General features: G+C 45.1%; 1 protein-coding gene and 1 long non-coding RNA gene across 3 annotated transcripts; one reads left to right on the top strand and one right to left on the bottom strand.

The window, feature by feature from the left end:
- Positions 1-51449: 51449 nt before the first annotated feature.
- On the bottom strand, positions 51450-105360 carry AHR (aryl hydrocarbon receptor). 2 transcript variants are annotated; one of them, XM_043966942.1, is made up of 11 exons: positions 104956-105360; positions 93011-93198; positions 79849-79955; positions 65987-66076; positions 63860-63983; positions 63045-63172; positions 62022-62224; positions 61074-61183; positions 58579-58720; positions 56309-57527; positions 51450-53877 (listed from the first exon to the last, which is right to left on the bottom strand). In XM_043966942.1, exons 1-11 carry the CDS (start codon positions 105021-105023, stop codon positions 53734-53736), a joined length of 2523 nt encoding a protein of 840 aa, XP_043822877.1. In that variant the 5' UTR covers positions 105024-105360; the 3' UTR covers positions 51450-53733. The 2 variants fall into 2 exon arrangements, with proteins under 2 accessions (XP_043822877.1, XP_043822876.1); XM_043966941.1 differs by having other exon boundaries at positions 63045-63175; positions 104956-105358.
- Positions 105361-135179: 29819 nt separating this feature from the next.
- On the top strand, positions 135180-139171 carry LOC122727437. The gene is made up of 3 exons (XR_006353145.1): positions 135180-135241; positions 135798-135836; positions 139071-139171. It is a non-coding gene; the product is annotated as an uncharacterized LOC122727437 (long non-coding RNA).
- Positions 139172-144179: the final 5008 nt, after the last annotated feature.

Genomic DNA, 144179 nt, shown 5'->3' with positions numbered 1-144179 from the left:
TACCCATCCCCTGTTCCCTTCTGGTCTCATGAGCTATGTCACTACCCTCCTTAGTAAGCATCTATAGCTCCCTGGTACCTCTGAGATAAAAGGATGACTTAGCCATTTGTGATTCAAAATCCCTCACCACATGAGTCCCGACAATCTCTCCAGGTTTACTTCTCATTCCTCCCCTTCACACACTCTAGGGCCTGGTCAAGCTGGCCTTGCTGTGTCTCACATGTATCATTTGATCTCCCCACTCCATGCCTTTGCCCATCCTCACCGATAACTTAGAATCGTGACTTTGCCTCAAAGCTCAGTTCAAATGCTACCTCTTCCATGACTTCTAGTATATCCACTTCCACTTTGTATTTACTCTGTACCCATTTTAATTTTATTTGTATACATGTTCTCCATGCCCATCACCCACCACCCACCATCCACTGTAAAATGTAAGCTTTTGTAGATCAGGGATTATTTCATTTTTACCTTTGCTGCTCTCAAGTACCTGGTATGTGGCAAGAGCTTAATAAATACTGATTGACAGATTGACTAATTGATTACAAACAAGCTCTACCCTCACCTCAGATCTAAGTGCATGGAAGTTCTTAAAGTGATACTCACCCCTTCCTGGAAGCTGTCTCTTGTAATTAATTGCTGGCTCCTGCTGGCTCATAGCTTCCTCCTTTCTTTGTTCTCTTTTCCTCCCTCTCTATCTTCTCTTTTCCCTCTCTTGCTCTCCTCTTTTTTTCCTACTTCCTTCTACTCCCTCCCACTTCCCATCCATCTCTTCACTTTTTCCCTTTCCTCTTTCTTCCTTTCTCTTTGTTTCCATCATGCTAATCAAACATTCCTTTCAAAATTTCTCTCTATGTCTACCAAACTGGTCCTACATCAAGACTCCACTCTTATAGGGAACAGCAGTGGGTATAAAGATGCCTCAGTTTACTAAATATGCCACCAAAAATCTAGAAATCTGAAACTCATGATTGAAAAGAAAACATGATCCAGAATGGGGTTCTCTACCTTGGGTCTGTGAACTTCTTTCTCAACATTTTGATCACTATTTCTGTATAATTGGTTTCCTTTGTATTTCCTATGTATTTTATTTTATGCATTTAAAAACATGACTTTGAGAAGGGGTACACAGGCTTCACCAGACTGCCAAAGCCTCAAGGGTCCATGACACAAAAAGGGTTAAGAATGGCTTTTCCAGATGATGAAGAGTTTGTCCCTATATGTACACATGGGATTCTGGGCATAAAAGCAACATTTCAGAATTAAAGAGTCTCAAATCTGGAAGGGAGGTCAGAGGCCATCTGGTACATCCCAGCCCCAAACAGGAACACTCTCTATCAAGTCCCACAAGGGGCCATTAGCCTCTGCTTGCAGATCTCCAGTGAAGGAAGCCCCCAACCCCCTGGAACCAGCTAGCCTGCTTAGGGACAGTTTTCATCGTCAGGGAGTTTTTGGTGACATCAAACTGAAATCTCACTTTTGGTCCTTTGCTTGTCGTCTTCACTCTGGGGCCAAGGCAAACACAACTAATTCCTCTTTCCTTGTAATACCCTTTAATACCTGACAACAGGGATCCTGTCCTTCCCTCAAGTCTTCTCTTCTGAAAAATAAAGTTTCTTGAATCGATCCCTCTTTAGCATGGTCTCCAGACCCCTAGCCACAATCAGCAACCATTATACCCTTTCTAAAAGGTGGCAGAATTCCATTGGAGTTTGAAGGGTTGTTGTGGAAAGTGGCAATACCTCCTTCTGTAAGACCCCCCAGAGAGCAAAACTAGGAGGGGGCGATGGTGCACAGAGAAAGATTTTGGTTAGATGCAAGAACATCCCTCACTGGAAGTCTCCAATCCAAGGCTGAATAAGTGCTAGGAAGTGATCATGTGAAAAGAATTCTTGTTCAGGGATGGGTCCGACTCAGTGGCCCCTGAGGTCCCTTTGGACTCTGTGATTTCTCTTTCAGATGATGCTGGAACAGCGCACCAGGCATCAGACTGACCTTCCTGTTGGAAACCTGCCTCTTGAAGGAGCCTGGGATAAATGGCACGAGCTGCTTTTTGTTTGGTTCGTTTTTTGCTTCCCTATCTTGGTGCTCACTCACATCGTGGCCTTCTAAAATCTCTTCCATTCAAACTAGCACAGCCCTGCCTTCCCCTTCTTCTTCTTCAACTTAGCCCTCCCCCCCCCCATGAAAGAATTTATAAAATTCATCCATATCAAGAAAGAAGGATTCTATTTCTAGGGCAGATGTTCTTTCTGGTGTCGCGGACACTTCCGGCATTCTGGAGAAACTATTGGATGGTTTCTCACAATAATGGGGTTTTAAGAATTAATTCATAATTGAAGGAAATGCTCAATAATTTCAGTTAGAGGTAGGGGACAATAACAATGTCTTGTTTTCCCATCCAGAGTCACAGATGCCCTGAGACCCCTCCCTGGATGACCACTGGTGATTTGTGGAACCCAAGTTAAGAACCTCTAGTCTTAGTGTTTCTCGAAGCAACATTTTTATTTCTGGACTGAAAACTTCAAAGGGATTTTTGACAACTTGGAGCAAGTTCAAAGGACTGCCAAAGATGACATAGGAGGCAAGATAAAATAAGCAGGACAATGAACCTCACGAAGACCTGGGCTGATGGTGGCTTGACAGGGGCACTGGGGGGGAAGGGAAACTAAAAAAAATAAAACCACACCCACAGAGGGCTTGATAGGCAAGGCAGCCATTACCTCACTCTCATAAACCCACAATCAAAGACAAAGAAATGTTTAATGAAAGAGTAAAACAATAGTTGAAACCTGACCCAAATTCAACTTTCATCCATTAGTCATCATGGAAATGGCCAGAAGCCTAAGAGAGAGCAAGTCTCTGCAGAGACAAGTGTCTCCTTCCAAGGCTACCGGCCTACTTGTTTCTGCCCCATGAATTGAGGAAGGGGGAGAGTTCTATGAAATGCTTAGAATCTGTGCTCTGTATCCTGCCCTGAAACCCAGCTGTTTTAAGGACTTTGGTGTTGGATAAAATGACCTTCCATAATTAAGAGGTGGAAGGGGAGAGGGGTTGGAGATGGAGGGAGATATGGGAGGAGAAAAAGGAAAGGGAGGAATGGGCTAACAACCAGTTACACAGTGCCCACACTGTGCCGGGCACTGTGCTGAGCACTTTATAAACATAATCTTATTTGATCCTTACAACAACCCTGGGAAGCAGGTGCCATGATACCCATTTTACGGTTGAGGAAACTGAGGCTAAGTGATTTTCTCAGGATCACACAACTAGCAAGTGTCTAAGGGATGTTTTGAACCCAAGTCTTTCTGACTTCAAGCCCAAGGCTCTATCTAATGGACCACCCCAGACACCTACCAGCTGTGTGACTGCAGGCAAGTCACTGGACCTCTTGCCAAGTCTCTTAATATTTGGTGGAAACCAGTTTGGAGCTCAGGTCATCCATATTCCTCTTGTGTCTGGACCATTCTACTGCCTTCTTCTGTCACATAGGTTCTTTTATTTTATTATTTTTTTTTTTTTAGTGAGGCAATTGGGGTTAAGTGACTTGCCCAGGATCACACAGCTAGTAAGTGTTAAGTGTCTGAGGCTGGATTTGAACTCAGGTACTCCTGACTCCAGGGCTGGTGCTCTATCCACTGCACCACCTAGCTGCTCCATCACATAGGTTCTTAATGAAGGTTTTTACACCACTTCCTATGGCCAAGTCAACATTACAATTTCAGCCCACTTACATCACTCATGCATGAATCCCCTGAAAACTTGGCCATAGGTGATTGGTCCCTTGATTCATCACTATCTAATGGCAATGGGTGGATGTGAGCATTAAGAATGATGCATTTGACAACGAGGAATATTCAGAGATCATTGGATAGCCTGTGTGACTTCTCCATCTGCTCTTAGAGCCCACCCCAAATACCTGTGCAGAATGAGTAACTCAAAATGCTTCCGTACCATTCAAGCTACCCAGAAGGAGATTGGGATACCTGGAGAGGTGGTGGATTGCCCCTCCTTGAAGGTCTTCAGGAAGATGGTGGACAATTGCTTATTTTAGTGAGTTATCATAGGATTCCTTTCACGCATGGGCTGGGATTGATGGCCACTGAGTTCTCTTCCAAGTTTCAAAGGTTGTGACAAGTTGTTATCTGGGAAAAGTACATTTTTCATCCATGTCTATTTTCCCATGTAGATGGTCAGGTTAATCTCTTTTGAGTGGTCACAGATCTCATTGAAGAAGCCCTGGAGCATTCTAGGACTTAACCCAGTCTTCAACACGTTGACCTTTCTCTGACTTACTCTCTTTTTCTTTTATGACCTGACACATGATTTTATTGGCATAGTGAACTGATGAGGAAATCCCCATGTATCAGGGCTGGTCAGCTAGGGCTCTGTAACTTTTGGTATCCAACATAGATTTTCCTTAAAATACCTTTTCTTATCCTTAGCTTTTATCATCACTCTCAGTGTGTGTTGAACTTTAACCTTCTGTATGCTATTTTTAGGAGACTCAAACATCCTTATTTCCTATCCTTGCTTTCATCTTTTTAAAAAAAATTTGAATTCAAATTCCCTATGTAGCCACAGGAGTTTTTTCTATTAATCAACATTTAGTAAGTGCCTGCTATGTGCCAGGCATGATGCTAAGACAGTTATAACCTTCTGGAAGCCTTGCCTCCCTTCAAAGCTGCACAAGAGAGCTTCCTTCTACCCACTAATATTTGAAGTGGTTGACCTGGTTTTCAGACATTGCCATTCTGCATTTGGAAAATGGTGGTTTTCCACAGAATGAAGATGAGTTCCACCCTGCCCCCCATCCTTGTAGACCCACTTTCAATGAAAATGGTGCTTTATTTTTTTAATACTACATTCCTAATGATCTCTTTGTTGTATCTTTAACACAAGTGATCTTGCTGACATTCACTGCTTCATAACCAAGAAGCCTTCCCTGGGGCTAGAATCAGCCTCACTTACCTTCCATCCTGTTAGCAGAGCAGCCACTGACCCTTTATAGGAATTCTTGATATGTGTGAGGTCTGTGACCATCACCCTCAGCCTTCTCTTCTCCAGGGCAACCAAACCAACCCTTTAATCATCTTCATTTCTTCTTTTTTATTGCCAAATCTCCCAGAGTGCTTCTAAGCAGGGAACCCCAAATGGGAAACGGTTACAGCTGGAGTGAAAATCGGATGCTGCCCCTAAATGCCTTTGGTGGCTGGGAATCATCTTCCTCTGTCATGAAGAGCCGATTCAGAAAACTGATTTCAGATGACCCAACACCCTTGGCTGCCTGTCTGTGAAGGTGTGTCTCCAGCGTTTTTGAAGAGTGCCTTAAAATGTCAACTTCAGATGCGGAGTTCTTCTAAAATTGAAAGCAACTTATAAATCCTGCACCTGGGAGGTTTTCACCGGGGATGCTGGGATCTTTTGCATGCATGAGCAGTTGTTTCCACTTGGCAGATCCCTGCCCACAGGCAGTCAAGGTGCTTTTATTATTTTGGTCTGCCTGGTAGCTCAATAAAAGTAAGTTTAATCATCCTTCGACACACTTTTCCAACTCAATGAAAGGGGAGTTTGAATGCAATTGTTTTTGACCCAGAATTTAGATCTTGTCTCCACATTGGTTAGACCTATTTGCTGAGATGTGAACAGTTCATTTGCAAAAAGACCCATTTCTTTTTTTCTCTTTTTGGCGGAGCAATGAGGGTTAAGTGACTTGCCCAGGGTCACCCAGCTAGTAAGTGTCAAGCGTCTGAGGCTGGATTTGAACTCAGGTCCTCCTGAATCCAGGGCCGGTGTGCTATCCACTGTGCCACCAAGCTGCCCCCAAAAGAACCCCATTTCTATTAGAAATAGATGGTATTTATGAAACACCTAGTATGTGCTGGGCACAATACCAAGTATTTTATACATATCTTATTTGATCCTCATGACAGCCTTGGGAGGTAGATGCTATTATCATTTCCATTTTACAGTTGAAGAAACTGTGGCCTTCCAGGGAAGAGAAATGTATTACCCAAAGGCGTGTGGGAAATGTAGGATTTAAAGCCAGAACTTTGAGGACTCTTTTTTTCCATAAAAGTATTGTATTATTTTCCAGTTACATGTAAAGATAGTTTTCAACATTTATTTTTGCAAGATTTCTAGTTTCAAATTTTTCTCTCTCCCTCCTCTCCCTCCCCCCTCCCCAAGACAGCAAGTAATTTGATATAGGTTATATATGTCCAATCACATTAAACATATTTCTGCATTAGTCATGCTGTGAAAGAAGAATCTGGCAAAAAGGAAAAAACCCTCAAAAAAGAAAAACAACAACAAGAACAAAAACAATAGAAATAGTATGGTTCGATCTTCATCTAGATTTCACAGTTCTTTTTTTCCTGGGTGTGGAGAGCATTTTCCATCATGAGTCCTTTGGATATTGGACCATTCATTGTATTGCTGAGAAGAGTCAAGTCTCTCACAGTTGATCAGACACAATGTTGTTGATACTCTGTACAGTGTTTTCCTGGTTCTGCTCATCTCACTCAGCATCAGTTCGTGTCAGTCCTTCCAGGTTTCTCTGAACTCCGCCTGCTCGTTCTCTCTTACAACACAATAGTATTCCGCTATGTCCATATACCACAAGCTGTTCAGCCATTCCCCAGTTGATGGACAGACCTTCAATTTCCAATTCTTTGCCACCACAGAGAGCAGCTATAAGTATTTTTGTACGTGTGGGTCCTTCTCTCTTTTTATGATCTTTGAGGACTCTTTCTACTCTACCCCAGTGATGGGCAAGCCTCCTCAGCCTCTCCTTTTGACAGGCAACGTGGTGAAGGGTAAGGGTACCAGACTCAGAGGGAAAGGACAAAGGTGTAAGCCCCGTTTCTGTCACTTCCTACCTGTGTGACCTTGGGCAGGGCCACATGTCTCTGGCCCTCAGTTTCCTTAATTGCAAAATAAGGGGGCTGAACTAAATGACTGCAATGGTCCCTTCCCCTTCCAAATCTATGACCCCATGAAAGTCTGCCTTTTGTAGTTAGTCATTGTACTACAAACCTCTTGGCATCAGCCATCATCTAAGATGTATGAACTTGGGTTGAAGCAAGAATTGTTAGTGGGTACCTATCTTTCATGGCATGAAATAAGCGCTCCTCTCCTGGACTGCCCAGATTCCAGGGGATTAGAAAACTGGGGTGCCCCCAGTGGTAGATATCCTGGCACACACATATATACATTATACATATGTGCATATATACACGTACACACAAAAAGACTCCCAAAGATCTCAACATGGCTAGGTATACGTTAGAATCATTTTCCAGGAGAGGTGATAGGCTACAGGTCATCTTCCACACACTCTCTCTGTCTCTGTCTCTCTGTCTTTCTGTGTCTCTCTCTGTCTCTGTCTCTCTGCAGGTTGTGAGTAAGTAGGTCTGATCTTTTAGATTGAGAACAAATAAAACATTGAGGGAAGAAGCATATTTATGTCAGATGCGCGTCTGGGGGTGGGAGGTGGCTAATTGCCTGTTCTGCTGAGAGGCTGTCCTGAAGCCAGAGGTCTCTGCCACCTAACAAAAGGGCCCATTCACCAGCCACTGAATCGGGCAGTCTTAGGGGTCAGCCTCAGGGTTAATTATTAACTCTGTGGGGGAAAAATGTATCCTACCTGTCCCTTGTAATTGGGATGAAGAAGCTAAGTACAGTATTCAGAACTATCTGAAAGCCATGGTCCTTCAGACTTTGACCAATGAGCCCCACGCCCACTTTCAGGGGGATTTTATCTCAGGGAAAGCAGCGGCTGGAGTCCCAAATGAGCAATGGGCCGTTGGGAGCTTTATCTCCGGAGGGGACATGAACGTCATCCCCAGGGCCATAGACAAAGGCTTTCTCAGGAGGCACCACATTAATAGCTAACTAACACTTCCAGCATCTGGGCCTCCAGGCCAAGGGTGCCTGGCTTCCTTGGGCCTGCACTGGAGTACAGGACTCTTGGGCATTCATTTCAAAAGCCAAAGGGCTCCTTTAAGGAGAATGAGATCTGCCGTCATGTCTGAACTGGAAAGGACCTTCAAGATCATCTGGTGTAATCCCTTCATGAGACACAACCCAGAAGACAGAGTGCTGGGTTTGGTGTCAGAAAGACCTGAGTTCAAATCCTGAGTCTGTCATCTGCTAGCTAGTGAGCCAAGGCAATCCTTGAGCCTCTCTCTGACTCCAGTTTCCTGAGAAACCCTAGAGAGGGAAAGGAACTTCAGTGAATCACAGATATTAAGAATTTGAAGGGATCCAAGAGGCTTCTGGTCCAAGCCAGTGCTTCAGAGGGACTCAGCTTCTTAGTGTCAAAGCCAGAGGAGGCCCCAGGCCTCCGAACTCTAACCCTTGGGTTTCCTCCCATGTAGCAATCGCCATCTCCAAGATCCATTCGTGTGCATATTTAAAGCGAAATCAGAGCAAGCTGTAAGGAAAATCTGCAAGCTCATCATTAGGTTAATGACACCATAAATTATAAGGCCATAAAACAATTTGATTCCAGCCCAGGAATAAATAAATATAGATAAATGGCATGATTCACAGGTCATGGAACCGGATCCGTTTATATGGATTGTTAAGGGTTGGGAAGAAATGAGGATGGCCTCAGGTGACCTGAAATGGGCACGAAGGTGGAAGAACGTCAAATACACCAGAAACAAACCCCCCACGCCTTGGCTCAGGATGGCGCTTCCAAATGAAATAATGACCTCATCTAATAATTTATGAGCCCATGTTCTTCTCTATGGCCAGTAATGAGACCTTGTAATTACATCTCATAAAAACTCATTATCCCAAGACGACAGACTCCCATGAAAAGATGGAGACTGCAGATGGGTTTTTTGGTGGCTGCCGGGGGTTCTAGAGCAGAAATCTACAAAGAAGCAGAAGCCAAAGTCTCCTGGGCCTGGGAGGAAGCCCCAGAGCCCGAAGCAGCGCCTGCCTGCACCCAGAAGCAGTGGTCAAGCCCTGATTATCTGGCCCCAAATCTGGCAAAGCCATCACAGTGGAGTTCAGCCTCCAGAAAGGAGAAGGCTGAGGAAAGGCCAGCGACCTTACTCCAGCAAAACAGCGGCCGGGTTGTGCTTCTGGGAGAGAAGAGCCAGAAATGTGCGGTTCCAGAATAGGACTAGATCATGCAGAGGGGACACATCTTCCACAGAGGAGAAGCCCTCTAAAACTGGCCGTGGAGGGACAGAAGGGTGGATGGGGGTCACTAGGGAGAGCCGGGCAGACACGCTAGGAAGATTGCTAGATCTGTAGTTGGCTGAGCCAGGTTCAAGGCCGAGCTCTGCTCAACACTTCCTGGGTAACCTCGTAGGGCAGGAGGCAGAGGAGTCAAGCTTGAATCTTATCTCTGACTCCGATTGCTTGTGTGATCGTGAGCAAGTCTCTTCACCTCCCCGGGCCTCTGTCAGAAAGGATTGGGGGCTTAGGCTAGATGACCTCTAAGGTCCCTCCCAGATCGATATCCGTCCTTGTTTGACTTGAGAATGTTGGATGGAACAACGTCCAAGCTTCCTTCTAGCTCTTTGCAACCAAGAGTCCAAACACGAGGGTCCGGGGAGACAGGGAACAAGGGATGTCCCATCTGAAAAGCAATAGAAGTGTTTTGCTCCAAGCTATCTAGGGAAACACCATCAGCCTGGGGAGGGAAGTCGTGGAAAATCTGCCGGGGCCTCGAATGTGGACATGCTTTCGAGAGGAATGGAAAGTTGACATCACTAGGCAATGGAAAAAGGGGCAGGAGAAGAGGCAAGGAGCATCACCAATTAGTTACAGTCAAGTCTAATTGCTGAGGCCTCTGACAGCCTAGAGAGATCAAAAGAAGGTCAAAGGATGAAGAGGCTGGTAACGCTTTCCAGATGGGACGGGACAGCACCAGGAAAGGTGTGATGCTTATTACCAAGCAGAGCTGATGCAAATAAAAGTAAAAAGGGGGAAAACACACCCTTGTCTCACCCTTACATGGGGTCTAACATGCTGGGGACAGCCCCAATCAGCCAACTGCCCTACCTACACGCTGGCAAATGCTCATCACCGCTTGCCTTTTGTTTTGTTGATTATCGAGATTCAGAGAGAAGCTGTGGGTGATGCCCATAAAACTTAAAAGTGGGGGCTGGGCACAGTTTTTTTCAGATAATTGTTAGACATTTAGCATCCAGGCACCCCTGGCAAAAAGGGACCTCACAAGCCATCTAGCCCATGCATCCCATTTCATGGAGGAGAAAACAGAGCCCCAAGGAGTCAAGGGAACTGGTCCATGGACCCCCAGGCAGCAAGTGGCAGTTGGGATCTGAATCAGAATGGTAAATTGGAAAGAATATAGGACCCCAGATCAGAGGGGTCGAGCTGTGACTCTCACTCGACATTGACTGCTGATGGGACCTTTGGCAAGTCACTTAATCTCAGGCCTCTCTAGGATTCAGTTTCCTCGTCTGTCAAAGGAGGGGATTGAATTAAATGGTGTCCTTTGATTTTAATAGCTATTTCTTATCTTTTGTTTCTGTATTACCTAGATTTCCCCCTGTATTCCTCCCCCTTGTCTTCCCAGAGAACCAACCATTATGCCAAATATTTTCCTAGAAATAGGAAAAGGAGCAATAAAAGAAAAAAAATCAGTGAAATCAAATAATAAATCAGCCTCCTCTGATGTCATATGTGATGCTCTACAGCTGTGGATCCTCTCTCCCCCGCCCCCATTTTTCAAAGGGGTTGGGGAAGATGTCTTGGGCACATGCCCAGGGTTTTTCTTTGTGATGGTCTCTTCCAACTCTCTCTAGATCTACAAGCCTGGGTTTTCTCCTTCCATTCCTCCCTCCCCCATTGCCTCGCCTAATCCAATCCTCTCATTGTACAAAGGGGGACTTAAAGGCCCAGAGAAATCTCAATGCTCCAGATTCAGAAATAGATCATCCAGCCTAATGCCCTCCTTCTGGATGAAGAAACTGAGGCTCAGATACACGTGGGTGTGTTTGGGTCGAGTGCAAACTGTTGACATCAGCCACTTTGGGGAAAGAATGCCACCATTATTGATTGGTCATGCAGATTTTCACTCCCCAGTAACACAAGCTGTCAAACGGTGGACGGACTGTTTGCTTTTCTTGGTATCCCCAGCACTTCCTACAGTGTCTGAAGTGTAGCAGGTTCAACAAATTTTTGTCGATTGGTTGATTTCACCAGGGGAGAGGGCACTCAGACCAAGCACATCCACTGAGGGATATAATTCTCGAAGAATAGCGGTGGGAATCCCCGTAATCTTTTTTTCAGAGAGTTGTGGATAATAAAATTCAGGGTCGTCATCTTCAGCATTTCAAACATGCTAGTATGAATTTTATTTGCAAAACTTGGGAAATATTGAATCTGTAGAACTATGGGACACAAACCCCAAATGATTGGGGGTGGGGAAACAGTCTTCTGGAGACCCCAAGAGGCAGGGTCTCTTCTGCAGCCCCACCTGATAACTGCACAAGACGCATCAGCCTTTCACCTTGAATACTTTTTAGCAAGAATTGATTTAGTCCCCGCCACGATCATTTGGTGGACATCCAAGCCAGTTTTCTTGCACTGCCTTTTGAAGTCCTTGAAGAGGAAGCAGTGGTTAGCCATTTCCTGGAGGAGAATGGGGTACTGGGGAACATTAGTGAGAGGCACAATGGCAAAGGAAATGTCATTCATTTGAGTTCATTGTGTTCCTGTGAACAATGATTTTTCACGAGTCTGCAGGGCATTGACTAGATGCTCAGGAGCTTTCGGTTGAAAGGGGCAGGTTCTAATCCCATGCCCATCTTGGTTTAGTCAAAGGACTTGCCGCAGGCCACTTCACCGCCCTGGGCTTTAGAATGCTCATTTTGAAACAGCTGACATCTGACCTACTTCCCTTAGCAGGCTCACAAGGATGTTGGCTTGCTTAGATTAGCAGCCATGGGAAGGACTCAAAGTGAGAAGGGCTGCAAAAGAGGCAACAATGACAAAGATTTGGTTTTGTTTTTAGCAAGTTCTCTTCCTTTGAAATATCTCACACATACGGCATCTTCCCTGAGAACTGATCGACAGTCTCTCATGGACTCTAGGGAATGGCGCCATTTTACTAGTTTTCAAAGGACTCCCTGACACTTTCATGCCAACTTTGACTTGGTTCATCCACAGGACTCATCCTGTGGAGCACTTGTCTACTACCTCCCCAACTTCTCCCAGGGGTGCTGCCCAATTTGGGGGAGGCCATGCTTAGGTTCTCCTGGCATTTCAGTGGGCCCTGGCTCTAATGAGATTGTGACCTTTTAAAAAGGTTCCGGAGATCTAATAAGCATGTCATCCGTGTTTTATCTAATCAAATCTAATTGATCTACACATAGATAAGTAGATATAGATCTAATCCATTAGATTGTAAGATTGCTGAGGGCAGGGACTTTCTCTTCCCTCTTTTGGTATCCCCAAAGCTGGCACATAGTAAGGCACTTAATAGATGTTTATTGATTGATGTAGTCCAATTCCCTGATTTTACAAATGAGGAAGCAAATGGAGGCCCAAAAGAGTAAGTGTGAAGGCAGGTCAAGATCTTCCTGACTTCAGGGATGATGCTCCATCAAATGGACCATATTCAAAGGTGCTCTTTAACATTCTTTTCTCTCTGTCTTTTTTTTTTTTTTGCGGGGCAATGGGAGTTAATTGACTTGCCCAGGGTCACACAGCTAGTAAGTGTCAAGTGTCTGAGGCCGGATTTGAACTCAGGTCCTCCTGAATCCAGGGCCGGTGCTTTATCCATTGTGCTATCTAGCCGCCCCCTAACATTCTTTTAAAAGCATAAATAAATGTACACATAAATGTACATTTTAAAAGCACAAATAAATGTACATATTGGAGCCATGTCTTTGGAATGAAAGAATAAGCTCCATAGTAGAATACAAACTCCTAGAGAACATGGGCTGTTCTCTATTTGTCCTTACTTCCTAACACAGTATGTGGGTCATGGTGCTTGTTGAACTGAATTAGGATAGGAGGTTCCCTGGGAAGACTTACATGAACCGATGCATAGTGAAGTGACCAGAACCAGGAGAACATTGTGCACAGCAACAGCAGCACTGTTCAATGAAGACCTGTGAATGGCTTAACTATTTTCAGCAATACAATGATCCAAGACAATTCCAAAGGACTCATGCTGAAATCGACTACCCAGCTCCAGAGAAAGAACTCATATCTATTGAACACAGACTGAAGCAAGATATTTTTCACTTTCTTCCTTTTTTCTTTTATTTGAGTCTTCTTCTGCAAAATGACCAATATGGAAATGTTTTACATAATTGCTCATGTATAACCTATATCTTACTATCTCAAGGAGGGTAGAGGGGAGCAACAAAGGTGGGGATGGAATTTGGAACTCAAAATGCCAAATAAAAATGTTTTAAAATTGGGGGGAAAAGCATAGGACGGTCATCGATTTAGAGCTGGGAGGGACCTCAGAGCCCATCAAGGCGTCCAATGCCCTCATTCTTTTTTGGTGGGGCAATGAGGGTTAAGTTCTCCCCCGCCCCGCCCCACCCTCCTGCAGGAGTTTACTGGCATGGTCTTGAGGCTGCTTCTGCAGTCGGCTGGTGCTGTGCGCAGGGGGCCGGGATGCTGATAGCAGGAAGCTCTTGGGCTTCTCGGAATTATTTTCTTTTCCTGGCTTAGACCCAATGCCCCAGGCCTGAAAATGAGCAAGGAGGGGGGCGGAGCTTTTATTTTGACTTTAATTGATGAGAGTGAAAAATGTTCAAGTCTGTCAGGGCAAAGGCAGAACTTTCCATAACTCCCAGCTGTGGGCAACCTCCTGATGAGATGAAGAATGCGGGCCCTGGGAAAGCCTGGGGGTGGGGATTGGGGTGGGGGCTGCTCAGAGGGCAGGGGCCTCAGCAATAGTAATCAGCTTTTGTGTTCTGTTCTCACCGAATCCCAGAATGCCTGGGGACCTGAGCAGCCATCCAACCAGACCCACACCTGAAGAAGGACCCCTTTACAATGACTCCCCTCCCCATAAAGGGTCATTCAGCCTCCAAGAGGAGACTCACTCCAGTAAGTAAAGAAAAGCCACCCCATCACAAGCCAGCCCCGCCCATCTTGGGCCTTTCCCCACAGTGGCTAAGAAGTTTTCTCAGTCGACCTGATCCTTGATCCCAGCAGGGATGGCTCCATGATCTCTCCTCCGCCCCCCCCCCCCATTACTGTCTTGAATCAATCTGCTGCCTTTTTTCTCTTTTTTTCCATGCCATGGAAGTTTCTAGAGATAACACCCTCCCCTTCGACAGCCCCTTAATGCTGTGAAGAGAAGAGAAGGGGAACAGAGAATAGATGAGGGAGACCAGCATGACTTTCCTGAGAGAATCAGCAGCCCCTCCGACATGGGGAAGCAGTGGGGCTTGGCATTATATCACATGAGGAAAGCCTCTGAATTTTGCCTTGAAAGGGTCTTGGAAATGTTGAAAACTATCTTTACATGTTTCTGGAAAATAATAAAATACTTTTATGATAAAAAAGGCTCTTGAGCCCCAGTGCAAAGCAAGCAGTAGCCAGCCAGCTTCAGTGCATGGTGATACTCACCACCCATGTCCTTGGTCCCTCGGTCAAAGAACTGCATCCTGGACTAGGGGGTAATCACTGGACCAAAGGGTCACTTTCAAGCACTGCAGGGTAGGCACCCAGGCCCTGGCTTAGAGGGCTAGCCCCCAGGCAGCAGCACGGCCCCCTCGGTTGTAAACATCAGACCTACCATTCCCTCTTGTCATGTCATACTCCTCCCTTCAAGTGCCCGGAACAAGGCTTCCCAGAAAGCTCTCAAGAGGAAATGATCAGGGCTATTACAGACCATCTGCTTTGTGACATAGGAATCTGATTTTTTCCTTGGTGGACAGTACCTTAGAGAGCATCTAGTTCAATCCCCTCACTTTACAGACGAGGAAACTGAGGCCCAGAGAAGTTTAAATGACTCGGCTACATCACAACAAGCAGCGACAAGGCTTTAGCCACAATCTCCGAAGACAAATCCCGCAGACTTTTCTGCCTATCGTACTGTCTTCCTTTCCAGTGGTCAATGGCAGACCGCTTTGGGAAAATGACTGGGCAAAGTTCATGTGATAGTCCTTTACAACATTTCCCCAAATCACCTCTGATCTTCAACATTCTTTCATGGATTGTAGGAAGCCAGAGTGAGGTCTAGGAGGTCCTCAAGAGGTCAGCACCTGGAAAAACCTCTTTTCATTACATTGGCACAGTTGGACTCAAGGGCCAACATCAACCTGTATCAAACCCATGGGTTCTAGTGGGTTTGATACATACGCACATATCTTGATCTAGGAAAGCCAAAGAAATGTGGTCTGGAGTTGAACGGCACAATAGTCATCAAACACTGACTGCGATATTTAACAGACCAGTGACCTCATTTATGGGGATGTTACTTCCAATGCTCACGAATCTCACACAGGAGAGGAAGAACCATCCCTTAGTAACTTGTTAAGCTCATTGAATAAGTCAACAAGACAAGAGATTTAGAAAGGATTTTATTTCAAATTCAAAACCAGATGGAAGAATTCAAACGGAAGAGCAGAGAGACTGGACTTTTGAGGAAAGATGGTAGCCACAATGAGGCAAGAAGCACAAGTTTATACCAGATGAGGGCCTAGATCCTTCTCATCTTTGAGTGAGGCACAATTCATCATTTATGTCAGGAGGACTGGTGATCCCAGACTAGTTCAACAAAGGGTATCCCACCTGACTCTTTCTTCTTCTCCTGTTGTTCTCAAGTACTCAATTGACAGCAGCAGATGGGGGTCACACTGGAGTGTGATTGGGAATGCAACAAGAGTGATACCTTGCTTGGACACTGTCTCAGAGAGAAGGAAGAAGGAAACCTTGTAAAATTTGTTTTCTACCTTGCAGTGCTAGTATTGGAGGGGTGGGGATGGGGGAAGAAGGGTCTCACATAGGCATGTGGAACATGAAGTCCATGCTATGTGAAATTGATAATGCCTTACTGTAGAAAACCACAGAAAGTCAGCTTTGTTGGGTTATTTTATGGTGAAAAGTCCAGCCTGCTGTGAGGTATATGGAGAAGCAGATTAGAAGAAGAATCAGTAAGAACATGGGTTTTAATTTGACCTTTGACACTAGCTATGTGATCCTGAGTAAATCATTTCATTGCTGCCTGCCTCAGTTTCCTCATTTGGAAATTAGAGTTAACAATACCCATAGGATCTCATTCATGGGGCTGTTGTGAGGAGTAAGTAAAATCACATTATCGCTAGCATTTATATAGTGTTTTAAGGTTTGTAAAATGCTTTACAGATATCCTTTCATTTGATCCTCACAACAACCCTTGAAGATAGATACTATTATTAGCCCTATTTTACCGATGAGGAAACTGAGGTAAACAGAGGTTAAGTGACTTCTCCAGGGTCACACAGCTAGTAGGGATCTGAGGTTGGATTTGAGCACTGGGCTTCCTGATTCTCCTGAATCATTTAGCTGCTGGGCAAAGTGTCAAGCACTATGTAAATTATGTTTAAATGTACATATATTATATACTATGATTATATAAATATAGTTGCCCCTGCTATTGGCAAGAGGAAGCCAGTGGAATTTCTGAAGCAGAAGAGTGACAGAGGGGAATCAAAATTCTTTTATAAGTGAAAATTAAGCTGCTTATTTCACATGGAATAAGTTAGCTGCAGTCAAACTAAAAGGCAATTGGATGTTTTAGGAGTTTGGAATTGGATCAACTCTAGAAATCAGCAAGGATCTTTAAGGATGGGAGCTTGGTTTGGTTTTTTTTCCTTTTCTTTTCTTCTTCCAGAATTCTTTATCACACTTCATCTTTCATTTAAAAGGGAGGGGAAAAAGGCCTTGGCTTTTGATTCTCTTTCAGCCATCAGAGATTGGAAGTGACTGTGGAACTTCTGAATGTTTTTTTCTAGCTTGAAGTCTGCTGTTCATCCCAAACAGAAACTAAAGAAACCCCCACCTAGGTCTTCCTAATGGTTCGTTAGGTTAAATTTCCATAAAGCCATAACATTTTTGTGGGCTTGATGTTCTGGATTCTGCTTTTAACCTCCTTTTAAATCTTCAATTTGGGGAGGAAGGAGAAAGAAAGAAATGTCAGGGTCCACATGCCTCCTGGGGAAGTTGAGAGGAGCCCTGTTTTAGCTGCCCTCTTAATTTGAAATACAGCTGGATTCAGATCAGACGTTCCCCCAATTGGGTTACAACCTGCTTGTATAATTGTTTCCATAAACTGTTTTCAGGAAGAGGTGAACACAACACTCTGGACTGTTTGATCAAAGAAAACATAAATAAATATGTGATCTTCCCCCCACCTGCAAATATATCTTAGAAATGGTTCCTCTTCTAGAGCACAATACTCTGTCAAAAGAATGACTCAGGCCATGTCTAGCCATTTTCAACTCTTCTCTAGGATGTTTGGTCTAAACCCACACTTATATGAGCTCTAGGAATACCAGTCTTATTCCAATCTTATATTTACTTACTAGAAATGCTTCTCTGACATGTAAAAGTCAAATCATTTAGTGCCAATGTCAAATATTTATATTGATTTATCAAATGCTGATGTTAAATACTAAGATCTCTAGTAAATGGAAGACAGTGTTGCATGGTGGGAAGCATGATAGACTTGTGATCAGGAAAATCTAAGTTTAAATCTTGCTTCAGGAACTTATTGATTGTGTGAGAAGACTAAGTCAGCCTTCATTTCCACATCTGTAAAATGGAGATAAAAATTGTACCTATATCAAAGTGTTTTATGATAATCCAGTGAAATAATCTATGTAAAGTGCCTTTCAAACCTCAGGCATGATATCAATGTTAGCAACTGCTGTTGCTGCTGTTGTCAAATTACGCCGAGATGATTGTTATTGTGTCATTTCAGCTATGTCTGACTCCTAGTGATCCCATTTGGGGTTTTCTTGGAAGAGATTCTGGATTGTTTTGCTATTTCCTTCTCCAGTTCATTTTACAGATGAGGAAATTGAGGCAAATAGGATGAAGTGACTTGCCCAGGGTCACACAGCTAATAAGTGTCTCAGGCTGGATTTAACTCAAGAAGATGAGTGTTCCTGACTCCAGGCCCGGAGCTCTATCCACTGAGCCACCTAGCTGCCCCCATTACATAGAGAGTGGCATTATAGATAGAGTGTTGGGCTTAGAAGCAGGAAACACTGGGTTCAGTTCTATCTCTATCTCTGATATCATCAAGCTGGAAAAGTCCCTTAGCGCCTACATGTTTCAAATTATGCCCTTTGTCATAGCTGGTTGTGATCTGCATTGGTGAGGAAATACCCACAATGGGAGATCTCAGTCATAGAGCCTTCATGTATTTGCGTATTAAAAATAGGACTTTGACCTTATTTATTAAATAAAAAGTGATCATTTTAGGGTACAGTGAGTCCTGGGTCTTTAAATGTTGTCAAGGTTCCTAAAGTAACCTCCCCAGTTTCAGTCATGCTTCCGTACCACCATTCTACTGAAATATCCCTCATAGGATGATTTCTACCATGATAACCATATGAAAGATTTCTCTGCTAGGAGAAATGCAGATAAAAAATATTCTAAAGTTTTGCCTCCTATCCAGGAAATTGTCAAAGAAGACAAAAGATGAAAAGAGTCTATGCTGGAAGGACTGTGGAAAGACAGGCACAGTAACACGCTACTGATGGAGCTAGGATGTCATTCAACTGTTTGGTCAAAAAAATGGAGGGATGAAAAATGTGACTAAAATGTTTAGAGCTGGAGATCCTGATGTGAAGTCTATGCTCCCCAGAGGTTAGAGACAGAAATGGGTCCGACGTGCCCCCAGATATGGACAGTAGTGCTTTTGTGGTAGCCAAGAACTAGAAACAGAGAAGATGCCCATTGATTAAGGAAGTCTAAAGAAAACATTGCACATAAATGTAATGGAATATCACTGCAACATAAGAAAAAATTAGTGTGAAAAATTCAGAAAAGAATGGAAAAGTACGAAGCAATGCTGATAAATGCATGCAGAGCCAGGAAAAGATGCACAATAACTAATAAAATGTAAAGAATTAAAAGAAGGAAACTGAATATCGTGTGATTATAATGACCAAGGTTAACCTCATGGAAGAACTGAAAAAAATGCACAACCTTCCCTTTTTTGCAGAGGTATGGAACCATGGGTTTGGAATATTATATATGTTGTCAGACTTGTTTGACATCTTGTTCATCTTTAAAATTCTGTTACCTAACTTACTCAGTAGGGAATGGATAGGGACGGATCTGAAAATAAAAGTGATCTTTAAAAATAGCAATAATAATTGTTTAAAAAACCCCATAGAATGATTCAATATTAATACTCAGGTGTTTTGATAAGAAATATTCATTCCCCTTGTGATGCTACCCTTCCATTTACCATAGTATTGACTTTGGGGTCTTGAAGGCTGTGTCAGAGGGTTACACACTCTAGCAGGTCCCACCCCTCTGGAAATATTAAAATTCCAGGTCTAGAGGTGGACTGTTCATCCAGAAAATGTTCTCAGAAGCTTTTTACCAGATTGGCAATTCACCTTTTGGCCACAGAAATTCTCTAAGTCTGTTTGTATACTCTACTATAAATCCTGTGCTCTAATATATAGAACACTATCCCTGAAGGCAGGAAGACCCAGATGCAAGTTTTCCATTACGTGACCAGGAGAAAAATCCCTTTTCTTTTCTGATACTCAGTTTCCCCATCATTAAAGGGGAGGGAATTATAGCACCTGCTTCCCAGCTGGAGGGATGTTGCTTGGCCCACAGTGCTCTGCAAAGCCTGGTGTTATTTTCAAACTGTCTGAATATCCCATTCAGTGATCAGCGAAGCATGAGCACACCCATCCAAAAAATCAAGAACGATGGAGCTGACAAGACTTAGATTCACAGTAAAAAGTCTAAAGGAGCCATTTGCATCCAAAAAAATATTAACTGTCCAACTGAAATTCAAACCACTCCTACATTTTAATGGAATTCTTTCGGTGAGTCAAAAGGGTTCAACACAATCTGCACCCCAAATGTAGGAGTTTAAGTCTAGGGATTTAAAAATCATTCTCTGGGGGCAGCTAGGTGGTGCAGTGGATAAAGCACTGGCCCTGGAGTCAGGAGGACCTGAGTTCAAATCCGGCCTCAGACACTTAACACTTACTAGCTGTGTGACCCTGGGCAAGTCACTTAACCCCAATTGCCTCACTAAAAAAAAAATCATTCTCTGTCTGGACCTCACCCCATTTTTCTCCCACTCATGTAGGAAAGCTGATTCCCAGCACCCTGTCTGAGGCATCTGTCCCTTATTATCTCCCATATTCCCCGGCCCCTCAGGTCCTGAGAGCCCACTTCTAAGAGCTGACCTTTATTTCACAGGCCTCCAGTGTCCAACACCATCAAACAAGCCCCCCTTTGTTGGAGTTTTGACCTTTTCTCAGAGAGGTATGGTTTTAACGAGGATTTCCCAAGGTGGTGGAGTTTACATTGGGGTGCTTATCCATTTCCAAGGACACATGCAATTTTTCTGCATCTTTGTTTATAACCTCTCCCTTCAGTCCATCCAGAAGGAAGAGAACTCCCGCCACCACCACCACCATCACCACTAGTGGTCTTTACATTGGAATTCCAAGGTCCTCCAGGCCTCACTCCTGCCCCTGCCACACTTGCTTGGAGTTAAAGATGCAGGTGAACTCTCTGGTTCATTCTCTGCCTCTGCTAGAGCACGCTCCATTTTATGATTATCACCATCTCCTCGTTCCTTCTACTTCTCTAAGTCCAAAGACTCGTCAAACACAAAAACAGTTTAAGCAGTCATGAGTCTATTCAGCCTGGATAGATTCAGAGCTAGATAGATTTATTTAGTCTTACATAGAGATCGTAGGGCTCATAAGTATTGTCATGGATTGGTAACTGGCAGGGAACTCATAGGTCAACCCTCTCCTCTTATGAGTGTGGAAATTGAAGCCTAGGGAGGGGAGATGATTTGTCCAAGGTCACATAGCTAGCAAGCAGAAGAGCTGGAATTTGAACCTGGGTCTTCTGACTCCAGGCAGCTAGATGTCACCAGCCCTGACCTGAGTTCAAATACAACCACAGATACTTACTAGCTGTGTGCCCCTGGAAGTCATTTAACCCTGTTTGTCTCAGTTTCCTCATCTGTCAAGTGAGCTGGAGAAGGACATGGCCAACCAGTCCAGCATCTCTGCCAAGAAAACCCCCATTGGGGTCCCAGAGAGTTGGACGTGACTGAAATGACCGAACGATAACAGCAACAACCGACACCTCTGACTCCAGTACCTGTTCTTTCCACTTGCCTACCATGCTCCTGGAACTGCACTAAATAACTGGAGCTCAACGCCTTGGGAAATTGCCTTTCATTTACTGTTCGTCACTCTTGATGATTGCCTTTTTCAAGTCTGTCCTTGCTGCAGGGATATGGGAGTGGTCCTGTGCTGTCTACATGTTTATCAGCAAATCTGATAGGTAAGTAGCTCTTATTTTTGTGACTTGCACGTGACCCAAGTGCCAAAGATGGCGAATACACTGGATGACAGAGAAAGTATTCCACAAGTGCCCAGTAGTGACAACATCGGAGCAACTCAAATCAGGAGGAAGTGTTAGAGGTAAAAGTGAAGCATTCCATTGGGGCTCAAAACATCCACTTTCTAAGGGCAAGTTGGAGGAGGGAGGCATGGCTAGAGAGCAGGTCACCTCCACAATTTCTCACTGCCCAAGGCTGTGTACCCAAGATATGGAATCCAACAAAAGCTAATGGAGCCTGCAGTTGCTTCCAGAAATAAGGAGATGTATAGTCCCACTGTGCTCTGAGCCCACCACATCGGGGCTGTTGTGTTTACTCCCAGGCACCTCATTTTAGGAGAGGAGGGACTCCCAACAAGGAAATTCCAGATCCCTAAAGTGTCACCACAGAACAACTGCTGAGATGCTTATTTTCCCCACAGCTGCCCTTTGGGGAAAACATTAAAACAAAAAACCCACCACATTCCCCTCGACGATGGTCTTAGGGCTTCCTGTGGGCAGAATGTGACCAAGAGCTCTGAGGAGTTGGAAAGATCTTCCTTGTGGTGGCACGTGCCATTGTGTTTAGCTAGAAAGGTCAGAGGGTGGCATTCCTTTCTCTTCCCTGGCCCAGGGAAGGAAATACAGGTGCAAGATCCTGGAACTGAAGGGAGAGTGTGCTCTGCTTTAATAGGATGAGGCAAGTTATAGGCGCTCACTGTTTCTAAAAAGCGGCTTGGTTAAAAATACTAAATATCGATCATCTCTGCCAATAGTTAACCAGGCCGAGGGACTATTTAAACTTAAATTTGTTTAAATGCATCATCTTTCTATGACTATCATCATTCCTTGAAATGATGACCTGAACTTCCTTCTGGATTGGCTGCTGAGACCCCAGAGTCATAGGAACCTCTGTTTCTCAGCTTCTCATTTTCTAGTTTCCCAGCTTGGCTTCTGCAGGACTGTGGGTGGACTTCATGGCTGCTATCATCTCAGCCCAGATAGGGAGGAAAATGAATATTCACTGGGGGAATCAGGAAGTGCTTTCCTGCCTTTAGATCAAGAAGAGTCAATGACTACACACATCAGCTCCCTGACGGGAAGATTGTTTTACTGTCACGCTTGCTACTATTAGTAGCAGTGATGGTGATACTAACAATATAAAAACACAACCTAAAATTCTGGAAGTCAATCAAGAAATATTTAAGTGCCTACTGTGTGCCAGATACCTTCCATTAAATGGGATTTCCAGAGGACCAATGGGTTCTGGCAGACCTCATGGATAAGGCATTCAACAAGACCCTATTACTCGGCAAAGCCATGTGAGAAGGTAACTGCCCCCCTTAGGGGTTTACCACCACAGCAGCACCTGACATGCTGTAAGGGAGGAAAAGGTGGTGATGAAATTCAGTTTTCACCTGTAAACAATGAATAAAAGCCCACTCCAAGGAAATGGGCATTCAGGGGCAAACCTGATTTATCTGTTGGCAAAGTGCATGGCTTACATGAAGCATGCAGAGGTAATTAATCCTGGAACCTCGTAAAGATTTAGAGTCTAGCGAAGTGGGTTTTTTTAAACTTTGCATCTCTGTTGCTAAGCACAGTCCCTGGCATATAATAGGGGATTAATATGTGTGTTAAATAAATTGAAGGAATACTCTTGTGGAACACACAGGGGACTTGATTTATGATAGTTACCAGAAAACTGCAATGAATGGGAAAGAGAGAATTACCATTGACCATAACCTCTTAAAAACAAACAAAAATGTTCCAGCTTATTTTTCCATTTTAGTCCTCACTTTCAAATTATCCTCCCTCCCCGCTCCCAAAAATCATTGGGGCGATGAACTTAGGGTGTGTCAACCCTGTGGCAAAGTAACCCATCAAATATGTGGAGCCTGTTCCAGCAGAAGTATCCAAAGACCTTTCCAACGGTGACATTCAGTACCACTGATGAGACTGAGCGTAGACATCTGGGATACAGTGGAGGCCTCAAAGGGGAGGGGCTCCATCAGGTTCTGGGCAAAGTGGCTGTTAAACTCTCTCGTCAAATGGAAAGCCTTCAGAGCTTTGAACCATCAGAGAGGTGACTCATGCCACCCCTGAAGGTGTCACTAGACTTTATAGACAAGGGATGATCTAAGTCAGATGCCCCCATACCTCCTGTGATTTTCTGGTAGATTTGTGATCTTATCGATGTGGGCATTTTTTCCAATGATGACATTTACCCACTGTCCACAGCTTCCCATTCTATACAACCTCCATCCATGTCCTAGAAACTCCCGAGGATGTCAATGTGCCATGCTGAGGGCATCCTTTGCCTTCTCTTGGCATTGCAAGGGTGCCAGTGAAACACACAGGCAGAGCACTGGCCATGCCCTTTGTTCAGTATATTCTAGGTTCCTCTTTTACCATTTCAATGATAACCTCATTTCTCAGCCATTTTCAAGCCATGCAACTCCAGCTGTCCTCCTCATTCCCCTCCCACAGGACCCTTAGAACCTGCCCAGGGAACCACCCTGGGATCTGGCAGGTGAGTTTTTCTTTATCTTGCCTAGAAGTAGACCTCCATGCCACTTCCCAGACATTTCCAAATCAAAGTGATGGGTGTGTCCCACTTTCCCCTTTATAGCTCTCCCTTGTCTTCCCCTGTTAGAATATGAGCTCTTTAGGGGCAGGGAGAACCATGCTTACTTGTGTTTGTGGCTCTAGAACTAGCACATAGCAAACATATGAATAAATGTCCATTCGTTCGTTCGTTCATTCATTCATTCATTCTTACATCAGATGGCCCCTGTTCTTGCCATGTGTATACTTGGCCCATGTTTTTCCCTAGCCATTCACTTCTTTGAAGAAATCCTTAAAAATCTTCTCCTGTGAAATTCCTCACTTCTAATGTGTTACAGCTTCATTCTGTCCACCATGTGTCTCATCATTGCCTTTAGGTTATTTTCAACTTCAGTTCAGCCAATACTGTCATGTTTCACAACTCTGCATAGTATAATACTTACCTTCATGTTTTTGAGATATATGGATGAACCATTGCAAGAGAGATTGGGCTGCTTGACCATAGAAGTGCAGTGGGGGGACCAATCAAGGAGACCAGTTGAGGCTTGATTTAATAAAACCATTCTTCACCATTAGAGCTATCCCCATACAGAACAGGCTGCCTTGGGTGGTGATGGGAGCCCTTCATTAACCATCTTCAAATAGTGGATGAAGGATCACCTCTACAGCATATAGTCACATGGTTTCCAGCCAGGTACAGGTTGGACAAGCCATCCCCTAAGGCCCTTTCCTTCCCTGACATTCTATGATTCTGAAAGCAAATCTCCTCTCTTCAACCAGAGCCGGTTGATTTGATGTAATATCGACTTGGCTTTGGACGGTAGAGCTGTTTACATCCCCAAAGCCAAGGGGCCTCTTGCAAAGCCATGTTTCCACATGACACATCAAAGGATGCTGGAGGCAGGACCCTATGACTGGAGTCAACATAAATATTTTGAAACACCACCCCTCCAAACATACCTTTAAACCTCACCTTTTAAGTTTTAGGAATGCTTTGGGTTCAAGAATGTTTTACATTTTCCTCTTGCCATCTTTGCTCTGAAGTAGAACCTGGAGTCTGGGCAAAGCTGCTTCAAGGGGTCTCGGGAAGCCAAAACCAAGCCCTTGGAATGCTGCTTGTTCGGACAGGACAACTGAGCAAAGCGGCCTCATTCCCCTCCCATCCTCTTAGCCTGTCTCTCCTATTACCAACCATGTGCTATTAGCACAGCCAGAGTCCTAGCATTCCTTAATTACTCCTCAAGAAAACCCAGACCCAAGAGCCAAAAAGCAGGTTTTGGAAGCAGAAACAAACGTGGTTCTTATTTTTAAATTTCTTCATTAAATTGGCTCCAGCATTCTACAAACTCGGGCTGCATCAAATGGGAGAATTTGGCCTTGTGATCGCTGGTAACCTAACTCCCACTCTCTATTTTTACACAGAACAAAAAGAAAAGCAAAACAAAAAACCCCAGATTGCTGGCATGCATTGAGTTGTGTTTATTCCAATGATCTCGACTTTCTAACGAGTAGGAACATCCAGAGGAATAGCAGGGGCTAGATGGTTGTTCTTGGAGTCAGAAAGACGGGTTCAAGTCTTTCTTCTGGCACTTACTGGTGGTGTGACCAAGGACAAGTCATGTCACCTCTGAGTGCCCCATTTAAAGAGGAAATGATGAGTTGTTGGGGAGAAGGGGCTCCCACACAAGCTCTTCCACCGATGGAAGCACAAGTCCAGATTTACACCTCCCCACACACACATCCATAAGATCAAAAGTAAGCGAAAAACATTGAATCTGCAGGAAAACAAAGTCTGAACAGCATAGCATCCTTATGCACTTGTATTGCAATATTGTGATGCAACTCTGATATCGTCAATGTGGGCATTCTATTTACCAGAGAAGATGGCAGCCCACCCACAATTCCCCATCCTGTGCCATGGTTGCTTATGTCTCAGCACAGCCCTGCCCCCTCCAGGGGCAGACCACCCAACACAGTGCTAGCTTTGCAGATGCCAACCCACCTACCATTCCTAACTCACACTGCTAGATCAACCCATCTCTTTTCCCAGCTGATCGTTTGCACACTCCTACTCACTCACAAGTCATTGTTTGAACTATCGCACAGCCTACAGAGCCCTGCCTTATCTTTCTCTCTGTATCTTTGGGCTATCTATAGATTCAATTCTTTGGGGACTGTGACATTTCATGATTTATATCCATATGTGATCACCTCTGGACTGCAGTCATGGCTATGTGATTAGAGATTTAGGAAAAGGATACAACAGATGTGGAGAAAGTAGGATTTAAAAAGATATGGAGGGGCAGCTAGGTGGCACAGGGGAAAAAGCACCAGCCCTGGATTCAGGAGCACCTGAGTTCAAATCCGACTTCAGACACTTGACACTTACTAGCTGTGTGACCCTGGGCAAGTCACTTAACCCTCATTGCCCTGCAAAAAAATTTAAAAATTTCCCCACAAAAAAACAAAAACAAAAAATATGGAGGGTGAGGGAGGGTGAAGAGTTGAGGATGACTGAGCCTTGGAGTACTGCAAAACAGGGACAGGAAAAAGATGATGAACATACAAGAGAACCCAAGGAACATCAGTCCAACAGGTTGGAGAACCAAGAGAGAGAGAGGGAAGCGTCACAGAAACTCAGACGACCGAGAGCATCTGGAAGCAAGAGGGGATTCGCAGGGTCAAACGCTTCAGAGAGGACAGAAAAGATGAGGCCTTTGGATCTAGCAGCAGAGAAGTCACTGGTGACCTGGACATGAGCAGCTTTAGCAGAGGGTGAAAAGTGGGGGGGCAGGAGAAGGTGGAGACATTGAGTTTGGACAATATCTTCTAAGAGTTTAGCCAGTGAAAGGAGAGACAGAGACATGGAACAAAGGCTTCAGGGAAGGAGAAAATCCTTAAGAAAAAGCCTCTGCTTTGGGCTAAACTCTATAATCTTGGAGACTTTTTTCACCCCTAAGGCTAGAAAAAATGGCTTGACTACTTTAATTTACCCAAACATTGAAAGAAAAATATAAGTTTATTACTGTTGGATGCTTTTGTGCTTATATAATAACAGAAAAGCCTGGTCGGGCTATCTTGGCAGGCAGACAACGCTTAATATTGTTTAATAAATTTTGGTGTTTGGAAATAAAAAGAAAAGTGGCTTAGATACCATGGTTTCCAAACTGGCAAGGGAGACCACGGAGTCACTACGGACCTTTGCAGGCATCATTACAATGGAAAACAGGCCTTTAAGGTCTTCAAAATGATTTACCTGCCCTCAAGTGACCTTGTCTTCTGGGTGAATGTTTGGTGGGATGGACTTATGGGAGAGATGATGACAATGCTGAATCATCACTTCCATACTCCTCTGGTCTCCACACATTGGCCAAGAACCAGAATAAAGCCCACAGCACCAAGGAGGGGCCTCCTGGAGAGCATTTATGGCCAGACTCCAGTGAGATTTGTACACACAGGATGAGAGATAGTGTGGATTGTTGGAAGGGTAACCACTGAGGTAAGGAAGCTACCACCCCATGGCACTTTCTTGCCAAGGTTCCCATGAGGCGGCCCCAGTGGCTACACTTGGAGTCCCCTGGGCAGGTTACCTAAATTCCCCCAGACTCAGTTTCCTCATCTGTAAAGTGGGAACAATAGCATCACCTCCCTCACAGGATTACTGTGGGGACAAATGACACCCCAAATGTAAAGCACATTGTGAACTTTACAATGCCATTTCCAGACTAGTCATGACCCGGAGAGCAACGACATCAAAGGGGTCCTTGGCCAGGGTCCGAGAAACAGCCTTTTTATTTATTTCAATAAAGAACAGTATCAAAAGAGGCTGTGGAATGGCTAAAGAATCCATCTTCTTCAAACAGTTCTCGGATTGCTTGCCTTTGTTTCAGCTTTCAAAGGAAACGAGACACAGTAAAACCCAAAACCTGACCCAACCAGTTAGGAACCGAACTCACCTGCCAGCTGTGAGAACACGTCCCACACGGCCCAAGTGACAAGAAGGATCCATGGGGGAAGGAGCACGCATTTGTCTACGGAAGGTGAATGAGAATGGTGTCGAGTGCTTTGAAGTCAGGTCCTGGGTTCACACCAGCCGAACAAATCCCTTTGGGCCTCTATTTCCTGACCTGTACAATGGCGCTGCTGTGTGAGCAGCAGCCACGGGGGTTGGTAGGGAAAGTGCTTCCCTACATATTCCTGAACTGGATTACCAGCCCTGAAGGCACTTTCCTGCATCTCCCCCATCCCAGCCAAGCCTGACTGGTGTCCAGCCTTTACAAGTGTTTTTGTTATGGGTTAAAATCCTCTCCTCTCAAAGCCAGAAGTGTCCGGCCCCCAAGCAGATTGGGCTGACGTCCGGGGCTTCTGCTGTCCACTCGGTCACCCTCTGGTTGGACATCCTGGGCACCTTCACCCTCCCTTCATTCCCTTGTCCCTCCAATATCTCCACCCACCTCCTTTTAGGGCAACGGATGGACCCAAATCAGAGGGAAGCCCAATCACTTAATAAGAAGATTTACAGCTGTCTGCTCAGATTTAATTCAGAGAAATCCCTTTGGAGGGACCATTACTTCACACTGGGGAGAGAAGGACAAAACTGAAGCATTCCCTGCCCTCGAGAACGAGGGACTAAGGGGAATGAAACATTTTCAAAGATAAGGGTGGTACAATGGAAAGCACCCCTGGGTGTAGAAAGAGAGGAGTTGGGTTCAAATTCTGCCCTGTGCGATTGTTGCTGCCTGCCTCAGTTTCCTCATTTGTAACACGGTCCTCACGACATCTACATCACCTGCAGGAATCTGGGTCTTTGTCCTTTCCCAGGTAGCTGAAGGACCATGAGTGGGTGATAGCGCCCTTAAATTCTGGAGACCTGGGTTTTAAACCTGATCTCTCTTGACTCAAAGGCCACAATTCTTTCCACTCAGTAACATGGCTCTATAAGAGGCTTCATCTCAAGAATGCATCCCCGAGTGCAGTTACTGTCTCCCAAAGAATGCGATCAAAGCTTCCAATGGATCTCATGTCCTCGGAAGTATCGCTGCAAATATTTGGCGTGCCTAGGTAACGGACATGTGGTTTTACTTTCCCAAAGCTCGTCCTCCTCTTGCATGAATGTGGAAGCCCCATGACGAAGCTGTTATTACTTCAGTCTTGTTTGCCATTGCATAAGAAAATGAAAAGAAAAGAAACTATGAACAAACAACAATGAAAAACCTCTAACCCACTGAAACCACAGCCTTTACAAAAAGAACAAACATCTTCTTACTGCTTACTTAGAACCTGCACCTCTCTGGAGACAAAGAGGGTGTATGTATGTGTGTGTGTGTGTGTGTGTGTGTGTGTGTGTGCATGCACGCGCGCATACATGTGCATGTGTATGTGAGACAATGTGTGTGAACCTATGTGTGCGCACATGTGTGCACAGGCATGTGTGGTGTGAGTCTATGTGCATGCACACATGTGCATAGCTATGCACGGTGTGAGACAATGTGTGTGCACATGTGTGCAAGGCATGTATGGTGCGAGCCTGTGTGTACACACATGTGCACATGTATTGTGGTGTGAGCATGTGTGTGTGTGCATGTATGTGGATGTTGGAGGAAGGGGATCATTCCAGGTCTCATGGAGCAGGAAACAAAGTCAATAGTCCAAAGAAGGCCGTGGGGTTCAGGCACTCCCCTGTAATTTGCTTGTCCCCTCAGGGTCCATCGAATTTCTGAGAAAAGAAGAATTTCCTCTGGTTGGCCCCCATGTGGGTTCCTCCAACCCTTGGGCTAGCTGAAGTCTTATCAAGTCTGTGCTGGCCCATTTGCCCTTCCCATCTCCCTCGTGTCCATAGTGGCCCCTGTCCTAGAACCCTGACCTTCCTCCAGGGCTCGGTGCCCCCTCCTGAGAAGGACTCAGCATCTCTGTCTCTCTTCTCCCCATACAATGGAAGCTGGAGAACAGGGATTGCTGGCCATGTGTGTTTTCTAGCTTTGACCCTGAGGCATGAAGAACAGGGGGCTCAGGGACCTCCTGGAGTCAGAAAGACCTGGGATCTTTGCACTTTTACTGGCTGTGTGACCCTAACCAGTCGATTCCCATCTGCCAGCCTCAGTTTCCTCATCTGTAAGACTGGAGCAAGAATACCTTGTTGCACTTTCCCCTGGAGGTGCTGCAGGGTCAAATGAAGGAAACGCGTGTAAAATGCCTTGCGAACTTGAAGCATCATAGCAAGGCCAGTTATCACCACCATTACATGGCACACATTTACATGGGGCAGAATCATCAAACTCAAATAGAAATGGGGACCACTACTTGCCCTAAGTGGACTTTAAAACCACCTATTAATATAATCTGTTTTATTGTATTTCATTATTTATTGATTGGTTTGTTGATTTAGTTGCCTATATATTTTGTTTTATTTGAGGGGGGGGCAGGGCAATGAGGGTTAAGTGACTTGCCCAGGGTCACACAGTTAGTAAGTGTCAAGTGTTTGAGGCTGGATTTGAACTCAGGTCCTCCTGAACCCAGGGCCGGTGCTTTATCCACTGCGCCCCCTAGCCTCCCCGCCTTCCTCTTTTTTGAGCTCAGTTAGATTAAATTAGATGATAAAGAAGTTAGAAAGAGAATGTGTGATTTAAATTTCCAATTAAAAAAAGGAGCTGACCAGCCCTGCCTGGGTACGGACAATGCTTCCCCTCCCCTCCCAACTCTGGGAGAGCAGAGCTGCTTCTGCCAGCTCTAGACCATGTAGGATGCGGAGTACCCCAACTTCCCAACTCCACCCAAGTAGCCATGGGCTGAGTTCCCTTTCTGAATCCAGACCCAACAACCCATGACAACTCCATTCTCTAGTTCTATAGATGTAGCAGTGTCTCAGCCAGGAGCTGAAAGCAGAAACTGTGATAATCAGTATTTGGCTTGATGCTAGATTGGCAGGTGGTGGCACAGTGGACAGAGTGCTGAGCCGGGAGGCAGAAAGACCTGAGTTCAAATCCAGTCTCAGACACCTTTGAGACTCTGGAAAAGTCACTTAACCTGTATCTTCCTCAGTTTCCTCAATTGTAAAATTGAGATAATGATAGCCCGGGCTGTTGTGAAGATCAGATGAGATCATGTTTGTAAAAAGCACTTAGCACAGTGCTCTATAAATGCTTCTTCCCTTCCTCTCCCTCCTTGTCTTCTACAAGATTAAACACCTGTCCTCTTAATCCGTGATTTACTCATTCATCTTTTAAAGGTGTGTGAGTTGAACTCAATGTCTTTGGGGCTCAGTGAGCATTACATTACATAAAAGACATTTTCTTAATAAAAATCACCTTCAGTTTTTTTAAAGATAAAGGAGCACGAAGCCCTCCTAATCTGCTCAGTTTGCTGATGCCAATCTTCAGAGATGGAGTTTGCCTTATTACTGGAGGGAGGTGACTTCCATCCCTAAACGCAACGGGAAGCCACGTCTAAATGCACAAACTGGCCTGATCGTTGTCCAGTGCACTGACCGGTCACCGAGGAGTCACACCAAATAATGAACACATCCATCTCTTCCTTGACTGCTGTGCCGAATGAGCTCTTTTCCTTTGTGGACCAGAGATGACTGACTGACTCTTCAGCTGAGTTATCTGCCTTCCTTTTAACTGAGCTGATTGGCTCAGTTTGAGCCTCTAGACACAGTCCACAGGCCAGAACGGAATCAGCCAGGCTCATGTCATTAGATTCGACCAACAATGATAATTGCAAAATTCCTAAATTCCTACACACTCAAAGGCCTGAACCACATCAAAATGCAAATCCCAAACCAGAGTGCCTGGAACTAATGCCCTAAAGACTTCCTGGTGCCCAACTCAAATAGGGACTTCTGAGAAGCTGCAGATTAAAAAAAAAAGATGAAAATAATGAACCGGTTTATAGTTGGCTAAAAATTAGAAAACTGGACCAAAAGTTGACTTTAATGTGCCTGAAGTAACTTCCTAGGAAGTAACTAGTAAATCCCAGACTGATTGCTGATCTTCTCTACATTGGGGAGAAAGTGGGAGAGGGGCGGGTCTCACACCTCTAACTCCCCCATGATGTGGTGTTATGTTCCTGACACTCCACTAGAGGATTCAAAAAAGAAACACAAATTCCTTGCCTCCAAGAATCTTCAAACATTCTACTGTGGGGGATAGATAATGACTCAATTAATAATAAGTAAACATTCAGCTCCTACTATGTGCCAAATGCTGGCACACTACGCTAAGTGCTGGATTTGGGTCAGGCATCCAGCATGGCCCAGTGGAAAGTGCTGGATTGGCTGTCCAGAGACCTGAATTTGACCCCCAGTTCCTGCCACTACCTGTGTGAGGAGAGGTAGGCGATAGGTGTCTAGGCCTCTGTTCACTCATCTGTAACGGGGGCCATTCGACTAGAAAACTTCTAAGGTCCCTTTTGGCTCCAAATCAAGAACCTTATAAAGGAAAGATAGGCATCAAACAAACAAACTAACGAACAAAACCCAGAAAAATCCTGGCAGGTAAGAGCGGGGGATTGCTTAAGATAAGAAGAAGCTGCTCAGCCCAAGACTCTTCTTTTCCCAACATTGTCAACAAGTGGATGAAATATTGTGCAGGACCAGCCCAACTTCCCCATTCACAGGACAGCTAGTCAATCAATATGCATTTATTAAACACCTACTATGGGGCAGTCAGGTGGTGTGGTGGATAAAGTACCAGCCCTGGATTCAGGAGGACCTGAGTTCAAATCCAACCTCAGACACTTGACATTTAGTAGCTGCGTGACCCTGGGAAAGTCACTTAACCCTCATTGCCCTGCCAAAAAATCACCCAAACCAAAAACCAAACCAAAAAAAAAAAAAACCACCTACTATGTGGCATGTCAGTCACTATGTGCCCTAAGCGCTGGGTTTACAGTCTAATGAGGAGACCACCTGAAAAGAAGCCATGTCCATGTAAGCTATTGACTGAGTAAATTGGAGAAAATCAATGAGAGAATTCACTAGAATTGAGGGGGATTGGGACCAGCTCATATGCACTGATTAGCTATTACCCTAAAATTTTCTGGCTGTCTGGGAGGCCATGGAGGGCAGCCAGGGTCCCCTTTACACACAAGCTCACAGCTTGCTTAGCATTGAGCTGGAGTGGGCTCATTGACCGTGGGGCCCAAATTTTGATGCTGGATGTTCCAGGCCAGGGTAGTGATAGCTTTGGTTGCCCATTTATCAAAGGAAAGTCTGCAGGATGAGGCCAATACTTGGCGCTCCCACAGAGATCAAAGATGCCACGTTTTGGCCCCATAGACAGAACTGTCAAATGGATCCTCCCTCCTCTGTGCTCAAATAGGAAAAGCAACCTACCAAGTGGTATCCTTAGTGTGAGTTAGCCCGTCTAGCCGCCAGTCAGTGATGCTATTTGTGTGACTGCAGAGATGATCCGAGGGCACCAAACCACATCTGCTTCCCATTGACCCAAGAGGGAGCCGTCCACTGACTCATCACATTTCTGTCCCGTGAAACAAGCTCCCTGGTCTTCCATCTCTTTTCCAATAACGAGATCTGAAAAGGAGACCAGGCAAAGGTGCATACTCAAAATCTGTCGCTGCCTTGTCACTGTTCTCTGTGGGTTTTCATTTAAATCAACGCTACTCGAACTCCCATCACTGGCTCTTTGCGGTGATGGCCAAGAAATTGGGCTGGGATCGAGTGGCTGACAAGAAGCCCCAGAAGGGCATGAAAGGAACCAGAGTCTGAAAGCCAAGGACAAAGCCCAGGGGACGTTAAACTTTCCTTTGCAGACAATGGAAAAGCCAATCACACAGATTTGCCTTGACAAAGGAAGGGAAAGTATGGTAATTCCCCCACACCCCAACTTCAGCACTGCTCTTCCATTTCAATGTTTGTCAAGAGGTGGCTCACATTGAATTAGAAGGCAGGGCTTTGACTGGGGAGGTGAAGAAGCAGCTTCAACGCCTCTGGCTGTTTTCGGTAAATAGGGATCTGGGAACAAAGCCCCGTTTCTCCTGCTCTGGAACAAGAGGCTCAGTTAGCTCAGTGAGTGGTTCTTTCACACGCACAGTCTCCCCCAATGCAGATGGGAACATGTCTTCTATGCCCTCTGCCCAGGAGATCCTCGCCTTGGCGATCCCATCACGCTCACACAGAAGCCTGGCCCTGCTCTGGAGGCCTTCTGGTTCTTTCCATATCTCAGGAATCCCAGTGCACGGCCAAGCCGCCCCGGGGTTGGTCTCTTAATCTTACTTCTGGTCAGGCCCACCTCTCTTTCCAGGTGTGCACATCCTCCGGAAGGTCTCTGAAGCCACTTCTCGCACTCGTCACCGGTAAAAATCATTGTTAGGCTCAGCATTGGTCTGGAAGCCTTCCCCAGCCCTCTCAAGGCCGGCCCTTCCCTCTGCTGATCACCTCCCATTTATCCTGTAGAAAGTTTGCTGCTCGGGTATTCATTGGCGAGCTGTCTCCCCTGTTAGACTGTAAGCTCCGTGAGGGCAGACCCTGTCTTTCGCCTCTCTTTGTATCGCCAGTTCTTCGTGCAGCACTCGAACACAGGAGGCGCTTCACCAATGTTCATTGGATTGAACTGAACCAACTAGCCTCACAACCTGTCGGACTCAGCTTCCACAGAGATCACAGCCCGTCTCTGATTCTCTCACACCAGGAATTATCCCTCTGCTCACATCTCCAAGATGTCTTTGGGTACCTCCCTTTGCTTAACCCTTTCCGGATCACAAAGAATAAAAAGGAGAAGAAACGATAGGACAGCAAACCAGCATGCTGAACAGTCAGACGTGTAGGAAGCGCCCCATACCCATCGTCCCCCTCTCTACAAAGAAGGCTCCCACTTACTAATACTGCTGTATTCTCATAACAGTCAGGACCAGGATTTCCCTACTGGGTCGCCCCAGCTTCACAAACCAGAAGGACACCGACCCATTCCAAGGTATCCACTTTCAAGTGTCATTGACCCTCACCTCGCCCCATCCAGGCTTAGATCGGGCTTGTGCGCAAGGGGGATGGAGAGTGGGGTAGATGGTAGAGAGGCAGCAAGACATTGGAAATTGTCACCTCCCCAAAGGTCCAGGCATTTGACCATGAGGCCCTTTGCCAGATGGACTGCTGAAATTGTGTCTCCTGTCTTCTGAGGCTAAGCCATTGAGAGGCACTGAACACTGACCCGTTAACAAGGCAGCCCTTCGTTCTTGGGGTGCAGTCTGTCATCTGCTTGTCCGGGCAGACCCCAGGAAATGGTCTCTTCTCTTTACACCAAGCTTGTTAGGGGCACAGATGCCATGATCATCTTTATCATTACGAAGAGCTTCTGAGTGGAAATGCACAGCCTAGATAAGGCCTGCCTTGGGAAGAAGTACCCAGAGACAGGGCTTGCAGCGTGCACAGGATCTGTTAGCATGTGGGATTAGGCAGGCGGGAGGAGATAGACAGTTGGGGGGTGGGGGGCTTCTGCTAAGGTCCTTTGAGGTTGACAAGGCTGGCGAGCCACCAAAATGCACTCACAATGAGTCTGCTTACTTATGATGTGTCAGGAACCGCGCTAGAGACGCAAAGTCAGAAGGGAGGCAGTCCCTGCATTGTGGGAGTTTGTATTCTGTAGGCCACATAGAGGTCTAGGTAAACACATACAAGGCTAGTTTGGGGTGGGGGAGTGTAGGGGTCCTCAGAGAAGGCAGCATTCCACTGAGCTTGGAAGGAAACCAGAGAGTCTAAGACACTGAGTGAGGAAGGTGTTGCACTCCAGGCATGTGGCACAGCCAAAACAGACATAGAGATGGAGTGTCGGGCGTGAGGACCAATGAGAAGGCCAGTTTGGAAGGACCACAGTGCGTGAAGGAGGGATGTGTAACAAGGCCAGAAGAGTCCCTGATCAGGAAGCAATTCCTCCCCATAGTCTTTTTTTTTCCTTGCAGGGCAATGAGGGTTAAGTGACTTGCCCAGGGTCACACAGCTAGTGAGTGTCAAGTGTCTGAGGTCGGATTTGAACTCAAGTCCTCCTGAATCCAAGGCCTGTGCTTTATCCACTGTGCCACCTAGCTGCCCCCCACCCTGGTCTTTTGAGGATCCACATAGAGGCCCTTAAAAAATGGTTATTGAATAGCCCGGAGCCTCAGAGAAGTCCTGGGACCTGCCCAGTCACGCATCTGGCTCCAGGGCTTGGACACAAATCCAAGTCTTGGGACATCAAGTCCAGAGTGTTTCTTCATCGTCTACACTGGCTTCACTTGGCTTCTTTCAAGTCTCAGCTAAGGCCCAACAGTCTGCAATAAGCCTTTCCCAAGCTGTGTTATTTGGAATGCATTCTCCTTTGAAATGATTCAAGATGATAGATAGATAGATAGATAGATAGATAGATAGATAGATAGATAGATAGATAGATAGATAGATAGATAGATATCTGCGTATGTATGCATATATGTATACTACAATAGTCTATATTAAATATGTGTATATATAGATAGTGATACTAGATTATATGTTCTATCTACACCTTGTTCCTATATTGCTGCTTGCATGTTCTTTGTGCCCTAGAGCGCCTGGGCACAGTGACTGGCATATAGTGGGCACTTAATGTTTGTTAGTTTCCTGCCCTTCTGGAAAACACACTGGACTAAACAGTGTGACCATTAGTTAGAAGCGAGAGAGAAGATTTGGCCAATGAATGTTGGCTTTGCCCAATTCCAACGCTCCATCCCGTTGGATTTTTATGTCAGATTTGGTCTGCCAGGGTTATACATCCAGCAGACCTCTTTCCTATTGGCATTTATAGAATCATAAAAGAAAAAGGAATTTGGATATTTGACCTAATCAGAAAGAAGACCAAACCACAACAAAACCTTGTTTCCTACTAAGCTTGGATGCCAACCCGGATGCCTGTGGCCACGAGGGGGAAAAGACTCTTCTCAGGGCCAGGCAACAGCTGGTGTGCCTGGTGTCTGAGGATGTGCTTCCTGGAGTCTCCAGACGAGCCTTGCCAAAGCGCTGGGCATGAGGGCTCTGATATTTGACATTCAGCAAGTTCAGTTATGGTCACCTAAGGTGTGGGTGACCTACAACGGGCGCCCCTGCCTCAGTGTCCTAGCCCCTCCCTCCCAGGGAACCTGCAGATCCTCAGCCCAAGAGGAAAGAAATGCAGCTGAGATCACAGGCCCCCAAAGAAGCCGCACCATAAACCAAGTAAACCAAATGTCCTTTATTGGCATCGTAGAATGCTTTAACCCTTTGTTTGATGGTGGCTTTCTCATGGGATGAGATGGTATAAATACCTGAAAACAGCGATAGCCAACATTCACACTTTGAGCAGAGAGAGGGATGAACTCTGAGTGTTAACTGAAGTACAGTTTTCTCATTTTCTTTCTTTCTTCCTTCCTCTTTCTTTTTTCTTTCTTCCTTCCTTTCTTTCTTCCTCTTTTCTTCCTTCCTTCCTTCCTTCCTTCCTTCCTTTCTTTCTTTCTTTCTTTCTTTCTTTCTTTCTTTCTTTCTTTCTTTCTTCCTTCCTTCCTTCCTTCCTTCCTTCCTTCCTTCCTTCCTTCCTTCCTTTCTTTCTTTCTTTCTTTCTTTCTTTCTTTCTTTCTTTCTTTCTTTCTTTCTTTCTTTCTTTCTTTCTTCCTTCCTTCCTTCCTTCTTTCCTTTCTTTCTTCCTCTCTCTTTCTCCCTCTCTCTGTCTGTCTGTTTCTCTCTCCCTCCTTCCTTCTCTCTCTCTCTCTCTCTCTCTCTCTCTCTCTCTCTCTCTCCCACGGCTAATATGGAAATATGTTTGGTGGGGAGGGGAGTCCTATGAGAGGAAGCATCATTAATGAAAATGCGAGTCTACCAGATTTCTCCTCCCCTTCCTCCACCCCAAGGCTTCTTCCTGAACTCACCTGCTCTCTTCCTTCTAGCCTTCTTACAGTGCCTCAGTTGAATGGTTTCGCCATTTGCCCCAGGAGCGTTTCGGGGGGCTGCCCTGTGGGTCATAATCGCTAGTTTAGTTATGGCACCTAGTAAGTATGGAGGGGTTGCAAGCTGTGTCCGTGGAGGGACTTCCCCACACAGCTAGATGTCCGGCTCTAGAGCTCCTGGAAGCACTACATTCATCAGAGAGACAGAGACAGAGACCGAGAAAGACAGAGGCATAGAGAGAGACAGAGACAGAGAGACAGAGAGAGGCAGAGAGTCCACTGGACCTTTGATGAATGACTCCTGAGATCTGTTGCCATCGCTCATGGCCAGAGAACCACAGCCCAGGGAGAAAGCCCACTTTTAAATGCTTCCATTTTAATAGTTGTTCTGACATGGTCAGTACATGAAGAACAAGGAAGCCCCCAGCATTTTCATGTGACTGCTCTGGAAGGTCCTTGCCCGAGGCATTGCTGCAGCCCCAGACTTGGGCTCTGCCTGAAGGGATGAGATTGTTCCTCTAAGCACATGGAAGATGGAGGAAGGGTCTGAGGGGTCTGGGGGAGTGGGGAAGGGGGTTTCCAGCGTCTTCCGGGATCAAGTATCACTGCCTATGCCCATCAGGGTCATCCATTCCTCCCCAACCAGCGCCTCCTGGAAGGTTTCTGGAGTGTCTTTTGGGGCCCGTCTGAGAAAGGGCCCCTTATGCCCAAGGAGCATTTAGACAGGAAAACCTGAGTTCGAATCCAGCTCCATCTACTTATTACCCCGGCGGCCCCAGACAAGTCACTTCACCTCTGCCTGCCTCAGTCTCCACATCTGTGAAATGGGGAGAATAACAACCCCTCTCCTCAGGGTTGTTGTGAGGATCCAGTGAGGTAACGTTTGAAAAGTGCTTAGCGCTAGACACGGCACACAGTAGGCACTTAATGCTTCTTCCTTCCCCTCTGCTCCCCAGCAATCCCCAAAATCTAGGTGAGTGAAGGGACCTTCTTCCCTAAGCAGGATAAGCGGATGCTGGAGCATCTGCGGCCGAATGGAGTCACCCTTGAAGGGCTTCCTCCCGGTTTTCTCCAGGCTCTCACTGAGGACCTGCTGTGTGCCTACAGCATGCGAGGCTTCGACGAGCGCCCCGCTCTCCAAGCGCTTACGTTCTTTTTTGTTTTGTTTTGTTTTTTAGTGAGGCAATTGGGGTTAAGTGACTTGCCCAGGGTAACACAGCTAGTAAGTGTCAAGTATCTGAGGCCGGATTTGAACTCAGGTACTCCTGAATCCAGGACCGGTGCTTTATCCACTGCGCCACCTAGCCGCCCCAAAAGCGCTTACGTTCTAATGAGGGGTGCAAAGAGTGCCCGATTCAGTTCCAAGGCAGGAGGGCGCCATCCTCCGAGGGGGCAGGAGAGGCTGGGGAGCCTGCGAGGAGCCCCCTCCCCCACGGCCACCAAGGCAGGGCGTCCACCTGAGTTATGTCGAGGCTGGGGGGGGGGGGCGGAGGGGGTTTGGGAGTGTGGGGGGGGAGCGGCCGCCAGACGGTGCCTCCTGCTGCCCGCGGGTGACTGAAGACGATGCCCAGGGAAGCCTGACCCCTTGGGGGTGGCCCCTGCCCGTCATCCTCCTTCCCCCAGTCTGCCCCCCCCCCCCCCCCCCCCCGCTCTGAGCTCTCCTTTGCCTGGATTCCAATGATCACAATCGCTGACGATTCTTATATGGAGCCTTTAAGGGGCTGTGCAAACATTACCTCATTTAATCCTCACAATTACCTTGTGAAGCAAGGATTTCCATCTTTGCCATTGTGCAGATGAAGAAATTGAAGCTGAAGGGGAAAGTGAATCCCCGTAAGTGTAGCAGGCAGGATTCGAACTCAGGGTTCTCCTGGCTGCTAACGTCAGCCACCGCAGCGTCTCATTCACGCTACTGAAGTGGATGGGCCGGTGAAGACCATTAGGTGTATCCTGTACCTGGGCGTGGCTGCTCTGCACCTTCTCTGAAAGCTCTGAAACTCTTTGGGGAGGGAGACTTCCCTGCCTCTGCCGCTGGGCACCTCATCCCCCTCCCTCGTGACAGTCCTGCCCACCCGAGGGGAGGGGAGAGGAGAGGAGAGAGGCAGTGGTATTCACCTGCACACTCCTGTATATATGCACTGATTATACTGGGTGTCCCAAGAAGTCTTAGTGCCATTGTAAGGTATGAAGACTTGATAGAAATCGCCCTAAGACTTTTGGGACACACCATCTGCACACATACACACGCAGAGAGGCTGGGCTGTTCAGGGGAGAGAGAGCTGGCCTTGGAGTGGGGAGGATCTGGTTTCAGGTCCCACTCTGACATCGGGCTGGGTTGGCACAAGGACATGAAGCCTCCGGGTAGGTCCCTTGGAGGAGAGATGGGAAGCAATGTGTCCTGGGTAAATTAGCCAACCACCATTGCCCTGAGCAGCATCTCCCTTCAGACTCTGATGGAGACAGCTGAGAAGGCTGAGCCTAAGAGGTGTGGGAACAGTGAGTGTCCTGAGAGCCCTGTCCTAGGACTCCACCTTGGTGGAGAGACAGCCTGAGCTTGGCTCAGTCAGTGCTTGCTAAGCATTTCATTCACTGACTCAAGTCATTTCATCGACATAAACGTGGACGTTGCTCCCTTCAGTCATTTGGGGTTTTCTGTGATGTCCAATAAGCATTATTAAGCACCTACTGTGTGCCAGGGACTGTGCTGAGTGCTAATCTGCTCAGCAGAATAGGTCACAGTGAAATGAAAGCCTGTGCTGGCCTGTGAAGGTCAGCCCCGACAAGCCCCGGCAGCTACCTTACACTCGCTAGACTCCAGACTCAGATTTGGAGCAGTCACGAAACTGAGACTCACGAGGAGGTCAAGCTGAGGCGCCAAGGTCAAAGCACCAAGAAGAGGAAGAGTCAGGGCTTGAACCCAGATTTCAAAGGCAGTGAGTGTCTTTCCTCTTTTCCCATTGCACAGAGTCACTCGAGGCCTCTTCTAGTCAGGATCTCAAAGTGAGTCAGGCTGTAACTAGGCACTGAGTGGTTATCCAGTGAGACAGCTCCTGCCTCAGGAGACTAAGCGGCCTTTTGACCTTGGGCCCCACCTGCCTGGTGGCTCTCATTGGACCCAGTCAGGCACCCTGCCAACTATAAGAATGGGTGCCTGTCACCAGGTCCCAGAAGCTGAGAGTTGGAAGGGCCACACAGTCCCTCCCTGAAAAGAGTCCCCTGGACATGCACCCCCTTTCCTGAAAGCCCTGTCTCCCTTCACACACACTTTGATCCTTGACCCTGGCCTTGAGAATTTACATTTATCACCGTGAACCGGCACAATCATCGACAACCATCTCCCCAAGAAATGGGCTTGTCCTGGACAGCCTGGCTGGGCTTGAAACTCCCAGTAGACCAGTTGCCTAGCTACCCTGTTATGTTGTCCTTGGTGGCGGCGTCGGAAAGCAGAAGTATTTAGGCTGCCTCTCTCCTAGAAATGATCTAACAAAGATAAAAAATGACCAGTAGAAGCGGCTTCGTCTCAGATGCCGCAAGATCTCCACCACAAGACCGACCACAGGTTACGTAATGCGATGGGGCTTCATGAAGCTTGATGTTATCTGAAGGGGCCAAGCTTTCTTTTTAAAAGCCCACAAGAACGAAAGAACAAAACAAGTCCCATTGCTAATGGAGGGGACGGAGGAGGGACAACGAATAGAAGTTCCAATTCAATAACGATTCTTTTGAATTTGAAGTAGGAGGAGAATGACTGAAATGGCAGTAATTAGTACAATTCTTTTAGGCTTTCTTGGAGATCCGAGTCAGCAACGACCAGGACGGACCCTTCTTAGTCAGATAATCGAAGACTTTAGTCGTTCATGAGGTTTGGGAATATGCGGCATGCAGCTGACCAGGTTGTTCATTGATCATAGTGTCAGCACCACCGTTGGACATCAACCTAAACTCTGAATGGAAGACAATGGTCTAGAGCAAAGGCTCTCAGCCTGGGGTCTGGGAATGTGTGTTTTTAAAGTATTTTGATAACTGCATTTCCATTGGATTGGTTTCCCTGGTAATCCTGTTTTCCATTCGGTGTGGTCACAAACATGATCTGAGAAGGGGTCCATGCAGACTCCCCAAGGGGTCAGGTCCCCACACATAGAGGATTAATAATCCCTCTTCCAGAAGGTATTTGTGCCATCCATGACTCAGAGCCCAAAGGCCATGATTTCAACACCATGAATCTCCCCGAGATACCGTATGGTCTCAAGTCTTGGAAGTCCTAGAAAGGACCTAATTCAAGCACTTGTTATACGGATGAGTAAAATGAGGTGCAGAGAGGGGAAGTCACTCAAGATGTCATAGACAGCACCAGAACCAGAATCTGAACTCGGCTTTCCAATGCAGTGGGACCTCAGAAGGCATCTTACCCAGCTCTCTTATTTTACAGATGAGAGAACTAAAGCTTCAGAAAAGAGACTTGTTCAAGATCATGTAGACAGTAAAGTCCAGGATGGTATAGTCATGGACTGAGAGCTGGATGGGACCCTGACCACCATCATGTCCAACACCCTCATTTTTCAGAAAAGGAAACTGAGACTTAGAGTGCCTCACCAGGTCATACAGATAACAGGCAGACAAGGTAGGATTTAAACTCAGGTCCTCTGCCTCCATGGCCAGTGCTCACTTCCCGGGACCTCGCTGCCTAACGCCGTCTAAAAGGTCATCATATCCAAGCTGGCTTCTAATCATCAGAATGGAGACGAGAGCCCTAGATTTATTCAGATCAATTCGATCTCTAGTTGTCTTATAACTTTCCAAAGAATTCCAAAGAATGGGCTACCCCACAGAATAGAGGGTTTCTCTAGAGTGGAAGACATTGAAATGGAGGCTACATGACCACTTATCATGGATATTGTATAGAGGAAAACGATCCTGGTAGGGACTGGACTTGGGGCCTCTGAAATCCCTTGCAGCTCTAAGATTCTGTGAATAAAGGAAAGAATGAGTGAATATGTGAAGAAGAATATATTTACTTTGCTTATGTTTGGGGTACTTGACATTGTACTCGGTATTTTTTTTAACATGGGTAGACAAATGGTAGGGGGTCCAGACCGCGAATGCCTATCTCCTCTCTCTGTCTCTCCTCTCTCCATTTAGGGATAAACAAACAGCTCCCATCCCTAGAAGCATCTGGATGCTTACAAACTCCACTCCTTACAACATCCCTGTGAATTACTGTAGAGATTATTATCCTCATTTTATAAGAAAAGTAACACGGTCAGGTTCATAGAGAGAGTATGTGTCAAAGGTGAAACTTGATTTTGGGTATTTCCGGCTACTAAGTTGGCTCTAGCCACTCCATTATGGAATATATCACTGCCATTTCTATTGTCTTTGCCATCTGCCTGGAGAAATCAGTCCGGCAGTGCCGAACTAGCAGAGGCTGCCTATAGAGGCTTCCCAAGCACAGCCTCCCACACAGGGCTCTACATGATGTTTCCATTCAGAGCTCTCCCCCCTTTGAAATGACTGACTTTACTCAGTATAGATTGTGTGTCTACTGTGTGCTGGCTATCCCCAGGCCCCAAGAGAATATGTTTCTAAAGGCCAGGGCTTTTGTTTTTTACTTTTTGAGTCCCAAATTTCTGGCACACAGTAGGATCTTAACAAATGTTTGTTGCATTGCCTTGGTTAGAATGTTCATAGAGGTCCTGAAAAATCACCACGAAGATTAGACCTTGAGAGATTTAGAGCAATTCTCACAATAGTGTCCAGCCTACCCTTTCCTCTGGGAAGTGGGCCAGCTTCATGGGGTTCTTTGGACAGACCAGACACACTTATCAGTGAACTCGACGAACACATGGGAGGCTGCAAGCGGAACGCTTCCTGACTTTCACCATGAAGCTGACATCTGGGGGAGATGGTGCTGTGTTCGATATCTTCTTCCTTCTTTCCCATGGGGCTCGGATGATGTCACTTCAGCCTTGGGCCTCCAGCCCTGCCTGTCTTGGGGCAGCTGTTCCAGAGGGAGAAGTGTGGTCACTTGTCTGGGCCGAGGGGTGGCCTTGGTGATGGCTGCGGGGGCAGCTGTTTCGGCTGACCATTCTGCTTCAGAAATGGTTATTCAGAGACAAATCTATGGTAGCTCTGCTTTTGTGGTTGTCTACTTCGCTCTCTAAGGGAAACTCCTAGGAGTCTGGCAGCACGCGTACCAATCCCAGGCCAGCCGTGGGACCCTGGTTTGACTGACTGTCTTGTGCCTCAGTTTCCTGGCCGGTTCACTTTCCAGATAAAACATGCCATCCATAAACCCTAAAGCCCTTTCCAAATGCACATGTTCTTTGTGAAATACTTTTCTTATTTAAACACGAGGTTTTTTTACTGACAGACATTTTTGTTCTTTCCCCACTTCTTAAGTCTTTTTCATTTTAAAGCATCCATCACCCTCCTAAATAATCCACTTCCAAACCTATCCCTTCTCACATTCAGCATTCCCAGGAAGCCCCTTTGGAGAGCTCTCTCTGCTCATGGAGCCCGGGGAGGCCCAGCTATGCCACTGACCAGCGGGGTGATTGACTTTCCCCACTGGATTTATCCAACCACAAAAGGAGAGCGTGGCACCGGATGTTCTGGTGGGGGTAGGATTATGGGCTGTGTGTTCAGTCTTTCCTTCAATTCTTCTCTGCTTCCAAATCAAACCAATGTGAGCCCTGCTCTTTCTACCCAAGCTGCCTTTTCCCAGACCCTCTTTCCCTACATCCCTATTGCTTCCGTGATGTTGCTTGGGTCTAGGTTGACGTGACCCTTTGCCAACTCGTCAGAGAAGGTCCTGCGATTATCTCCACTCTCCAGATGAAGTCTTAGACAGAATGTACACATGATAGGAAGACCTCAGACCTCAGTGGATGGAGCCTTGACTTGGAGTCAGAAAGATCTGGGTTGGAATTCAGCCTCAGACACTTACTAGCTGTGTGACTGACCCTGGGCAAGTCCCTTCACCCTGTTTCCCTCAGTTTCTTCATCGTAAAATGAACTAAAGGAGGAAATGGCAAACTGCTCCAGGATCTCGGCCAAGAAAATCCCCAATGGGGTCACGAAGAGTCAACAACAACTGAGGTATCTTCCAGTTCTTAATCTATGATGCTATGAAGGTTAAGTGATTGTCCCAAAATGACAAAGGAGCTATTGAACTCAGGTCCTCCGGTGTCAAATCCATTGGTTTCTCCTCTTTCAGCCTCCCTTCTGTCATTTGTATAATGGGATTAAGGAGAGTACTTATCTTAGAGCTGTTTGCAGGATCCAATGAGATCAAGCTTACATATTTCAAGTTATCTTAAATCTTTAAATTTCTGCACGAATGTCAGAGAGGAGCAGGGCCTGGGAGTCAAATGCCAGTAGAAAACACACAGAGGCAAGGTTCTACAGAAGCCACGCTCATCTTTTTGTGTCTGAGTTCTCAGTCATCCCTCTCTCTTCCCCCCGCCCCCCAACTAACAGCAGCTGCCCCAGTTAAGGGAGATGGGCAGATAAACGTGGGAGGGAATGAGACTGCACAGAAGGAGATGTGGGCGCCACTGAAACCACCGTCCTGAACACCTACGTCCTTGACCCAAACACGCGGAAATCTCTCGTCACTGGGCTTCTGCAAACCTCCATACCTTAAAAAGTGACCTCGATTCAGGGCCAGAAAACAGGAAGTGGCTATGGCATTGAAGGAGCAGACTTTGCTTACTTGATTTGTCCGATGCCACAGGACCAAAGGCCCAGGGGGCTGTGGGTGGCTGGGCTTCATCCCTTGGATGTCCCAGGGAGCTTGCGGGTCTTTCAAGGCATCAGGAGGAACTAAGGCCAGTACAGTGTGAACCCAGTGTCCGAATAACAGAGAAGGTTAGACGTCTGAGGATTCCCTAGGCTAGCCCCTCGTTTTACAGACAACACCCCCTCCCTGTCCCCAACATCCTCATTTGACAGATGAGGAAACAGAGAACTTGCTTGACTTTTTCAAAGTCACACAGCTAGTTAATGGTGGAGCTTGGCCTTTCTAGGCCCACAGAGTTGGAGACAGCCCCTTCCTAGCAGCAAGAGAAGAGGAGGTACTGGGGTCACATGAGGGATCAGACCTCGGGACTTGCTGGGGACCCCAAATGTGAGGTGTGTGTGTTGGGAAACGACTGCGGGTGAGGATAGACGTTGGGGGGCAATGAAGAAGACAAAGAATGGAAATGTTAGTGGGTGAGGATGCTGTGTCTGGATAAGAACAGCCTTTGCAGAGATGATGAGGGCTGTGAGGTTTGCGGTGGTGCGTTTTGTCTGGAAGGTCGACCCACGTATTGTTTTTCACTTTCTGGTGGCACCGGCCAAGGATTGTGGAAAGTTATTTCATGGGGGACAACTGTTTGCAAAGAAAAAGTCCTTTGTTGGTTCCTCTGTCGGTCTTTACAGTTTGTCTCTTTTCTCTCAAATCTGGTCTCAGACATTGAGGAGCCATGGGACAGAAGGGCTTAGTCCTGTGATATCTGCTTGCCTCGGTTTCCCCATTTGTAAAATGGGTGGAATAACAGCGACTCTCCCAAGGGTTGTGAGAATCGAAGGAGATATTTGGAATGAGCCGAGCACATAGTAGGTGCTCTATTAATAGCCTGCCCTCGGGAGGCCTGAAACGGGGGATGCCTCCAGGACATCTCGGATTGTCACTGGTCCCTGCAGGGCGGCTGCAGTGATGACCTCTGGGGCTGGGCTTTTCTTTCTGGACCCTACCCCACTCATCACAGGCTTCTGGTGCCTTCTGTGAGGTCCCTGCTTGGCAAAACTCACTTACTGTAGTTGTTTTTTGGCTTTCCTGATCCTCACTCGGTCTGATATGTTTGTATTTCTAATCCTTGTTGTAGGTATGAGAGAGTTGAACTTTCCCGGTCTTGGGCTTTGCCAGCTGAAGGATGAAGCTTGTGCTGCTTGTCTGTGCGGATGTCAAATGATGTTAATAAAAGTTCAGGATGGATCACTGCACTCCCTCAGGTCTGCAGACTCCTTAGTGCCTCCAGGATAAAATGAAAATTTCTGTTTGGCATTTAAAGACTTCACGTAAATCCCATTTAAAATAACTGTGCCCAATATAAAATACTTGGGAGTCTACGGACCAAGAGAAACACAGCAACTATATGACCAGAACTACAAAACACTTTTCACAGAGATAAAGTCAGATCTAAATAATTGGAAAAATATTTATTGCTCATGGGTAGGCAGAGCCAATATAATAAAAATGACAATCCTAAGTTAATTTATTTATTTAGTAATATATCAGTCAAAAATATTTTATAGAGCTAGAAAAAATAACAACAAAATTCATCTGGAAAAACAAAAGTTCAAGGATATCATGGGAATCAATGAAAAAATACAGGTGGTCTAGCAGTACTAGATCACCAACTGTATTATAAAGGGGTAATTATTGAAACAATCTGGTATTGACTAAGAAATGGAGAGGTGGATCCGTGGAATAGAATAGGTACAAATTACACTATAGTAAATAACTATAGTAATATAGTATATGATAAACCCAAAGATCCAAGCTTTTGGAACAAAAACTCATTATTTGACAAAAACTGCTGGGGAAACTGGAAAACAATATGGCAGAAACTAGGTATAGATCAACATCCCACACTGTATACTAAAATAAGGTCAAAATGGGTAACATGATTTACACATAAAGGATGATAGCATAAACAAATTAAGGGGATATGGAATCATTTATCTGTCAGATTTATGGGCAGGGGAAGAATTTAGGATTAAAGAAGATATAGAGAATAAAATTACATGTAAAATAGATAGTTTTTATTATATAAAATTAAAAAGCTTTTGCACAAAGAAAACTAATGTAACCAAGATTACAAGGGAAGTAGCAAAATGGGAAAGAATTTTTGAAACAAATATCTCTGATAAAGGCCTCATTTCTCAAATATATAGAGAACTGAGTCAAATTTAGAAAAAATATAAGTCATTACCCAATTGATAAATGGTCAAAGGATATGAACAAGAAGTTTTCAGACAAAGAAATCAAAGCTATCTATAATTATATGAAAAAATGCTCTAGATCATTATTGATCAGATAAATGCAAATTAAAACAACTTTAAGGTATCACCTCACACCTATCAGAATGGCAAATATAACAGAAACGGAAAATATTGGATGTTGGAGGGGATGTGAGAAAGCTGGGACAATAATCCACTGTTGGTGGAATTGTGAAAAGATCCAACCATTCTGAAGAGCAATTTGGAACTCTGCCCAAAGGGCTATGGAACTGTGCATACCCTTTGATCCAGCAATACCACTACTATGTTTATATCCCAAAGACATCCCCCCAAACAGAAAAAATTCCTATCTGTACAAACATATTGATTGCAGCTCTTTTTGTGGTGGCTAAGAATTGGAAAGCAAAGGAATACCCATCCATTGGAGAATGGCTAAACAAACTGTGGTATATAATGGTGATGGAATATTATTGTGTTATGAGAAATGACAAGCAGGATGACTTCAGAAAGGCCTGGAAAGACATATATGAAATGATGTATTGTGAAGTGAGAACCATGAGAACATGGTGCACAGAGACAGCGATACTGTTTGATGAAGAACTGTGAATGACTCGACTCTTCACAACAGTACAATCACCCAACACAATCCCAAAGGACTATTGATGAAACATTCTATCCACTTCCAAAGAAAGAACTAATATTGAAGGAACAGACTGAAGTGTGCTATTTTTCACTTTCTTTCCTTTTTTTTCCTTTTAATCAAGTTTCCTTGTACAAAATGACAAGTACGGTCATGTTTTACATAATCTTACATGTATAATCCACATCTGATTGTTTGCTGCCCCAGAGACGGGGGAGAGGAGGGAGGGAAAGTATAAAAATTGGAACCCCAAATTATAAATAAAAATATTTATTATTTAAAAATAAGATAAAATAAAGGCTTCATGTTATCTTTCCAGATTGACTTTGTGATGATTAAAATCTAAATTGTGGTCGCCTTAAATCAGAAGCTTCAGCTCCAGTCTAGTCTAGAGTTCCAGCCTGGTTGGGTTCTTCCTGAAGTCCTTCTCCACGAGGCTACGTTAATCAGGAACTCTCCAGCAAGCTGTTTGTGGAAGCTTTTTTATAGATCTGGAACAGAGGTGGTCCTTACACACTGCTTCAAGGCAATTGGTTGGCGTCATCCAGATCCATTGTCTTTGAAGGTGTTCTCAAGTTGAGTTCACAGTCTAGTTTCTGAGAACAATACCTTCTTAAGGGATAGCCAGGTGTGATTACAATCCAATTAACTTGAAGTAGGCTTAATCAGCAGTCAATCACTCTCACTTGATTCAATCAGTCTAGATTAATCTCCAGGTGGGTCTTTGAGTATCTGCTAAATCCCATTATTTCATCACAACTTCAAATTCTCTCCTTGATTGTTCTCCCTCAAGGCCCCTTCTCAGAAATGGGAGCTTCCTCAGGAAACATTTTGCTGCTTATCCATTGGTGCCTCTGATATGACTTTGTATTTCTCAATTTATCTGTGTACATACTGTTTATTCCAGAAAAAGTAAACTGCTTGGGAGTAAGGAATATTTTGTTTCTGTCTTTGCATCCCCAGGACCAAGCATGGTTCTGGGATATTGAAGGTGCTTATATAGTGCTTTCTGAATTAAGCCTGAGCTTTCTGGAGCTAGCCTCTAGACAGGTGCCTTGGAAGCACATGTGATGAACACGTTTTGCTGTAAGTCTGCACTGGTTCAACACTACCTGAAATCTGTAACCCCACCAATGAGGGTTCTGACATATGTTGTTAGTTTGATGATGTTCGGCTCAGTTGGTCTTTGGCAGAGACACATGGCTCAACACCGAGCTCAGAGTGAAATCTGAGCTCGCTGAGGTCCACCTGGGTGGGTTCAGGCCCTTCTAAAAGTTCCATTGAGAGGAGAAGGTTACCCCCCTCCCCCACATGATATGGTCTCAGAATCAGGAGGATGAGTATTGATAATAATCAGTTACTGTGGTAGAGAGTGACCCCAGTTCCTAGCACCTTGAAAGCTAGAAGGGCCCCCAGAGACTGTTTGGTCCAGTTTCATCAGGAAGAAGAAGGAAAGTACCCAAGTTCACCAGGTGGTGTGTGTCAGAGCAGGGATTCTAAGGCCACACCACGCCACACTGGATGCTAACCTACGTGAAATACCACACTGCATTCCAGTTAAGGGATCTGACTTACCTGATTCCATTCTCCTCTAAGGCAGAGTCTAGGGGTCACCTCCTTCTTGAATCCTTCCCTGATTGACCCCCCCCCCTCACTCCCTGATACATTCATGTTCTCTCTCTCTGCAAATATTCCTCTTTTCTAGGGAAGGGGTGGGAAATAAGGACCCGATTTCTCTTTGTCCCCTTCGATCCTCACTTTATCACCCAAATCAATATGAATTTACTGAGCATCTACTATGATCAACACCCTGTTCTCCACATCAGAAATGTCCATGCTCACTCTCCTGAGTCCTTCACTTTTTACAGTGACTCTGGCCAGAGGGCCTGGGTTCAAGTTTCACCTTTGAAATGCATTACTCCGGTGACCTTGGACAAGTCATTTAACCATCATAGCCCTCAGTTTCCTCACTGGTAAAATGAGGGGGCTGGGCCAGATGGTCTGAGGAGTCGGTAAGGACCCTCCCCCTCAGATTCCATAACACATCCTTGCATCTCGCTCTGTCTTTATGACTTACCCCCAGCCCCAGCCCAAACAGTGGTCTCTGAACTTTGCCCCAGCAGATACTTTAACCCAGTCCTGTGCCCACAGGCTGTGCCCAGCAGCCAGTTCTCATAAATCTGGATGCCTGGATGACTCCTTTCAGTTCATTCTGGCACCCCTCCCTGGGTCTGACCTTGCCACACTCTCTTCTCACCTGAATCCAGACCTACTGGGCCCTGCCCTGGGTCCGTCCCTAACCCAACTCTCACAACATTTGCCACCTTGAATGGAGACCAAGTCAAAATCATCATAGTTATCCATCCAAGATATGCAGAGGTGAAGCCACTGGCCCAGCTGAGACACAGCTAGTGTCTCAGGTGGAATTTGAACTCGGGTCTTCCTGACTCCAGGTCGTGTTCTGGTTATTATTCCAGGGCTCTGCAGCGCTTACCTGGACTATGGCAACAACAGCCCCCATCAGTCTCATGTCTAATCATTTTGTCTTACACTTAGCAAAACCAAAACTTTTTTCACCACAGAAGCACGGGCAGTTTATGTCTTAATTTACTTATGCAGACCAAATTTTCTACACTTCCATTTATAAGCAAAAGCTGGAACACAGCACGAGGTCCGGTCTTTCCTATGAAGAGTTCACACTAAAGAACAAGCTGCAGAAATAAGGGACTTGGTGATTCTTTTATTACCATATATTATCATTTACAGGTTTTACTTGAAGGGAAATAAGAACACAACAAACCATATATTAAATATGAAATTACTCTATTTTATGGAGCCACATCAGATGAGAAATGAAAGAAATATAGGTCATGAAGATGTTAACCAAAAGCATAGTAATACTGAATAATGCGAGGCTAGGCATTCTAAGAACTGGAAGCTTCAAGTGAACTGGAAAGCTATGTCTGTGTGGCAAAAGAGAAAATTAAGTCTACTAACGCAATTATGAATTCCTCATAGGTTCAGCTAATGCAGAAACACTCAATAAATCCCCTATAAAGCAGTTTATTAGGCTTTACTGCTTCCTTTGGCACATAGCAATACAGACAAGGTGTATTTGATTTGACAGTATTTATTATTCTTGACACAATAAATTTAATAGTTTTATTGATAAAAAATACACAGTATCCCTTTTACCTTTGAGTTTTACATGGTCTATCTAATAGCTGATTGTCACATTCACAATTTCATTGAAAATCTAGTTTCTTTCATTAAATACATATTCCCCCCAAAAATGAAAGATTCTACAGAAAGTGGTTGACTTTTAATGAAAATTTTAGATGGAAAAATTCAAAAAAAATTCAGATCAGTAGTCTGAATGTTGATGATACCTCATGTTGAAAAATTATGAAATGTCTGAGACAATCCAATTTCATGCTTCATACTTAAATAACATTCTACAGATATTTTTCCTGAAAATGAACAGACTGATAAATGAAATTTACTTTTGGTGGTTTATGTGTATTAATTTACTCTAAAAGCAGCTGTGAAGAATGTCCTCTGTTATGGCTCCATTGGAGATTGAAGCTGATGTCATCCAACAGGGACACGTCCGTTTTTGCTTTTCCAAGGTCACGGTTCAAATCAGAAATAATGCGGGGCCAGACATGAGGTGGCATTTGGCTTTGAGATGGCCTCAGTGTATCTGGAGCTGCAGAACAAATAGGCCTTTTTCTTTGTTGATCCTAAAATTTCCTTCCTGATAGCCGATCACTGCAAACATCCTCCTATCTGAACGGACAAGAAATGAGTGATTGTCTTTTATTAATACAGGACACCAGCCTAAAGTGTATTTGGGCGTATTGTTTTATTTTTTAAAGACACAGTTAAGTGACATATACAGAGCTGGATTTATGATCGCTAAGTGGATTTAGATATGACTCATAATATTTCAAAATGGGATATTTTAACTATTGTACAATGGACAGTTTTCTTCATTACCTTGACATGACACAGCATGGCCCAGGACAGACACAAGCTAGTCTGAATTTCCTTTGGAACAAGGCTTCAATTCTAACAATCCTCAAATGTAAGAAAAAAATCATTCCTGCCGCCTCAAAACTGAAATTCATCAAGACGACCCAGTTCACTGGGACACGGCAGGGCCTGTGAGATTTCTCGTGATCAGGGCCAGCGTGGCGCTGGAGCAGCGGGCAGCTCTACCCGGTGCAGGACAAGCCCAGCCTCACTGAGCCCCTTTGGAAAGTCAAAACTGCAGCCCAGCAAAAGGCATTGAATCATAGCAAAATTTAAAGTCATCCTCACTACAATGGTTTCTTATGAAGACAGTGGCCCCAATTGAAATGTTACCCTCTTAATATACATTTTATGACTAATTAAAAAGAACAGATTAGTTTTGTATCCTTGAAGAGGATTGTATTTCAATAAAAGATAAGGCACATTGCAAACGTTTAAAGTCTCAAAGTAAACAGCAATATAATCAATTATTTTCTTTTAAATAAATATCTTCTTTAACCTTCTATTATCTGAAAAAGAAAAGCAGGGATGACTACTGCAGGTAGAACTGAGCTGGCCTGGCAGTCTAATTTTAAAAGCCCAAATGATATTATGCAGTAGGGAGAGGATGAGATCGATGGATTATTCAAAAGGAAATCAGGTCTTTCCTATCAAAAGTCCCTGTGCTACCAGAGAGGCACTTGGGTGGCTGTGGAGGACTGGCCAGGGTGGGCCCCAAGCCCAAACTGCCCGTTCAGGACCAGCCGACGGTGATGCAGGAAGCTGAACGGCCCCTGGGAGGCTCGGTGACTGGGGGCTCCTGTGCGTTCCGAGGAGGAGGGGGTATCCCCTGCCCTCTGCTTACAAATGCGCCCACTAAATCAGCGCAGCTGTGGCCATTTGCCCCATGCGGGACGCCGGGAAAGGACGGTCCAGACCGGGCAGAACCTTGTTCTTTCAGCACATGCGGATGCATTCTCTGCTCGGGTGGTTTCTAGCAGTGCCACTGCCTGAGGCTCCTCTGGATCCTGCCCAGCTGTGTCCATCCAACCAGGTGAATGAGGCCCAGACCCGCCTCATAGGAACCCGCTGGACGGTAAGTCTGGGAAGGGGCTGGCTCCTGGTTGGTGTAGACAGGCAGAAGCCTGAGGGTTGTTCAGGCTGTTTAACTGAGTTGGGTAGTTCTCGTTTAAAATGCCTCCATTTAAACCACTCTGAAACTAGAAAGAAGAGTCATGAGTTTAATCATGATCAGTGATAATAATGATGCTACCTAACATTGCTATGTAGCACTTTAAAGTTTACAAAGTGTTTTATAAATACTCGTTTAATCCTCACAACAGCCCTGAGAGGTAAGTGCTATCAGTGCTCCCATTTCACAGGTTAAGTGACTTGCCCAGGGTCACCCTGCTGATACATGCCTGAGGCTGGATTTGAGCTCAAGTCTTCATGACTCCAAGTCTGGGCATTCTATCCACTGTGCCACCCAGCCACCTACGATCATTAGCATTTAGATGGGAAAAAGCACCAATATATGCTTCACTGAAGGAAAATGAGTCTTAAAGTATTATTATAACAATATACACTTCTGATTTAGCTCGCTTTCAACATCCTTTGATTGTTCTGCAGTTCAGCAAGAACACTGAAGGTGCACGGAGAGTAATCTCTAACTACGTGTAATATAAAAACAAAGCCCATGTATACATCAGAAGTGACCCCACCCCCCCACCCCGGCAAAAAAAAAAAAAAAAGTTCTGAATGAGTAGGAAGGGAGAGGTGGAAGGTTAATGAGAAGCCTGGATGGTGGAGGCCGCAATCTGCTGGTGGAGCTGTGAGGGGACGATGTCAAGGCCACCTCTGGAGGGGCTGTCAGAGTTAAGGGCAAAGGAAGAGAGATTGGAGGGGGGTTCTCAGGGGTTCTGAGATGAAGGAAAAGAGGGAAGGGGCTCCAGCCAAATGCCCTCTCCTCTCAGGGTTGAGGTCCCCAGCTGAGGGACCAGGTTTCTCTGGGGAGTGGGAGAGGGGATCCATCAGAGAGAAGGGACCCAAGGGAGCTGCAGAGGAGGGCGGGGGAGGTGTGAGGGACGAAAGGCCAGAAAAGGAGTTCAGCGAGGAGCTGACGGGGCCAACCTCGGCCCATGTGAGAAGGGGTCAGGGAGCCTTGGGGACCTTCAGCTTGGCAGCAGGTGCCAAGGGCCGGAGGCCTCCCGGGAACTGCCAGACCCCCAACAGGTGCTGAGGCTGGCCCCCAACAGGCACCGAGGCAGGTCCCCAATGGGCGCTGAGGCAGGCCCCAATAGAAACCCTTTGGGATTTCAAGCTCTGCCCCCAGGCCCATACTCCTCTTCCACACTCAATACTCCAACAGCCTTGGCTCTGAGCCCCAAGGGGACTCTCCATCCCCAACCCGGGCCACTCCCCACGGCTGCCTCTTCAGAGCCCTCAGTGCTGGTCAAGCTCAGCTAACAGGCCACCTGGTAGGTGAAATCATTCTGTTGCCCTCCTACCAGACGCTGGTTCTTCCCCCTCAAAAGTACTGTTTGTGTTTTAAAAAAAGTTCTGTCGGGGCAGCTAGGTGGCGCAGTGGATAGAGCACTGGCCTTGGAGTCAGGAGTACCTGAGTTCAAATCCGACCTCAGACACTTAACACTTACTAGCTGTGTGACCTTGGGCAAGTCACTTAACCCCAATTGCCTAACTAAAAAAAAAAAAAAAGTTCTGTCAAACGAACCAGCAGAGCAGAAAATCTGACATTCTGTGCCCCGTTCTAAAGCCCTGCCCTCCACCTCTGCAAACAAGGGAGAAAGGGGAACCCCTTCTTAGTTCAGGCTACACTAACCACAGATTTTTGGCTTTAAACTTGCAGGTCATTAAAAGATCTTTGGGATGGATTTCCATATAACTCTGCCTGTGGAGCTGTTCCCCAAGAGAACATAGGCTCCTTAGGGACAGGGCCGTCACCCCTAGCAGAATGCAGGCGCATAGTAGGTGCTTCACACATGTTTAGTGACTGATTGATTGGGAACCAGAGTCAGAAATACCTTTAGTAAAGTTTCTTAACCAGTTACTTAAAATGACAAACTTGGGGAAGAGTCGATCCTCTTTGAAAACCAAGGAAGAGACCTAGTCTACATTTGCCCGAAGTCTGTCTTTGCAAAATATCTGTCTTTTGGTGCTGAGGGTGCAAGAGACTTCACAAGAGACTCAGCTTGCGCTCCACAAGAAGCTTCTGTTTGCTCCGTTTGGTTGGACCAAAGGTCTCTCCGCAAGCGTCTCAGGGTATTCCCAAATAAAGAAGATGCTTGAAGAAGCTGCAGTCCTCACCTGGAACAACATGAGGGGCCTGCGCACCCTGCCTACCACCCCAGCCTCCAGAGAAAAGGATTTCTCCCACACGTTAGGACCCTGGCAGATGGACCTAGTGAATCAGAGGCCTGTCCCAGAGGACAGGGGGGCAGGCTCCGCATGGGGAATGCCAACACGGAGGGAGGGACTCATTAACTTCCATCTTTGTCAGCCTGCGATCGATTCAAACTTTTCATGGAGCAAAGGGGCCGCAACCAAAGGAACAGAATCTTAGGACTCACTTCTTACACAAACCAAAGTGACCACTCCCTTAAGAAAGACCCCGAGTGAGGAAACAAGGCTTACCTTGTTTAATAGCGCATGCTGACTGGAGGCCATGGGGTTATACTGCATCTGGTCCACGCCGGAAGCCTGGTCTTCCGGCTGGCACTGAAACATCGAGACGGCGCCCTCGTAACAAGACGGAGGGGCAGCCAGGGTGGGCTGTGAGTGCGCCCCATACCCTGTGTTTTCCGGGGTTTGCTGTAAACAGCTAACAAAGTCTCCTAACTGAGACGTCGGGTAGGGTGGCTGTTCAAAACTTCCTACGGGAAAGTCTAAGTGGTTCAGAGTAGATGGCTGGGGGAACAGGGCCTGGGAGCAGGACAGCAAGCTCTGGCCGTAGGGCAGAGCGCTGAATTCGGACTTGTAGGGGAACTCGGGGTTGGGGAAGATGTCGTACGGCCGCGGCTCCTGCTGGGGACAAGGGAAGGGCTCGGGGTCGCCCGGCCTCCAGCCGGTCATCATGCTGCCCACCTGCAGGTGCTTCATCTTCTGGCACAGTTGCTGCTGCCGCCGCTGCTGCTCTAACTGTTCTTGTACCATGCAGCTGGAGCTGGGCATGTGTGGGGCTCCCGGCAGCGGCAGCAGCGGCTGCTGCAGAGGAGGCTGGGGACCTGAATGGGAGAAGCTGGACTTGTTTAAGGAGGTCTGGACGTAGGTCAGGATCTCATCCGTCAGATCGATGTCTGCGATGTCGTCCCCACCAGACGCGTCACTTGTGAAAAACTCCTCCTGCTGCATGCGCCGGACGTCCTCAAAGTCGATACCCAGGCTTTTCATGATGCTGTGCAGTTCGCTGCTTCTGCTCTCTGCCAACGGGCCGGCAGCCCCCAGGCTGGCTTCGGGACCGAGCTGCACCAGCCCCTGCCTCAGAGTGTCCTCGCTCCCCAAGGGCAGCAGGTTCTCTTGCCAGTCGCTGGTCAGGATGCTGCCCAGCTCCTCCACGGCCTCGCTCCGGAAGCTCCTGTCCGGTGGCGCGGGCGCGGGGGGGCACAGGTACACCGACTCATCCTGTTGCAGCATGCAGCCCAGGAGGGAGCTGGGGTGAAACGATTCTTGGCTCCGTGGGTGTCTGGTGGCACCGTCCTTCCCGGGCCCGAGGCCTTTGGTCCTCCCTGCTGGCACGGGGTCCATCATGGAGGGGAGAGAGAAGGTGACCTCGTAGAGCACGGCTTCTCCCGTAGCAAACATGAAGGGCAGCTTCGTGTTGCGCTTGCGTAAGTGCTCGGTTCCTTCTTCATCTCTGAAATGCAAGAGGACAATTGCTCAGGAGCGGGTGGGGGACCCCTTTACCTAAAAAGATGACTGAGAGGTGAGCCCGCAGGTGGGAAGCAGGACCAGTGGGACCTGGTACGTGGGCATCCTCCTATGGACGCAGACATCCCCCAACTGCCGACGGCAGTGCCCTTGACTGACTTGGCAACCTGAATAAGAGGCCTGGGGTCCATCAGAGACCTGAGGCACCAGGCAGATGATCGACTTATTTTTAAATTTTTCTTTTTTTGCAGGGCAATGAGGACTAAGTGACTTGCCCAGGGTCACACAGCCAGTACATGTCAAGTGTCTGAGGCTGGATTTGAACTCAGGTCCTCCTGAATCCAGGGCCGGTACTTTATCCACCGTGGCACCTAGCGGCCCAGATCTACTTATTTTAATTATAAAAAATGCAGCGTTGTAGGTTTTCTCAGAGAACACGCAGCCTATGATCGTCTGTCCTGCCACTGCTTCTCCATCTTCCAGGAAACTCCCTGCTCATGGGAATATTAACCAAAAAATGCAAAAGGAGCTAAGGAGGGAGCGGGCTTTCAGTCCGCTCAAATCCTCATCAAGGACGGGCCCATTAGGTCTGCTCGCATGTTCAGCCTTTAGTCTGGATACCGAACATAATTTATATTGTTCTTCAGATTTGCACGTAACCAGCAAAAATCTGAGAGCAGACGTCATCCAAGAAATCTCTTCTTTACATAAAGTGCTCTATGTCATACATGTTATGGCACCACGGACCTAAGCTCAAGTCTCTCTCTGTATGTATATACAAATACACACGTACATCTGGTGTACCTTCCTATTTATTTACAGTCATCGGCTTAATCAAGGCTTCTTGGCCTGCTGCAGAGGGGTTCTTCGCCCTCTGTGGAACTGTACACAATGGTGAGGTCACATGGAGAAGCATTGCAATAGCCAAAGCTTGGCTTTTCCTCTTACAGTTCTACTGCCCTGGCTGGAGGGGATCACTCACTTCCCTAGAATTGATCAGGAAACCACATTGATAGGGACTAAGTCTTTGTGCTCACGTGAGTGGTCTTTGTGTTGCGATGATATAGTCAGGCCTTCCATTCTTATAGACTAAGCGAGCATTGGATTGAAGCCAGGTCCAGCGGTTCTCTTTGGTGAGAAGCCTGAACACTGTCATGCCGCTTTCTCCAGTTTTAATCACTAGGATGAAAGGAAAATCAATAGCCTTAATTACCAAGCCATTATAGCCAAATACAAGATATTAGAGATAAATATTACCCACCCTCAAGCCTCACTTTATGTCTTAAGTACGTTACCGATTAAAGACGCAGACAGTTCTTGCTTTAAGCCGACCCTTCCACAGGACTCCACATAAAGTGATTTTTTGAGGATGTGAATTTGCCAGTGGGTGTGGGGAAGGGGGCAAGGAGGAAGGGTCCCACGTGCCCGTGGAGGTAAGGGGCTGGCACAGGAAACAAGGTCATGTGGGGGCAGGGATAGAAAAGTAAGAACAAGAGGAGGAACATGTGGGGTGGACAGACACACTGACAGACAGGTGAGGGCAGACACGTGCGTGTGTGGGCAGAGCAGGACAAAGGTCTCCTCTCTCAGGCACTGAGGTCTCAAGGCCAGCCCTGAGCTGGCAGAGACCAGGGAGGTATCTCCAAATTGATCTGCTCTGCTTTCACTTGGGGATTTTCTTTTTTAGGGTTTGTCTTTTTTTTCTTTTTTCTTGGAAAGGGGTGGGTTGGGGTGGGATGGGGTGGGATACCATGTTGCTGAGGGGTAGGAAGAGAGAGAGAGAAAGCGCAAGAGCGCAAGAGCACAAGAGCACAGTAATGCATTGTAAAGTTCACATAGGTGTTCTCTGGAATAAAGATTTCTTTCAAAATTCTTTATATAAAGTCAAATTTGTGTAATGTGAATTTATGTAAGGCAAGAACTATCTCTAATTAAATAATATTTGATGCCATATTAACGTGACATTACCAGATTAGTATCAGAGACAAATATATTGTAGAAATGTATTTTAAGTATTATATTAAGTATTTTAATTTATTTAAACTGTATTTTAAATGGATTTTAAGAAATGTATTTTGTGTCAAACTAAATTTATTTTTCTTCTATTTAAAAAAAAATAGTATTAAAAAGGATTCCAGTAATACATGTGACTATTTCAAGAGAACCACAGAATGAAAAAGATTAAGCTGAAACAAAAACTACAATGGAAATTTAATCGAAAGGGGAAAATTTTTTACTTATTAACATGAAACTTATTTTGAGTGCACCATTAGAAGCAAAATCCTCATTAATGAGATCATGGAGACATGGAGATATTATAAATTAAAGTTATCTTGTCTTTGTGAGGATGGGACTTTATAACAAATATTTAAAACATCCAAGTTCATGGGCTCTCCACTTCGGTAGGGCCTCGCTGACCAGAAAAGCTACAACTGCGGAGGTGTCCCCTTCCCTTCCCTCTAAGACACAAAGCATACGCTTGTCTGCATCCACTTAAAGACAGACACCAGAAACACTTTTGTTTTTCTGATCTATACCCAAGTGGAGTCTGCTTCAGTTCCCTTTTCCCACAATGCTTTGAGCTCTGCTCACCAGGGCCAGCACATTTTACCCCTTCATTCATTCAAATGGTTGAGACAAGCTTGGGACCTTCTGTCCCAAGGGATCCCAGAGTCCACAACTGGCCTCTCTTCTAAGGCCTGCCTCCACCTGTCCCCCAAAGGGCAATCTATGAGCCTCCTGGGAGACCTTCAGTTCTGCTGAAACCCACACATTCTGTTTCTCAGGGTCATGGGCTGGAGCTGGGATGGATCTGAGAAGTGTTTAATGCGACCCCGTTGGCTTCAGAGGAGGAAACTGAGGCCCGGCAGAGGAAGAGACTTAGTGCAGGTTCTGGCCACGGGCCCCCTGGGTCCCAAGGTAGCGTCTCTGGCATTTCCTCCTCTACCCATCCCCTTGGCAGGGACTGTTCTCAATGCAACTATGGGCTCGGGGATACCTTCTCTAAAGACCACAAGCCCAACTTGTCTAATGCGTCCAAGAATTCTGTGAGACATGAAAACCAAGCTCAGGGCTGTAGACCAAAGAACCCACGCTGTGCCCCTTCAGCAAGTGGGGATGCCACCTGCCCGTGCTGGGGCCTGGGCCATGTCTCGCATCTCCATGTTTTACAGTGCTTTTAGGCATCAGTCAGGATTGCCTGAATGTGTCTCTCTGTATAACAGAACATCACTGGGTGGGGTGGGGGGTGGAAGCACATTTCCAATCAGCCCATAAGGAGCAGTGGAAGAAGCTGCACCTGCGGGCTCTTTTGCCTGCCTAAAAAAACCAAAAGCAGGGGTTGTGTCTGGGCTGTGTCGGAGGCTTGTGTGAAGAATGGATGCTGGAGACCCACAGGGCCGGGAGGCGTCCTTCCCCCTCAGCATTTAGCACACATCCTTGGAAACACCACCTCTTACAATCCAACCCAACACGTCCAGCAGTAGGGGCCAGTTTTCAAAGGGAAAGGGCCATCTTGGGGAGCTACACTTACTCCGGAGATGACTCTCTGCACAGTACAGCATGTCGGCAGCATGGATAAACTGATACCCGGATCCCCGCATACAGAGCTCTGCCTCAGTGTACCCCAGAACAAGTTTTCCCCTGTAAAAGAAAAGGTGTGAGAATCAAAACAGAGCTCGAGTATCCTCGAGAAAGAAGCAAAGAAAGTTTTATCGGAACCTATTTCCAAAGACACTGTATGACTTGAAATGATCTCTTTTTCCTCCTAACTAACTTCTCATTAGCAAACAGAATTGCAGTTGGGGTGCTGGTTTTTTCTTTTGCAGAGCTTTAAGTTGAAAGTTTTATCCTGGTTTTTCCTTCTACTCGTAAATTCGAATTATAAAACAGCCAATGGGACCGGCACTGGGGGAAAACCTGCCCTGTTCCCCAAAGGCCGAGTCATGGCGAACTCTACTTCTGTTGTAGTTAAGTTACTGATCTTCAAACCGTGCCCCCCAGACTCGCTGTTTCCACATGGACTCTTTGGGTTGGGACCGGGCGTCGCCACGGATGGCATGTTTACAACCAGGCCTTGAGAGAAGGATGTGGGGCCTAAACAAACATAACAAGCTCCATCCGTCACCATTTGGACATTCCAGCCCAAAGCCCCTGGCCTGGCTCAGATCCGCCTCATTGTCTTTGGAACAGTGACCAGCACAGAAAGGAGGCAGACATTTTACAAGAAGCCTGAAGAAGTCGCTGCATCTCAGGGGCCATTGTGCTGAATGAATGGATGAGGAGTGAGAATTCATATCCAATGACTGTTCTAAAGAGACTCAAGGGAGGAAACTTCCTACAAGTCCACAGGTCTTTCTTATGCACATAAGCACCCTGTGCCAGGCACTGGGCTGAGCTGGGGGGTTACAAAGGAAGCCCCACACAGTGGCTGCCCCCAAGACACCACGTGGGGGCCACCGCAGGCAAACGTCTCACTTACTTGGCATCACAGCCTGTCGGGGTGAAGTCTAGTTTGTGTTTCGTTCTGAAGATAAAATTTTTCGTCCGGATTTCTAGGATGGACGGAGGCTGCAACGGCGTAGCCACTGCAAACAGCGCCAGCTGAGGGGCCAGAGCAGCTCCATCCTTCCCCTTCTTGTTCTGGCCATGAAGGAATTTGAGCCGCCCTTGAAAGTTCATGGCCTTCCAAAAAGAACATAATTCACAACTGAAGAGTTCGCATAAAATTAACTTAAATTACCATCATGCAAAGAACTTTTAATGTTATTATCATTATTATCATCTTTACATATCACAAGGTCAATACAATTCAATTCATTTATCCATTAAGCCACAGGGCAAAGCTGGGTTAAACCCTGGGCATGTGAGACAAAAATAAAGGAAAACTAAGCCTTTCAAGGGTTTACATTTTTGGACAAAAGAGAGACTATGAACAAGGAAATAAACAGAAAAGTTTGCACTTTTCCCATAGAATCCAAAATAATAATTCATATTTACATATATGGCCCTTTCTAATTTTCAAAGTGTTTTCAACACAATAACCCTATATGAATGATAATTTTCCTTTGACAAATGAGGAAACTGAGGGGAATTCAAACCCATGTGCTTTGATCTCAAATCCAAGGCTCTAATCTGCTCTGCCATTTGATCTCTCCAAGCCACCTTCTCTGCACAGAGCATGGTGGAAGACCAAGCCGCTGGGAGCCCCCATGAGCACGCACCCCCTCCCACTTGGCTCTGACGGAGGAGATGGGGAAGTCAGCCCGTCACACCTACTTCGTGAAACACCTATCACAGCATCCTCGAAGGGAAGGTCTGGAGGAATCTTTGGGGACAATAAAGTTTTCGAAGCTGAGAGTTCTGGCGCCTCTTTTACAAACTCCTCTGATGCCTCATTTCCCTGAGGTAAAACCACCCACAGGAGCCCAGTCCCAAGCCTTTGGCAGAGGCCTTCCTTCTGTGGCGCAGAAGCGACGCTGTAACCCGAGGCATTCCGTCTTACCAAGAAGCCCGATGAGTTATCCAGCAGGCACCGCAGGCGGCAGATGAAGCATCTCTCCAGGAAAGGAGAGTTTTCCGAAGGAAGCTGCTCTGGGTTATAAAAGCCTGACGTCTGGGAGAGGCCATGGCCTTCTGGAGCAGCCAGACAGACAGACAGACAGACAGAGGTTAGCGTTCTGCCTCCTGCCCTGCGATCATGAGTCTGAAGTCTAGTGTTGGGGAGATCTTGCCTCTGAGAAGGTGAAGCTGGCTCTCGACCCATCAAACAAGGGATGAGATGGTAATTTACTACTCACAAGAGCACTTCCTATTTTCCATCAGGAAAGTGATTTGTGACAGATCTCCTTCACAAATACAAGCCCCTCCCAGGCTAGACTGATGATAGTAATCATGACAACGGCTAACGCTGAGGCACTTTAACCCCGGTTCTCTGCTGTCTCCAGAGCCCTCTCCTAGCTAGGGAACAGCTGCATTCTGCTTTCCCACTGGCCGAAGGTACATTCCCCACCCCTTATGCCCTCTTTTATCCTCTGTCCACATGCCCTCCTTTGGGCATTTCCACAGTCTCCTTGAAGAGACAAACAAGCAGACTTTTGGCCCCCCATGTAGCCTAGACTCAGGCACCAGGGTCCCCAGAATGGCTGGAGGCATCTGGGCAGCCACGGGCAGTTACCCAACCCTGCCAAGGCTGGGGGCTAGAGGTTGGCCAGTCAGAGAGACAATGGACAATGGGCTCAAGAGAGAGTTCCTGGCCAGCTCATAGCCATCCCTTGACTGAATCAGATCGCCACAAGAGCACTTGGGAAGCAAGGTCACCTTGTCCTTGGGGCACCGAGTCTGCAGCCTGGCCTGGGTTTAAGGTCCAGTGCAGCTGACGCTGGAATTCAGCTCTGTCTTCCGTGTGGATGAGCTCAAACACACTCTGATGGATGACGTCAGACTGAGGAGAAATAGTCAACAGAAATCTGTTAGGCCGGACCACAGAGTCCCTCCTGGCAGCCCTGAAAAGGGCTCTGACCGGTACCTGAAGCAGGGAGCAGAGGAGGAAGACGGCTTCCCTGGAGGAAGTGGGTGAGGGGCTGCTCAGGCCAAAGGCCTGGGGTAAAACAACGAAAGTTTGAGCTGAATCCTTGGAGAGTTGAGCGCATGCTACTGAAGTGGCTTTTGAAGGACTGCCCTTTTGGGGAGGAGACCGCGACGAATGGCGGTGCGCCTGCTGCTGCCCAGGGAGCCGTGGCCAAGCACGCCATGTTTCTGGGACGCCAACTTAAAACCGAGAGTGGAACGGAAGTTCGCTCTCTGGCTCTGGCTTCTCAGCTTAGCGGAGACGGCGCACGCTTTTGGTGGTTGGCTCTGGTTCTCGGCCTGGCGGGCAGTTTTGGGATTCGGTGAGTTTTATAATGAGATATAGACTAAGCTTAAATCTAAGATTACTCATGTCTATTTCTACTTTCCTATTTCCCTAAAGTCTAACTCTTGCTAGAGCTTATAATTTATTGGCGACCACCTATTAGATTTTAGACAGACTAGCTAGGATTTTAGCCTTTAACAGGCCACTGAGGCCGACACTCCTGGGCTAAAGGATGGCTTCTCCCTGCTGGACAACAAGGGGTCATGCAGCTCATCTCACTGTGGGAGGGCTTTCCTTAAGAGAAACTCCTGCTTGGGTGGCGTCTCAGGAGGCTTCTAACCTACCTTGGGCCTCTCTCTCTCTCCACCCTAGGGGCTGAGGAGAGTCGTGTCTTCCCTCCCCTGTGGGCCATCACCTTCTCATTGAACAGGACTTCCCTTTCCTCCTCTGCAAAGGGCTGGCCAGCCTGCTCCTGGGAGGACGGGCGGCTTTTTGTCTTTGGGGACAGTGCCCCCTTTGCAGGCGGCTCTCGTGGCCAGAGCACACTGTGGTGGTGTTTCCCTCCTCTGCTCCCAGTGCTGACCTCTGGGACCAGAAGAACCAGCCCGCAACAGGCCTTCTTGGGCCTTCTGGGAACAACCCTTTCCCTTTAGGTCAGCCTCGAGGCACCATCGGTTCAGGCCCTACATTTGGTCTGCCCGGCTTGACTAGGGGAGCCTTCCCTATCTCGTCATTTGAGAGATGGCCAACTTCCTTTACAGAACACTTTACTCAATGCAAGGTTTGGAAGGATCTACTCAAATAAAACTTAGTGTGGCCTAAACAGAAAGCAAAACGTTTTCTGTGAATCACATAAAAGTCGGAACCGAGCGGCGTCTGCAAGCAGAGAGCGGTTCTTACTCCTAGAAAGAGCCGCACGTGTGAATGCCTCTCTTCCTGCCTAACAAAGGCCACCGGGGCAGGCATCTCTGCTCAGGAGCCAGACTCCACTGAACAGGTCAAGCGGCCATTTCCAGTCTAGAACAGTCAGGGAGGGCAGCTAAGGTGGCTCAGGGGATAGCGGGCCTGGCCTGGAGTCGGGAAGGCTCCTCTTCCTGAGTCCCAATCCAGCCTCAGACACTTGCTAGCTGTGAGACCCTGGGCAAGTCACCTAACCCTGTTTGCCTCAGTTCCCTCACCTGTAAAATGATCTGCAGAAGGAAATGGTAAACCTTTCCAGCATGTTTGCCAAGAAAACCCTAAGTTGGACACAACTAAAACAACTGCACCACAGTCGGGGAATCATTAAGAAGAAGAACTTTGTATGAAATGGTCCAACGGCCCCCAAAAGATGGAAAATGTAGATTGTATTCCAGACCTGAGGCTTCACAGGTGGGGGGAGACACCCCCTCTATCAGTACAGGCCAGCATCCTCTGGTGACTCGAAGGCCTCAGAGAGCAGCCCAGAGCATCCAGGGGTCAGTACCTGGCCAGGGTCCCACAGCAGGCACGCATCCTGAGGCTGGCTGCCCAGACGACCCGGCTGATGCCACTCTGCCGCTGTCTCCTGACCCTTACCTGTTCCTCAATAGATGCGAGCCAAGCCCACGTACCTGCTGGAAGCCCAGGTAGTCCTGGATTGTAGAGGAGGCATAAAAAACCAGTGCGTCTGTGGTGACCACCAGCACAAAGCCGTTGAGCGCCTAGAAGGAAAAAGCACACGGAGGTGGTCAAATAGCTTAGACAGCAATAATCTTTTCACTTTTAACATTGTGAAATTAGAAACAAACTTTTTTTTTTTTTAGTGAGGCAATTGGGGTTAAGTGACTTGTCCAGGGTCACACAGCTAGTAAGTGTTAGGTGTTGTCTGAGGTCGGATTTGAACTCAGGTCCTCCTGACTCCAGGGCCGGTGCTCTATCCACCACACCACCTAGCTGCCCCAGAAACAAACATTTAAAATAAGAAAAAACAAACCAGCAGGAGGAGCCACAGTTGGATCAGCCTTTGAGCTGTGTGGCCTGATGGGAAAGGAACTGCTACCCTACTCCCAGGCAGAAGCCCGGGGCTTCAGAGGACTGAGGGCTACCAGGAATGGTTCCTCTCCTTCCCAGCCCTCCAGAGGCTCCTCCTGAACCATTCACGCTTCAGATGTCCTCGGGGCAGCTTCACTGGACATCCAGAAGGAGATTCTGGAGCAGGTGTGAGTGCTGATGGTGGGAGGCATGGCCCCAGGGGCCCCGGGAAAGGTCAGGAGCAAACAGAGCTTATGGAAGATAGAGGACAGAACCACCAAGGGGGGGGGGGCAGCCCCCTGGCATCTGGCCCAGTCCTTGGACCTGTGGCAGCTGGCCCACGCACACCTTCCCAGATGCTGGGCTGGCAATTTCCGCAGGCCTATTCAGGACAGAGGAAAGCGCCTTGGATCTGACACCATCAGACTAGGTTCAAACTTCTCATCTACCTTGGACTACCCAGGGGACTTGAGGTAAGTCTCAGAACCTCTTAAAACTCTTCGCTGATAAAAATTTAAGAGATGATCAGACAGATTCTGTTAACACATCATTGTTTTATAAATTAGACTTTAACTGAAAGTTTTCCATGAGTTGCCCACTGCCTCAAGTTCTCTTGGAGGTAGATGGGGAGGCAAAATCTTAAATAAATAGGAATTTGGTTTCAGTTAATTCAAATAAAGCAAAAAGCAGTGCTCCATCAAATAAGGTTCTGGTAGGCTACTCAAAAACCACGATTAAATGTAAAGAAGCATTTATAACTATTGAAAAAGACCAGCCCTTAAATTTAACAGTTGTTATTAACAGAATATTGTTTTACATCAGTAAAATATTTCCACCAAATCCCTGAACAGCTTATGCCCTGCGCCTACAAATTAAAGTGAAGATGTCTACAGGTAAACTATTCCTTTAGACAAGCATTTTATGAAACTACTTCTCAAAACTGCATTTCTGATCTTTCACCACCTACACATGTTCCAAGGCTAGATTTCCAATTGCTTACACTTCATACCTACAGACCTCACAGAATCACAGGTGACTTTTGTTACGTGGGATAATCTGACCACAACTACAGCTGAGATGCATTACAGTTATCCCTTCCGCATCACAACTTTCCCTATGGTGGTTTTGACATATGTGGGATCTCGTGGGTGGGCTTAAGAAATCAAGTGGGGATTATGAGGGAGCTTTTCGGAAGCCGCAGATGACAAGTGAAGGCCAGCAAATGACACAGAGCCTATGACCAAAAACTTAAGCCAAATTTTACAGTGAGGTACTGTGAACACTCCACAGAAGAAAAAGAAAAAAATTCTGACCTTCTCAGGTACAAAGGGGGGGCCAAACAGTTTTATGCAGGTTTTCCAGACCGCAGGGGCACAGGGCCTCTAACTACCTAACTGTGGAAGGGATAACTGTAGCGTAGATCCATGCAGAGGATCCGCACACCTCTAATTACAGACATGATGTCACTCGATTTTTCAGGTCCTAGGGACTGAAGTCCTTGCTCAGACCTGCCAAGGGCCGAGCATATCTGCGGCACCCAGTCCTGAGGGGCTGGTACAACAAAGAAGGCCACAGGGACCAGGGCGTCTGCTCATAAATAACAGGGAGCAGCAGCAGCCATGAGAGTCACCTTGTGGGAACTGAAACACGCAGCTCGGGCTCCGTCTTCTTGGGTTCACTCGGCCTCAGTGAGGAGCCCATGTGAGTAGGTTCTGTGGATAAGGAGTCACCTTAGACTGTGCTATTACTCTGGGAAAGAAAACGCTCAGGGCCTGCAAACCTGGGCCCCACAAAGCTCCCCTCCTCCAAGCCCCCCTTCAGTGGGGACTCATGTGGGGTGGAGGTAACTTGGGGTTTACAAAGAAATGCCCCAGAACACAGCCTCGGAGGTGCTGTGGCACAACGCCTTCAGCGTACAGAGGAGGCAGCTCATGGCTAGAGCCAAAGCATCCTCCGCACGTCACACTGAGAAGCAGCAGCAGGGCGGACGCTTGAACACAGCCCCTCAAACCTTCCCACTGTCATGGCACTGCTTAAAGAGGAGGGCTGGGAGCGGGGAGATGGAGCTGCCACCACAAGCAAGCAAAATGAGTCTACCTTAACCAGCAGGAAACAGCTGGAGACAGATGTGGGAGCCAATTCTGAGTCAAGTCTCTGCACAATGCTATCACTGATGCGCCGGGGCAAAACCCCAAAGTAACACCAAGTCACAAGGACTAATAACTATGGAAGCCAAGGTATGTCACTCAGGTGACACCAACCTGCACGCATTTAAAGAACACACCTATAATGACGAAATGGGGTGTGGGTAAAAGAACAGACAGCAACACAGAGCATCACCTCTTCCATGTCCTGACCCTTCACCCGAAGAGGATCAAGAGATGAGGAAGTACTTGAGGGTGCGAAGGCAGGATCTCCTGGCTGAGAAGCAAGATGGGGAAACTGTGTGTGTGTCTACACTGTGGGCATTTCGAGTATTGTGTTGTGCACATGTACAGGGATGAGCATTGCAAGCATGTATGTTTGTGTGCATGTGTATGTGTATGCACAATAAAAGCTCCTTAGTAAACTCTCAGAGATCATGATGGGAGAGCATCAGGATGACTGTCTATGGAATGTGGAGAAGCAGCGCAAGGAAACACACATTTACAGAAGTCTTGGTGAGAGGCCCCCCCCCCTGCCCCTGGCATGTGAAACTAAAAGATGGACGATGACCAGCTGAAAACAGGATCTATCAAGATTTCTGTAGTCAATTCTCTTCCTCATCAAGTCCAGTGGAGTCACCCCACTCAAACTCTCACATTCCATGTTACTTCCTGGCAGACCTCATGGACAGTCCATTGGTCATCCCTTGCCCTCATGACAGGACAGGCCTTCTTCCTTTTCTGATGATACCTCTCTCCGAGATTGTCCTTTATGCTGACTTCTCATGAATTTATTTCTTGGTAATATGTTGTACCTGGCTCAGAGCCATCAAAGGCATCCCCCTTTTTTGTTTGTTTTTTTTAAAGGCCTCCCTTTTGATCAGTGACCTACAGATTTTTATTTTTTAAATGAACAGAAATTTGCCTTTTTCTCTCACCTTCTCCAACCCACCCACCTCAATTGAGAATGAAAGAAAAAAGCCTCATGCCAAAGAGGCACAGTCAAGCAAAATATTTCCACGCTGTCCATTGTCCCCAAACCCCAAAACATACTGTTTCATTCTGCACTGAATCCTTCACCTCTCTATCATGAAATGGGTGGATCATTTCATCACTGGTCCTCTGGAATTGTGGCTGGTCATTACAATGATCAAAGTCCCTAATCCTGTCAAGGTAGTTATTCTTTGCTCTACTGTTGTCACTGTGTAAACTGTTCTCCTACTTCACTTTGTTTTGCATCAGGTTCATACAAATCTTCCCAAGTTTCTCTGAAACCATCCCTTCATCCCTGTAGAGTACTTCAGTGCTCCACCATCATGTTACATACCATAATTGGTTTAGCCAGCCCTGAGTTTATGGGCACTCCCTCCAATTCCCATTCTTTGCCACCTCAAAAAGAGCTGTCACTGTTTTTGTACATCCTTATTTAAAGGGTTTTTTCTTTGTTTAAAATAAATCCTTCCCTTAATCTATCCTCCCTCTAACTCTCCCTTATCTTTTTTGTTTTTGTTTTTGTGGGGTAATGGGGGTTAAGTGACTTGCCCAGGGTCACACAGCTAGTAAGTGCCAAGTGTCTGATGCAGGACTTGAACTCAGGTCCTCCTGAATCCAGGGCTGGTGCTTTATCCACTGTGCCACCTAGCTGCCCCCTCCCTTATCTTTCTTTCCTCTCCTTCCTAGTCTGTTTATGTGTATGTGTGCGTGTGCGTGTGCGTGTGTGTGCAGTCTTCCTTCAGTCGGTTCAGATGAGAGAAGCTCAAGGGTCAGCTGCTCTCTCTGTTTGTCCAGTTGTCTACTCATGTGCCCTCATTTCCCCTAACCTTATTTTGCTTCCCCAGCTGGTGTACTTTTCTTCCCTTCTCTTTCTATTTTTCTCTTAACATAGTCAAGACAGTACAGAACCACTGCACAGCCTTGCCTAACAATACTTCCTCTGTGACTATTGCTGCTGCTGGGGTTCTGAGGGGACAGATGGAGCATCTCCCCGTGTTTATCCGTTTGAGATCTCTGTGCTTGGGCTTCAGAGTTTCTAGGCAGCTCTGGTCGTTTCTTCAAGAAAGCTTAGATAGAAGTTCTCTATGTCATCAAAGGGCCATTTTTTCCTTGTAGGATTATCATTAGTTGCCCTGGTAAGTTACTCTTGTGTAAGCCTGATTTTTGCCTTTTGGCATTCTGCATTGTGAGCTGCACGCCCCTTCAGAGTGGTGGCTGATAACCTGTGTGCCGCCCTCCTGTACTTGAGTTCTGTCTTTCTAGAAGCTTGCAGTATTTTTTCTTTGACATGGAAGCCCTAGATCTTAGCCATCATGTTCCTGGGAGTTTTCACTTTGGGGTTTCTTTCAGGAAGTGACCAGTGGATCCTTTCTATTCCCACTCTGCCCTCTGGTTCCAAGAGATCTGAGCAACATTCGGGAAATAGGGTGTCAAGGCTCCTCTGGGGGCACAGCATTCAGACAGTTCAGTGGTTCTTAATTCTCTTCTCCTCATCTGTTTTCGAGGTGTTTTTTAATGCCTTACATTTCTTCTATTTTTTTCAGTTACTACCCTGTTTCAAGTCACAAATGGGACTAAGGAGGGAATGTAGGCACAGGCTGGCATCTGTGGGGTAGAGAGTGGAAGGAGAGCATTCAGAAGCAAATACCAGCTATTGGACCCCAAAGCAGAACAGGGTCTCAGTTCCAGCTTTTACAGAGAACTAACTAGAGCAGAAATTGCAGCCCAGAAGGTATTTTCTAGATTTGTCTGGAGGAAGTTTTTTTGTTTTTGTTTTTTGTTTTGGTGGGGGATGGGGATATTGATTATTGGGGGCTCTAAACATTCCAAAGTTTGGTATAATTTGCGCCATGTTATCCACAAAGAGAAGCATTTGGAAGATTCTATTATCGTCTGTCTGGACTCTGGCCTGGACTATTTCAAGTCAAACCAAGTCAAGTTAACTGGCATTTACTGAGTGAGACACTGTGTAAATGCTAGTGATACAAAAAAAATGTCCTTGCTCTTAAAGGTTGGAATATGATATTATTTTGTTTTTGTTTTTTTCTGGGTTTTTTTGGTGAGGCAACTGGGGTTAAGTGACTTGCCCAGGGTCACACAGCTAGTAAGTGTTAAGTGTCTGAGGCTGGATTTGAACTCAGGTCCTCCTGAATCCAGGGCCGGTGCTCTATCTACTGTGCTACCTAGCTTCCCCATGATATTATTATTAAAAATTAGATATGCTCTCATTTTCCACAACTGAAAAGATATAAGAAACTAGTAGCTTAAATAGAGAAAGGCAGAAATATCACATCTTAGAGATCAGAGTTCAAACAAAACAGTAATCAATGAGGGAAACAAGAATAAAGAACTCAGACTTAAAATGAGAACCAAATAACATAATCATGTACAATGAGTGGGTCAAACAACAATACTTATGTCAAAGGAAATGGTTTGAGGAAATCTGGCCTGGTGGATTGAGAGGTAGCCTTGGAGTCAGGAAGAACCAGGCTGCAGAGCCACCTTGGACATACACTCTGTCCTGGGCAGGCCCCTTAGAGCCTGCCTGGGTCTCAGGCACCTCTTTAAGACAAATGTCAGAAGGTCTCCACTAGAAGGAGATTCTTCCTTACAAGAAGTCCTCTGTACCAAAGATATCAAGAAGAATAACGAGACAATATATCAAGATTTGTACAATTCAGCTCAAGGTTAGACCCAGGAGTGAAAGGAAAAGAAGAAAGAACATTTCACAAGCACAATGCTGCTTACATTGAATTAGGGGATTGTTTTTTTTATCTCAAAAAATTCCTATCACCAAAAAAGATCAAAGACATTTAATTAAAACAAAACAAAACACTGGGAAATCGATAAACGAACAATCTGCAAACTAGTACAAAAGTAAAAATCCTGAAAAACAAAACAAAATACTATTAAGCTAATGAAGATACTTGAACAAAAGTTAGTAACAAACGGAGAAGAAAGGAAGGCAGCCGTCTGACACACATAACAAACTACACACCCAAACCATCTCCTCTCATGGAGAATTCCTTTTTCCCTTGCTCCATCGCCCAAATTTGCCCTTTTCTCTGCTCTCCCTCTCCCTCTCTCTCCCCAGCCTCCTTCACAACCCACCTTCTGCAGGAGGCCTTTCCCATTCCTCTCCTTCAGCCCTCACTGCTGGTGGCTTCCTTGAGCCTGTCTCCTAATCACGCAGTCTACATCTTGTGTGTTTGACCCTAAAGATAATAGGGTCGTGTTGTCTCCTCCATGAGAACACGAGCTCCTTGGGGAAGGGGCTGCTTTCCTTTCTTTGCATCCCATGGCTTAGTACAATGCCTGGAAAACAGCAGGTACCAAATAAATGCTCAGCGATGAGGAGGAGTTGGAAGAGGAAGCCTGGTTAGACGGAGAAGTCAAGGATGAGCCCGGAGAATGGATGGATGGGGATCGGGCAGTTCAGAAGAGGGGCTGATTTGGGGTGAAAGGCGATGAGTTCTGTCTCTTGGGATGTACTGAGTTTGAGATACAGGAATTACTCAGCACTGGCCCTGACTCAAAGAGCACAAAGACTAAGGAAAACCCAGGTAAAGTATTAAAGGAATGAGGCATTCTTTGTTCCAGTACTTTCAGAGATAAGATAAACTGAGCCAATCCTTTCACTGCACCATTCAGCTTTCATTTCTAATCACGGAGGTCCACTGCACATGTGCAGAAAGAACTCGGAGGCCCACAGGAGGGGGTCAGGCAGCCTTTGCGTGAAGGCCTCTTGGTGTGTCTCTACCCCCAGGATCTGGAGGAAGCCCACTCCCCACTGCACCTCAGACTGTATTTGTATTCTGAAACCCCCCTCTATCGCTCTTGGATCTGCCCTTTGGGCCAAGCCGACCAAGCCTAATCTTGCCAACACAAGATAAGCCCGCCAAAGACTTCCCCTGTCCCCTTGCTTACACCATTGCGAACAGGGCCCGAATGCCAGGCCCTTTCTCCCCCTGGCTGCTTCCTAGCTTATACCCCCTGCCCTCCCCTGTCCCCGCTCCTGCCCAAATCTTTCCAAATCCTGACTTTGCCAGCCAGAATGTGAGCTATCACCACATTAAGTCGCCTGCAGATATGACCAGTGGGCTGTCCATCTAGGATGGACCCCTGGGCTATTTTACAAGAGGGAATTCTCCTCTAGCTGCCCACCACAACCTTCAGAGTTGATGACAGGTCATTATCTGGTCAAATAACAACTGTTCAAATGTTCTACTATGCTTAAAAACAAGGCAATTCTTAGGAGGGTGCTCGGGAACACAATAAATTTGGGTCCATTAAGTGGGCAAGCATTACTAGATGCCAGGTACTAAGTCAAATGATGGGAGTACCAAAGACACAGAGACCCTGGAGGTCCCTGGTCTTAAGGAGCTCCCTCTAAGAGGGGAAACAGCGTGCCAGTGATGACAGACAGATACAAGACAGATCTAGCAAGTTCAAGTTTCTCTCAGGGGGAAGGCCCCAAGAGCTCAAAGCACTCCCGCAGCAGGCTGCTCTTGAGCTGAGTCCTGAGGGGAGCCAGAGAGGCTGGGAGCCAGAGGAGAGGAAAGAGAGCCTTTGGAGTCTGGGGCATGCACAGGGCCATCCGGTTGGCAGATGGAGGAGCCCTGGATCTTTGGTCCATGGGAGCTAGGCCAGTCTACGAGAACTAGAAAGCTGCAAAGGGCTCTGAGGCCGAAGGGGACTTTGGATTTGATCCTGGGGCAAAGGGGGTTTGCAGAGAGGGTAAGCCTCTTGGGCAGTTGGAGTGGGCTGAGAAGACGCTGGAGGCCGGGCCCACACAAAGGGCTCTTGTCCTAGTCCAGGCAAGGAGGGATACAGGGGACTGGGAGGACAGCACAGCCTCTGACAAGGAGGGGGAAGTGCAGAGGAGAGGAGGGTCTGGGGGAAAGAAAGTGATTGTGTACTGGAGATATTGAGTTGAAGATAACGTTCAAGTTCCAGATATTTGAGAGCACAAAAAGATGACAATTCCATAAGTATGTGCTACGTGATGCAAACTTATTCTTTGTGAGATCGTCAAAGCAGTTTCTCTGCTAATTATGCTAAAAACTGGATCTAAGAACTGACTTGTGATAACCGTGTGAGGAGCAACCCAGAGATCCCTTCAGTCTTGTTTAGACTCATGTTTCAAAACTGTCGGGGTCGGGGCGGGGGCGGGGGGGGGGGGAGCGAGGTGGAGCCAAGATGGCAGAGGGAGGACGCACTCAGCCGGGCTCTCCCAAATCCCGCTCCAGGTAACGCTAAAACAATGTCTCCAGTCGAATTCAGGTGTAAGTGATCCAACAAAAGAGCAGGTGAAACACTTCCCCAGCCCAAGAAAGCTTGGAGGGCTCTGCTGGTGCAATGGTAGAAGCCAGAGCTCAGCACAGGTGCTGACTCGGGGGCAGCTGCTTTGGCAACACAGGAGCTTCAGAAGCTCTCAGACCAGGGACAAGAGCTGGAAGGAGAGTGCATGGGGACCCTATGTTGGCCCTGGGTTCAGGGCTTTGTCCATGGAGTTCCAAGCCATAGACCCAGGGACAAACAGAGCGACAACACTTACAGCCACAGTGGAGCAGAAGCCCTGGTTGTGGCTCCAGGGCAGAGAGAAGGACTTGGGGTCACTCATGGGGTCGTAGGGACCCTGGTCTCCATTCCAAGACAGAGGAAAACACTAGTAATTGTGACTACGAGAGAGCAGGGGACGGTCACAGTCCCAGGACCATGAGGAATGTTAGCACTGGTGGCCAAAGAGGGACAAGGTCTAAATGAGCACAGGCCAGGAGAGCAGTTACTACACCTCTCTTTAGATCACGACACCTTGGAAGCACCAAAAACCTAAAAGCCCCCAGAGCCAGCTCTGAAAACAGCAGCAAGAAAGACCTGAAGCCTGGCACAGTATCCCCTCCACCCCAGGAACTTAGCCCCATTTAAATAGAATTAAAAGTAAAAAAAAAAAAAAATGATTATGATGGGATGATTTCCAAAAACTGACATTATTGGGTCAGAACAAGGGATGTACTAGGAGAAGGGGATAGGGAGAGGAAGAACTGGAGGAATTATCTCACATGAAAAAGGTATAAAAGGAAGAGCTTTTATAATGGAGGGCAAGATGGAGAGGGGTGGTGGGCAATGTTTAAACCTTACTTTCATTGGAATTGGCTCAAAAAAGGAACAATATACACACTCAGGTGGTTGTAAAATCTATCTTACTCTACAAGGAATTAGGAGGGGAGGAGGAGAAGAGAGGGATGGGGGTAATAGGAAGATAGAGTGATCAGAAGCAAAACATACTTTTGAGGAGGGACAGAGTGAAAAAAAAAGAGAAGGATAAATGGTAAAAACATGATGGAAGGAAACACACAGTTAATAATCATAACCATGAATGTGAATGGGATAAACCCACATAAAATGGAAGCAGAGAGCAGAATGGATTAAAACCGAAATCCACCAATATGTTGCTTATAAGAAACATACTTGAAAACAGAGATACATACAGAGTGAAAATGAGGGTCTGGAGCAGAATCTATTATTCTTCAGTTGAGGTTAAAAAAAAAGCAGGGGTAACAATCACGATCTAAGACAAAGCAAAAGCAAAACTAGATCTAATTAAAAGAAATAAGCAGGGAAACTACATTTTAATAAAAACTATCATAGACAATGAAATAATATCAATACTAAGCATATATGTATAAAAAGGTATAGCACCCAAATTATTAGAGGAAAAATTAAATGAGTTACAGGAGGAAGGAGATAGTAAAACTATACTACTGGGGACCTCAACTTTCCCCTCTCAGAACTAGAGAAATATAACCACAAAATAAACAAGAAAGAAGTTAAGGAGATGAATAGAATTTTAGAAAAGTTAGATTTTTATGGGGAAGAAAGACTAAAATAGATAAACTATTAGTTAATTTGATTTAAAAAAAACAAAAATAAACAGGGTGAATTCATCACCGATGAAGAGAAAATTAAAGCAATTATTAAGAGGAATTTTGACCAATTATATGCCAATAAATCTAAAAATCTAAATGAAATGGATGAATATTTGCCAGATTAGTAGAAGAGGAAATAGAATACTTATATAACCCTATCTTTGAAAAATAAATTGAACAAGCCCTAAGAAAAAATTCCCTGCACCAGATGAACTCACAAGGGAATTTTACCAAACATTTAAAGGGCAATTCATTCAAATTCTACATAAAACATTTGGAAAAATGGACAAAGATGTCATACAAAATTCCTTTTACAACAAAATTATGGTATTGCTACCTAAACCAGGAAGAGCTAAAAAAGAGAGAAAACTATAGACCAATTTCCCTAATGAATATTGTTATAAAAACATTAAATAGAATACTAGCAAAAAGATTACTGCAATATATCACAAAGATCATACATTAATACCAAGTGGGATTTATATCAGGAATAAAAGGCTGGTTCAATGTTAGGAAAACTATTAGCATAATTTACCATATCAACAATAAAATTTAAAACTGTATGATTATCTCAATAGGTACAGAAAAAGCTTTTGACAAAAAACAATACTTCCTATTTAAAACACTAGAATCATAGGAATAAATGGAGCTTTCTTTAAAATGTTAATATCTATCTAAAACTATCAGCAAGAATTATCCATAATGAGGACAATAACCTAGAAGCCTTCCTGAGAAGATCAGGAGTAAAGCCAGGATACCCATTATCAACACTATTTATCAGTATTGTATTAGAAACACTGGTTATAGTAGTTGGACAAGTAAAGAAATTGAACGATTTAGAATAGGTAGTGAGGAAATAAAACTATTATGCTTTGAAGATGATGTGATGGTATACATAGAGAATTCTAGAGAATATACTAAAAAACTAGCTGATGTAATTAATAACTTGAAGAAAGTCCACACAAATCATCAGCATTTCTATATATTACCAACAAAGTCCAGCAACAAGAAATAGAAAGAGAAATTCCATTTAAAATAATTGTAGAAAATAAAATACTTGGGTGTCTACCTGCCAAGACAAATCCCGAAAATATATGACCCCAATTACAAAACGCTTTTCACACAAATAAAGTCAGATCTAAACAATTGGACAAATATTAATTGCTCATGGGTAGGCTGAGCCAATATAATAAAAAATGACTATTTTACCTAAAGTAAACTTATTCAGTGACATGCCAATCAAATTTTAAAATTTTTTTATAGAGCTACAAAAGTCATAACAAAATTCATCTGGAAAAATATCTGGTTAAGAATATCAAGGAAATACATGAAAAAAATGTGAAGGAAGGTAGCTTAGCAGCACCAGATCTCAAATTGTATTACAAAGTGGCAATCATTAAAACAATCTAGTACTGACTAAGAAACAGAGTGTTGGATGAATGGAATAGATTAGGTATACCATACACAGTAGTAAATGACCATAGTAATTTAGTGTTTCCCAAACCCAAAGATCCAAGATTTAGGGACAAGAAATCACTATTTGACAAAAACTTCTGGGCAAACTGGAAAGTGGTTTGGCAGAAACTAGGTGTAGACCAACATCTTACAGGGTATACCAATATAATGTCAAAATGGGTACATGATTTAGACATAAAGGGTGATATAAGCAAATTAGGGGAGTATGGAATATTTTTATCAGATTTATGGATAAGGAAAGAGTTTATGACCAAAGAAGAGGTACAGAGCATTATGGGATATAAAATGGATAATTCTGATTAGATAAAATTAAAAAAAAAATTCACAAAGCCATTGCAGCCAAGATTAAAAGGGAAATGGGAAATGGGGAAAACTTTACAGCAAATTTCTCTGATAAAGGCTTTATTTCTCAAATACACAAAGAACTGAGTCAAGTTTAAAAGAATATGGATAAATGGTCAAAGTACATGAAAGGAAGTTTTCAGAAGAAGTCAAAACTATCTATAGTTATAAGAAATATTGGTCTAAATCACTATTGATTAGAGAAATTCAAAGTAGAACAATTATGAGGTATCACTTCCACTTCCACCTATCTGACTAATATGAGAGAAAAGGAAAATGACTGTTGGTGGAGTTGTGAACTGATCCAACCATTCTGGAAAATATTTTAAAACTTTGCTCAAAGGGTTTAAAACCGTGCATTCCTAGCAATACCACTACTAGGTCTGTACTCCAAAGAGATTAATGAAAAAGGAAAAGAACCTATATGTACAAAAATGCTTATAGTAATTCTTTTTATAGTGATAAAGAGTTAGAAATTGAGGGGATACCCATCAATTGGGGAATAGTTAAACAAGTTATGGTATAATGGTGATGGGATACTATTGCTATAAGAAATGATGAGCAGGATCATTTTAGAAAAACCTGGAAAGAAGGCTTTTATGAACTACTGCAAAGTAAAGTGAGCAGATCCAAGAGAACATTTTACACAGTGACAGTAATATTGTAAAAGACTTAACTGTTCTCAGCAATACTATGATCCAAGACAATTCCAAAGTACTTATGATGAAAAATGTTATCCATCTCCAGAGAAAGAAATGATGGCATATGAATGCAGACTGAAGCACACTTTTTTTTACTTTCTTCTTCTGTTTTTGGTCTGTGTTTTCTTTTGCAAATAAGCTAAAATATGGAAATGGTTAGCATGACCGCATATGTATTACCTATTTCAAATTTCTTGCCTTCTCAAGGGCAGGAGTAAGGACAGAGGGAGAGAAATTAGATCTTCCAAATTTAAAAAAAAGTGTTAAAACTTTTTTTTTGCATGTACTTGAGAAAAAAATAAATGAAAATTCCATTAAAAATAGGGTGGGGCATTTTCCAAAAAAAAATTCAAGGTTTGACTGACTCAAGTTTCATTTGACCTCCTCAAAAGAGTCAGTGCTCTACAAGAAAGGCGATGAGCCCCCATATGATGGAGTGAGGCAGGCACAGATTCCAAGGGCTTTTAGAAGCAAATCTTGGAAACCATCCCGGCCTGCCCCAAGGTAGACATTGTGGCCACACCGAACTTGCGCAGGACATTCAAGGGGGAAGGACAGAGACACTTGGGCTACAGTCAAATACAGCATGTGCGAGGGTGTGTGTGTGTGTCTCATTTTTTGTAATAGGTAAAACGGTGATGGGAGAGCTGGGTTCAATTCCCGGCTCAGGCATTAATCATCAGTGAGATGCAATAACAGTTTCCCTTGTACCCGATTCGACACGACTGTGTGAAGATACAGGCACCGAGCCATAAATGAAGTGAGACCATTAAAGGGTTGTAAAAGGAGAAAGGACGGAAGGCGGCAGGTGGCCGGCCCGAGGAGTCGCCCCCCCCCCCTTGTTCCTGCCCCAGAAAACCTCCATCCCCCCCCTCACCTGGAGAAGGAGCTCCCCTTCCTGCAAGCGCAGGCTGGCCTGGAGCCTGGCGCCGCGGCTGCTGTCCCGATTTCCATTCCCGTCAGCCTGGGGAGACTTTAATGCAACTGTGAAAAGGGAGGAAAAAAACATTCAGGGCCTGTTTTTGACATGAGTTGTGAATCAGTCGACAATGTCAACAATCTACAGGCTGGCTGTGGGGGGAGGGGGAGGAAAGGACTTTCCCACAGCCCCTCTTTGAGTCACTATGATGACAGGGACCCCCGTACACCCAAGGACAGTCAGGAAGGCCTATGGTGGGATTTGGCCTCAGGCGTCTACAAGCTGCGGGACCCTGGGCAAGTCATTTTATCCATCTGGTTGAAGAAGCGTCTATGGGCATGTATCCTTGTACATACTTGTTTGCCTGTTGTCTCCCCCACTGGATTAAAAGCCCCCTGAGGGAAGCGACTGTCTTTTGCCTTTCTTTGTGTGTCCTCAGAGCTCAGGATGTCTGGCACATGGTAGGCACTTAATGGACACTGACTGACCGATTGATTAGTTGATGGTGCTCTGACCATCACGGCAGCATGCCCCACAATATTGATGTAGGAAGGGAAAAAAGCATGAATAGAAAAACCCCAAACCCAAGCTCTAATGCATGACTTACAAGTCAAAATGCTAGGTTCTCGTACCCACAGTGATCAACATCCATAACGGATCAGAGCGGGTCAGGGCAAAATAACAATAAAGGAAAAAGACGACCTATAGAAATCCTCATGAAAAATGGAGATGTTTTGAAACCAGCCATGGGAATCGGAAAGAGACGTGTGCAGAAAAGGCCAAAATTGTCCCCAGGTTCACCTTATGACGTGTAAACCCCCCAAATATACCTCCACTGAAAAAGGTCCCCGCCTCGGGGTTGGCTTAGGACCCCGGGAACTCCAAATTAGGATAAGCCCTCCCTTGTAATACTCCTAGGTGGAGAATAGTATAATGAGTAGGAAAGGCCCTCCCTTGTACCTCCCCAAGGTGATTATTATAATGAGACTGATAATCAATTTATCTATACTATAAATACAACTGTCTTTTCTTTCACTATTCGAGAGATACCTTTCCACTATTTTGGTTCTCTCCCTGCGGTCACCTACAGTATTGCAATAAAACTTGGGAAACTGAGTCACTGAGTCTTGTAATTCTTTTGGGATGACTCACTATTAATTTGACCCAAAATTCTATCTCACATCAATATGGCTTCCACCTCCTGGTACAAACAAGAGGCTGAGCCAAACAAGCAAGAGAGCCTTAAGGGACAGCCCAGGCACTGACTACAGGCCACAGACTACACACCTTCAGAGCAGCCCTGGCCTCTCTGGGCCTCCACTCTACTAGAACAAATGTAAGAGGCACATGTGAGAGTACAACAACAACAAGAACAAGTTCAGTGAATTGCCAAGCTTGAGGGTTGGCCAGCCCCTTTGTCACACTGGGAGGAGAAATACGAAAAGAATCCAAGATCGGATTTGTTAGAACAGATTATATAAACCTATGACCACTTACATTTTCCCTCTGATCATTTAAAGGGCCTGTCCATTTGTCCTAGCTTATGTTAGAAGCTAAGATAAGCTAATTCAGAAGAGCATTCATTTGGAAATTAGCCCTTGCCTAGAGAAGCAGAACCAGACAAAGAAAATGTGCAAGGACTACACCTATGGAAATGGAAATAGCAAGGGATATGGAATGCTCTCAAGCCACAAGCATGGAACCTTGGGGATACAAAGACAGGCAAAGTCAGGAGAGAGGTCAGGGCTGGACAGATGTCCCAGAGAACAAGCTGTGCAGAGAGAGCTCATGGGAGCTGAGGAGATCTTGAAACAAGAGCAGAGGGGAAGAAGAACAGAGGGCCAAAGGAGGCCTCGGAGGACACCCTCAGTGAGCAGGTGTGGCCTGGGTGAAGATGGAACACAGGGGACTGAGAAGGAGCAGTCCGGGGTGGGAGGAGGAGAAAGAAAAGGGGGCATCCCGAAAACCTCGAGAGCAGGAGGAGTGAGTGACGGTGGGGACTGCAGGGCCAGGCACAGCCTTGTTGCTCAGTCGTGTCCCTGGGCACCACACTGTCCATGGAGTTTTCCCGGCAAAGATGGCACAGTGGTTTGCAACAACAAAAGCTCATGGGTTGATAGTCTTTTATAGCTTTAAGCAAACTTATACCTCAGAATTCAGATGATCCTTACCCATCAGCAAGCATCTATTAAATGCCTACTATGTGCCTGGGCCTGTGCTAAGTACTGGGGACACAATTCTAATGAGTAAAATAATCCTTACTGGTAAAGTGGAGGAGACAACACACACATCCATCATTTTGCAGAGAACAAATATAAATGCATGGCTGATGACTGCAGCTGATCCATTCCTCTAGTGGTTTAAGGTGAACAGAGGTAAAGTGACTTGCCCAGGGTCTCACAGCTAGAAAGTGTCTGAGGCCAGGTTTGAACTCAGGTCTTCCTGGCTCCAGGCCCAGTGCTCTATCCACTGAACTATCTGCCTGCCTACCTCCCATAAGTAGTAGAACACTGCTTTAGCTTTACATAGTTAAAAAGGAACTATCCCTAGTAAATTATTGATAATAAACAAAATGGACACAAGAACTATCAAAGTGAAATACTTTTTTTGAAGCTTGAAATGGAGGTTCCTCTTTGCTGACCACGAACTCTAATTTTGGTATGGAGTAACATATAGAAAGTGAACTGACCTCAGATTCAGGGACCCACGTTCAAGTCCAGTCTCCTCTGGGCCTTAGGTCAGCTTCTTCATTTGTAGCATGACCTAAGAATATGTGTCACCCAATCTACTGTTGTTTTCTTTGCAAACCTAACCATAAAAACGTCTACGTCTTAACATAAATTTGAGAGTACTAAACAATGCATTTAAGTGAAAGAACTACATCCCTGAAGAAGTTTAGTCTAGGAAAGATGACAGTACGTGATATTTTTACAACTTCCAAGTTTATGTCTTTAACATACCTAAATTCCACTGCCATTTGGGGGAACCAGAACCAAGTAGCACGTGCTTCATCCTCCCAAGCCAAGGTTTTGCCTGGAGGAGCACAGCGATGCTCTCCCTTTTTTTGAGGGGGATGGCCTACAGTCCAGGGGGGCAGGAGTTTTGTCGTAATTACCACAGGACTCTCAGCTCCCTTGGTATACACATTCCTGGAAAGCAAAGAGGCCTCGGGATGGACGGCAGCACAGAAAGAGCCTTGGCTAGGGGGTCGATGAGACCCCTTCTCCCTGTCTCTTCCACTTCTCCATTCTGAATGTCGGCCTTCCCAAAGTCCCACCATTCGGCTTTTTCGTTCTCTGCCTTTGGGGATCTCATCTATTTCCAATGCTGTGGACCCCTGCTTCCAGAAGGCCCCCAACATGAACTCCTAACCCAGTGCCTCAAACTCCGCACGGGTGAAACCAAACTTCCCAAATTTCCCTCTAAAGCTGCTCCTTCGCCCTTCTTTAGCAATGGGACCCCGCAGACTCAGCTTCCATGCCTGAGGGCTGCCACCAACCCACAGTCCCCTGGCTTTCCTCATCCAATCAGCTCCCATGTCTTGTGGATTCCACTGTCCACGTCTGTCACACCCATGCCCTCCCCTCTTCTATCACCCAGGCTATCTCAGAGTCTGGGTGCGGTCCAGGTGCCTCCTTCACCTTCTCACACTTCTCAGCACATCTCTGTCACTTCCAATCTCTCCTTCCTCACACTGTTGCTGGATCAAACTCCCTTATCAGTCTGTCCTAAGGAATCTGCATTGTGCCCAGGACTGTGCTGGCTGGGAAGGGAGGGTGGAAAAAAATAATCCCTCTCTTGGATGAGAGGGATCATATATAAATCTATGTGAAATATGAAACAAGTAAATATAAAGTACTTTAAGGAGACAGAGAGGAAAAGCTGAGGGGGCTGGGAGTGGGAGGGTCACATAGGCGTCATGGAGAAGGTGGCATCTGAGCCGAGCTCTGCAGGCACTAGAGACGCTAAGAGTGGGGGTCCAGAGGAAGGGGCTCCGCTGTGGGAACAGTTTAGAGGTAGAAATCCAGGGAGGAAGAACAGTGAGGAGAAGGCCTTCAAATACCAAACAGGGGGTGTGCCTTTGATCCTGGGAGCTACAGGGAGCCCTGCAGCTCCCTGAGGAGGGGAATGAACTGATCAGAGACCACCCTGGCAAGCGTGCGGACAGCAACTGAGGCTAAGAAAGGTCATCTCTACGATGGACGTGGCTGCCTTTCAGGGCCAACCTCATGCATGGTCTCACAGCTAAGTCCCCACTGGGACGATGGTCCCTCTTCTCACTTCTCTGCTGATGACACTTGGTGCCCATCATCAGGGAAGCCGTCCTGCCCTCTCGCCCATCCCAGATCACTGCTTTGTCCTAAACACCTGCACAGCTCTTTGCAGGGGTTATGCTGCTGTGTTCTATTTCACACGCACGCATGCACGCACGCACGCTGTATTCCTCCTACTGGATTACAAGCACAGTGATGGCAAAGGCCTTTGTCTCTGCACAAAATAGGTATGTGATCAATATTTGCTACACTGAGTTAGGCAGAGAACATAAGAAGGAAGGAGACAAGCACTCATTAAGCACCGACTGTGTACACTACACACTTTACAAATATTTCCTAATTTGATCCTCACAACTGTACTGGGAGGGGGTGGCCATTATGATGCCCAGGGTCACCCAGCCAGGCAGTATCTGAAGCTGGGTTTGATCTCCTGACTCGTCCACCGCTGCACCGATATTTAAAATGCTTTGAACGTGTCACTCATTAGCCACCTGTGCTCAGATAAGCCACGTTCCTTCTCTGGGCCTCAGTTTCTTCAGATGTAAAATGAAGCCTTGGGCTCCAATCTCCACCAGCCTGTCCGTGGTTCAAGAATATCTCCTGATGTAGCTCCTCTGGCTTAACACCATGTGCGATCATGGTTTCTGTTTATAATTCGGTTCATGACTAATTTGCTAATTCAACAAACATTTACAAACTAGGCCAATGCTCCCCAATATCCCAGGAGGCGATGGGGCTGGCCCAGGCTCCCTCAGCCAGCTGGTGACCCAACGGGCCCAAGGCTCATCTCCTACCTTCCCAATGGCCTCCTCTCCCTTTAGCAGCCTTGTGGGGGAGCCTGTGGGATGGGTGGCCTGAGGCCAGGAGCAATCTGAAGACTCTGGTGATTTCATGGGGTGCTCATCTACAGCAGAGGGCAAACTGGGATGAGGCCTCCATGCCGGAGCCATCTGAGGCCCACCAAGATCCAGCAGCAAGTTAAAGACAACCATTGCTCTAGGGTGGAGTGTTTCTGGGAGAATGGGATAGAGAACGGATGGAATTTGTTTTCCATTTTATATATGTGTGTGTGTATAAGGAGAGAGGGGACGAGGCCACCCTGGGTTCCACCTGCTTCCCATAACCCAAGGGCTCCCAGCAGACTACTTGGGGTCACAGAGCTTGGGCTGAAGGAGCAGGCAACCTCAGCCCCATCTGAGATGTGGATTCTCTGGAGGGTGCCGTGTGCACTGCTCCCCAGGGCAGAATTAGGGCCAAGGCCTAGAAGCTACAGGGAGACATTTTCTATAGATGGGTGCGATCAAAAGGACATCTTCATCATATGAGCCAATGTAGCTGCTTCCAGTGATTGTCAGTATTTAAGCAGATGCTGAAGGTGATCGGTCAGAGAGAGATGGGATCAGGTTACCTGTAGGGTCCCTCCCCTTACAACTCGGAGCTTCTCTGATTCAATCAATCAACATTTATAAAGCACCTACTATTTGCCAGGGGCTGATTCTACGTTCTGTCAGCAGAGCTTCCTGCCTACGCCTCTCTTCTATTATAAACCATTCACTTTTGCTAGATTTTGAGTATTTTTAAACGTCCGTGAACGGTTCTGACAGTGAATGATGTTGATCAGTAAGTAGGCATTTATGAAACCCCAGACACTGTGCAATGTACTAGGCATACAAAGAAAGGTAAAAGCCAGTCCCTGCCCTCAAGGAGGTCAGAGTCTAAGAGGGGAGACAACATAAACAACTCTAAATAAACAAGCTATGGACAGGAAGAATTTGAAATCATGGAGAAGAAGGCCCTAGAATTAAAGGCAGAGGGAAAGGCTTTCTGTAGGAGAGATCGGAGTGAGGTTGCGAAGGAGCCCAGGAGACTGAGACAAGGAGGGAGAACATCGTGGGCCTGGGACCCCAGCCAGGAAACATGCCTGGAGCTGGGAGGAACAGCAGGGAGGCGTGGGGGTTGGGGGGGAGGAGTAAGAAGATGGGAAAGGGCAGGGGGTGGTGTGAACAGATTCTGGAGATGTTAGAGAGCCCCTGGGGTTCCCTTGGGGGCACTGACCTGGGCATTTACTGCAAAGATGATAGCAATTAGAAGAATTGACAAAAAGGCCACACCTGTTGATCACTTTGTTCCACACACAACTGCTGATGCAGCCAAACCGTCCCACCTGCCTCTCTCCTCTCCTGACACTTCATGCCTTGGCCAACCCCTTCCTAAAATCCTTTCCCCTTCATCCCCAGCTTCCTTTGAAGACCCACCTCAAACTAGGCCGTAGCCATCTCCTCAGCAGTGGCTGTCTTCCCTTTTCTACTTGGGAGTTCTCTCCTGGCTCCCTGATTAGAATGCCAGTATCTTCAGGACCCCGGCCTTGCTGCCTTTCTCTGTCCCCAGATCTTGGAACAGAGCCTGGCACCCCCAGAAAAATCACTTCATCACTGAAGTGACCGACTGAAAACAGCATTAGCCTAAAAGAGGCCCATGCTCTAATTCAGTTGAACTTGTTGGTTGGAACTTGGTCTTGGCCGTATGTCATTAAGAAATATGCTCTGGTTCTAGTCACACCAAAGCAGGAATGCACAAGCTAAGCAGAAGTGTAAACACTAGTGTTCTCTTCTGTAAAACCTGATGAACTGGGAATGAACTGCTAAAGAAAGCAGCTGCAGAAAGCTCGAGAAAAGAAAGGAGAAAGAGATGCCTGCCGCACTTTACTTCAGATGATGAGTTAACAAAGAACCTGACAACAGCAAGGTCACACAAATGGAAACGCTTTCAGATCTCCTCCCCACAGGCACACAGGATGGAGACCCACCATGCTTTCTGTTTGCCCATATGTGATGGCATCTCTCACAGAAACAATTCTATTCACACCCATGAGTTGCGAAACGTATCCCAATTTTTGCTACATTTCCCAAGAGTCTGAACTCTTCTTAAGAGCCAAACGCTCCCAAGTGATGTTAGGATCCTAAGAATGAGACTCAATGATGGAATGAGGATGCCCTTAGAATTCTATCAAGGTAACAAACATGCAACGGGCCACATGGACCGCTCCAGGAAGGCCCATCTGGAAGACACCGAGTGTCATCAGCTCCAAATGACTGCTGCGAAGCATCCTGGTGGTGAAATTCACTGAAAACCTTGGAAGGATTTCCTGCAAGGCCTGCCCCCTTTAAACAGCCTAAATTAGAGGATCAAGAAAATCGACACAGCTGGGGCTAATTAGAAGAGATGGATCAGCCCTCTCCCATTCTTGGCTGATGTTCTGTTTACTGGCAAAGTCCAATTAGCATGGATGCCACAGCATGTAACATGATGTGCCTAAATTAAACGACAGTTCAGGAATGATGAAGAATTCCACTTCAAGTGGACAACAAAGCCATGCTTTCTTTGGAAAGCAGGGCGTTAAGGCCCACTATTTTGCCTCCTCAAGGCACTCCTGCTTTACCACCAGGTGATGGAAACAGGACAAGTCACCAATTGTTAGCCCCTTAGTGATAAGAATGACGGCAGAGCCAGCTTCCCAGATGATCCTTCTCCAGGTCTATGCCCTAAGCTGTTCTAGCTTGTTAGAACTGACAAAGCTCCATCGGCCTGGGCACTGAGGACCCCAGATCCTTCCCCAGGACATCTGAAGCAAAGCATTAGGAGCTGAGCAGAGAATATCATCAGCATCGTTTCTGATGTGAAAATAGCCCAGTAGTTCAGCTCTGTGGTGGATCTAGTCCATGGCTGGCTCCTAAATGTGATGCTAAGAGGAGCATATTGGAAAGACATGCCGGGGGCATCTGGGGGGTGCAGTGGATAAAGCACTGGCCCTGGATTCAGGACCTGAGTTCAAATCCGGCCTCAGACACTTGACGCTTCCTAGATGTGTGACCCTGGGCAAGTCACTTAACCCTCATTGCCCCACAAAAAATAAAAAAGTTCAAATCTAACTTCAAGACACATTCTAAGCAATGGAAAGACATGCCCTGGAAGATGAGGTAGAAAGGCCCCAACTATCTGAGCCTTCCTTGATAACAATCATAGCTGCTCTCCACTCTCCACCTGAATGTATAAAAATCTGCTTCCGTTCCTAGCCCATGTCACTTCAAAAAAGCAGCGGGTTCTTTCGGGGAGGAAGACACGCCCCTTTGGGGTCCCAAGTACGCCAGGGACAGAGCAAAGCTGCCTTGGTGACGGTTACTGAGCTCTCTCTAAATATATTCTGCCCATGCCCGCGGCCCCTTCCTTGTAGTGCTGCCGGCAGAAGGGCCCTGTCCGACGAAGGGGACTGGCGTGTGGTCTGGCTCTACCCAATTCCTGCAGATTCTACCAAGAAGGAAAGGCCTGCAGGATGGAGACAGGTCTGCCACCCAACGTCCGGCCCAACCCAGCTCTTCTCAGAGACGCACTGACCGAGGCTGGCCAGCAGGCCAGCAAGTGTTGACCCGTGGTGACTCACAGCCACTGTCTAAAGGTTGGGGTGAAGGGAGGGATGTTGTGCCCTGTATCTGTGGAGGGATTATCCAAACTGATTTCTGAGAAGCTTTAGTGATAAAGGACAAAAGAAATATAACCAAATGGAAGCTACAGCGAGAGGGAGCGAGAGAAAAAAACAGAAGAAAATGTGAAGAGAATAACGAACTGCCAGAGGAGCCGGGGGCAGAGCGGCAAAGATGGTCTGGTTGGGGGGGGGGGTGGTGATGGCTTTGGACAGCTGGGAAGCAGGAGGGTCGGAAAGATCCTGCGTCACCCCACATGTTATGGAGCTGGTGGGGAGACGATGGCAACTCGACACTCAGTCACTAAAGGCAGTACCGGCCTTTGGGTACTCGGGATCAGAGCAAGGATCCTTCCAGCAAGCCCAACCCCCACCCCAGCAGCACCTCACTCTCCTGAAGACCCCCGGCTCCCCCTCATACAACCCTCGGGCCTTCAGGTCTCGCACTGGGCTGCTGGTCTCCCTGCCTCTGACCCACCCCGGTCCAGCCTTCACCCGCTGCTGCACCGGCATTCCTATAGCACAGAAGTGACCCTGTCATTCCCCACCCGACTTAAGAAGCTCCCTAGCGCCTCTGACTCACACCAGCTTTGGGAAGTCAGTGCTATTGTTAGCCTTGATTTACAGTGGAGGAAACTGAGGCAGACAGGGTGAAGTGACTTGCCCAGGGTATCTGAGGCCCGATTTGAACTCAGGGCCTCTTGACTGCAGGCCTGGTGCTCGGTCTGCTGCGTCATTGAAGCTGCCTCATGTTTCAAGCCCTTCCAAGTCTAGGTTGAGCCTCCCTTTCCAGGAGGACTATGCAGCTTCCCCTTCCAGCCCTGCTGGGCTGCTGCACAGTCCCTGTACTCAGCACACTCCAGTGGTCTGTGCTGGGGCCTCTCAGAGCCCCTTCCAGGGGCCTTCTCTGGTCCCCCATTGTTGGTGCTTTCCCCTTCTACAAGGCAGAGACTGCCTTGGTTTGTATCTGCACCCCGAACCAAGCCCAGTGCCTGGCAAATGAACAATAAGAGGGAGCTCCATGTTTATAATCCACGGATTTGTTTCTTTGGTTGGAAAAAAACAACAACACTTGGCTGAGTAACTGGGTTGTAAACAAATGCTGAGGAGAGAGTTGGGGGCGGGGAGAGGGGAGAGGCAGTAGACAGCGGGGAGGAGAGAGACAGAGGCGGGGAGGAGGGAGAGAGACTATGGGGAGAGACAGAGGGGGGAGGGGGGAGACAGGGGAAAGAAACAAAGGAGAGAGACAGCGGGGAGAGACAGAGGGGAGGAGAGGGAGAGAGACAGAGAAGAAAACGGGAAGAGAAAGCAGCCACGTTCTGGAACTGAGCATCTAGTCCTTACCCAGTAGCACAAGACTCCACCATGGGCAGAGGCTGCTCGTTTCTGTCTCTACCCATGCCTAGCACCCACCTGGCCCCCATAGTAGGACAGGATTAGGGGTCAGAGCTGCAGCGCCTCTGGTACAAGGAAGGTCGTCCAGAGCACTAACACTGGCTGGTCGGCACAGTGTGAAGTGTTTGACGCAGGACCCGAAGCCTTCTGGCACTGGGGCCAACTCCCTCACCACTAAGCCAGGCTGCTGCTCAGTACATAAATGTACCTGTTGAACTGAACTACAGGATTGATTCAGGATTTTAACATCAACTCAAAGAGCAGCTCTCTCAGGTGAAACTGAGTCAAAACAATAAAGGAAACAGATTCTTCTTCCTTTTAGGAAAATGTCATGGACATGGCAGTGTGCCCACAAATGGACAGACAGACAGACAAGTTGGGGTTTCTGTTATGAAAGTACACTTTCTCATAAGTAAAGTGCATGTGAATCCAGAAGTTACTTCTTCATTTCTTTGCTCATCAGTGTACCTCAACATGGCCCAAGAGTATTCCCAAATATGCTGAAGTTCTCCTTTCGAGTGTCTTCTGAAGAAGTTTTAGGCAAGGGTGAATGAATCGGATTCATTTATAATCAAGTGTTTCTTCTTAGAAGCTCTCAGCAGCATATGTCAGTGCTACTAAACTTGGCACCCCATTCAGGTTGGATTATTTAAACTAAGAATAAATGGATATATTTTCTTGGAAAAATATCTATTGTTATAGCAAAAACTTGGGTTTCCTTTTTAACAAGATCATATGATTACTCGTTTATATTTTCTTTCCGCAGGAATTCCCACGCCCCCTGTTTGCATCCTGTTATTCACTTGGTGCTTCCCTTCCCTCCCGCTACGATTTCCCTGGTCCAGGCTCCGGCTATTTGCAGACAGGGCTGCGGCTGCTAGTCCACTCCATGCTCCCCTCACCAGCTAAAGCACTTTCAGTCACAGACTGTAACTTCCCTGTGGGCCAGCAACCTCCAAACTTTAAAATCACAGATGAGGGCAGACTCTGCTGCACTTTCTCATTTTCCATCAAGTTCTGTCTCCCTGAGAAGGGCCTTTGCTAGAATTTGTATGGATGCCAAAGCAAAATAAAACACTTATTTGCAGAGAGCCTTCCAGGTAGGTAGATCAAGTATGGTCATCCCCATTAAACAGTTGAGGACACTGAAGGGTGACTGGCCTAGACTCACAAAGCCAGTAGACCAGGCTGACCCCTCTCCTTTTTGGTGAATGAATGGCCACTGGGCATCAAAAACCATGCACTCCCCCAGATAATGCTGCCTGGGTGTCCAGCCTTCTGGAAAGCACGTGAGTGTGGAAGCCATGGGAGGCCAATCAGAGAAGTGTTGAGCTTCTTTTTTCTATTCAATCTCTCCCATATCCATGCACTTCTCATGTATAGAAATCACAGTGCATATGTTTGTGCATTTAGGGAAGAAAAAAGAGTGAAAGGGGTGGACAACTGGGGCGGGGGGCATAGCCTTGTGATTTGCCTCTATAAATGGTGTTCTCAGAGAGACACCTGATCAGGGAACTCTGCCACTGGAATGTGTGGAAGACCCACCCAAGGCTACTGCCACCAAGGCCAGCTCCTCTCCCAGCCTCCCCCCTGACACCTTGATGCCTGTCACACTAACAGCAAAGTGCCAAGTAAGGAATTATGAGCACTTTGCAAGATTCCCCAAACATCCTTGAAACAAAGTAATGTGCAGATAGGACAGAAATTCCTCATGTGTTTGGGTGAGAAGTCAAGCCATTTGTTTGTAATCACAGTAGCATCCATTTGACCCTTTGAGTTAGAAATGGGAAAATTTTAATCTACTGCTTCTATGTGATAATGGAATCATTTTCAAAGAGAATTTAATCTTCTCAACTGCACAACTCACCCCATCTTTGCAAGTTGCTTTCTGCTAAAACAAGAGAATAATGGAAAGAACCTCACCCCAACTGCACTGTGGACCCTGCTAAACACCTCCACCCTCCCAGGCTGCTGTCACTGGCTCTGAGCTCAGGGGTGCAGGGCCAGCTGAGCCTGGCCATCTACAGCAGGCCGCAAGAGCACAAGCCAATGGGAGGCAAGACCACAGAAGAAAATTATGGCCGAGAGAACGAGGAACAGAGTCCTATAACTCCTGGTTCTGAGTAGTTATAACATTACACACACTGACATGTATATCTATGCATGCCCATTATCTGTTTCACTTGAGTAAATAATAACTCACATCAATATAGTCAGATTTAAGGTATGCAAAGCATCTTTCATTATATACATGATCTCATTTTAAACTCATAACACCCCTGGAAGGGAAATGCTGTTACTATACCTATTTTATAGATATAGAAACTGAGGCTGATTGAGGTAAAGTGACTTGCCCAGAGTCACACAGCTAGTAGGTGTTCGAGGATGGATTCAAACCCAAGTCTCCTTACCCATTATGTCACATAGCCTCCCCAAAACAAGAAAATGAAAGTCACAGTCAATGCTAGAAGGCAACAGGTAGGCCCAGTGTTAAATGAAAACTAAATGAGTGAAAATGTGAATGGACTTGAATGGACTGAATGGAGTTTTGCAAACCTGACAGTCATGTTATCAAGGTAATCTAGACGTGTGCATATTTATGTGTGGAGGTGGATGGATGGATAGAGTTAATTTTGTACAAAAAAAAAGATTGAGAAAGATGAAGGGGAGAGGAGTACTTGGGAGAATCTGGAGTATTCATATTCATTCATATTATTTTCAAAGGCTCATTGACAGATTCCATTTCAGTGGCTCCATCTGGTTTGATGAATGAAACTGGAAAATTGATTTTAAAAGCCAATATGCATTTGGCCTTGCCCCCACACTTTAACTGGAGAATAACAACTTGAGATTTCACTCCCATCTGGTTAATTTTTAAAACTTTTAAATGCCCAAACAGATGCGATGTGCCCATTTGATGTACTTTCATTTACTTTATAAGCGAGCCTCGAGAAATGAAATCCTCATGTCTCACCATCAAAGAAACTCTTGGCTCGCAGGTAACTGACGCTGAGTCTCAGCACAGAGAGTTTGTCCAGTTTGGAGATGACATCTTGGGGGAAGGGCAGCAGGCTGGCCAGCCGGTCGAGCTCTGTGTTCAGCCGGTCTCTGTGCCTCTTGGATGGGTTGGATTTGACCCCTTCCAATGGTGCTGGCTTAACTCTGGAGGAAAAAACAGACACACACGTATCTTAAAAAACAAAAAGTCACCGTACAGGTCCATGAATGTTTTGGCTGAAGCTTTCCATTAGAATTCCTGCTGAGATATTTTTTCTCAGACACAAACATTAAACTATTAGTGGAATCTTCCCAAGCTTTTGCCTTTATAACAAAGAAAGTGAGTAAAACATAAAATGAATTGGGACTATGGATGAAAATGCTTAAGTATGCATCGTGGATTTTTTAAAGTGGCCATTTACTGAATAGTGACCCGTCACTTAATGAGCTTTCTGAGAACAAAAGTATCCTCTGTGAGAGGAGCAAACCAGTCCATGTGCACGCACATGCACGGCTGGTTGGTCTTGTGCAGGTTGGACGGCAAGGCTTCTTTCTGTTACCCTGAAGCACGCAAATAACCTTTTCCCCCTTAAGGTACAGTTTATAATTTACTGCAGCCCTAATTTTGGACTTCTTTGGAGTCTCCACAACGTCTTCCTTTTCCAGGAAACTCATCTCTGGGGAATCTCATTATGCTGCAAGCCTGGATCTGCCTGGTCCTGTCCTCTCCTCAGTCTCCTCTGCCTGCAGGGCAGGGTCTCAATTTAAAGGGGGCTCAGCATTGTCTTCTCCCCATTTCCCACCAGCTCCGCTGCTTTGGAGTCTACAATAAGCCCCGTGCTGGTATCTTCTCTTCCCCCTCTCCCTACTTCTGCTAAGGTCCAGGGAAGACACTTGTCCATCAGACTCTGAGCTGAACTCCTCCAAAGGAGTCGTCTCACCGACAGAATGGGAGCTCCCTGAGGGCAGGGGCCATCTAACTTTTTAATTTGTAATCCTTGTGCTTTGGCCATAATAAGTGCTTAATAAATGCATTATCCATCCATCCACTCATTCATTCATTCATCCACCCACCCACCCACCCCCCACCCACCGGCTATCCATCCATCCACTCATCCATCCACCCACTCATCCATCCACCCACCCACCACCCACCCATCGGCTATCCGTGCATCCACTCGCTCAGACATTTTTCGTGAAGGAATGAGCCAGGGCCTGCCTTGCCCCCTCAGCCTCTTCCCTGTTCTCCCCACTCTGGCCATGCTCGGATGCAGTTTAGACCCCTTCCTTCCCTGACCCTCACGTCTCTCTTCAAGATAGATGCTTTCTGTTTTCCGCGTGCAGATTCTTGGGGCAGGATTTAATGGTGTGCTGGGATCGTAACCTATCTCTTCTGATCTCTGAGAGCACTGACTCATGCTTTCTGTTTGGTCAGGAAGTTTCTGCAGGCCAGGCATTTGGCTTTGGGAGTTTTCAGCACAGCCGTCTCACAGACGCCCCCTGAAAGCCTCGGCTGGACACGCTCTCATCTGAGCCTCCCCACACCCCAAGGAGGGAAGCAGTGCAAGTATGAAGCCTCTTTTACAGGTAAGAAAACCGAGGCTCAGCGAGGCTGACAGAATACCAGATGAGATGCTAGAGGTGATTTCGAGGTCATCCCTCTCCACCCACTAAGATTTTACAGAGAAGGAAATGGAGGCCCTGCGAGGTTATGCTATTCCTCAAGCTCCCACATGGCATGACCCTGAGATCACAGCCCTTTCTGCCCTGCACCCCACAGTCTCCCTAAGGGGCCAGAGAAGATGGTGAACCCAGGTTTCCCTAACTCCAGATGCCGGCCTCTTCCAACCACACTGAGCTGCATCTCCCTTCCCAGAGGGATTACTGTTTTTAAAATAATTCTGAAGATTAAATGACTCCATTAGAGAGAAGATGAAACATGCCGATCAGCTCGGCATTATCGTCTAATCTTGCTTCTAGCCCTGCCAGCACTGAACTGCTCCCCTGGCCCTGGACCGTTACAGACGCAAGTAGTGGATACTGGGCTCCGGGCTCCCCTCTCCTCAGCCCGTCCCCCACAGCTGCCACATGGGCTGGCCAAAGCCCAGGGCTCACCATGTCACTGGCCTCCATCCAGTCTGACGTGCAAATCCCTCATGCTGACCTCTTAAGCCCTTAACAAGCAGCTCCAGGCTTATGGCCCAACATTTGTTGCCTCCCCAGAAGGTCCAGTCATAGTAGCCTCCCCAAAATGGTCTCTACCTCCAGGACTGTCAGGCTGGGGGTACTGGAGGCAAGGTGTGCCCCGCCCCCTCCGAGCCTGATGCATTGGAGGGAGCTGGTCACTGAAGGAAGAGGAGGGGGCTGGGAGGGGCGATCCTTGTCTCCAGCACCCCCCTTCAGTGACCAGCTCCTGTCCAGTGCCTCAGGGAGGCTTCCTGATCCCCTCAGTCCTGAGTAGTCCTGCCCTTCTCTTCCAATCATCACACACAACACACGTATGGCTTGTTTATCTGCTCTATCTCTTCAGTGCAATGTAAGTTCCCTTCTGCTGGGCATCCCCAGTGCCAAGCCCAGCCAGTGGCACACAGAGGACACCTGGTCACCAAAGGCCTATGGGACTGGCTCAACAGACACACCCCTAATCATCACTTTAGTGTACTTGGGATGCCTGCTGTAGAAGCCTTGGAAATCCAAACACTTAGGGAGCTACTGGAGTACAAACCTCTTTTGGTCCATGCTTTGCTCCATATCAGAGGCTTCCTCCTGATTCAAAGTGAATCAGAAGGGAGAACATGAGAAAGAGATGGCATTCTCCTCCTCCCTGAACTCTCTGCAGCCTCTGACTCTGCCAATTTCTCCTCCTCCTCGGGGCTCTCCTGGTTTTGGGGACCCCCCTCTCCTCCCTCCCTCTCACCCCTGACGCCCCATTCTTTTCCTCCTGACCGGGCTTCTCCAACCTGCTTAACGTGCTGAGATCTGGACTGTCTGTGGCATGTGAAAAAGAGACCCATCCAAGGATGCATGTATACGTGTGTGTGCACACATAGACACTACACAAATGTGTACTGTGTGCATCGCACAAGTGTCCGTGTGTTTATATGTGAACTCCTGCACTCGTCCTCTTTGTTATTTCAGCCCTGCTGCAGTACACATAATGTCTCCAACACACTGGTCTATACACCCCTCTCTAAGCCCTCTAGAGGAAGCGCTCCGCCATGTTGGGCGACCTCCATATGAAAGCATTTGGGAGAAAAAGGGAACAAGAGTCATGGAGGGTGAGAAAGCACAGCCAGGTTGTGGTCTATACCCTGGGAAGATGTGACGGGACCACAGGCACACTGAAATGTGGATGGATGGATGGATGGATGGATGAAGGATGGATGCATGCATGGATGGATACATGAATGGATGGATGGATTGATGGACAGACAGACAGACAGATGGATAGATGGACAAGTCTTTGGACAGAAAATGGAAACATGAAGTCACCAGGCATCGAAGGTGCTTCTATTCAATGTGTAACTGGCTGCTTAGAACTATTCACAGAGGCTTTCCTTAGCTTTCCTCTAACCCCAAATAATGTACTATTGTGGTACTCAAAGACTCACATCTGAAGCTCTGCAGCAAAATCTCAGTGGACGTTCCTGCTTAAGACTTTGAGAACTAAACATCAATGCAAATGAAGCACAGATCCCCCTTCTTGCTAAGAGAGAGACAGAGACATAGAGACAGAGGAGGAAGTGACAGAGAAGACAGAGACAGAAAGAAGAGACAGAGACAAAAAGAGAGAGGGAGATAGACAAAGACAAAGAAACAGAGGAGAGGGAGGGGGAGAAAGTCAATCTCTGAAACAAAGGGATTTCATATCACGTGATTTTAGAAAAGTTAGAGTCTTCAAAACTTTTAATAAAAGATACAAAGAAAATGGTGGAAAATAATATACATCGTACATAAAGAACCTTCACATAAATGAGAAGGTAAGAGTTCTAATCTGCCCCAACCAGACACCTACATTCCCTTGGACATATGACAAATCCTTTCAGCCTGTTTCTTCTTCTAGAAAGAAAGAAAGAGAGAGAGAGAGAGAGAGAGAGAGAGAGAGAGAGAGAGAAAGAGGAAAAAGCAAAGGGCCTAGAAAAGGACAAATTCTCCCTTCCTGCAATAGGCACTTTCTAAATGAGGCTGCTGAGTCCCGCTTGTGCTAAAAGCAGCTCTTGTTTTTCTAGGAAAGTGAAAACAGAATGTAGACTGAGTGGGGACCAGAGGTTAAGTGCTGATTGTATTCCAGCATCCATCAGTGCTTTATGGGACCTGAATTTATAGTCACTTGGCTTCTATGTTTATCACTTTCTAAAGATATAAAATGAGGGGAAAATAATGCTTCTCACAAATGTCACTGAAATGAGTGGTGGGGACACTCTGGGCAGAGAACATGGCACCCACCGACAACCCCAAACTTAATTCATGGACTTGTTAGGTTTTGCTGAATTTTTAAAAAATAATTCTTTGCTACAAGATGGCTTAGTGGGTAGAGAATAAAATCAGATGTATGCCGAAATAAAAGTCATGTTGGAAACAAAAGAGAGCATAACATTCTAAAAGCTACAATTATTCTACCACTTTTTATAAAGTGCTTTCACATGCATAATCTCCATTGATTATAAAAGATAATCTGGGTTGAAATCTTCGGATTTGGGGGAGAAGAACGTTGAGGACAAAAGTAAATAACACCCAGGAGGACATTCTATGAGGTGGATTCACTTAGGAATCAGCCAATTTGTGGAAAAGCAAAGGCTGCCTCTTCCCCCACTGTGGTCCAAGCACAAAGATGACGGTAATACACAACATATATTAAGTTAGACAAGTCAGTTTAAAAAACTGTTGGGAGCCCTCATTCAGGCTACATATCATTGGCAAGAGCTAGCGCCTGTCGTCATGCAAATGCAGGCCCAGAACAAAAGCAAGGTCTGTCGGTAACTGGACTCTGGGCTTTTCAGGGAAGGACAGGACCCCTAAATCTGGTCTTTTCTAGAAAACTACTCTTTCACCTTAAAATCATTTTATAACCTCTTTTCCAGAAATTGCCTGAAACCTGAATCTACTAAGATGCAAACTCAGACTGAAAGACAGAACATCGGCCATATCACAAGAGCATTTTCCCTTGACAATACTGAGTTGTTCTAGCACATGTGTTTACTGAAGATGCGACAAGTATAGATCTAAGTAACAGAATGCTCCATCCACATGTAACTTATCCAGTTCCTTTAAAATGTTCTGCGTCATGTTTCTCCCCTCTCAGCAGACTGGAATCATTTTAGGGACTTGGCCCCAAAGCTTTCTTCCTGCTTAAATGCTAAGGATGGTCCCTCTAAAGACTTAAAGCATCTCCAAAAAAATCAGTGAAAGAGAAAGCCAAACTCCAGGCACCTGACTTTAAAATGCTTCAGATTCCCAAGCTACAAAAGACAAGCCCCATGTGCTGGAAGTAGAGTCCCAGTCTTGTTTATCTTGAGCCATGAGTATTGAATTCTGTAGAAATATTCATAAATTTTACAGTGATAAGTTAAGCAAGGAAGCCTGTGGCATCCCTACAGGCCCACTTCCTTAGTGGGCTGGGTGGCAGCTGGGGACTGCTTCCACCCCAGAGCCAGGCCTACGCCTCCAGATGCCTCAGGGGACCCCGGCTCAAACAGCTGTCTCCAAGCACAAGTCTAGCCTGCTGTTTCCTCAGTCTCCTGATTCCCAGAAACCACCCCGTGCCAGAAGAAAGAGACTAGGTTAGAAATGGTGATGCCCACAGGGAGACGTGGGATGAGGTTGTGTCTAAAGACCAGGGTCTGTGCAGAGTTTCTAGGGAATCGGCTGGAAGAGGCATGCTGCTGTCCCTGGAAGCAAGTTCCCCATAGACCTTCCGCCTCTGACTGGTGCTACTGCACGTGCCCAACTTCTTCTTAGGACCCATCAGCATTATCTCCCTTTCTATGTGCCTCCCATCCAGGCCTTGTCTTCAGGGTCCAGCCAGTGATATCCCAGGCCTGATCTAGGATTTGAAGGTGAATGTGACCTCAGGGATGATCCTGTTCAAGGCCCTCATTTCACTAATGAGGAAACTGAGTTCTCCAGAGGTAAGGACTCTTGGCCCAGTGGCCCAGTGAAGAAGCCCGAGGAAATGATACTTTCCAAGAACTGTGATTTCAGCAGTGTAAATACTTCGTACACACACACACACACACACACACACACACACACACACACACACACACACACCCCACCCTCGGGTCCTTCATCAGTTACCATGATAACATGAAGACACTCTCTCCCCTTGGTGCTGAGCTTGGTGGAATGAAAGAGGCTGGTCCCCTGATGTCACACTATCCCCTGGCCAAGACCCTACACCTTTGCAACACGGCTGGACAGAGAGGAGCCAGTGGCCTGTAGGCCAGAATACCCCTGGAAAACCTAGGAGTATCTACAAGGCACAATGAAACCAGGCATAAGGTTCAAGTAATGGTTGAAATATTACACCAGAGTAAAACTAACTCTAATTCTTATAAATATTTTAACTGGTTCCATCAGCTATAAATCACACACTATGTTCCCCTCTTTTAGGGATCTGTCATTTCAGTGGTGTAGGAAAGGTTCAGCAAGCCAGATCTATCTGCTGGGCTCAGCTCCTCAGAGATTTAGGAAATTACCTGGGTACTCAGATCCTAAGTGACTTGCCCAGGGTCACACAGCTGGAATCACATCCAGGTCTTCTCACTCCCTCAGCTCTCCACTTTGATGTTCCCCTGCCTGTCACTATGGACCAAATTTTATTAACCCTTTAGACAGCATCGAGTACTGGTATCGCCCATTCTGGATCATGAAGAACAGCACTGCAGTTAGTCTAATACACGTGAAGGGCGGTGAGAGTCGTTAGGAGCCACTGCGTGTGTGCAGCTGGGGGGGGGGGTCAAGCCTAAACCCCAACCTGGCCCCTTCTCCCAGGGGAGTGTGTGCCACTCTTAAGCACAGGGGCCTTACTCCCAGGCATCACTAGGCATGCCTGTATGGCAGTTCACACTGGACAGGGAAACATTGATCTAATAGACAATTATTGTCTTGTGGTAAAAAGCTCCAACTAAGAAAGATAAAGATGACAATTATTCTTCATTTATTCCCATCCATTGGGGAATGGCTAAACAAACTGTGGTATATGATGGTGATGGAATATCATTGTGTTATAAGAAATGACAAGCAGGATGATTTCAGAAAGGCCTGGAAAGACTTATATGAACTGATGTATAGTGAAGTGAGCAGAACCAAGAGAACATTGTGCACAGAGACAGCAATATTGTCTGATGAAGAACTGTGAATGACTTGACTATTCTCAACAATACAATGATGCAAGACGATCCCACCTCCAAAGAAAGGACTGATATTGATGGAACACAGACTGAAGCATGCTATTTTTCACTTTCTTTCCTTTTTTTCTTTTATTCAAGTTTTCTCATACAAAATAAATAATATGGAAATGTTTTACATAATTGCATATATATACATACACATATATATACATACACACACACACATATATATATATATATACATATATATATATATATATCACCTATATCTGATTGCTTCAGGGAGGGGGTCAGGGTGGGTGGGAAGGAGAGATAGAATTTGGAACTCAAAACTTTAAATAAAAATGTTTATTATTATTTAAAAAGTCACTGAGAAAAAATATACACAATAATTTCAACATTAAAAATTATTCTTCATTTGTTTATAGGGTTCTTTTTTTCCAATGGGTAAATTCACAAGTTGGTAGCACTTTTTCTTATATACCTAATTAATTTTTTAAAAATTTTTTGCGGGGCAATAAGGGTTAGGTGACTTGCCCAGGGTCACACAGCTAGTAATTGTCAAGTATTTGAGGCTAAATTTGAACTCAGGTCCTCCTGAACCCAAGGCCAGTGCTTTATCCACTGCGCCACCTAGCTGCCCCCTTCTATATCTAATTTTTCATGGAAATCGTCTATAACCCATTGTATGTCTGTTATAGGCAGCAGCAGCTCAGGTTAAAGACTTGCTAAATAAAGTGCTTGGAATTACTGCTGCTTCTGTTGCCTCTCCTAACTGAGGTCTAAGCCAAAGGAGATCTCTGATAATCATAATTTCAAGTTTATGCTAAAACTGCTGTAGCTGTGATCAGATTTCACCAAAAGACATGGGTCAACACACTTATTTCAACCAAATCTTACTGTCTAATGTAATTCTTGATAAAAGGTGAATCCTCCCTACATAAATGTTCACTCAGAACCCACACTAGACCTATAAAGGAATATGACTACATCCTTTTTGAAAAATACATCCAAGTAGCATATGACAGTAATTCAGAGTTAGTTTGCCTCTTTCCTGATGCTAAAAATAGCAATAACATCAGAATCTCAATATTGTGTTCTGCCATCCTCATAATAAGCTCAAATGACTTCTTCAAATCCTTCTGTAATCACAAAACCTCAAATACACAGAAATAAGTATTAAAGCATTACTGACACAAAAAGGCTGGAGAATCTCAAGTCAGTACGAGGCTGATGGTCAGTAGGACTGCCGCAACAGAAGCAAAAAGACAGAACACTTGTTCTTCCTCTAATAAAGACAGAACAAGAGAGACTGTGGAAAGTGGAGTGCCCACTGATTTTGGCCTCAAGAAGAAGCTGGCTTGGAATCCTGACTATGACATCTGTATGACCCGGGGCAAGTCTACCAGCCTTTCTCCAAACCTCAGTTTCCTCTGTGGAATAAGTGAGGCAGAGGGCATTTGCATTGCCTAGGCTCTACAAGTCCATGTGGCTTTTACAGATAAGGAGCTTAAGGCCCAGGGGGAAGACACTGCCAAATTCTGTGGCACGGGGCAGGTCAACCTTCCACCCTAGATTCTCTAACAAGAAATGTCCCCTGATGAGAGGAAAGTGCACTGCAAAGCTTAAAGCAGCATCATAATGTGCAAGCACTAATAAAGAGAAAATGGGGTTGCACACAAACCTTCGGGGCTGGCTACATAAATGATGCATTTTCTACTAAGGAGCAGAAACATTGTTATTAAACACTGGAGAGGGTTGTCAAGGGAGGCTGTAGTGGAAACTCCTCTGGCCGGCTCTAAAAATAGATTCTGATGTGGCCCAGATGGCTCAGGCTGGGACTGATCCTGAAGGCAGGGGATGCACCGAATTCCTCCAGGTCTCTCTGCACTGAGTGAGATGCTGGGATTCCACGGTTCTGATCGCCAAGAAACCAACCCACAAGCCGTTTGGGCAGGACTTTGCACCCAAGAGGCGCTAGGCTGGCCACTGGGGGGCGCTGACACCGTGCGGTGACTGCAGCTGATGGCACATGTCTGGGATTAGGAGCTGGGAGTTGGGTCTTCAGAGAGCAGGGATCAGGACCAGAACTCAACCGCTTCCCCACCAATTCCAAATCCACGGCTCTTTCTGCTATGCCCAGGTGGCTGGGAAGGTCCCAGCTTGAGTCCACACTTCAAGACACAATCTAAAGAAATTTTCTATTTGCTTTCTTCTATTAAAAAGGCAGCCAACGTCACGGTGACAAGACACTTTCACTGGGAGCACATTAAAATGAGAACTGCTGAATAGTCAGAGTGAGGAAGTTTCTACAAAAAGTAGTTTCTGAACTTGCCCATATCCTCAATCACGTTTGATCTGAGGACCTCAAGGCAACACAGAGAGAGCCAAGCGGACGGCTTGCTCTCTCTTTCATGGACCACAAAACTCTGGTACCCTGAGAAAGAAAAACTCAGGGAAAAGATTTTTGAGTTTAACTCCCAAGTGCTTAATGTACTGAAACCAAACTGACCAGAGAATTCTCTTGTCAAGTATTAAGGATTTCCGCCCCCCCCCCCAAGAATTCTAGTGCAGGTGAAGCCCCACTCTCCTCCAGTTTTTAATTATCTGATGATCTATATTCATCCTTAAAAAAAGAATAAAGTCAATGAAATTATGCTTTGACAACCAGCACCCAGACCCATTCGTACATTAAGTGGGTCCCCTGCATACCAGGCCCTGCTATTCCCACAGCCAGAGCAGATCACATGTTAAGGTAGGCCCAAAGGTATTTGTGTTATTAGAGACTGGATGATGGTAGCAAATCATCACATAGTAAGAACAAATAAGCTGAATAAAGGGTCATAATTCATTCCATTCTTTATATCCTATTATCCTACCACTTGTCCTATTTGGGATACAGAACAAAATACACGGTCTATATGGGACAAAGAGGATAGAATTTTCAATCCCTATTCTTTTCTTTGAGAATTAGACTGAAGTTTCTTATAATTTTACACCTAACTTTATTTCTCAGACTGGATAACAAAGAGAATATTAAAATACCACTTTGTCTAAGATGACGAACAATATAGTCATCTGACAGAATTCAGTGAAAAATACAAGGAATTGTATATTTTTTAAAAAGCTGTCTAAAAGAATCAATAGCTTATTAAGGACTATTTTGTGAGCATAATCCTGTGATCTGACACATACAAAAATAACAAAGGATTTATGGAAATCTAGAATACTTGGCCACTTTCCATTTATTCTATTAACAAGCATATGGATACCAATATTTTAACCGTCATAAGCAAAAATCTAAAATCCATAAGAATATTTTTAAACACCAAGTGTGTTATAAGATGCAATGTGTTTGGTTTTGTTTGACTTATCAAAGCAGCTACTCTCCAAGCCCCCAGCTCGACGGACTCCCAACCCAGGCAAGAAATCACAGACTCAGCTAAAAAGCTCATGTAAGGCACGCTGTCTAAAGATGCTGCTGTCAAAGCCGGTGCGTGCTATTTTAATGAGTGTCTATTTAGGGTACAACTAGGGAGTTCGTACGCTAACGTCAATTTAGATTTTTCAGAGTTAACTCTAAGGAAGACCAAAGGGGAACGTTTTAAAACTCAATGGCGCTCCTTCCTATGCTAGCAACTTCAAATATGAATGGCCTGCCTCTGCAACTATTATGGAACGCTTGTGCCCAAGGAGCACTTCCATTTTTAGAGGGTAGTTGTGAAACCCTCCGTAATCCTGCTCGCCGATATCGGAAAATGCAAGTGCATGAATAGCCCACGAAAAGACGGGAACACGGCAGGCTCCAAGAATGACTTTCAGACGTCAGAGAGACTTCTTTAAAAAGAAACTTTCACCCGTCTAGGTGCCTGAATCACCCAGGGCGGGACAGCGGAGAGAGGGGACCGCCCGGCTGCCCTTCAGTCTCTCCCCCGTAAATACAGCTGAGATCTCCCGAGATCCCAATTGCCAGTGGTCCGGCGAGCTCTGCCGGCCCACGCATGACAATGAGGGAGCGATCCGCACTGGGGGAGGAAATTTCCATGCCGAGAGTTCCTCACGACTCTAGAATCCCTGTCTTCGAAACGACACAAAAATCTGTCACCTTGTCCCACGAGCGGAGACCCCTGGGAAACGCTCGAGTTCAGGAAAAGGACCCACCCACACCCACACCCACGAGTGTTTGTTTCCACGCAGGCTCCGCTGGCTTTCCCGACCTTTTCCTCGGCGCCGAAGGACTCAAGGGGAGGGAGGCTCGAGGGAGCTCGCGCACCTCGGCCCACGGGTGCCACTATCGTTCCCCACCCACGAAGGGCAAAGCCGTCCTGCAAGCGGGGAGCCCGGCGCCCGGAGCGGGGCGCGGACCCCACGCGGGGCTCCTGCGGGAGCGGGCTGGACAGCTCGGGCTCCGGCCTCCCCGCCCAGCACGCGCTTGGCTCGCCCCGAGAAACTCCGCGGGGGAGCCCGGGGAGCCCCCCTGGCCCTGCCTGGGGGGGGGGAGGCGGCAGGGACTCGGGGGGCGGGGGCGCCCCGCACGGCGCACGGGTCCCGCGTGGGCGGGGGCGCTTACGTTTTCTGCACCGGCTTCCTCCGCTTGCGGCTGGCGTACGTGATGTGGGAGCCGCCCGCGCCGCTCATGGCGCCGGCCCCGCGGGCTGCGGGATGCGCGCGGGCGCGGGGCGGCCGCAGGTGGCGGGCACGCGGCCGCAGGTGAGGCGGCGGCTGCGGGCGGGCGCGCGCAGCGGGGGGGGGGCGGGCTGCGGGGCGCAGGCGCACAGGGCTCCGCTCCCTCGGCCCGCGAGTGCCCGGGAGCCCCGGCGAGCCCCGCTCCGCAGGGGGACTGGGGGCACAGGGCACGGCAGGGGGTCGGCGCGCGGCCGCTGCCTCAGGGGCTTCCCCGGCTCCTGCCGCCCGCCCGCGGTCTAAGGGCCGCCGCCGCCGCCGCCGTCGCCGTCGCCGAGGCTGCTCCTACCGCCGCTGCCGCCGCCTCCAAGTCACCCCGAGCGCTCCGTCCCCGCCCGGCCACCTCCAGGCAGCCTGACAGCCGCGCCCTCCTGCCCCGCCCCCTCGAGCCCCGCCCTCCCAGGCTCCGCCCCGCCCCCGGTTCCGCTCCGCCCACCAGGACTCCGCCCTGCTCCTTAGTACGTCACTGCGACGGCCGTGCTGTGCCTCTTTCGACGCCATCTTGGTGAGGTCAGGACGAAGCTGTGACCACGCCTCCGGGGTTCCCCAGGGTTCGCAGAACCAGGGGCTTCCAGGAAGCCGCGCTTCCCGCCTTGGCTTGCCCCTCGGAGCTTGGGCTCACACCCCGCTTCGTCCACTTCCTGCAGCACCGACGGCTCTGAGCCTCAGTTTCCCCTACGTAAAATGGGGGCCTCGTTAGCCGGGCTCGGTGCGCGCGGAGTCCTGGAGGCCCTCAAGGCGCTTCCACTCCAGGTGGGTGCCCTGATACCCGGGTACCGGGAAGTCCGTCTGCTCGGCCGGCTGTCAGCGCATCCAGCGCACTCGGGGAGTCCCCCACGCAGCCCCGAGCTGTGTCGAGAGGGCGGGGCTGGAGCCCGGATGCCCTGGCTCTGGCCCGTCGGGCCCCCCTCCCCAATCCTGCAGCCCCGCCGTGCCCACATCCCCTTGCCTGCTGCCCGCAGCCCCGCGATGCCCGCATCCCACGCCCCCCCAGCCCTGTAACCCAGCAATGCCCGCAGCCCCTCAATGCCAACATCCCACCCGCAGCCCCGCGATGCCCGCATCCCACGCCCCCCAGCCCTGTAACCCAGCAATGCCCGCAGCCCCTCAATGCCAACATCCCACCCGCAGCCCCGCGATGCCCGCATCCCACGCCCCCCAGCCCTGTAACCCAGCAATGCCCGCAGCCCCTCAATGCCAACATCCCACCCGCAGCCCCTCGATGCCCGCATCCCCAACGGAGAGACAGTCGAAGACTGTTTTCCAGAGCTTTCGTGCCCTACGGTTCGGGTGAGGGGCGTCTGCAGAGGGCTGCACTGCACCTCGGAGGTGGGTCCTGAGCCGAGCCTGCGAGGGCACCGGGGCAGGACGGGAGCGCTGGTCTTGGACTGGGACTCGGGTTTGGGATCTGCCATTTTCTCCCAGTTTTCCCCAAACCCTGGTGATGTATCTCCGCTTCATCCCCCTCCTCTATTCGGGCTATCGACAGTTTTGTTCTGAGAATCTGGTGATTGGGAGCTAAGTTCTAAAACTAAGAGAAATAAAAACCTGTCCGAGTTTCTGGTGGACACCGCTAGGTTAGCAAAGTCTTGCTGACCACTTGGCAGGTGTGTAGTAGAGGTTATTTTAATAAAAGGAATTCTTTTATCATCTAGAATTTCCTAAAATGTCTCACGCTGGACTGAGCTCAATAGTCCCACTGTGACCTGCCCACGGCAGTCACTTTATTCTAGGATGCCATAAGATTGCATTATTTTTTAGGAAAAAAAAATATCCAATTTATATGCAGCTTGCAATCTTTTCCTGGAGAACCACCGTCTGTCCAAATTTCCCCGATCTCATTCCAGTGAAGTTGAACCAGGCCAAAGATATAGAGATATCCAAGTTGAGATTGGGGACCCAGGCCATTAGTGCTGCTGAGACGTCAGTGAAAGTTGTGGTTGTGGATGGCTGCTTCAGGCGAAAATGTAGAGAAAAGAGAAAAGATTTGGGGACAGAGCCTTAGGGGAAAACCCCATTTGGGAAGTTTGGAGAGGAAGCAGCTGACGAGGAGACAGAACATCTCTATCAGAGAGATGACAGAAAGATGCAAAGTCAAGATGAGCTGTGGGGAGAAAGGGTGGCCCAAGAGACCCAAAGGTGTCATCAGCCTCAAAAAGATGAAGACTGAGGAAGATTGACAGAAAGCTATTACTGCAGGCTACATTTTAAATTTTTTTCCTCAATTACATGTAAAGATATATATTTTTTGAGTTCCAAATTTTTTCTCCCACCCTCCTTTCCCTCCTCCCTCCAGAGTCCAGAAAGCAACCTGATATAGATTATACATTACAATCATGTTAAACATATTTCTACATTAGTCATGGTATAAGAGAAAGATCAGAGCAAAAAGAAAAAAATGCAAGATAGAATAAACAAGAATAATAACAAAAAAGCAACAAGAAAAGTGAAAATAGTATGCTACAATCTGCATTCAGATTCCATAGTTATTTTTCTGGATGTGGAGAGCATTTTCCACCATGAGTCTTTTGACATTGTCTTGTATTGCTGACAAAAGTTAAGTTTATCACAGTTGATCAGCCCACAATGTTGTTGATACTGTGTACAATGTTCTCTTGATTCTGCTCATTTCACTCAGCATCAATTCATGTTAAGTCTTTCCAGGTTTTTCTGAAATCCATCTGCTAATCATTTCTTATGGCAAAATAGTATTCCATTACATTCATATACCACAACTTGTTTAGCCATTCCCCAATTGATGAGCATCCCCTGAATTTCCAATTCCTTGCTACCATGAAAAGAGCAGCTATAAATATTTTTGTACATGTGGGTCCTTTTCCCTTTTTTATGATATCTTTTCAAAAAAGAACTAATAGTGGTATTGCTGGGTCAAAGTGTATGCACAATTTTAAAGTCTTTTGGGCTTGGTTCTAAATTGCTCTCCAGAATGGTTGGATCACTTCATAGCTCCACCAACAGTGCATTAGTGTTCCGATTTTCCCACATCTTCTCCAACATTTATCATTTTCCTTTTTTGTTATATTAGCCAATTGGATAGGTGTGAGGTGGTACCTCAGAGTAGTTTTAATTTGTATTTCTCTAGTCAGTAGTAATTGAGAACATTTTTCATATGGCTGTAGATAACTTTATTTTCATCATCTGAAAACTGCCTGTTCATATCCTTTGATTATTTGTATTATTATATATTTGATTCAGTTCTTTATATATTTTAGATATGAAGCCTTTATCAGAAACACTGTCTGTAAAAATTGTTTCCCAACTTTCTGCTTTCCTTCTAATCTTGCTTACATTGGTTTTGTTTGTGCAGAAACTTTTTAATTTAATGTAGTCAAAATGATCCACTCTGCATTTCATAATGTTCTCTATCTCATCTTTGGTCATAACTTCTTCCCCCTCTCCATAGAGCTGACAAGTAAACTATTCTTTCCTTTTCTAATTTGCCTATGCTACCACCCTTTATGTCTAGATCTTATACCCATTTTGACTTTACTTTGGTGTACGGTGTAATATGTGGGTCTATGCCTAGTTTCTGCCATACTATTTTCCAGTTTTTCCAGCAGTTTTTGTCAAATAGTGAGTTCTTATCCTGGAGGCTAGAGTCATTGGGTTTATCAAACAGGAGATTGCTTTATCCATTTACTGCTGTGGTGTGTGTGCCTAACCCATTCCACTGATCCACCGCTCTATTTCTTAGCCTGTGCCAAATAATTTTGATGATTGCTGCTCTATAATATAGTTTTATATCTGGTACAGCTAGGGCACCTTCCTTTGCATTTTTTCATGAATTTCTTAGATATTCTTGACCTTTTGTTTTTCCATGTGTATTTTGTTACTATTTTTTCTAGCACTATAAAATAATTTTTGATAGTTTGATTGGCAAGGCACTGAATAAGTAAATTAATTTAAATAGAATTGTCATTTTTATTATATTAGCACAGCCTACCCATGAGCAATTTCTATTTTTCCATTTGTTTAAATCTGATTTTATTTATGTGAAAAGTGTTTTGTAATTGTGTTCATATAGTTCCTGGGTTTGCCTGGGCAGATAGACTCCCAAATATTTTATATTGTCTACAGCTATTTCATTTATTTATCAATTAATTAATTAATTACTCATTCATTCATTTATCTGTCTATCTATCTATCTATCTATTTGGTGAGGCAACTGGGGTTAAGTGACTTACCCAGGGTCAAACAGCTAGTAAGTGTCAAGTGTCTGAGGCCAGATTTGAACTCAGGTCCTCCTGACTCCAGAGTCGGTGCTCTATCCACTGAACCACCTAGCTGCCCCATCTATGGCTATTTTAAATGGAATTTCTTTTTCTATCTCTTGCTGCTGCACTTTTTTGGTCATATATAGAAATGCTGATGATTTATGTGGGTTTATTTTACATCCTGTAACTTTGCTAAAGTTGTTAATTGTTTCAAGTAGTTTTTTAGTTGATTCTTTAGGATTGTCTAAGTATACCATCATATCATCTGCAAAGAGTTTTGTTTCTTCCTTGTCTATTCTAATTCCTTCGATTCCTTTATCTTCTCTTATTGCTAAGGCTAACATTTCTAGTACAATACTGAATAATAGCGGTGATAATGGACATTCTTGTTTCACCCCTGATCTTATTGGGAATGCCTCTAACTTATCCCCATTGCATATAATGCTTGCTGATGGTTTAAGATAGATACTATTTATCATCTTAAGGAAAGCTACGTCTATTCCTATGCTCTCTAGTGTTTTTAATAGAAATGGGTTCTGTATTTTGTCTAAAACTTTCTCTGCATCTATTGAGATAATTATCTGATTTTGGTTAGTTTTGTTATTGATGTGGTCGATTATGTGGATAATTTTCCTAATATTGAAGCATGTAGGCTACATTGTAGAAAAGACATTCATGAGATGGGGGACATCCAAAACAGGACATCAGCATGGTGAGGCAACCTCCGAGGTGATCTTGTCTAATGCCCTCATTTTACAGATGAAGAAACTGAGACCCCACTGGACAAAATGACTTGTCCACAGTCACACAGCTAGTAAGTGGCAGAGCTTGTTGTCTTAGGTCCCTGAGCTCCAAATTCAGCCCTTTTGCTACTCCACCATACCATCTCAAGTACATGCCACCTGAAAAGAAGTCTCAAGGCAGAGAAGGAAGGCTTTGGCCATTTGATATCCATTTGGAAGCATTTCATCAAGGAGGAATTTGTCCTGTCTGTAGTTTGTACACAGAGGTTTGTGTGTTGTATGTTTCATTAGACTGAGAGCAGGGACTATCCTTTCCTTGTATCTCAAGTACTTTGCACAGTGTCTAGTGCATGAGACAGAATACTAGATTTGTTCTTTGTGGCCCCAAAGGAAAGAACTAAGAGCAAAGAGTAGAAGTGGCTACGAGTCAAATTTAGACTAGATAACAGGACAGCCTTCCTGGGAGCTGTCCAAAGTCAAAAGGGCTCTCTCTCCCCCTCAATGGCCATCTTCATCGAGAGGTTGGTGAACCACTTGTCGAGTGGGTGGTAAGGGAAATTCGTTACAGTGGATGGCCTCTGCTGATTCTGCATCTGGTGGTACAGGACTGAGCTCATTTTGTGACCTTCAGGAGAGGCTTTGGTAGAGTGGTCGTGGTAGCTGGATTTAAAAGAAGCTGAGCATGTGAGTGGGTGATGCAAAAGTGAAATTATCAAATGGATACTTTGGTGGTGACAGAAACAGAAGGCAGTAGTTTCAAGGGCCAAGGTTAGTTTTGGGGTTTTGTTTTCTGATTGGTTAGTTGTTTTTTATAAGAAAAGAATATAGTTGATAGGAAGAAAGTCCCCACAGATACCAAAATATTTATAGCAATGCTTTTTTTGTGACAACAGAGTTGCAAACATGTAACTACCCATTGATTGGAGAATAGCTAAATAAATTGTTGTACATGAACGTAATGGAAGATGATTATGCTGTAAGAAAAGACAAATGTGATGAATACAGAGAAGCATCAATAGATCTGCATGAACTGATGCAAAATGAATTAAGCAGAATCAAGAAAATAATAGGCATGATGACTACAACAATGTAAATGGAAAGAACAACCACACAAAAAATCAGAAGTCAAAATTTCAACATTATAAAGAACAAACATATCTTGAAGGAAGAAATAATGGGAAGATAATCTGATCATTTGAAGACTTTGGAGGTCCAAAGTGGTGTACATTGCACTTATTTTCATACCTTTTCAGTTTATTGATTAGTTATGCTGATTTTTTCTGATTTTTTTTTTAGCATTTAAAAATGCCATTTGCGAAAACAAAATTTAAAATTCCATTTGCTATATGGAATAGCTCTCAAAGAGGTGGAAGGATATTGGGAGAAATGATGGTAATGTAAAGAAAAAAGACATCAGTAAAAAGTTATTAAAAAGAAAGAAAGAAAGAAGAGGGGAGGACTTCAGGGGAAGGATCCAAGGGAAAAGGAAAAATCAAAAATGCCAGGAGGGACCGAGTGAATGGATAAGTATTTGGTAAATATTTATTTTTAAACATTTAATGTAGGCTAAGCCCTGCACTAAGAGCTGAATGAAGACAATTCTGAGTTCCTCGAGGAGCCTTTCTTTGTCTTGCCAGAGCTTGGCATAGTGCCTGGCACATAGTAGGTGCTTAATATTTATTGACTGACTGGAGGGCACAGCCTCAGTGGTCCCAGCCCCCACTGGAAAGAGAAGATCCTGGTAGGGTGGAGGCAGGAGGCAGGCTGCCAGAGAGGAGCTCTTGTTGGTTGGTTCTGTTCTCGGGACCCCAGTGAGACTTAGTAGCTTTATTACTTCATTTAGTTTTAAATAAGGTGCTGTCTTACTAATGACTCTAACTCCAATCCAAAGAGTGCCTGGAGCATAAAAAATAGAATTGGGTAGTGAAGAGGTAGTGCTTACAGGTGTCCCTGGAGCCTTGACATCTATACAGCTCTGGTAGGTCAATCACTCAATCAACACACATTTGTTTAGCATCTATGTTGCAAGCTGGGAAGGCTTAGAGTAGACACTCTCCCCAAAGGTGCATCTGTTATCATCCAAGGACCAGCTTAAGTTCATGTGGAGAGACTCATCGTCAAGAGGGCTGCACAGCAATATGCAAAGACTACCCATGAAGTTGTTGAGGGGTAGAGATCTGCACTGGTGAATGGGGTGTCCACAGGGATGAAATCACACCTCTTTGAAATCCTAACATATTAAAGTCAATTCAGATAATGCAGACCCCCCCCAAGCAATTGCTTTGTGGTCTAAAGCACCCCTAAAATTGCTTTGCTTCTCCACTTTCCTTTGTGTGCCCTATTAAGAGGTCCCCTGAACTTTTTGAGTTGCCTCTTTTCCTCCAGAAACACTGGACTCAGAACATGCAGGAGGCCCCTGAATGTGTCAAGGTTGGATCTCCCAATGAGCTAACACGATTTGTTGTTGTACCTCAAACTGGAGGCCTTGCATGTCCTTGGGAAGCAAGAGGGTGCCAGTTAGTCTTTGCCAAGTAGGGATAATGCTTGTGCAGCTGGGGTTCTTTGCAGATAAGGTGACCCTCCTATCTTCATAGTCTAGCAGTTGCCAAGGGAAAAGAATAAGGCTTTTGACATCACCTCGCTCCTCCTCCAGGGTGATTGGTTTTGTCCTTTTTCTCTCCTTAGATGCGCTATTCCCCCTCCCTTGTCACACCCCTATCTCCTCCTCCCTTTGTCCTGCTATTATAAAACTGTAAACTTCTGTAAAAATGGGGAACCTGTTGGGGTCCGCATGCATGTTTTGTAATAAACCTGGTCATTGCATAAGTCTTGTGGTGTTGTGATTGCCTTTTAAAAATTAATATTTCCTCCATTACATGTAAAAATAATTTTAACCTTTTTCTTTTAAATTTTGAATTCTGACTTCTTTCTCTCCACCTCACTGAGAAGGCAAGCAACTTGACATAGGTTATACATGTGTAGTCATGCAAAATGCATTTCCGTGTAAGCCATTCTGTAAAGGAAAACAGAGAAACCCAGAAAAAGAAAGAAAAGTATCTTCACTCTGCATTCAGGCTCCACTAGTTCTTCCTCTGGAGATAGACAGAACCTTTTTTCCTAAGTCCTACAGAATCATTTTGGATCATTGTATTATTGAGAATATCTAAGTTATTCACATTAAACCATTATACAATATTGCTGTTACTATATACAATGTTCTTCTGGTTCTGCTCATTCCCTTTGCATCAGTTCATGTAAGTCCAGATTTTTCTAAGAGCATGCTGCTCATCATCTCTTAAAGCACAGTGGTGGTGCAGCTAGGTGGCAGATGTAGTAGATAAAGCACCAGCCCTGGATTCAGGAGGACCTGAGTTCAAATCCAGCCTCAGACACTTGACACTTACTAGCTGTGTGACCCTGGGCAAGTCACTTAACCCTCATTGCCCCGCAAAAAAGCACAGTAGTATTCCACCACAATAATATAAAATAGCTTATTGAGCCATTCCCCAACTGATGGACATCCCCTCAATTTGCAATTCTTTGCTATCACTAAAAGAGCTGCTATAAATACTTTTGTACATGTAGGTCCTTTTCATTTTTGTTTTTTTATCTCATTGGGATGCAGACCTAGTTGTGTTATTGCTTAGTCAAAGGGCATGCATCGTTTTATAACTCTTTGGGCATAGTTCCAAATTGCTTTACATAATGGTTAAATCAGTATACAATTTTACCAATGGTATATTACTCTTTAATTTTCCCACATCCTCTCTCACATTTGTCATTTTCCGTTTTCTGTCATATTAACCAGTCTTATCAGGTATGAGATGGTAGCTAAGAGTTGTTTTAATTTGCATTTCTCTCATCAATAATGACTTAGAGCATTTTACATGACTATAGATAGCTTTGATTATTTTGTCTGAAAATTACCCATTCATATCCTTTGACCATTTATCAATTGCGGAATGGCTTATTTCTACAAATTTGACTCAGTTTTCTATATGTTTGAGAAATGGAGGCTTTATCAGAGACTTACTATAAATTTTTTTCACAGTAATGATTTACATCTATGTATTCTCTCAAACCTATTTTACCCCTGTTTATCCTGCTCTTTCTTTATCCTTTTACCCTGCCCATTCTCAAACATTTTGCGTCTGACTTTTACCTCCCCCAAATTGCCCTCCCTTCTATCAACTCCCCCTTCCTCTTATCCCCTTCCATCCTACTTTCTGTTGTTGGTTTCTGTCCTTCATTCTCAAAAAGGTCATCGGGGTGATTTCATGACTTACAGTAAATTGGATTTAAGTGAGGAAGGGCTGTGCAAAGTCACCAACCTCACTCTCTCCTCCAGAGCCATCTGGTCCAGTGGCAAGATACATAATAGCACAGCTGGAGATGGCCCCTGATGTTTAAGGTAATTGGGGTTAAGTGACTTGACCAGAGAGAGTCACATAGTTAGCAAGTGCCTGAGTTCAGATTTGAGTTTAGGTCCTCCCAACTTCAGGGACAGTGCTCTATCTACTGTGCCACCTATCTGCCCCAGATAGATTTTTACACCCAACTGAGTGTCTATATTATTCCCTTTTTGAGCAAATTCTAATGAGAGTAAGGTTTGTGTGCTCCCCCAACCCCTACCTCATTTTCTCCTCCACTGTAAAATCTCTTTCAGACCTCATTTATATCAGATAATTTATCCCATTTTACCTCTCCCTTTCCTCTTTTCCCAATGCATTCTTCTTTCTCACCACTTAATTTTATATTTTTAGATAATCATACCAGCACATGCAACTCAAACCTCTACTTTTTATCTACATATACTCCTTAATTAAGTTTTTTAGGAGTTATAAATATAATTTTCCCATGTAAGAATATAAACAGTTTAACCTTTTCAAATCCCTTATAATTTCTCTTTCCTGTTTACCTTTTTTTGCTTCTTTTGTGTCTTGTATTTGAAAGTTAAATTTCATATTCACTTCAGGTCTTTTGATCAGGAATGCTTGAAAGTCCTCAATTTTATTGAATATCCATTTCTTTTCCCTGAAGGATTATAATCAGTTTTGCTAGGTAGGTGATTCTTGCTCTCTGGAATATCATATTCCAAACCCTTGGATCCTTTAATGTAGAAGCTGCTAAATCTTGTATTTCCCAACTGTGGCTCCATTATATTTGAACTGTTTCTTTTTGTCTGTTTGTAATATTTTCTCCTTGACCTGGGAGTTCTGGAATTTGGCTATAATATTTCTTGGTGTTTTCATTTTGAGATCTCTTCAGGAGATGATTGTTGGATTCTTTCCATTTCTATTTTATCTTCTGGCTCTAGAATATTAGAACAATTCTCCTTTAATAATTTCTTGAAAGATAATATCTAGGCTCTTTTTTTATTAGGTAGTCCAATAATTCTTAAATTATTTCTCCTGGATCTATTCTCCAAGTCAGGTATTTTGTTTGTTTGATTTTGTTTTGTTTTGTTTTGCGGGGCAATGAGGGTTAAGCGACTTGCCCAGGGTCACACAGCTAGTAAGTGTTAAGTGTCTGAGGCCAGATTTGAACTCAGGTCCTCCTGACTCCAGGGCCGGTGCTCTATCCACTGCGCCCCCTAGCTGCCCCTTTAAAACATTTTCTGAGGTCTTCCACGGCCTAAGACCAGTTCATGTTTTTCTTTGAAGCTTTGAATGTAGGAGTTTTGACTTTGTCTTCTTCTGAGTGTGCTTTGTTCTTCCTTGTCACCACAGAACCTTTCTATGGTCGGATTTTTTTCTTTTGTTTGCTCATTTTCCAGCCCATTTCTTTACTTTTAACTCTATGCTAAAGTGGGTCTCTGCTTCCAGAATGGAGAGGACACGTCCCAAGCTTCAGCTTTTTAGAGCAGCTGTTTTCAGAGATAATTCTGGGGACCAGTAAGTTCAAGATGATTTAGGCAGAGATGCATCGACTGCTCTCTTGTACTATGCACTGGTTTGTGAGTGACCACAAGCACTCTTTTCAATCCTGGAAGTGTGACCAGGGTCCCTGCTCCCCTGAGGCCACAAGCTCTGCTGTGCTAATGTTCCTTCTTGAGCTGGAACGAAGAACCAGGACAGCACCCCCATACATAGCCAATGTAACAGATTCGGGCCCCTGGTGCCAGCACAGGGGCCCCTGTAAATCTCCTTCTGACCGTCTGTGGGATGAGGGGTCTGGGGACTACCAGTGCTGCCACTGATTCAGGTGCTCCAGAATTGCTTCCAGTTTGCCGGGGCCCAGCTTGCACTGGTGCAGCCTGCATTGGACTGGGCTCCGCTCTTACCCTGTGGCAGCAGACCTTTCCTGCCAACCTTCTAAGTGGTGTTGGGCTGGAAAATCTTTGTGTGGGTTCTACCTCTTTAGAAGTTTTTTCAAGTCATCACGTGAAGTATTTGGATGGGTTTGGGGGAGACGTCAGAGTCCCTGCCTTTACTCCTCCATCTTGGCTCTGTCTCTGTGATTGCCTTTTTTTTTAGATGCTTTATTTTATTTTATTTTATTTTTTTAATGTATAAGGTATTTTATTTTTTCCGTTACATGTAAAGATAGTTCTCAACTTTTGTTTATACAAGCTTTACAATTTCAGATTTTTCTCCCTCCCTCCCTCCCCTCCCTCCCCCCTCTCCTAGACAGCAGGTAATCTGATATAGGTTGTGTCTATATATCTCTATACATATAGATATAGATATAGATATATACACACACACACATATATATACACATAATAACATTAATCCTATTTCTGCATTAATCCTGTTACAAGAGAAAAAATCAGAGCAGTGATGCAAAACCTCAAAATAGAAAAAAAAAAAACAACAGCACCCAAAACAAAAGAAATAATATGGTTCAATCAGCATTTATACTCCACAGTTCTTTCTTTCTTTTTTTTTCTTGGATTTGGAGATCCTCTTCTATCATGAGTTCCCTGGAACTCTTCTGTACCATTGCACTGGTGAGAAGAATATAGTCCATCACAGTAGGTCAACACTCAATGTTGATGATACTGTGTATAATGTTCTTCTGGTTCTGCTCATCTCACTCATCATCAGCTCACGTAAGACCCTCCAGGTTTCTCTGAACTCTTCCTGCTCATCATTTCTTACAGCACAATAGTATTCCATTGTATTCATATACCACAACTTGTCCAGCCATTCCCCAATTGATGGGCACCCCCTCAACTTCCAATTCCTTGCTACCACATAAAGAGCAGCTATAAATATTTTTGTACATGTGGGTCCCTTTCCCCCTTCCATGATTTCTTTGGGCAAAAGACCTAAAAGTGGGATTGCTGGGTCAAAGGGTATGCACAGCTTTATCGCCCTTTGGGCATAATTCCAAATTGCTCTCCAGAATGGTTGGATCAGCTCACAGCTCCACCAACAATGGATTAGTGTTCCAATTTTTCCACAGCCTCTCCAACATTTATTATCTTCCTTTTTTGTCATTTTAGCCAATCTGATAGGTGTCAGGTGGTACCTCAGAGTTGTTTTAATTTGCATCTCTCTAATCATTAGAGATTTAGAGCATTTTTTCATATGGGAATAGATAGCTTTGGTTTCTTCATCAGAAAACTGCCTGTTCATATCCTTTGACCATTTCTCAATTGGGGAATGACTTGGATTCTTATAAATTTGATTTAATTCCCTATATATTTTAGAGATGAGGCCTGTATCAGAAGCACTGGCCTCAAAAATTGTTTCCCAGTTTTCTGCCTCCCTTCCAATTTTGGATGCATTGCTTCTGTTTGTACAAATTTTTTTTTAATTGAATATAATCAAAATCATCCATTTTGCATTTTATAATATACTCTATCTCTTGTTTGGTCAAAAACTGTTCTCCTTTCCAAAGATCTGATAGGTACACTATTCCTTTCTCTCCTAATTTACCTATGGTATCACCTCTTATGTCTAAATCGTGTATCCATTTTGACCTTATTTTAGTATAAGGTGTAAGATGTTGGTCTATGCCTAATTTCTGCCATACTATCTTCCAGTTTTCCCAGCAGTTTTTGTCAAATACTGAGTTCCTATCCCAGAAGCTGGAGTCTTTGGGTTTTCTCAAACACTACATTACTAGTGTCATTTACTCCTGCATTTCCTGAGCCTAGCCTATTCCATTGATCTACCACTTTATTTTTTAGCCAGTACCAGATAGTTTTGATGACTGCCGCTTTATAGTAAAGCTCCAGGTTTGGTACCGCTAACCCACCTTCCTGTGAATTTTTTTTCATTATTTCCCTGGATATTCTTGACTTTTTGTTTTTCCAGATGAATTTTGTTATTATTTTTTCTAGCTGTATAAAATAATTTTTAGGTAGTCTGATTGGTATGGCACTGAATAAGTAAATTAATTTAGGCAGTATTGTCATTTTTACTATATTAGCTCTGCCTATCCATGAGCAATTGATATCTTTCCAATTATTTAGATCTGATTTGATTTGTGTGAAGAGTGTTTGGTAGTTGTATTCATAGAGTTCCTGGGTTTGTCTTGGCAAGTAGACTCCCAAGTATTTTATATTATCTACCGTTACTTTAAATGGAATTTCTCTTTCTATCTCTTGCTGCTGGACTTTGTTGGTCATGTATAGAAATGCTGATGATTTATGTGGATTTATTTTATATCCTGCTGCTTTGCTAAAGTTGTTCATTGTTTCAAGTAATTTTTGACAAGAAACACATTTGAAGCAGAGAGATACACACAGAGTAAAGGTAAAAGGCTGGAGCAGAATATATTATGCCTCAGCTAAAGTAAAAAAGGCAGGGGTAGCAATCCTTATCTCAGACAAAGTGCAGGCAAAAATAGATCTCATTAAAAGAGATAAGGAAGGAAATTACATCTTACTTAAAGGTACTATAGATAATGAAGTAATATCAATATTAAATATGTATGCGCCAAGTGGTATAGCATCCAAGTTCTTAGAGGAGAAGTTAAATGAGTTACAAGAGGAATTAGACAGTAATACTATACTAGTGGGGGATCTGAATCTCCCCCTCTCAGAATTAGATAAATCTAGCCAAAAAATAAATAAGAAAGAAGTGAAAGAGGTGAAAAGATTACTAGAAAAGTTAGACATGATAGATGTCTGGAGAAAATTGAATGGGGATAGAAAGGAATATACCTTTTTCTCAGCAGTACATGGCACATTTTCAAAAATTGACCATGTATTAGGGCACAAAAACATCATAGTCAAATGTAGAAAGGCAGAAATAGTAAATGCATCCTTCTCAGATCATGATGCAATAAAAATTACATGTAAGAAAGAGCCAGGGAAAAGTAGAATGAAAATCAATTGGAAACTAAATAATTTCATTCTAAAGAATGAATGGGCCAAACAAGAAATCATAGAAACAATCAATAACTTTATCCAAGAGAATGACAATAATGAGACAACATACCAAAATCTATGGGATGCAGCCAAAGCAGTGCTTAGGGGAAAATTTATAGCTCTAAATGCTTACATGAATAAGAAAGAGAAAGAGGAGATTAATGAATTGGGCATGCAACTTAAAAAGCTAGAAAAAGAACAAATTAGAAATCCCCAATTAGACACTAAATTAGAGATCCTGAAAATTAAAGGAGAAATTAATAAGATTGAAAGCAAAAAACCTATAGAATTAATCAATAAAACTAAGAGCTGGTTTTATGAAAAAACCCATAAAATAGATAAAATATTGGTTAATTTGATTAAAAAAAAGAAAGAAGAAAACCAAATTACCAGTATCAAAAATGAAAAGGGTGATGTTACTACCAATGAAGTGGAAATTAAGTCAATAATTAGGAATTATTTTGCCCAACTGTATGCCAATAAATTTGACAATCTAAATGAAATGGTTGAATATTTACAAAAATACAAACTGCCCAGGTTAACTGAAGAGGAAATAAAATCCTTAAATAAACCCATATTAGAAAAAGAAATTGAACAGACTATTAATGAACTCCCTAAGAAAAAATCCCCAGGGCCAGATGGGTTTACGGGTGAATTTTACCAAACATTTAAAGAACAATTAATTCCAATATTATACAAATTATTTGGAAAAATAGGTGAAGAAGGAGTTCTACCAAATTAGTTTTATGACACAAATATGGTGGTTTTACCAAAACCAGGCAAAGCAAAAACAGAGAAAGAAAATTATAGACCAATTTCCCTAATGAATATTGATGCTAAAATCTTAAATAAGATATTAGCAAGGAGATTACAGCAAGTGATCACCAGGATAATACACTATGACCAGGTGGGATTTATACCAGGAATGCAGGGCTGGTTCAACATTAGGAAAACTATTAACATAATCAACCACATCAATAAGAAAACCAACCAAAATCACATGATTATCTCAATAGATGCAGAGAAAGCTTTTGACAAAGTACAGCACCCATTCCTAATAAAAACACTAGAGAGTTTAGGAATAGGGGGAGCTTTCCTTAGAATAATAAACAGTATCTACCTAAAGCCATCAGCAAGTATTATATGCAATGGAGGTAAATTAGAGGCCTTCCCAATAAGATCAGGGGTGAAACACCGATGTCCATTATCACCCCTATTATTTAATATTGTCCTAGAAATGTTAGCTTTAGCAATCAGAGAAGAGAAAGGAATTAAAGGAATTAGAATAGGCAAGGAGGAAACAAAACTATCACTCTTTGCAGATGATATGATGGTATACTTAAGGAATCCTCGAGAATCTGTGATTGCCTTTTGACAACCCACACAATTAGAAGCAAGATGGAGATTCACCAGTCAGTCAACAAGTGTTTACTAAGCACCTACTATGTGCTAGGCACTGTGCTAAACAGTGGGGATACAAAGAAAGGTCAAAGCCATTCCCTGCCCTCCTAGAGCCCAGAGTCTAATGGGGGAGGCAACAAGCAAACAACTGTGTACAAATAAGATACATACAGGATAAGCTGGAAATAATCTCAGAGGGAAGCACTAGAATTAAGGGGGATCAAGTGCGGCTGAAGTAGTCAGGATGTATTTATAGAAGCAATGACAAAGGGTAAGAGAGGGAACATTAACTTCTTTGAAGGAGAAAGGGATTTTAAAAGCCATCTGGTTCTACAAGGCAAGCCCAGCACCCCATGAAGCATAAACCCCTCAAGGGCAGGGACTGACTTTGTGCCTCTGTTTGTATCCCCTGCACTTAGCTCAGTGCCTGGTATGCAGTAGGTGCTTAATTCGCATTTATTGACTAGCTTACTCACCATTTAAACCAAGCAGATGAAAACCTAACCTGTTTTTCTGTACAGAAGTTGGGAGAATCCCCAACTAGGCTTAGAAATCAGGACAAGTCTGCATTTGTAGCTAGAGCACTTCCTTTTTTGTTTTTTGATACAGTAAACACTTAATATATAGATTTATAGAATATAGAACCCTTTTACTGGAAGATCCACCCAAAGTGCTGAAGTCCTTCCTCATCTTCCCTGACATAGGGAGAAGAGCAGTGGAGCTCTCTGGCTGTCTACCCATGATCATCCCTTACCCTCCTTCTGTAACCAGCCTATTCTCTTCTATTTCACACTCTGGCAAGAATATGCCCAGAAGATTAATTTTTTTGTTTTCATATTTTGCACCCAAACTTTATATTATCCTGCATTTTAAGTCTCTGGTTGCAATAATGAAATATTTAAAAACAACAAAACTTGATTATTTTATTTATGTTTATGTAGTCGAAGGAGGGAGAAGACAAAAGATGCAGCAGAGAGAGAGCCCTGGAGCTGAAATAAGAGAACAAGTTTTGAATTCTGTGTGTGTTCCTTGTGTATCCATCATCAAGTCATAAAACTTCTTGATCTTGTTTTTTTATCCATGAAATGATGAGGAGGAGGAGAAGTAGGAGGAGTGTAGCATTTAGGGGCTTTAAAGTTTGCAAAGCCCACGACATACATTCTCTCATTTGATCTGCACAACAACCCTGGGAGATAGATGCTATTATTACCCCTCATTTTACAGATGAGGAGACCAAAGAAGACAGTGTTTCAGTGGCTTATCTGGGGGTCACACAGCCAGTAAATATTTGGAGTGAAATTTGAACTTGGGTCTTCCTGATAGAATGCCAGGCCTGTAGTCAGGAAGACCTGAGTTTAAATCTGGCTTCAGACATTTGCTAGTTGTGTGACCCTGGGCAATTCACTTAACCTGTTTACTTCAGTTTCCCCATCTGTAAAATGAGCTGGAGAAGGAAATGGCAAACCCCTCCAGGATCTCTGCCAAGAAAACCCCCAGTGGGGTCACAAAGATTCGAGGCAACTGAAACAACTGAACAAGAACGATACCTTCCTGATGACAAGTTCAGAATTCCATCCACTGTACCACCTAGCTGCCCACAAAACGAGGGGGCCAGGCTAGATGAGCTCTGGAAGCCATCCCCACCAGAAAGTCCATTATCCTGTGGCAAATGAATCCCACCATCACTGTGTTTCATGGCATTGGACTAAGAAAGGATTTTTAAAAAGGTGTGTTAGCTGAACATGTGCATGCCCCCCCCTTCTGATAGATCCTGATCTCAGATACTATCATCCTAGACCTGGTCCTATTTTTAATCTTGGTGTTTTACTTAAGGGATGTTTCCATTCATCAGCTACAATACTGAGAAATGGTCTCTTATCTGATGATGAAAATTCTAAACTCTTAGGCTTTGCAAACCATGATTTATATCTCATATCCATTAAAGAGTTTCTCAAAAATCAAATGCATCTTTGCTATTTAAAATTATTTACGTTGAAAGATATAAATGTGACTTTAGTATAATATAGTCTACGCTATAAATTACTGTGGGTAGAAATGAATGCAGACCACCAAATAAACTTAGACTGTTTAGTGGTTAGAGTAAAAATGCAGGAAGTAGAAAAAGACAAAAATAATGCTCTAAGTGAAGCTTAGGAAAATATAAATAATTATGAAGTCCCATCCTAAAAACTAATCTGTTCTGCCAAATTTTAAAGAGTAACAAGTTCTAGAAAGACGTGAAGGGCTTCGATGGTCTTTGCCTAAGGTTCAAAACAAAACAAAACAAAAACAACAAACCTAAGTCCAAGGATGAGAAAAAGCAGTATGAATCAACTTTAAACTGTTTGACTGTAAAGTAAAACCAGAGATGATGGCTTCACTAAGTATTCAGTGCTTATCCAGGCTTGGCACATAGTAGGTGCTTAATGAATGCTAATTGACTGACTAACCCATATCCATGATTAGGCAAACCTTTGAAAATGTAGGAAGCAAACAGGAGATCAGACTGTGTGTGTATATGTATTTTGTTTGCAAGGATACAGAGTAATATGTACACATGGTCTTTGGGAACACAGATAGAACCCCAAGTCTTTCAGCAGCTGTGGGGATAAGGAAGGTAGTTATAATCTCAAATGCAAAGATCTTTACCATGATAACTAAAATTATTGACTAGCATTTCATCTTCTGAAGTCATTTACATGTGTGGCGTTTGAAATATTGGGGGCCATGCCTGTCTCTGTTCTAAATTATTGAGGAACTCGCGTGGGGTTTCTGAGATATTGCTACTTATAAATTAATGGCTACTGAATCAGTTTGGGGCATTAAACATTTATTAAATCATATTAAATGTTAGTAAAGAGTTGACCATGTGTCTGCCTGACTTCTCTACTAGTCACATACCTAGCACATTTTTCCAAGCAGGAGAGGAGAATGTGTGGCTAGCTTGAGAGAGAGAGAGAGAGAGAGAGAGAGAGAGAGAGAGAGAGAGAGAGAGAGAGAGAGAGAGAGAGCGCGAGCGCAGCAAGCCTACTGTGGTCCACCGCAGTTCCTCCTTCCCTAGGGGTGGCTCTTACACACTGCTCAAAGCTAATTGGCTAGCATCATTCAGTTCCATTGGTTGATGTGATCCGAGGGATAGTCAAGGTGAGTTTCTTTCCCCTAGGTTGTCAGAAAGGTCAATCTTCATTCTTCTTGTTAAGCTGCAGGCTCTGGGGAAGGGGAGACAGCAGCTTCTGGATTTCTCCTAGAAATCCATGATTAATCATTCTCTTCCCACACATGCTATCATCCAGGAAATTTGCTGTCATTTCTCCTGAAGATGGGCAAAGACCAATCTTTATGAGAGAGCTCTCTACTCTGGGAATTTTTCCTTGATCTCCTCTTTTGCTTAAGAACCTTTGACTTTTCCATGATATCTTCAGTGAGGCTAAAATGTCTAACGTCATAGCATAGAAATTCTTAGGAAAAATACGAGATTGAAAGCATCCTGTCCTTTCCACGGGCCCTTCTGGTTCAAGTATGATAACCTAGCCAAGCATCAGAATAATCTGCCATTACTTGATTGGCAAGCTGATAAAGGTAAAAGAGTTCTGGTTACATAATTAATCAAGGGGATGTAGCTATGGGTGGGGTGTTCTGTAAATCAGCAAGTTCCCCACCCTTCCCTCCAGAGGCAGAGTGCAAGCTTTTCCCTGGTAAAGTTTGAAACTGGAGAAGAGTTGTTTTTCTGCTTATACCTCGATGGAGTTCCCATATGCCTTTAAAGAGAAAATGGGTCCTCCTGCAGTGGACATTAGAAGACATCCATTTTGCTTCCAGTTTTTGGACAAGTCAGGTGAGCTCTAGCCACATTTCTACACATGCCACAGAAATTGTGGCAGGAAACTGCTATTAGAAAGCTGATGGATAAACTCCACCCATCTCTGTAGAGCATCCTCTGTCCGAGCATGTAACAGTCTCTATAAATAAAATTTTTTTGTAAATCTAATAATATTTTAAATGCGCTAGGGTACCTTCTATTAAAGGAACCTGATGTTCCTTCTAGCCCTAAATCCTAGTATCCTGGGTGAATCCCACTTTTTTGGTGGTGGTGGTGGTGTTTTTTTAAACACGTTCAGGATTGTTCCTCTAATCTGCTTTAGTGACAGCCAATGCTCTGGGTTTCCCCGAGGGAAGAGGGTCTTTCTTGACTTTTTTGATTTTAACTTGGGCTATATGTTCAGCAATCTCCAGAGTGGCTACATTTGTTTTTCTGAAGTTCACTACCAGTCAAACAAAATAAAAACAAACAAACAAAAACTTAATGAAAACCTGATCTGAAAGATGGTGGCGATGAGAAAGCAGATGTCCTCAAACTGATCAAGCAAGCCAGTGGGAAGGATCTAATGTATAAACTCTGACTTTTTCAAGTTGGGTATGATGAAGATGTTGTCCCTAGGGGACAGTTACCAGGGTACTCTAAATTAAAAACAGATCTAGTCTTGAATCTATTTTCATATTGTAAAGAACTAATTGTGATTTGAGGTTTTTATGACCCCATCTTTTGACTAGAATTAAAAGAAAAAACTCGGCACATGCACTGGCCGGGGCTCAGGTGCCTTGCCTTCCACACCAGCATGGTGCTCCACCCACTGGCTGTAGCCTTCGCCATGGTGCTGGCAGCTCACATCACCACCACTTGCTGACGCCTACATGGGCCTGGCAAAATTATAATGACTGGAAGCCCAGTGAGGGCAGTCATGCGACTGTCAAGTCAGGGCTGCCAGCCAATTAGCTTGGGGCTATGTGTGGACAGCCTGGGGTCTGCTGGGAAGGAGAAAAAAGGAGATTTGCCATTCTGGCATTTGAGCTGGAAAGAGAGAGAGGACACAGCTGTATGCTCTGCTGAGCCCTGGGCGGTGGTGTGATTCAGGTCGAGTTATTTTCCTTCCCCCCATTCCTTTTTTTCCCTTTCCCTTAATTTTACAAATCTTATTTGTGTTTTTAAGTTTCTTCTTGCTAATAAATCCTGTTCTGTTTTTGAAAGAGGCTGTTAATCTTCCTTGCCTCAATATTGCGGCAAGCCTCCTAACTAACACTGCCCAATTAAAATTTGGCCCCTACATATTTTGTATGAAGGACTTTGGGGTTTTTTGGTCAAGATTGTCTTAAATTTTCTACCTTTTTTTCCTCATGTTAACCATGTGAAAGCCAAGTATCAATAAGGTAACCAGACTCAGGATGAGAGAGAGAGAGAGAGAGAGAGAGAGAGAGAGAGAGAGAGAGAGAGAGAGAGAGAGAGAGAACGAACACAAACCTGTTATGGTTGTAGCCTTAGCCAGTCTTCAAGAAGGCTGTGGCTTGGGGACAGATGAGTCTTCTTGTTCCTGGTATCCACAGACCCCTCCATGGGCTGTCTCTGTAGGCTGGGAAAAGAAGTCACTGTGACTTCTTCTTGGATTTCCCCATCAGGATTTATTATGGGATAACTTTTATATGTATTTGGAGGAGGTTTGGGGGAGTGGAGTGTGCCATATTGATTCCCAGTGCTCCACCATCTTGGCTCTACCTCCCTTCCATCCATTTTGCATATACTTATATACACTTCATTAGAATGCAATTTCCTTGAAGCACAGGCAGGGTAAGCTTTTCTTTTTATACTCAGTGGTTAGCATAGTGTCTAGCACATTGTTGTTTTTCCTTCCTGCTCAAAGAGCACCAAAATGATATCACAATGTTGAGGTCCATGTTCACTGTGTCTGAGCAGATTAACATGAGCTCAGAAAGCTCTATTACAAGTCAGCTGCAAATAGTGTATATAAATATTTGAGATGGAGATGTCTCTAAATTTGTGCCTCTCACATCTCTCTGGAGCTCTTCTCATTTTGCTTTGTTCATAGAGCACAGCATCTTCTCTGATGCAAACACACCGTGATGGGTGGTCCTGTGCCAGTATCTCCTGAGTCTCACAATCAATACACAAGTTCTTCAGAGAGACCTTGAGTGGGTCCTTGTGGTGCTTCTTTTGACTCTATGTAAGCACCTGACTTGTGTGAATTCTCTGGAAAATAGTCTTAGGCAAACCTACATTTGGCATTCAAACCACACGACCAGCCCTCTGGAGTTGTGCTCTCTACAGTAGAGTTTGAATGGTGGGCAGTTCAGCTCAAGAAAGGATTTCAGCATCCTATACCTCATTTTCCCAGGTGATGTTCAGAATTTTCCTAAGACAATTCAAATGGAAGCAATTCAGTTTTCTGTCATGGTGCTACTTGACTGTCCAGGTTTCACAGACATACAACCATGAGGTCAACACAAGGGCTTTGTAGACCTTCAGTTTGGTATACGGTCTAATACCTCTTCTGTCCCACACTTTGCTCTGGAGCCTCCCAAACATGGAACCAGCTCTGGCAATGTGTGTATCAACCTCATCGTCCATGTGTACATCCCTGGAAGGTAGACTTTCAAGGTGAGTATTTAAAATGTCTCCATTTTCTGTAATTGATCATTCTTTATATGGATGGTGTGGTGCTAGCGGGTGGAGAAACTGTGTTTTCTTGGTGTTAACTGTTGAACCAAAATGAGCAAAGCAGCAGAGAATCAATCTATACCCTGGTGCATCTCAGCCTCAGAGACTGCATTGAGTGCACAATCATCTGTGTACAACAACAACAACAACAACAACAAAAGCAAAAACATGCACCAACTCTCCCTCCACTTTAATCTTGGCTTGTGGCTCTTTCAGGTGTGGTAGCTGACCTTCATGCCACTTTCGTCCTCACTGAAGGTACCAGACAACATCACTGAAAACATAATGCTAAAAAGCACAGAAGCAAGTACACAGCCCTGCTTCACTCCACTGATGTCTGGGAAGGCACAAGAGCATCATCCATTATCCAGAACCCATGCAAACATGCCATCAAGGAACTGGTGCACAATACTGATGAACTTCTCTGGACAACCAGATTTCCCATGATCTTCCACAGGCCCTCATGACTAACAGTGTTAAAGGCCTTTGTTAGGTTTACAAACATTGTCTACAAACCTCTGTTCTACTCCTGGCATTTCTTCTGGAGTTGTTGGACATCAAAAACAATGCTGACCATTCCTTGGTCCTTTCTGAAGCCACACTGGCTCTTGGTTAGGTGACCACCTTCCAGGTGAAGGATCAGCCTATTAAGGAGAACTCTGGTGAGAATCTTGTCAGCAATGAGAGAGAGAGAGAGAGAGAGAGAGAGAGAGAGAGAGAGAGAGAGAGAGAGAGAGAGAGAGAGAGAAGGGGAGAGGGAGAGAGAACAGTTTTGTTTTTTTTGTTTTTGCAGGCAATGAGGTTTAAGTGACTTGCCCAGGGTCACACAGCTAGTAAGTGTCAAGTGTCTGAGGTCAAATTCGATCTCAGGTCCTCCTGAATCCAGGGCCAGTGCTTTATCCACTGTGCTACCTAGCTACTCCCAACATTAAGTCTTAATGTTGACATTAAGTCTTCTGGTAGTCATCTTGCCTTGGTGCCACTGATTTTGTTGAACGCAAATGTGTCGTTTGGAAAGGATAAGTCTATGATCAGCCCAGTACTCTGTACTACACATAACCTTCATCACTCTCACATACAGTCTGTCTCTTCTCCTTATAATGACATGTTCTACTAAATGCCAATGTTTGTTATGAGAGGGCATCCATGAAGTTTTATTGCATTTAGGTAAATGGAAGACAATGTCAGCGATGAGAAGGTCATGAGACATACCAGTAAGTGACCATTGCTGTGACTGTTTCCTACTCCACTCCTCCCAAGGACTCCCTGCCATGTCTGATAGTCTGTGTGTCCTCTGGCATTGTCACCCAGAATTACAACCTTGTTCTGTTTTGATACATTGATGGCAAGGGTCTCCAGAGCTTTAAAAAGTTTTCTTTGACCTCAGGGTTCACCATGGCGGGAGCATATGCATTGACAATGGCACTTCCTACCAATGGAAATCACATTATCATGGGTCTAATTCACTCCTTTGGAGAAGCACCATCTTGTTTTGATTGCAAGATGTATGCTGGCTTCATGGAGCTCCCCTTCCCTGTGGCCACTCCAGAAAAATGTGTGTCCAGCTTCCACTTCAGTAACCTGGCCTTCATTCCTCAGCCTTGTTTCACTCAGGGCTGCTCTTTGGATGCAATACTTGCTGAATTCTCTCACAACAAGAGGTGCTCATCTTTCAATTCTATTGGATTTCATGTCCATAAGTGTGCACACGTTCCATGTAACAATAGTGACTGAAATCATTTTTGCAAAACATTTTTTGTACATTTTTTGGGTGTGTTTTGACAACAGGGTAGAATCCCTGCCTGCCATGATAAGTAGGCCAGGGTTAGTTTAGGTGGAGCGGATCATTTTAAAAGCACCTTTTCTACCCCTCTCCTTATACCAGGAGGCAAACAAGTCAGTCCTTAAAAGAGGCTGCTGGGACACTCAGGGGCCTGCCTAATCCCACTGCTGCTTCCTGTGAGAAGACAAGCCACTCTCCTGGGCCTTCTCTGTGAAGGGTTGTGACAACAGCTCTCAGGGAATACACACCTGCTCCTTTGTCACTTGCCTGTTGCACAACCTTTGAGGTAGGTAAAATGGTAACACAGTTTGGGGATGTCTTTTGACTCACATGTAAGTTGGATGTAAGGGAAGCAGAGTTGTGTGAAGTCGTAGGCTTCCTTCTCTCTCCCAGAGTCATCAGCATTCAGTGCAAGGCAAAGTCCAGATGACTGGCGACGATTGGGATGCCAGGGACGGCCTTGTCCTCTCTGATGTCTGACCAAACTCTCAGGGCTCCACAGGGTGCCTGCTTCACTCACCTTCCTGGCTTTTAGAACAAATGGTTCTCATCTGCTCATTCTTCCAGAGAGTCTTCACATGCCTAGGGCGAATATACATACCCCTAACTCCACAGTGGGTTTGAGGTCCCGTGGTTACCCTTGACCTGCTTTGGTCCATTTGCCGAAATGGTTTCCTCGGGTATGGCTGCTGAGTATGTGACAGTTTTTTGGAACCATAGGTGAGAGTTGGGTGAATCAAGGGGACACTAAAGGCGGATGAGCAGTCCTCACACCAGAGGGGCAAGTCTGCCCTCAACCCCCACACACTGCCCAGCATATAATAAGCAACAGGCTGGGTAGAGAGCATTGGCGTCAAGTCCTTCATTTTACAGATAGTCAATCATCAGTCAACATGTATTACGTGCCTACTATGTGCCAGGCACTGTTCCAAGTGCTGAGGATACAAAAAGAGGCAAGGACTGACTTATCCCCTCTGTTCTCATGGTTATTTCTTTCCTGCTCCCTTTCTTATTCCAATGCACCTTCTATCATGTGGGGAAGTGAAATCTCTTCCTACTATCACCACACTGACTGCCCTTAACCATCAGCTGAAGATGGGTACTCCCTTCTCAAGTTTTCCCAGAGCTCTTTGCCTGAATCTTGCATTTGCCCCTGTTGCTTCCTATTTGTTAAGATACTAATCTATCAGGTGCCACCCCCCCCCACACACACACCAGCAGCCCAGTAGAATACAAGTCCCATGAGGATTTTTCTTTCTTTCTGTGACCAGGATTTAGCCCATACTTTGTACAATATCATGCTTTAGTAAATGCTGGTCAGATGGAATTATCCCCCATACAATTTCCTCAATGATTATGGTATTTCACCTCCACTATATTTTGATTATTTAAGAAAAAAAGTTTGTTGAAATCAGCTCTGACTGATATAAACGGATACTAGTGGTGAGAAACACATGAGTAGGGGCTCACAATCCATAGCATTAGAAGGACATTCCCTTAAATCCTTCAGGATTACCCTGAAGCCCCGAAGGAGACAGAATATCCATAGTCTGGGGACCTAATATGTCAGGAAGTGTAGAAGTTGGGACAGTTGCTCCAGAGCGCGGGCTCCATTCATGTTCTTGACTTTGTAGAGATGTTAGCAGGACATTGAGCGACTGCTGCATTCTCTTTTTCTGCATAACAGCTCACATTTCTATAGTCCCCTCCTTCCCATAGCTGTGGGAGATGGGTCGTCATTACAGATACTGTTATCTCTATTTGATAGAGCAGAAAATCAAGTCTGAGATGGTTGAAGTGACTTCACCAGGGCCAGAAGCAGGATTTAAACCCAAGCATTCAGTCTCTGAATTATAGGCTCTTTTCCCTGCCCCTCCTTTGATTAATCCTCAAAAGAATACTCAGTCTCAGCTGAGCTGCCCAAGTCAGAATGGAGCAGGACCTCTGTTTTGGAATTGAGACATGGTAAGGCAGCGATCTTCCTGGCTCACCCTACAGGATGAGTGTTGAGACTTGCCCCTGGCATCCCAGAATGTTTTAACACCTGCACCAGCCCCAGGAGAAAGTGCCAGTGCTACCATCCTCTGCGGCCGTGCCTTGTTGGGTGGTTCAGCGTCTCCTTGAATTCTTATTGCCGCAGTTTCACATTCCCATCAGGAAAGCAATGGGCAGGTTGCTTCACTTCAGTCCATGGGGCTTAGCGAGATATTGAGTGATCGGCTCCAGGACTGGGGCTAGCCTTCCAACTGTACACTGCCTGGTGCCTACTCATGGAGATGAATCAGGGAGGATGGAGACAGCATACAAGGCTTTCATTGTTATCCTTAGTGACTAATTTTCTTTTTAAAGAGAAATACTTTAAAAAAAACAACCCTTTTTTCACTTTCCAAATTGCTCAAATCATCTTGGTTTATGTTTTTTTTAAATCCCAAAGAGTGACTAATATAATGTATAAGCAATGTTTGTATACATTTTGTATATACTTACAAGCATTGTCATCCTGTTGAAAGTAAACTTAGGGCAGCAGCTGTATTGACATTTGCCTTTGTGTCACCAGAGTCTATTGTAGTTCCTGGCGCATGGCAAGTGCTTGAATGTGTATTGACAGTTCCTGATTCCTTGTTACACTGTCTCTTTTCTCCTTCAAACTTCTTATATGCATTCATTATGGGTGAGGCACTTTCTTGGAGTGACATGTTTAGCAATTGAATATCTGTCTGATAGACTAGACTAGAGAGAGACTTTAGACAGATAGACGTACCAGCAAGCTCTTGTCATAGTCCAGGGGTGAGGCGGTGAGGACCTGCAGCAGAGTGGTGACAGCACCAGAAGAGAGAAGAGAGAGGAAGGTACGAAGGTAGAAACAGGACTTGGTTTTGGGGGACAAGAGAGAATGCGAAACTGGTGATGATGCCTGGGTTAGGAATAGGAGTTCTTGGGAGGAGGGTGGTGCCCTGGAGAGTGACAGAAAAGTCAGGAAAGGGGGAAGTTAGGGGTGGGGGAAGATAATGAGTTCAGTTTTGGATGCAAAAATGTGTGCAAGACATCCCGTTTGAGATATCTAATAGATGTGCAGAGATGCGAGACTCCAGGAAGAATGTGATTGTGCCGGGTCTTGAACCCAGGTGCCATTTTCAAACCCAGCACTCTCTGTTGTACTACACTTCCTATAACTTCTGATCTCTTTCCCTTTGATAGAGCTTCTCCCCCACCTTGGAAGTCTCTGGTCCCTTCTCTGCTTCACTCCTCTTGCTGAAGTCACATCCATTTGAGTTCAACTCCAATGGGATACCTTCTATGAAACCTTCCATGAGTCCTGCCTTGGAATTATCTTTCTTCTCTCAAACCTTACATAGTCCTTGGTATCTCTCTTGTCTTCTTATATCGTGTTCCAGTCTTCCTCTCTGTGGAGGTGTATGATTCCATCCTCTCACTCCCTTAGAGATAAGAACTATATTTTATCTTTTTATCTCCTTAGTGCCTAGCACAGTACATCACACATCATGGCCAGTAAAGACATGCTTGTCAAATAAATGAATGTATAAACCTGTTTGTTTGTCTTAACCCAATCTGTACAGAAATTTGTCCAGCACATTGTCTTGTCTTCCTGATGCTGGAATTAGACTCAAAAGTCCGTGGTTCAAATCCTAGTTCCTAGATTTGAAACTAGGAGGGGCTCTGGAGGTTATCCTATCAAAACTTCTCAATTTTTAAAATCAAGAAATGGAAGCTCAGGTTTGAAAGTAGGTCCTTTGAATTCAGAGCCAGTGCCTTTCCATTGGGCCACCCTGCTTCCTGCCACTCACCAATACTATGAATGTAGGCAAGTTACTTAACCTCTGTCAAGTGGGAGTGTACTTGCCTTACAGGGCAGTTGTTGGAAGAAAGCTCTTTGTAAACAATAAAGAAAGGTGAGTTCTTGGTTGTAGTCACGGTAATGGAATTATGGCATACAGAAGAGAATTTAATATTTCTTTAGCTATTCATATGGGAGCTAGAAGTAGACCAAACATGTGAGACACCACATTAGCATCTGCTGAGATCTAGAGACCTCCTCATCTTTGCTCATGCTGTGCCTACTTCCTGAAATGCCTTCCCCTCCACCCCAATCTCAATCTATTGACATCCCGCCCATCTTTGGGGCGCAGATCCAGAACTCCACTTCCTCCATGAGTGAGAATTCAGCCCTCCCCCTCTGAAATCCTATAGTATTTTTCTTGGATCACTCGCCTAACACCATCATAAACTGCTTTCTGTTGTAGTTATTTCTGGGTGGGGATGCTTTTTTCTCCTATTGGGTTCTAGCAGCCCTGAGAGCAGGGACTGTTTTATACGTTTTTGTTTGCTCTGTAGCATCTTTTGAAAGGCAGTAGTGCCTGTATGTATGCTGACAGAGGCATATCCTAGGAGTCAGGAACCTTGGCTTCAAATCCAGGCCGAATGACTCTGGCCAAATCGCTAGACGGTTCTCTAAGCTTCTAAATTGCATACTTGTTATAGATCTGTCTTGGTGTAATGAGTCTCCACAGGAGGATAGAAAACTAGCACCTGGGTAAACACCTCTTATTTGGAGTGGGCAGAGAAAATGCTTCAAATCATTAAGGACACAGTTACTGACACGTCCCTTTACTCTGTTTCCCTGTCTGTAAAATGATGATAGCAACCCCCATAATCCCTCCATTACAGAGTTATCGTGAGGCTGAAATGAAATGATGCTTTGATAGTCTTTTCCAAACCTCCCTGTGCCCTCCAAATGTCCGATGTTATCAGGGGTCTTCCTATATCTGGGCAGTGGGGAGCCAGTGCTGTCCTCTCCAGCTTTCTCAGCAGCTCCCTGATGTCTCTGTCTTCGGACCCCTTCTTCCATGAGGAAGAAAGCTCTGCAGCCAGGTGGGGAGGAGGACGCCTGCTTCACAGATGATTTCTACTTTGGTAAAAAAGACATGACCCCTTTTGGTTAAGACGAAGAGCTCATCTTGACCTCTAACACCCAGCAACATCAGGACCCAGCTTATTTCCAGAAGGCACATTTTTCCCCTTATTTTTTTTTTCTGGGACAAACATTAAATACTGTTTCCTTAGCTGGCATCAATAAGGGGTTGATCCTTCATCATTTGCACTTCAGTTTAAGAAATCCTTTTGTCATCAGGGACTTGGCCAGGGTCAAGTGTCCAGTCCCACTGAGGGCCACATACAACATCCTTAAGGGTGCATGTGATGGGCACCTCAGACCCTGGCAGCCCCAGGACCCTCAGGTAACTAGCTTCGGAAGATGGAATGGGGTATGGCAGGGTGTTCTGGTTGTTTCACAAATTCAGAATGGTAGGAGTTTTTCTTTATCAGTGACAAAGACCTAGACTTCAGGGTGTGTCTGTTTTAAATCCATTTTGAGAAAAACAAAAACAAAACCTTTATACCCACACAAATTCCTGCACCCAAAGCCAGCAGCTGACATTTACAACCTGAAGCCCATAAACCTGATGACAGACACATCTATTTAAGAAGATGGTTCACTACTCCCAAGCAGCTGGAGGAGGATTTATTGGAGCTGTTACTAAATACAGTAGCTGCATTTTTTCATACAAGGCTCTCAGATATTGGCAGAGCCAGAGTCCAGAGTGTAGCATGAACCCAGAAAACTGAAATGGCAATACCCCAAAGCCCCATTAGAAGTATGTGTGGGGCATTGGGTAGAGAATGATAATCTAAATAAATGAGGTTCTGAATATCTATCATGGGACATCAATCTTGGGAACACTGTTCAATTTAAATTTTTTTCAAATTATTTATCACATTCTCTTTAATGAGATCTGGAAAACATAAGGATTATCTAGCTTGTCAGGGGAGAAAATATGCTAATATAACAAGATTGTGGAAGTTGGTTTTTTTAACAGTATGTAAAAAGTACTTGTACACAGCTCTTAGCCTAATGCCTAGTACATAGTAGGTGCTTAATAAATGTTAGTTGGCTGAGGCTTTATGACAGAGGTGTCATAAAGTTCTGTTTGTTAGCATTGATTATTTTTCTTTAGGTTAAAAAAAATAACTATTGCTTCTGCCCATTTTTAAGTTCCAGTCTTCTTTCAGTGATAACAGAGCTTTCAAGGCATGGACTCCTCCAGGTTTTGAAGAATTGGAAATGGGAATCAGCCAGAGGGCAACGGAGAGGAACACTATGGTGGGATTGAAGTCCTTCTCGTTCTGCTACTGAGTATACTTTGCAGGGTTTTAGACACTTTCTGAATCTATTTAGGTAATTGGGTGGTTTGGGATATTTTGGTTTGTAATATGATTAATTATGGGGCAGCTAGGGGGTACACTGGACATAGCACTGGGATTGGAATCAGGAATACTAATCTTCCTGAGTTCAAATCTGACCTCAGATATTTACTAGCTGTGTGACCCTGGGCAAGTCACTTCACCCTGCTTGCCTCAGTTTCCTTATCTGTAAAATGAGCAGCAGGAGGAGGAAATGACAAACTAGTCCATTATCTTTGTAAAGAAAACCCCAGAAGGGGTCACAAAGAGTGGGACATGACTCAATATGATTAATTGTTTTTCTATAGCTGAAGCATTCTTGCCTCCCTAACATAAATCCCACTTGATCATGAGTTCTTTCTTTGATAAGTCACTGTAGTCTGTCTGACAGAATTTGTTCAAAATTTTTGGGTAAATATGCATTAATGAAATTGACCAATGATTTTCTTTTTGTGTTTGCTCTTTCTCTGCTTTAGGTATTAGGACCATATTGGTTTTATGAAAGGATTCATAAGGTAGGATGCTTTCTTTCTCAGTTTTTGGGAGTAATTTATGAATCATGAATACTTACTGTTCTTTTTATAATTTTATAGGATTCTGTAGTGAATTCATCGGGGCAAGGATTTTTTTTCCCTTGGGTGCTTCCTCTATAGATAGATACTTCTGTTTCCTTTTTCTTCTCTTCTCTTTTCTTTTCTTTTCTTTTTTGACATTGGGTTATTTAAGCTTTCTAACTGATCTGCTGACAGTTTGGGTATTTTATATTTTTGAAGGTATTTCTCTGGGTTTTGTTTTTTGTATTCTTAGTTTTGTTAGCGTATAACTGTGTAATAGGTTCTGATTATTCTTTTTATTTCTTCCATTTTTGCTGTAATTTCACCTTACTCATTTGCAATTATATTGATTTGATTTTCTGCTCTCTTTAATCAGATTAGCTAAGGGTTTATCAATTTTATTAGTCTTTTCAAAGAACTAGATTTAGTTTTATTCATCATTTCTATTCTTTTGTTTAAAATTTATCCATTTCCTCTCTAATTTTTAATATCTCCTCCTTCGTTCTTATTTTAGGTTTATTTATTTATGGCTTTCCAGTTTTTTAAATACACATTTAGCTCATTCATCCTCTCTTTTCTATTTTGTTAATGTATGTTTGTAGGGATATGATTTTTCTCCTCTCAGGCCTGCTTTTAGCTATATCCTAGAAATTTTGGTATGTTGTTTCATCATTAGCCTTTTCTTTTCCATAGTTATTAATTATTTCTATGATTTTTAAAAGTTGTTTACTCATTATTTAAGATTTCATTGTTGATTCTCCATTTAGGTCTCTATCTTTCTTTGTGGTCCCTGAACCAATTATTATTTCTTTTTTATTGTTCTATGGTCTATCGATAATGCATTAACTATTTCTTCCTTTTTTATATATCTCCAATTTTAGTTTGCAATATCTCTATGCTCTAGTATATGGTCAGTTTTTCCATGCAGTCATCTCTTTTCTCTTTATTCCTCATACAATCAAAACTTGCAAGGTTTCCATTCTAGGCCCTCTCCTCGGTGCTTTCTGTCACTGTCCCGTAAAGCTTGACCTGTGGATTCCCCTCAGGAGCTACAGTACTGAGTAATAGCTTTTTTTCCCCTGGGATCCTGAGATTGGGTGCTGTTGACATGAGTGAACCTTCACAAACTCAGGAAGAGGGAGCCTGGAGAAAGTTGGGACCATCCCCGTGCTCTTTGCTATGTACAGATTAGGGAACTAAGGCATGGAAGTTTGTGACCTACCTGAAGTCACACAGTAAGGTCAAAGGCAGCATTCGAACCCCAATTTTCTGACTTTTTTGCAAACACACTTTCCACTGTACAATGTTGACCCTATAAATGTCGTCCTATTTATACAAAAATATGAAAAGAGAAGAATGAATAGATGCAGGTTTGAAAGCCACTCCCTTATCTCATAAACCTTGGCTCAAAGCTCATTTATGTAAGACTCTCCTCATTGATGCAGATTGAGGATCCAATGATCACACTTGTGTGGAGCAGAGTTGACAAGAGCTTGGGAGAAGAGAGATCTTGGTATTCTGACTTCCAGCTTTCACAAAGAAGACAAATAGTTCCAGATACTCCTCAGGTCCCTGAATGGGGAGAAGTAGAGGAAATGGGTCCTCCATCCTATCTCTACCCCTATCTCGTTCCACTGGAGATATTGGAGAATTTCCATTTCCATTTCTTTAGGACTCTCTTGGTTGAGTTGAGACATCTCACTCCCACTAGGAGTGGCCACGTACTCTGTGTTGTTGTTCTTTGGTCATGGTCAACTCTTTGTGACCCATGGACTAGCTCCAGGGGGGTTTCTCGGCAAAGATACTGGAGGAGTTTTCCATTTCCTTCTCCGGTTTGCCCCCATTTTACAGATGAAGAACTGAGGCAAATAGGGGTTAAGTGATTTGCCCGGGATCTCACAGCTAGTGAGTGTCTGAGCCCAGGTTTGAACTCAAATCTTCCCAGTTCTTCTTAACTCCAGGCCCAGTGCTCTCTATCCACTATACCACTGAGCTGCCCCTGTGTATTGCTTTCTCTATTTTCTTCTGTCTACTTTATGTGACTTCTTTTTGTGATCAGATTGGATACATGCATTTAATTTGCTATCTGCCACATGTATTCATTGTAGAACATTTGGTAAGTGGATCAAACATTACATATGGATCTTAAGACACTTGTTCCCTGGTAAGGGCTAGTTAGCAAGAGCTCATTTTGAACCTAAAAACCTACTTTCCCTAGACTAACAATACTGGGGGGATAGATATAATTCTAGCCCGAGGAGAGCAGAGTATCCAAACTTTGGTCCCAATCTCTTGCTTCCCCTCCTTGTGAGCTATATCTAGGCAGACCCATTTGGGCACATATAATGTAAATGGAAAAACATCACATGTCCCTTACATGTAAATATACGAAAACAAAGAAATAGGTCTGTATATTTTTGAAATATTCTTTGCGTTTCTGAATAGGTCAGATTTTCTTGAGGCATAAGGTGATTTTTGGTTTTAGACTGCACACTTTGGGGGGCTTCCTCATCTGTTCTAGATGCCCAGGATATTAGCTGACTTTTCTTACCTGACTCTAATAAAAATGATCACAGCTATCTCTAATGTAGGTCTTAAAAAGCATCAGAGTATTGGGAAATGGGAAACTAAATAATTGTCTTTAAGGAAGAAATTGAGATAAGAGGCTAAGCAGTTTGTCAAGATAACAGCTCAAACCAGGTTTCCTGATGTCCAGTCCAATGCTCATTTCACCACAATTGTGTTCGTGGCAAGAATCATACACCCAGTGCCTGCTCTATGCAGAACCCCAGACCTGGCGATAGGGGATGAGGGGTACAAAGAGTCCGAGTTTCAGTAAGGCAGGGTCTTGACCTTATAGGACTAGACTCTCCCCCAAATCAGAGAGGTTTTCAAATGCGGGGAAGAACTAATGCAACTTCTTATGTTTCTTCTAGTCACTTGCTCAAGGCTTCTAAAACATGTCCCCAAAATATACATCAAAAGCCTCTCACTGTTTTTAAAGATCTCAATGAAATCTGTCTAAATGTAGAGTCTTGAGTCATATATTATGCAAAGCCAGTCTTGTAGGATAATGACACTTTTGCAAAGTGCAAACTATTTAAATAATGATAATACTTTTGTTGTGGTGGTGCTGCAGGTGGCATAGTGTGTGTATGTTTGTTCATTTTTAATTAGGATCTGTTATTTTATCAGCATGGGGAGCTCTCCCTATGGAAACCCCCTCCACCTATGAAGACAGAGAACAGAGATGCAAATGATGACCTCTCAGCATTGCCTGTGACTTGTCCGGCCAGTCTTTGTGAGCAGGAGACTTTGAACACAGGTCTTCTCATCTCCAAAGCTGGCCTTCGCTCCACTCTGACTCACCACGCAGCCTCTTGCCAGGGAGATATTGGCACTGAGCTACTCCCTCAACAACCTCCCGAGGCAGCTCGTGGGCTGCCAAGATTCCATTGGTCCAGTATTTTTGTACAGCGAAATTGTAAAGGAGCTTCAGAAGGGAAAAGAAGCTTACAGAGGAGCCATAACCATTTTCTATGAAAAAGTATTTGTTGAATTTGATTCCATGCTAAGTATGCAGGCTGCTCACCAGAAGTTATGGAGGCATGATAGAGATAGGAGAGAACTTGGACTTGTAGCCTTACTCTCCTACTTACCACCTGTTGGACTTTGAACAAACTCCTTTACCTCTCTGGGCTTAATAGGTTTCATTATTTGTCACATCCATGGTCTTTAAAGTTCTTTTCTCTTCCAGAACTTAGGGACCTATTATTCCCATCTCTTTGTTTGCTAACAGAGCTAACAGATGCCACTATACTATAAAACTATCTTGGATCACAGGGTAGGGTTTTTTTTTTTTGGGGGGGGGTGCAGGGCAATGAGGGTTAAGTGACTTGCCCAGGGTCACACAGCTAGTGTCAAGTGTCTGAGGTCAGATTTGAACTCAGGTCCTCCTAAATCCAGGGCCAATGCTTTATCCACTGCACCACCTAGCTGCCCCTAGGGTAGGTTTTTAAGAACAAAATTTAATGTCTCTCAAAATTCTGAAGAATTTTTAAACTTTGATATAATATTTTAAAAATAATCTTTGGAGAGAAATATCATAAACCTCTTTTCCTCTCTGGTCCAAAAGGCATTATTTCTGGATATAAAATATAAAAATTAAATAAAAATAAAAATATAACAATATAAAATCATTATTCCTCAGTTTATTTTCTTTTCGAGCCATTGACAACTATTAGTAGGGTTAGGGAAAGAGAATGGTGAGAAAGGCCAACAACAACTATAAAAGGTAATACTTAAAAGATTTGCAAGTAATGACTGCAAAGAAATAAGACTGGGTTTTATGCAAATACTACAGAACTTACACTGATGACAGAAGGATGTGGCAGTTCTCCACTTGTACCCAGGAAATAGGAAAAATGCAGCTAGGTGTTGCTGCAGTGGATAGAACACCAGGCCTGGAGTTAAGAGAACCTGAGTTCAAATCTGACGCAGACACTTCCTAACTTTGTGACCCTGGGTAGGTCATGTAACCCTGTTTGCCTCAGTTTCCTCATCTATAAAATGATCTGGATAAGGAAATGACAAACCATTCTACTCAAGAAAACCCCAAGTGGGGTCACGAAGAGTCAGGACTGAAAAATGACTGAACCATGACAACTGGAAGGCAGCCTCCAATTCATTGATTAAATGGCTTCTGGAGGATTTACAGAAGAACTTGGATTAGGACAGGGGGCAGATCAGCTGGATGCAACAGAAATGGAGGGGGGTCCCACATCAGTAGCATCCTGGATCTCTTGAAGTGTGGAGTCATTAACATCCAGTAGGATTTATCTAATTTATGATTATCCTTCCAACAGAGGCTGGACACTTGCAACCATGGTCCTCCTGTTATTAAGAATTTGAGTGTTTTTCAGCTAGAGTTTGTTTTTTGTCTTGGCAGTCCATTTAAGAACTTCACCAGAGAATCGATGTCATTACTTTCTAGGAACTCTAATACGCTGTTCTCACTTTTAAGCACCTCTATCTCAACGGAAATCAATGAACAAGATTTATTAGGAGCTGAAAACATGCCAGGGATTGTACCACATGCTGGGGATGGAAGAAAAGCAAAACCGATCCCTGCCTTGCAGAAACTCACCCAGATGGGGAAGACGTCTTCTACAGGCTACAGACTGAAGAGGCCAGGGTCACCGGTCACTTTTAAAATGACTGCTTGTCATTGTTGCTTGGGTGTCAACCATTCCACCTTTTCTAAGAGCTGGAGCTGGCTCTTTGATTTCTGACTGCTTTTGCCTCTTGAGTGACACTTGTCACCTGTTAGAGGATGACCCTTTCACTCTAGTACTCTCCTGGGACCCATCAAGGTTAGCTTCTCTCCCCCCCGTGGTAGCCTGGTGGCACAGTGGATAGAGCCCTGAGCCTGGAGTCAAGGAGATCAGAGTCCAAATCCCACCCAAGACAGCTATGACCTACAAGTCACTCAACCTCCGTCTGCCTCAGTTTCCTTAAGTGAGCAATAGGGGCACTTATCTCCCGGGATTGCCGTGAGGGGCAGATGAGATCATCTTTGCAAACTGTTTAGTACAGTGACTGGTACACAATAAGTGTCCCATCCCTTCCCATAACCTAAAAAGGGCAGTAAAAGTTCAGCTAATAGATTTTAAAATTTAAGAACAACAGCTCAGTTTATTAAACTCCTCTTGATCTTCATTTGTTGGTGGTGGTGGTTATCCTTTATTCTCAAAGAGGACGGGGACATTGGGGAGATGTCATGACTTGCAGTGATATCAGGACAAGGCTGAAGCCCTGGAGAACATAAGACAGTGTGTCTGTGTGTCTGTGTGTCTGTCTGGGGCATGGGGGAAGGAGGGAACTTAGGATAGTTGACGTTAAGTATTAAAAGAGGCAATGAGGGAAGCTTAGAGGGCCAGGTTCAGGGAAGGCGGTGAGGATGGGCAAGTTTTGATGTTCACACCTGGCTCAATGATCAGGGATTGGTCTAGATTGGCAGGAGCCACATCAACCTGGGTTATTTCAGATCAGGTGGTCCTTGCCCCACCCTACAAGACTTTCTCCACCTGAGCAGGAGCCATAATCACAGCATTCTACTCCCCCTTTCCCTGCGGCAGCTGAAATACCCCAACTTCTAAACTCTGCGCAGACAACAAAAAGCTGCTTGGGTTCCTGGGGAAAGCTTCACACACTGGACACCAGGATGTCATTATCTACAAGACCAGGAGAGCCCAAGGGCAGCGCATTCCCTCTTGTCCTGGTCTCAAGGAATCTAGGGGGAAGCCTGGGAGGCCAAGGTGCCATCCAGGGCCAGGGCCTTGGCCTCCAACCCTTGCCTGTCTGCCTCAGGAGTGCCTAACCTTTGATTTCTTCTCAGAGACCTGAGCCCATCTTTGCTACAGCTGTGAGTCTCTGTTAGCTGTCTCAAAATACCTGAGGCGACTTTGCTGCAAGCTGCTTGTCATGGAGGTGGATCCATAGCAGGTGAATCACCGGTTTGGCTGGGAGAAGAATGATTTCCTGGGATAAGAGAGGAGAGGTCCAACTGGGCGGGTGAGCTGGTACAATCTAAAAGACAGTCAGGCTCAGTGACTTTAGCCCCCTGAGCACCAGCATACAAAGAGCAAAGGAGACCAGGTGAGCTGGGCTGAGAATTAAGAGCAGAGGGCAGCTTTGGAAGAATGAGAAGCCTAGACAGGGAGGACCACAATCTGCCACCACATTCAACTTAACCAACTCCCTGAGGTCTGCATTTGTACTTGCAGAGGCTGGTAGTGATCCCCCCATCCTGTGGGGGAGAGCCCACTGCACCCCCTCAGCACGGCCTGCAACATCAGCTGCTTCTCCTGGATTTCATGTGCCCAATGTAAGCAGCTCCCTTGTGGAGCTCACAACAGCTCCTGGCACACGGTAGGCACTAGAAACATGTTTATGAGCTGATTGGTTGGAAGAGAGCCTGGCACAGCCCCAGCGAGTAAGAAAGAACAGAGCAGTCAGTAACCACTGTGGAGGCTAAATGAGAAATCAGGAGTGACTGCTTCGGCTCCTGCACAGCTGAGCTGTCCCCTTCTTTCCTGGGCACTCAGAAAACAAACAGAAGCAGAAAGAAAGTCAGTCCCCGACCTCAAGGAGCTGATGGGGAAAAGACGGGAGACGTTGTTCATGTGGGAGCATGATGGAGAAAGGAGGGAAGGTGACTTGCTCAAGATGGAGGACATGGGAGGATCTCTCCCATGAGAGCAGGGGGTCACGGGCTGAAGGTGTCTTTCGGGGTGAGAAGGCTGCTGGGGGAGGTGGTGGAGTGTACCGGCAGCAGGGCTCCTTTGAGTTTGCTTTGCACCTGTGTCCTTGGTGCTTTGTTGTGTCTCACCCAGAAATGCAGACAGCTCCTAAGAGGTGGAAATGACTCAACAGAGCATGTGAAGACCTATGTAAATATTGCATACTCTCTTCTAATCCCACCTTCCTGTTTGCTCACCAGGGCTCTTGAGGTCTTGGGTATCTCTGCTGCCCCTGGTAGAAGTCTTCAAACCCCAGGCTAAGTGGGCATCATTCTGAGATGATGTGGAATGAGTAGAATGGAAATTCCTTGAGGGCTGTAACTTTCCTTTTTGCTGTTTCATCACCCAGGACTGGCACCCAGTGCATGACTAACTTACATTTGTTGAGCTGAGTTGACTTAGAACACTATAATAATCAGTACTTCACTCCCCAGCAATTCTGGCTAAGTGAGACTATTGTATTTTCTCTTCTAACTTCATGCCTTTTGGGATCCATCTGAGAACACCATGACTGTTGGAGATGACTCAGAAAAGCTGCCCCCTGCATCGATCACATGAATGATTGAGTACCCAAATCTAAAACCAGTCATAATATGAGCATATTACTTTCCATACTTAACTCACCGTGGGGAAAACCCCAGATCCAGTAGGTACCCAGGAGTCTGAGTGGTGTTAATGCAGAATTGGCATCACGGCAAAGCCGGCATACGTGGAGATGGGACATTGAACTAAATGACTCTGTAAACATTTGTAATCACCTACTATGTGCCAGGTACTCTGCTAGGAAGCACTGAGGACAGAAAGCCAAAAATGAACCAATCCCTCTCCTCAAGGAGATTGCATTCATTCAGGGTGTGGTTTGGTGGGATAAAATCCATGTGATATTTGAGCCAGCACTCTGGGATCCCTCCCTTGGGAGGCATGGTCCTTCTCATCTGAAGGCTCAGCATTTCTAATTCCTTTAACGGATCCTCCTTTGGCATGAGGTTAATTAATGCTGGAT

This window comes from Dromiciops gliroides, chromosome 5 (assembly GCF_019393635.1).
Source record: "Dromiciops gliroides isolate mDroGli1 chromosome 5, mDroGli1.pri, whole genome shotgun sequence".
NCBI classification, from domain to species: domain Eukaryota; kingdom Metazoa; phylum Chordata; class Mammalia; order Microbiotheria; family Microbiotheriidae; genus Dromiciops; species Dromiciops gliroides.
This window is presented reverse-complemented; position numbering and strand designations above follow the sequence as displayed.

What these genes read in the sequence shown, in the direction of transcription:
- AHR (XM_043966941.1), bottom strand. Translation starts at nt 105,023, where the DNA reads ATGAGCGGCGCGGGCGGCTCCCACATCACGTACGCCAGCCGCAAGCGG. An exon ending in AGGAAGCCGGTGCAGAAAAC is followed by an intron (nt 93,199 to 104,955) that starts GTAAGCGCCCCC and finishes TTTTTCCTCCAG; the next exon opens with AGTTAAGCCAGCACCATTGG. An exon ending in CCGACAGGCTGTGATGCCAA is followed by an intron (nt 61,184 to 62,021) that starts GTAAGTGAGACG and finishes TTTCTTTTACAG; the next exon opens with GGGAAAACTTGTTCTGGGGT.